The sequence below is a fragment of the Oryzias latipes genome, chromosome 1, assembly GCF_002234675.1.
Source record: "Oryzias latipes chromosome 1, ASM223467v1".
Lineage (NCBI taxonomy): Eukaryota > Metazoa > Chordata > Actinopteri > Beloniformes > Adrianichthyidae > Oryzias > Oryzias latipes.
The window spans coordinates 20,255,985-20,389,291 of NC_019859.2; the positions used below are offsets into that span (position 1 = coordinate 20,255,985).

A 133,307-nucleotide genomic window follows, 5' to 3' on the forward strand; every position below is an offset into this window, starting at 1 on the left:
TGGAGTCAAATTACTGTACAGTACAGAGTAGTGCCGTTGTGCTGACCTCAGAGCAGCCTGAAAATGAAGCAGAAACGCCCAGCTGCTTGGGCTTTGAGCAAGCAACCAAAACACTCCAAAAAAGATGTGATTCTGTCATCATGATTACTTCCCGTGGAGTTTTTAGTGTAACAATTGCAGTAATTAAAGAATGGTAAATGGCAAATAATGCTTCTCTTGATTAAGGCCCACAGCGCATCATAGTCACACTCTCATTTATCCATGCACACATATATTCACACAATAAGGAAAGCATTTAAATGCTACAAAAAGTAAGAGAACAAATCAAAACAAAGCAATGAAATCATTAAGATGAGCATTCTGGGATCACAAGTCAACATCAACAGACTGAAAGATTGTTTTTGAAGCAAAAAACCCTCCTGCTAACAATACATGATTCGCTTGTTATTAGAATTCTCTTATTTGTTTCCAATTAATCACTGAAATCATAATTACAGACCTTTATAGGATAATATCCACCCTCTGCCCTAAAGTGACAATGATTCAGAAAAACATTATACACATGGATATAATATTGCATTTTCTTCTAATAGACCCAGCTTTAAAATGACAATCTTAGTGGCAATAAGCCTCAGCAATGAACAGATTCAGTTCAGGAACTTCTTCAGAGATTACCTGGGGAAGAAAAAGACTGCTGAACTATTTTTTTTTCTGATTCAGCCTGCCAGGATGAGAGACGCTTACCTCCCTGAAAGATCAATGTAGCAAAGAAAAAAAAACAATCCAAAATGAGCCGAGTCCTGCATTAATGAGGGATCTGCACTGCGTTGTTCCTTGCGCAGAAGATCTATTCATATTTAATGAGTCCTAAATGAGTCTGCTGTCTTGATAATTCCAACACACTGAGACATTTCTCTTCAGCAATGCTGACTGAGCTCCATTATAGTATGGTCCAGTATTGTCTCCAGCTGGTGGTTTACATTTTTAAAGAAAGCTAAAATAAGTAACGACGTTTTCTGCTGCTTAGAATCTCCAACAAATACATGCATCAGATCTGCAGAGCAAAGTATACAGATGTCAAACAGGAGTGAAAATGGAACCGCATATAATTTTTAATATCAAACAGAGCATTTTTTCTGATTTTTTCCCCCCCCCCAGCCTTCCACTCTCATTGTTTAGCTGTCTGCAAATTCTCCACAAATCAATTCAGTCTTTTCTGTTCATCTGCCCCTCCCATGCACATTTGCATGTGTTCGCTCCCACACACTATCTCCTTTCCATCAGCAATGAGATACAGAGATCACACAGAAGAGGCTCCTTGCGCCCCCTCACAGCTAATATCAGCATGCTTGATTCCAGCACCAGTGGCTGCTACTGTTGGCAGCGAAGGGGAATTTTGCTCTGAGACTGGGCTGATGCCACAGAATATGTGTGGACTTTTCACCACCACAGCCCAGTAGGTCATGCATATTACTCATGACAGATGGAGAAAATTGGAAACAAAAGTAAATGAAGCATCCATAAGTCACAATTTGCTCCGAGGAACACACAGTGAGGCAGGATTTTAATTTGGCAAGTTTTTTTTAACATGTTAAGGCTGATGAGTCTCCTCTTTTTCAGCTTAAATTCTCAGAATGTGGTTGATGAAAAGTATTTAATATGGTTAGCTGTTGTTACACTTTTCTTTTAGGAGAAAAATACAAATGTACTGCAAACTCACTTCAGCCAAGGCCGGATATAGGCATGGGCAAGGGGGGGTTTACTGTCCCCCCAAATGCTGTGACTGCCCCCTGAAACGCAAAAATCCCAAATTGTCTGATTTTTTGAAAAAAATTACCCACTAAAAAAATAACAGATAAACAAAGGAAATTACAAAAAGAAAAAACATCAAAATACATAAAATACAATGAAATAAAAATAAAAAAAGACCAAAAAAAAAGATGGAAAAGCAGTTGAAAAAAGCTGTGTCCTGCTTGTGTTGGTCCCAAGCCCGGCAAATGCATAAAACAGTGTAAGGTAGAGCATTCAACATAGAACTTACAACACATGTCAAATAGATCAAAGGAGAAGATAGGGTAATACTTTATCATTAGGGTCCCTTAATTGATGCTAGTTAATGCATAATTAAGCATTATTTAACTATCAAATAGCATGTTAACAGACAATTGTATGCATTACTTTGCATTACAAAGTATATAATAGTTATAAGTAAAGATGAACTGATATGATCTAACATCAGCGGACCACAGACGAAAACTAGGCTTATTCTGGCTTTTTTAACCATGTTTTATGTTGTTGTTTTTATAATTGTACCACCCCCTTTTAAAAACCGGGTCTGACCTTCCCTGTTCTGTTTTGCAACTAAACACTCATTAGGTTATTAGAAATAGCTAAAAAAAGAATGGAACCATTCATGATAGCACTAAGGACTGCATTCTAGCCGTTTACCTTTGTAGAAGGGCAAAAAGCCTTAACAGCCAACGTTATTCATAAACGTGTTTTTCATTTATGAAAGATAGAAAAGAAGATGTTAGATAGAAAAAAAATACTATTATTTTTAAATTTTAAGGATTTTCAATCCTTCTAGCCATGAATTAAAGCTGAGACAGGAAGATCTAGTTTAAAAATAAATGCCTTCTCCAGAGGATGTCCACTAAGAAGGATCAGCATGCAAAAATCAACTGCTTTAAAATATCGGTGAGCTTTTTTCATGATTATGCTTCTGAGTCAGAGCCACAATTGCAAATCTTCCATTCCATTTGCGTTAAGGCGCATTGTATCCCATCTTGTTTATTTCGCTTCTGCTATAATTAGTTTCTTTATCACAGGCTCATAGAAAATCCCTTTACTTCTTCTCCTGACATATTTCACATTATAACACACTGTTACACATTTGTTTATTGTTCTGTCACCATTTGTGAGAGAAAAAAAAATCCTTTAGCGGTTTGAAATCTGAGACTCTTTGTGCTCCGTATGTCTTTCCGTTTCGTAGCCCTTCAGAATCTGATTATATAAATTGGATTAAACTGGATTAAGCTAATTTGGAATTTAACAGATATTAAATTATAATAATTTAGCCGTATTTAATTAGACTTAACTAGTTTTATGTAAAGCGCCTGAACATGACTCTTGTGCAATATGCGTGTTGTAAAAATGGGCCTAATTTGAATTAAATTTACTCCCGTTCAGTGGCCATTTCAACAATTTAACTGTGAATAGTAAGGTAGGGATGTCATTAAAACTTAAACCTTAGACTTGTAATGATTGAGGTTTTAAATGTTAGGTTCTAGCCTTTAGTTCCAGATAAGACATTTTCTTACATAAGAGCTTAATATATTATCTTGCATTACCTACCACACTGGTATATACATATCTGTCAAATCTGTCAAAACCACATTTATCTTTTGATCTATTTTGAAATTGTTCCTAATCATCTTTTAATTATAATTATGCCATTTTAAGCCAAAATCTTAAAACCTGTGTTGTTTTTTAGAACATTGTTTCAACAGAGCGGCAGTAGTTCATTAGAAATTTGCCTCTCAGTTGTGGGCGGGACTGTTGGCGCCTGCCCCCTTTTTTATCCATCTGTTTATAAGCTCTCCTGTTGGCTTAAAGTCCTTCACAACTAACATTACCGATGCAAAAAAAATGGCGTGGATCTAGTTGTCTAAAGCAGATGCTTCAGAATGGTGCGGAACAGGCATGGAGGGATTTTTGTGCGATTATTCCAAGCGCAACACTCACTGTTTTAAGTGTAAAACTTTTTTACAAATGTAGCTTGCTCAAAATATAATTTTGCACTTGAAACAGCAAAAGGCATTTCCAATTCTTCCCATCACCCACAAAGTTGATCAAGTCAGCTAATTGGAAGATAATTTCTGACCAATCAGCATTGACCATGTCCATGTCTGTGATTGGAAGGTTTTATGGCACATTTGTAATACGGTGCCCTGCTCTGTTTCAAGCCCAAAAGACAAGGAATTTCTCTCAAGTCAAGTCAAGCCGAGACAACTTTATTAATAAAGCGCTTTTAAAACAGCAGAGGCTGACCAAAGTGCTTAACAACGCAGGATAAAAACAAAACAACAATCTAAAACAAACAGCATAAAATCAATAAAAATAAATAAATAAATACAAACCAATAAAAGCATCAACTCACACGGAGTTAAAAGCCAGGGAGAAAAAGTGAGTTTTCATCTTGGATTTAAAATCATTCAGTGAACAGGCCTGCCTAACCTGCATAGGAAGTGCATTCCACAAGCTGGGGCCAACAATGGCGAATGCCCCATCATCCCCTCTGAGTTTCCACCGTGTCCTTGGCACATCCAGGAGCAGCTGGTCAGCTGATCTAAGTGAGCGGGAAAGGAAATGCAGCTGTAGCAGCCCAGAGAGGTAGGGCGGAGCCAAACCAATTTAAAGATTTTAAAACAAATAAAAGAATTTTGAAATGAACTGGCAGCCAGTGTAGAGAAGCCAGAACTGGTGTGATATGCTCTCTCTTCCACGTTCCAGTTAAGAAGTGTGCAGCAGCGTTCTGCACCAGCTGGAGACGGGCACAAGGATGAGTGAGGGACAAGTGAAAATTATTTTGATTACACAAATTTTGAAGTTTCAAGAGTAAAATTGTTTTGTTTAAAAAAGTTTTACACTCAAAACAGTGAGTGCTGCATTTGGAATAATGGCACCAAAATACCTCTATGAGCAGGGAGCTTGCGGCTTGCTGTAGTAACTTGTACATCACATTTGCAAGCTTTTTCCAATGGAAGTTTTAAATCTGCTCCTGATTCACAACAATTTGAATAAAGAAATACTCATAAATCCCTTCATTTTCTTTACCACTTTGAATGCACTTTGAATTACTTTGAGTACAAATTGTGTTATACAAATAAACTAGCCTTGCCTTGACTTGCCTTGCCTTAACCTGCTGTGTCCCTTTTGGGGCCACACGGCTGCCAGAGCCTAACCTGGCTACTGTTGGGCGAAGGCTGGGTACACCCTGGACAGGTCGCCAGTTTATCGCAGAGCTAAAGAAATATTCAAAAATATAATTTTAAGGAGAAATTTTTATATATGTCCTTCATCTTAAGAGAAATGCCGTAAGAACATGTTGGAAACACCAAAAACATGATTTTCATTGTAGTGGGTCTTTAAGGTTTTATAAATACAGTAAATAATTATTTTAAACTATAATATAAAAAACCTTGTTTCTTCACTTCTTTCATCTCTACCAGCAGTAGACACAAGCACTCCCTACCCATTATTATTAAGATTCTGAGATTGGACATGAAAGGTCTTCTTAAAAAAACTACAGTTGATTTATTTCTTCACATTTGTGAAAATCAGTGAGTACAAAAGTTTAGATGAGGTTTACAATATCATCAATTACATTTTCATAACAGTTTGAAATTCCTACATTTTTCCATATTTAAGATGTATAGATTGCTGATATTGGATGCCGTTGGCATTTAAAATGCCATTTCGATACATTAATGGTGGTGGAAATTACCAGCGGCAGAGAGGAAATGTGGAGGACTCATTAGGTTTTAAATCCAGGGCAGGGAGCAAGAAAGATGAGAGAAAGAGTAGGAGAAAGTGGAGGAGGAAAAGGGAGGGGCAGACTTTGTAGTGTGCCTCTGACAGTAAAAATGATTTAAGAGGGAGCTGCAGAAGGAGAAGGAGGCAGGCAACCTTCTGAGAGGGAGAGAGAAACTGAGATGATTATGTTAAATGATAGACAGCTCCAGGGGTTGGATGAGCTGTAATGATAAACGATACATAATCCGAGGCACATGAAAATCATGAGGCCAGATGATTGACAGATGGGCCAATTGGTGGTGCACAAGTGGGCAAGGCAAGCTACAAGTCATGTCTAAGCTAGAGTTCGTCATCATAGCTCCAGATTTATTTGTCAGAGATAAATCCCCGCGCTCGCTGTGACAGACTGTGTGCACTGAAGGGAGAGGGATGGTGTGCACCAACTCTGACGTCTCCACATGGAGCCAGTCTGGGAAATCTGGCAAAAAAGAGAATGTACTTGCAAAAAAATATACTTCCTATCTTGTATAACCTTTTGAGAAGCACACATCGACAAGAACCAGAAATCCCTCCAGCTTCTTAAATAATCAACAAAGACTCACTCAGCCACAATTTATGATTAAAACTCTTACATATTTCATACTGAGAAATTACTTTTATTATAAGGTAGTGCTTCTTTCGGAAATGTTAGGGAGGTGGAGTAGGAATAAGAACATGTAAGGAGAAGTAGCAGTTTACCCAGCAATGTTGTCATTAACAAAAACACATCCCTTTAGGGCTAGTGCAAAGACACTTCTATGCTCAGTGTACAACCACTTTTGCTTGTATTCTAAAAGAAGAAAGACATAAGTTCATGCAAACAGGTGTGCAACAACACATTTAGTCTTAAGGGTTTGAAGTAAAAGCATTTTGGTTCGACAGGTCCGTTAACACCAAGAAAGAGTGGGATAATTAAAAAGATATATGCTACATCAGAGAAGGCTCTACTTCTAAAGATACATGCAACCCTTTATGTCATATTTAGAGGAGAGTGCATACAGCGAGAAATGTGAAAATTGCCATCAACCTAGCAACGCTGCACACTTACATTTTAACCAATCATGTATATTCGACGAGTAAACCAAACCAAAATGTGGGGAATAAAATGGTTACAATAAATGAGTCTACAGGAGGTTGACTGCTTGTTCATTCTGGCATTGCAGTAAAGGAAGCCTGTTTTCAAGGCAAAGAAAGACCACGGTCATATAACCCAAAAATGCCACGAGGCAAACCAAAGTTTTTCAGCAAATTTGGCAGGTGCCCGTGTGGCGGCATTTGTAATCGGGAGGCGTCAGTCGTATTTTTACACGCTGTATGGTGGATATGGAGGTTTTAAGAAAAAGTTCAAATTTTACAGCAACCGGACGATTTTTCTCTCAAATATTACATCGGTCAGTGGCCAGCCGAGCAAATTTCAAGGTCGAACAGTGGCAGTCTAGTGACAGGCAGAATGGCCCACCTTCTATATGCCTCCCAGGTTACCGGGCTGCTGGTGGCCGGTGGCATTTGACATGGAAGGCCGCCGCATGGAGATATTTACACATCGTCCAATCAGAGCTGGGGCGGGGGCAGGAAATCTTGAAGGTCCCGCCGATGCCTCCACATCGCATGGTGGCAGTTGAATTTGTGATTGTAGCGTAAGCATCAATGTGTTATCCTACTGAAACATGCAAATGTATAATCTCTTGTTATTTTGATTAGCCTTTCAAGATTTTAGTATCGTTCTTGTTCGTGTATTTTGTTAAAAAAAAGTTTCTCCCAAAAGTGCAACTTATTGTCCAACTTAGTGTGTATATGAGTTTTTTTCCTCTTTATTGTGCATTTTTTGGCTGCTGTGACAAATTATTTGAAAAATACCATATCTAGATTTTATATATGAAAACAAAAAAGCCAAAAAAAAAATCAAAAAGTTTGTAATTAACTTATTTGAAAGCAGTTTCTGTTTTTTACTTTGAGAATTTTTGAAGAACACAATCACAATTGAAAAAGTTTGACACTGCTTTTTCTTTTACTACATGCTAATCCAATAATTTTATTAAGCTTTTTTGAATAAAATAACAAAAAAGATCATTTTGAAAAAGCAAAGGAAAAAAAGGCTGTTATTAACCTGCCAGCTCTGCTGCACGAGTCTACATGCAGAGCTTCATTTGTTACAACAATATTTGCCTGTGGATGTTTCCCAGACAGAAATTAGGCTACATTACCACCACAATGTGATTACAAGGAAAAAGAGTTGTATACAATTGTAATTCTTTGGATACAGAAAGAAAAATGATATTTATGTCTAATACTTGTGTGTTTCCCCAACTATTTATATTCTAAAGAATGTTAAGTGGAAATGGGCTTCTGTGGTCTGGCTGACCACTCAAAGCACTTCTATGGTACACAAGTGTAAGTCTATACAATGTTTGTTTATAGTCTACAACTTTTTTTTGACACACTGATAAACCGGAGAACTCATTATGAAGACTGGTTTGCCTTGTTCTTTACATGGAAACTCCTGGGACACTTTTTTTTCCTGAACTATGAACAAATAAACTACAAGACCTGCAGTCCAGCCCTTTTTATGTCTCCAAATGCAGATATATATTTGTCGGCAAAAAAATTAGCTCTTAAAAAGAATCCAAATGAAATATTATCATCTTAATATCCATGAATGACAAGAGATAAACTTAGTTTTTGTTTTGTTTTTTAACTTTATTGAACGGCATACAAAAGTGTCACACCAGCATCTAAACCGCCAGAAAGCAATCAGAAAAGAGAATCAAGTAGTAACAGGAATGTAGTTAGCAAGGACTAATAGAGATAAGCATAGTTTTTTAAGACATTTTAGACACAATGATGTCTTATTCTGAGGAAGATGTTAAATATCCAAATCCCCTTTTGGAATGTTCTACCATGTTAAAACTTTTTTTTCACCGTTTACTGTGTTGGCGGAGAAAGGTACTTTTGAACATATTGTTTCACGGTTTCATGAATAATACATTTCCTGAAAAAAAACTCATGCAGAAATTTTCTTTCCTGTCTGTGTTTGTTCAGCTGTTGTCCAAATCATTCTGGGAGATCTGGATATACCGAACAGCTTAAGATTCCTTTCTTTAATGTTTGTTTTACACTATAATTGTCAGGAACGTGACAATTATATCATTATTATAACTTGAGGGGTATTCCAGAAAGCAAGGTTGTGATGCAAAATATTTTTGGGGAAAGAAAAAAGAAATAAATAGTTAGATCAATGTAAAAAAGTTTACAACATCGATATGTGGTCTTATCAGCCTCTCACGGAGGAAAAAAGTATTATCTGAGCTTCTTCATCCACTAAATCATCTTCAAATTGACACGCCATGCTCCACCTCTCTGAAACCAACTAACCTTCAACTAAACCTACTCCAGAGCAGGTTATGTTCATAAGTTGCTATGGCAACTTGACATACCCTGAAACATGCCTCCGTTTTTGGAACCGAAAGTTGAGGCTATCCGCTTCCTTAGCCTCAAACGTACCGTTGGTAACTAGCATAACCGCCTTTCTGGAACAGGGCCCTTGCTTGTTATCAGAAACTGCAGCATTTGACAAATAAACTTTATCACGACAAAATTCACAGTGAAACAAAAAGCAGATGTCCCGACAATGAAGAACCAGAAACTTAAATGAAATGATCTTTGACTAAATGAAGACAGCAGTGGATAACCAACCTTGACCTGGTGAGACTGACGAGGAAAACAGAACATCACAAAAATCCAAGGGTAGAATCGTCACAAGAAAATTCGGAGAGAAGGAAAATAACTTTTACGTACTTCATCTTTGTCATGTGGTTTATTGATACTTGGGGATTTTGTAGTGACCTGAATCTGTTTGGTAAAGAATACACAAATGATCAGAAGTTAAGGTTAAGATAAGGATAATTTAGGTAAAGAAAATAAAAACTAAAGAAAGCAGGGGTGGAATTATATAAATTCACGCCCTCCCACTCCCTTTCAAGCAATCTATTCAATGTTTTTTGACAATCTTAATAATAGTTTCATTTTTTTCATGATGGAAGACAAAAATAAGAAAAATAAGAAAACTACACTTAGAAAATTGCATTTCTGAAAAAATGCTGTTGAAAAAAAGCTTATAGTAGTGACACGTGCTACAGTCAGCAGGCCACAAGCTCCCTTCTCCATGACTAGATCCATCTATGTCTTCATTTTCCTCTCTCGAGCTGTTATCTTTGAGGCTGGATATTTCAGCCAGTGCATGCCATTTGTGTTGCTAATGTTAGGTTGAGGGTGTGACAGGGCTGTAAACTGGCGGGAGAGTGTGTAATCAGATGAATGTAAGGAAATGCAAACAGTCCTGCCCGCTACTCAGAGGGGAATTTCTAATAAATATCTGCTGCTCTGCAGAATTTATGTCCAAGAAAAAGACAGGTTTTTCTTTTTAATTTAGCCTAAAAACGACAATCATATTTAAAAGTCCACTGGGAATCTTTTTACTATAGATCAAAAGATGATCGACGTGGGACTTTAATCAGGCAACTTTTTTTCAACTAGGATTGAGTCAGCATGAAATCTGTTAACCTGCTGCAACACCATTACAGAGACGTGTGGCGTTTGCGGCAGCCCAACTGTTCTTTTAGGAGAAATCAAACAGAGAAAGTGTCCTGACAGCTAAAAAACAACACAACGTTGTCTCCGGCAGTAATGGCCTCATCTTCTCCAAATAGTTTGCGTTGATGAAAAGAAACTTGATTGTTTTTAGAGAAAAGTGTAGAGCCTCTGACTTAACCTGCTGTTTGATTTCTCTGGAGGTCAAGATCTGTAAAGGTGAAGTCATAGAAGAGAGGGATTCTCACCTTTCTGACTATAGACACATGCCCACACTAGCACAAGTCAGCAGCTGGCCAGTCTGCACAAAGCACACAAACACACAGCTCTTCCTCAGCATATGGAACAGATTATTTCAACCCAAAACAAGCTTTTGTTTAGAGCATAAGCACAGCCAACCTAGAGCATAGTAGAGAGCTGGCAGTCTATTCCAACAGTAAATTAATTCAGCGTCATGTGACATCTTTGTGATTGTCTTTTGGGGGACGGTAGATTGTGGGCAGAGAGATGAATTGTCATAATTTCACAATGATGTTGTTCTGTTCGAGAAGAAAAGAAAAAGCTGTACCTAAAGAGTTGCATCCCACAATATTTGCCTCTTTCTGTTGTTGTATTTGGTTAAAAATGCATGTATTTTGTTTCTCGGTGGTGCACCCTGTTTACATGCTTCCACAGTACTGTGTATGACTGACAGCTCCTGAGCAGGTGGAGCTGCAGGATGTTGTGCAATTTTGAAGTTTGGACATCTTTGAGCATCAACATCTGACTTTACAGCTGTGCAGATATGATAGAGGTGGACTGCCACAGTGCAGTGAAACACACATTTCAAGTAAATGAGACAACCCTGATTCATAACTCTGCTTATACAACCATTCTTGGCAATGTGAGGGAAGTTTGTTAAATCACAATTTTAGAATGCAATTTAAAATCAATTACAATGTTACAATCAATCAAATACCAAATGGGAATTGGACTGGTCTGCTGCTTCCTATATTTATTTTAGGTCCAATGTTCAGCAGAAAAAATATATAAGACTGGCTGACTGAAAGGTCAGCTGTGATGTAACTGTTTTCAGCCACAGAGGTTTCTTCTGTTCCACCGATTTGGCTGCGGTGCAGCGTCACTGACCCATCCTCAACTTAAATACCGGAGTGCTGGGTGTTGACAGGATTTGCTGATGTGACACAGAAAATTGGAAAGAAATTCAAAGCCCAGAAAGCACCACACATGGTCAGTCGCGGGCCGTAGCGTAAGCAGCCATGAATAGAACTCCTTCCCGTGGACGTGTGTGGTTTCAGCGTACCACCATGGTTAGAAGCAGTCAGGACGCGGCCCGGTGGCTGCTGCGCTAAAAAAAAAGAGGTGTCCATTTAGCTGAGGTGCTGCAGCTGAACCACATCAGTTCACATTAAAAGGAGAGACAGAAAGAGAATAATGCAGAAAGAATGGGTTTGATTTTCAAAATAAAAGAATAAGTTTGGCAAGTTTTATTTAGGTGAACTTATAATGCCACATATCTCTGTTGAGACCCTTCCACCTAACCAACAAATTGCGACCTTATGCTGTGTGTCATATAAACGGCATAGGTTAACATAAATGTGTTAAACGTGTCTTATTTGTCACTCAAAAAAGAACAAAACTTCTTGAAAACAACTGGTGTCATGTTTATGTTGTATTGAGCTCCATTCATTCATATTACTGTTTCAATCTTTTCACTTATCCAACGTGTTTATACCATAAAGTCCTTTTTTTCTTATAAAACCAATATTTGGTGACAAAACTTCTAATGGCATCCATCAAAATGTTACAATTGCTGACAAAAACCTACTTTATATCCCAATTATTCTCAGTGACCATACAAAGTATCCAAGATCACAATGACCACTTGTTCACACAACATAGTGGATCTCTGTCAGGTAGACAGGTTTGGTGGTTTTTTATAAGTTCACTCTCCATCTTTAGTAAGATCATTTTACAGTGTGAGTGTCTTAAATTAATTTACCTCTGAAGTATTTACCGGTCACATTTCAAAGAGTGGAAAGTCATGTTGAAAATGATCCTATTTTCCTTTTCATCTCATAAAGAAACACTAACCATGTATTGATTTCGCAGAGTAGGTTCCTACCCTCGTTACGCCTGAATAAGTGGTCTTTAGGTGTATAAAAGTATGGGGAGTTTAGCTGATGGATGTGTAATGTAAGAAACAGAAGTGCTGTACGTCCAAATAAACAGACATAAACCTGAGCCGAAAAAATAGAGTCCAAATGAAGAGATCAACAGCTGCTGGGTTTGATAATGGACCATATTATACGTGCGCGCATGGGTGCTGAATGTGTTTGGCTTTCCTCACAAACTCCACACACTGTGTGCCTGTTTGGCAAGAAGGGATCTCCAGCAGAGCCATTCAGGGAGGGTAGCCATCAATGTTGTCAGACTGGAAGTAAGAAAACACCAACAAACAAACAAGAACATTAAAAAGGCATCTGCTCAGGAAAAAGGAAGAAAAAGGGTCAAGCGCTAAGGTTTGTGTCGGCAACAAATGTTTTACATACATAGGGAGCAAACAGTGAGAAATGCTCAGATCACTGTTGGGCGTCTCTTTACAGACTAAGCCTATAACAAAAATGAGACCACAAGCTTTGTCAAAACCAAAGCTTTTAAGTATATTTTTAAATGAGAGGGGATGTCAGCTGGGAGCCTTATCCACTGGAGAGGAAGGAGCCTGACAACTGAAATCTGTGCTCTCGGTTCTATCTTTGGAAACTTCACTGCTAGGCATGAGCGCTCCGGTTGGATAGAATGTAACAATGAAAGTCTTCAATAACGTGGTCATTCTGTGTATCACAAGTATGTAACACATCAAACAAAACTGATATTTGAAATTCTTTAAGAGAACTGTCAATCTTTGGGTTTAATTTAGTGACATACACTACAGTAAAACTCAATTTGAGTGTTGACTCAACTGTCAATGGTTACTTTTTATGTTTTAATATCCAGTTGATGAATTATGTCTCAGCTGGCAGACAATGTCATGCTTAATTATTGTTCATGTATATTTCAAGTATGTGAACCTCTTGGAGACGCACAGACAGTGTGCTCTGGTGTTTACCTAAGTCACAGAGCGATAGAAAAACAGTTTGCCAAGAGACCCACTCCAATGAAAATTATGTTTTTTGGTGTTTTTAACATGTTCTTGTGGCGTTTTTCTGATAATGGAGAACATGTAAAAACAAGTACATTTAGACTGATATTGAATTTCAGAATATTTCAGAATATTTCTTTAATCATATTGTCAGGAGCAAAATGAAAAAAGGCTGTTTGCATAACCTCATTAAAGCTAGAATTGGCAGGCCACAAGCTCCGCTCCATTATGATGTATCCATTTGCATTCAAATGTAAATCATGCATTGGCTTTCCTTCTCCTAACTGGCATCCCTTACGACTGGATAGCTCCATCACTAATGTTAAGGGTGGGGTTTTTAGGGGCTGTAAGCTAGCAGAGGCAGTGTAAATAGAGGATGACGGGAAGTGTAGGCGGGCTTACTCCATACCAACAGTCCTGCCCACAACTCAGAAAATAATTTCTAAAGAACTACAGCTGGTTTGCAGAAACTGTGGCTTCAAAAACAACACAAATTTTTGATTGTTTTGGCTAAAAATGGTATAATCACAATTAAAAGACCACTTGATTATTTTTTTTTACATTAGATGATTGGAGTGGGACTTTAAGCCAATATTGCAGAACCAGCATTTCATGTTTATTGAACACGACATGTAAAAATTCACAGTGCAGGGTGACAAAAGAAGTGAACCTGGTCATATACTTTGTCCTACTCATTGATATATATACAAAAACTTGATTTGTATATCCCGTGTAATTTCTCTTGAAATCTAATAATTAAGGACAAGGAAATGTGGTGTAAACTGTCATGGAGGCCATTATAAATTGATTTTTATCCATTCACCGAGATATTCTATTTTAAATTTTAATGCCACATTTGTCAAAACAAAAACCTCCCCGTGTCCATAAGCTATTTATATTAATGAGAAAACTGAATTTACATTTTTTTCTTCACTGTTTCTAAAGTATCTATTAATTATTCAACTCACTTCCATTAATAAAAACAACAGTAATTTGTTATGGCGAAACAGTTCTTTTAATGCCACACAGTAAAATCATTTGCCACTCCTTTTCCATCCCCACAATACAGTATCTTTTGTGTTTTTGTTGTTCCACCTCACTCTTGTCCTCTCATCTGTAAAACAGTCACAAAGGCAATTGTCTAGAAAAAAAAAGGAAATAAACAGGAATTGTGTGATTACTTTATGTTTTCTGTATTTTAATCTTTGTGCAAATATCACAACGGATTGAATCAATGTCTGACAACCTGGAAGTATAGAAACACACAATTGTGATGGCAATAATACTGAGACGGTTTAAGATTATGTGGTTGCTAACAGTGTATGCTGTTTTGTTTTGCACTCCCTGTCATGTTAGTTTTTTCTGTGAATTCTCATAAGATCTATTTGTCAAGCCGTGCCTGCTCGAGCATGAAGTTTCTGCTTAGTCTTTCTCCTCATTTTATCTGCTTTTGCCTGGAGGCAGGAGACACACTAAGTTTCTACACATACTTTTGAAATTAAGTCTGTCAAAACAACAAAGTGATGTTTTTGGGCTTAAATCGAATTCAAGATGAGGAATCAATAAAGGGGCTTTGGTTGCCACTTGCTAATGGTGTGTGTGTGTGATATGAGATTACAATGATCAGAAACACTTCCAACCCCAAGCATCTCAGCTGCAGCTTTAATCATGTTCGGTGGGGTGTAACAATAGCTTTGCCCTTAGAGTGTTGCAATAGTTTTTATGTCCGAGTTTTTTTCTCTTAGGCTGTCTCCAGCAGTGATCTGCGGTTCACTCCTGCACAAACATAACAGCAATAGGAGCTTTGTCTATTTGATACATTTCATTACAACTACACTTTAGAAGAATGCAAGAGTAACATTCTGAGATGGTGTTTCTGGGCTTTGTTGTTTTGTTTTGATTAAGTCGTTATTTTAAACTACTGTGTTGAAATGTAACTCTGCATTGAGGTTGCCATGATCAGCCCGCTCTAATTCTGTTCAACCTTTCTCCCCTACAAGTGTTGCCACCTGGGTTCTGTTTAGTTATTTATTCCTTAGTCACATGTACCCATACAGGATGGGGGTTGAGCCATATGGGTGCTGCGGGTTTCTGGGTTGTCTGGGCTCGTGGAGGGTCATAAACAAGTGTGGCAGGATCTTAAATGGAGCGGAGGTGTGTCTTGCAGATTCCTTGAGGCTCGCATGGGGATTTCATGAAAAGGGAATGTATAACTTTTGTGTGTGTGGTAGGTGTATTTGTAAGGATATCACACTTATGATGTACAGGTGATGGTATTGTAAGGGCCCTAATGCCACATTCTTGTCATTAGTGAGGTACTTGCACTGGCCCTTTACTGACCATGCAAATGCTGCATACAGTGTACAGGTGATATGTTAGTGCCTGTAAGATGCCCATAGGACGTCCACACAAACTACACTCTGTCTTATTTCCTCTTTAAACCCGATTTGCAGCGGTGCCCCATAAAAGGTAAACAAACTAAGAATCATGCTGCAAGCATGGAGCGTTCAACTGACTCGCAAGGAGCATGCAAGGACCGCGTACTTATCATTTGAACAGCATGTGCAGTATTTTGGAGGGGTTGCAAAATGAAAAATCTGTACATTTTGGCTGCATCTTATTACATCCTTACCTACCCTTATGTATTGTTTCAGTGTTCACCACAACCTATCACCTTCAGCATTCCCATACAAGAAATTTGCATGAACTTTTTCATTCTACAGACTCAACGCATGGTCTACAACCTCGATATTTTGCGCAGGCCACCTGTGTTCTCCGTACAGGTTTGCCTATATATTTGCCCGCAGACAGCCCGTCTCCACCCTTAGGGGCAGTTGTGACTAAGACATAGGCAGATAAAATTTGTGGTGCAGCCACATGCTGCGTTTTTGGTTGCATTTTCTTTTGTTTTGTTTTGACTGGCAGCTGAGCAAACAGTTTGTAGCTGAGGACCTTTAGTGTTCTGCCCATTTTGAACAGAACATCTAGTAAATCTGATGTGTGTGTTTGTGTTTGTATGTGTATGTGGTGAGGGTGTGTTTGTGGATAATATTATATTTAAACAAAACAAATCTAATGAACGAAAAAGGGTTTTAGTCGTTGCAATTGGATCATTTTTGTAGTCAGGATAAACATCAGCTGATGTGACAGTAAGCATGCAATATGATGTACCAGAGCAACCCGCTATATATAAATGTTTTTTCATTATATGTTAGTGTAGTTCATGTTGACCTGATGTTTTAGTAGGTTATACACCTAACGTGTATGAAGATGAGAGCATAACAGGGAATGATACATAAAATATTTCCTGTTTGTCTCAAAGGGCGAATGCAATAAACGTAATTGTGGACGTATAGAGATAGCTTTATCATCTTTGTCACAGACATATCTCTCATGTCAGTCAGACTGGGTTTGTTTTTCAATTTAATTCTGTCCTCAGTCCTGTTATTTCTTTTAAAAACAAAACCAACTGTTTTGCTTCTATAGCCTGTTTAAAGTGGACTTTAAGGGGACAATCTTCCTATCCCGCAGCAGTACCCCTTTACAAGTACACTAGAATAAAACTGGTACAGCAACAAAAGACAATAAACACATGCAAATACAGATAGTATGGGGAGTCTGGAGCCCATCTGTCATGGCAAGCTAGGTGAGGCAGACCCAGGCACTGGAACCCGGAAGGAAAACACAAGGTGAGTAAATTGGTAAGTCAAGTTTTAATGATATTCGGAGATCCTTGAGATCTTGATGTGGCTGGAGGCTGGATAGCAGCGGGTGAAGTTGCTGGAAGTAGCTTGAGGTAGTTATGGCTTGAGGCGAGGCTGGTGGTCGGAGTTGACTTGTGGCGAGGCATGGGGTTCTTGGTTCGTCCGAGAGTTGCTGTGGCTCAGGTAATCAGATGACTCAGGTGTCCACTCGTGGTCAGAATGTCCATCAGGGGCAACGAACTGGCGATGAATGCTGGTTCTGGATCTCCATAAGTTGGTCTGGTTGGTGATGAGGTGAGTGGACACAGCTGGGAATCATCAGGAGCCAAGCAGAGAGGGGAGGGGGAGGAAAGCTGACAGAGGTGCCATGACACCATCTCAGCCACTGAAGCCAGGGTACACCCTGGACTGTCTGCCAATCCATCGAAGTGTTGTAATTTTACCTAAAAAGCAAAACCTATGTGTTTCACATTTCCAATTTCAGCTGAAATCTTTTTTTATTTATTTAAATAAGATGTTAGTTTGGTTTGAAAATGCGCTTCAAACAAAATCTCAGCAAATGATGAGCCGCATTTCACTGGAAGCCTAATAAGATGGTTGGTTTGTTGATGTTTTGATTTGCATTTATTCCCTTTCATTCCTTTAATCCTTCCAGCCTACTTTTACTATGGATCTTCATCCTATAGCTGACTCAGAACATTAGATAATGATTGCTAAGATGAATGTAAACATACAACTTAATGAATATGTAGTAACTAATCTTGTTTGACTGAGGTATGTACCAGAGTGTGTTTTCTGAGAAACAGAAATGCAGCCTTTCCACCAGATCTATTAGCATGTGCATACACACAGCTACAAATAATCTCTTCTGCAAATGTAAATGAATGCAGACAGTCACTTACTCTGTCATTTTGGAGATATGAGAGATATCACTGAACTAAATACACATGAAAAATAAAATAAAAACTCAAGCAAGGAAAAGACTGAGCTTTGATATACAAAGAGCCTTGATATTTCAACTAGTAAAAACTAGGTTTTGGCCAGCGGCCTGCAAATAGAATCAAGAGCTTGATCTCACCTTAAAACTGTATAAGTTCTTCCAAAAGGTCCATTATCTGAACTTAAGATTTCAGGAAAACCACCCAGATGAAATAAACATTTAAACACAACTGAAGTTTTACCCATAGAATTAAGAAGTACAATAATAAAATCCAGCAGATGACCCCAATATTTTTAATGAATGGAGGTTTAAGTAACGGAGCAATTTTCAACAGAGTAGTTCAAAAGGGTTCAGAGCCCCTTAAAGCCTTGTTATACTCACAAAGGCACAAAGAGACGCGCTGAACAGGTAAGTCGAAGAGGACAAACAGGTCAGGTCAGGATAGAATGAGTAGAATTTCAGGTTTTCAGGAGCATATAGTCGTTGTTGTTAAACTGAGACCTTCTGGCAAGGTGGTGTTGCAGGAGCTGATCAAATCAACTTTTTATTTGTACTAAAAAAATGTCAGTATTTTTTAACATCATGTACAACATAAATTCAAGTCAAGGTTAGTAACTTCAAGTGGAATTCATACACAGGACTGATTTTTGAGTAAAATAAAAGAATTGTCAGTGTGCCTTATTGTGCCTTTTTCCTTTTAGTAATTTATTGGTTCTAAACAGGGCAGCAAATATTGTGAAGTGAAAACAGCTCCTATAAGCCTAGAATGAAATCTACAGCTTTAAAAGAGACAGCTAACACCTGTCAGTTAAAAAGTGTTGCGATCGTAAAAAGGCAACAAATGTCTTAGTTGTGTCGCCTCCACAAAAGCAGGTACCAGCACATCTGGTGAATCTGTGGATAGGTTTCAAGAGGGGGAGGGTTCTCTTCGTTTTAGATGTGTCTTCTAAAGAGATCATTAGATCAAAATTTCAGGCTAATATTATATATAGATTTGATGCATTTGGTTTTATAAAACACTATCCATTTATTTTTGATGAAAGGTTTTGTGTGGCGGTATTAGCAGGAAAGAATTTTAGGGATGATATTGTCGGTGCGTGTCAGCTAATGAGCAGAGACCTAATGTCACTTTATTTCTCATAACATTTAATAAATTGGTTGATCAAGGGGAACAAAGAACAAAGGTCAAATTAGATGAAATAGTTTATTCATTAGCTCTATTTATCATTGCTGTGAATGTGACATGGTTCTTCACTCAAGCGGTACTTGGTGAGTTGGGTAGGTGCAGCTATGGGGGTATCAGATTTCCCCCGGGTGTCAACATGGCGCAGGCAGGCTGAGAAAAATCACAGTGTCTGCTGGATTAAGTGTACATAGACATGGCCTGCTGACCTTTGAGACTGTTGCTGATGCCGGGGGTAGTAGTAGGAGGGTAAATAACGGCGGCATGCATGTCACCTCAGGACACAACTGCACAGAAGTTTTCCGGCTAGGAAATGGCCGTAAATTCACCAGATTGGGTGGTCTGCCGCCTCAGCTGAGAGCATCTACAAATAGACACAGTGGAAGCTTAATGGCCTGAACGCAATGGCAGGAAAAGGAGATATTTCAGCACATCTTTCATCATTAAACACAGGCTGATGCATTAGCAAACAGAGAGGCAGCTTGAATTGACCTTCAGAGACCTAAAGTGAACAAATTACACACGCGCTCCTCTCTATTTTCTGTAAACACTCAATGCCCTTTTTAATCTAAACCAAATTTCCCAAAGAGGTTAGCATTGAAAAAAAATAAACGAATATAAAAATAATCAGCTCTCTGCAGCTTTTTGCTTCTTTGGCCGTTTTGTTTTGCTTTTCCTGTAAAGGCGAATCTCCTCATTCAGTCAACTTTCAGTAGGATTTGAAGCAAAGTGGTACTTCATCAAGGCCAAAGTACAAAATACAAAAGTTGGGTTGGGGACTACACAAACTCTCACCTAACACATCAGGACACATGGTAAAAATTATTGTCTGTTTTGTCGTTGAGCATTTTAAGCTCTGTGTTTTTGAGAAACACCTCAGAGAAAAGGCTCTTTGAAGATGTTTCACAATAACCTTTTAAGATAAAAGCCTAATTGCAATTCACTAAAATCAATTCAGTTTTCTTTTCGTAGAATGGCACCTTACACCATAGAAAAAAAGAAAATCCTCAACAATTTAAAAGATCAATGAAAAGAAAAAAACAGACAAAAATGTGGGGTAACGGTACCATCTGAAAAATATGAGTTGAAAGAAAAAAAATAAGCCCTGAACCTTTTTTACTGGTGTCATTTGTACATGAGGAATAGTTTTTGGAGACAATATAGTTACATTGTGCCTTTTTTTTCTTTTTCCTTTTGCTGCAGCATGTCAGATTTACTTCTTTTCAGTGTAAAAGAAAGACTGATGTTATTAGATTCCTGATAAAAATCTGTCCCATTGGAAGGAAACAGAAATATTACAAGCAAATACAAATATTGCAAGTATTTGCAAATAAGTAAACTGAGTTGACAAAACAAGAAGAACACCAAATGAGGTTAATAGGATCTGGCAAGATATGAGACAAAGAACAAACACACAAAAAACGTTGCTTTTAATAAGAAGCAATTCCTGGCAAATAATGCAGGAGGGGGTTGGCAGAAAAAAAGGCACGTCATCTTAAAATGAGGTGTTTTTTCTAAAAAACACAGGAAGAAAGGCTAAAAATGATGCACTGTATTGTCATAGGATTACTGTCCTCCTAGGACCTCATGGATGACACAGAACAGAATATATGAATATACATGCAGATTTTTTGTTCCTTACCCTGACTCCAAAAGCTCTGCTCATCAGCTCATGATTCTTTAATGACACGCCTTGAAGCCTGGACCCCAGCTCTTTACTGGATGAAAAAAGACTGTGAACATAAACCTGATGTATATTTTAGAAGGTTAAATATTAGAATCCACATGTCGTTAGCTTAGGGCAATTTTCTGGCCACATTTAAATTAATGAGAAGAATGATAAAATCCCAAATCAGCCCAGCAGTTGTGTGAAATGTCCTTTATTCAATGTATTTTTTATCCTCTATTGTGACACATCTGCAGGCTCTTCAGTTAATGGTGTTCAAATTCCTTAAAATTGTCAATTTTTATCAAATTTAAATTATTCATTGCTTTAATTTTAATCGATTATTTCTTCCTGCTTTTAACAGCTTGTATTATAGCCGTTATTATAATTTAAAAAATATTTTGGATGCCCACAAATGTTGATTGAAAATAAATGTTTGGGGGAAAAAAGGAAAAAAAAAGTCAAGTCATTTGGGTTTGAACATTTTTCTTCTTTTTATTTATTTTACATGAACCAACAATGTTCTACAGTTCAGATAAAGGCAGATCACAATGTAGACTTTTTGTGTCGCCACACATACTTTATTTTTTTTTTATTTTTACAGCAGGAAAAGAAGCAGTAAAAAAAGAATCCCTGCTTTCCTACTTCTTAACCTTTAAGCCTCTGACACTGGAGCTCTTGACAGCAACACCTAAATAACACATGCTCACATACAGTTATTCTTCAAACTTTTTTGCCAAGGGTGTCTGAAACCAGGCCTCGAGGGCCGGTGTCTTACATAGCTGCGTTTACATGGACAAAAGTACCGGTAATCGGAAAGAATGCCTGATCGGAAGAAAAATGCGTCATGTAAACACACCATTCGAAATACTCTGCCCCGATCAGACTCGTTCGGATCAAAATTTCTTTCCGATCGAGATAGGTGGGTTATGCCGATTTTTGATCCGATCGTGTTGCATGTAAACGGTTCATTCCGATCATGTGTTACTACTGCTCTGGTTTACGTCACACGTAGAAGGTGCGGTGCTTCAGAGAAGGCTTTGGAGCACATACTGGACCGCCCGGCTGCTCCGCGGAAGTGAACCGTGTCTGTGAGCAGAGCAGCCGGACTTATGTGCTTTGTGCGCTCCGGGGGGGAGGCTTCTGACCCGCCGCTCTGGGTTAGCGGCTGCCGGACTCAGGAGAACTGTGTGTCCGAGCAGAGCTCACACAGTGGCTTTGGGGCGGAATGTGAGCTTTTCAAAGCAGAATGTCGTTCAGTCCTTAGAAACCGTTCAAACAATCACATGGATTTGCGTTCCAGTCATGTCCCGACAAAATAAAGGCTGATGTCATTCCCACATATTTACGTGCAGCCAAGATGCAGATTGCGGCATTTCACGCATGGATTTTGTGTTTATCAAAGAAGGCTAATGTTGTTAGCGCGTGTTAGCTTTCTCTTAACCCTGGCTTCTTCTGGCTCCATTCTTCCACAAAAAAACCACTGACCAGACGGATTAAAATTAAAATGATGATATGATTCATAACATTCATAACATTAATAAAAGCACATTTAGAAGATCATCTCGTATATTACTGAGCTGCTACATAAGTATGGCAGCTCACTTTGTTTACTGTGGGACTCATTTCCTTTTTTTTCAACACTACTGTGCATGCCCAAATGATTTATTCCGACCGAAAGTGTGACCATGCGAACGTTCGTTCTAATCGGAAAACGTTTTTCTGGGCCCATGTACACGGTTGAATTCTAAGCCGACCATTAATCCGATCAAGGTATTTTGCCCATGTAACCACTGCTTATGTTTTCCAGCCAACCTTCCATTGAAGCTCCTTTTTTGGCTAAACACACCTTACCTGATCCTCATAATCAACAGCAGATAAGGCAGGGTTTCTAGAAGAAGGCTTTGCACCGTTATGCAACAATAACATAAAGTTTACATAACGGTGCAAAGCCACTTTTCCCTACGACAAAATCAGCTGATTTACATTGATTTTGTAAATCAGGGGTTGGGAACCTTTTTGGCCGAGAGAGCCATAAACGCCAAATATTTTTAAATGTAATTTCATGAAAACCATACATTATGTTTAAAACTGAAAATACAAGTGAATGTGTGCATTTTATGTAATTTTAACACTTTTAAAGTACAATAAGTCTGTGGATTCCTTTTTAATAACATTGTTATTGCAGCAGACTGAGTTGGACTGGGTAGCTGTTGGGTCACGTTGTAAGTTCCGGAGTTCATTGAACGCATCAAGCAGAGATGCTGATTGGCTCTCAGTTCTGTAGTTTAGCCTGTCATTGGGGAGTTTGGACCAATGGGGTTTAGCTATGGGCCGAATAAGGGAAATAGGAGGGCTGATGCGGGGGCAGGGGAATAAAAAGTAGATGGGGAGCGCTCTCAGCGGGAGAGATTCAGGAGTTGCTGAACAAGTTACGGCGATGGTTACGGCCTGCAGTAACCAGAATAAAGAATCTTAAAAGAGGTTGTGTCTCTGTGCCTCAGTGTGGACGCTACATTATGCTGTTGCTAATAAATGAGCATTTCTTACCATTAATGTGAGTTCTGGTGCTGCATGGTTTTGCTGATGGTCTTGTCTGGTTGAGTTTCAGCTTCGTGCAGGAGACTTCCATCCATAAAACGTGACCGTAGGTTGGTCTGAATGTTCTTTAGATGTGAGAAAGACTGCTCACGTGCAGATGTGGAGCCAAACATTGTCAGTACAGCAATACTCACGCTGCAGTGTGTGGTATGTGACGGGCAGCGTGCGCATTTCACCTTGCTGCCTGTGCCCACTACCCCTCCCCTTGTCAAAGACGGGAGCGCGGATCTGCCGGGACGGCAATTCACAGGTTTCAGGCCGTTACAGATTTGGGGTTTGGATGTGTGGTTTTACGGTTTTGTTGCGCAATACATTAGGCACTGAATTGACACCATACGTTACAAACTGGCATCGCATCGCGCCCGAGAAGGACTGGTCTAAAGAAACTATTTTTTTTTTAATTATAATTAAAGATTTGTCTGTGAGCCAGATGTGGCCATCAAAAGAGCCATATATGACTCGTGAGCCATAGGTTCCCGACCCCTGCTGTAAATGGTTGAAGAGTTACGTATTGAAAGAATGTCAACACTTGAGCCAAAGCTCTGGTGTTAAAGGGTTAAAGAGGCAGATGGAAAGGCCCACCTCCTTTTCCATCTTGCATAAAGTCATTCTTTCATTATCTTTTGAGATATTCTAAAAGTGCTCCCACTGGTCTTTTAACTACGATTAAGCCATTTTTTGTCCAAATCAAAAAAAACTGTGTTGTTTTGTAGAACATAGTTTCTGCAGAGCAGCAGTAGTTCATTAGATATTCTTTTTTGAGTTCTGGGTAGTACCATTGGCGCAGACTTTTCCTTTCTCGTTGCTTTTCTACATCACAAATAAGCTCTTTTTTGAAACAGCATGTTTCCATCCACAACGATTTGAATAAAGAATACCCAGAAATGCAATTTTAAGCCTAATATTCTTAATATATGTCCTCCATCATCAGAGAAATGCCTCAAAAGAATGTTTAAAAATACCAAACACACCATTGGAGTAAGTCTTTAAAGTGGCAGGAAAAAAATGACACAAAACACTAATACTTATTGTTTTTAATACACAATACTATAGCAGACAGGCAGCAGAGAAGAGCAATCTACAACTTAAATAAAAATAGACAAATGATACGAAACAAAAGGATTAAACTGCAGAAAAGTTAAATGTTAACTCTCTAAAAAAGAGGGGGTCCTTGAAGGCAGATGAAGAACATCATGACAAAAGTGAAAGGAGTGGACTACAGAAATTAAAATACTAGGAAGGACAGCTTGAAAAGAATGCCAAGACGCAGGGCACACCGGCATGGTAGGCTGCAGGGTAAGGCCCAGCAAAACCTTTCAAGCTTCCTCTGTGTTCTGGAAGGTGTGACAACCTCCAAGACACAGAAGAGAAGGATAATGCTGAGGCTTCAATAGGGGGTCAGGAGTAACTCGGTCTAATGAGCAGCCAGCTGCAGATGATGGGGCTTGTGCCGAGACCGGTGTGGGGCAGCTGATGGGCAGAACTGTGTGTGTGTGTGTGTAAGGGGGGTCAATCTGCAGCGGCTGATTGAGCCTGGACTGCACCGACTTCATTGGCTGACAGACTTTCAGCTGTGGTGAGTCGGGCGCCAGCTGTTGCTGCCCACAGGGTATTAGATAGCGTGAACTGGGGGAGCTGCGGGATTGGCTGACAGGACTTGAAGTGCAGCTGGCTGTGCTGCAGCAGTCAGCGAGCCTTTGGAGATGGCTTTGGAACTACACACCACTGACCCCCATGGAGCAGATGTGGGGAGCATTAAGAACTCCTTCAGAAGCTGGGACTGTAGAAGCAGATAAGTCTATTAACACATATCCCTGTCAAAGTGGCGACATTTATTTTTGGCCCTCAAGGAGGAAGAGAGAAAAGCCCCTCAGGTTCGGGGATTGCATTAGGCAAACACCAAGACGTCTTTGCAGCCTTTACAATTTCAAAGCACAAAAAGTAATATACTCCCTTACAGAGTCCTTGTTTTGGCAAGTCGGTGATGTCTGGCGGTTGATGGAGGACTCAGTCCCGGGGGCGTTGCAGCACAAACAGGTTAAATCTCAAGAACGATCAAATGAGTATAGCACACGACAGTGGGAGCTGGGGAAGACACAGAACTCAACAGAACAAACCAGCAACTGAGGAAGATCAACACCGAACATCAACACAAAAAGCAACTGAGCCCCAGGTGTGTGTGTTTGATGCAGCTGGACCAAATGAAAGACTTGAAAAGTGAACTTATGCCAGGGGAATCCAGACTTTTTACAAAGAGGGCCAGATATGCTGAGGTGAAAATGTGTGAGGGCCAAACAACCAACAACCTGCATTATTTTAACCGCTCTAATAACATTAAAAGCAAATGGACTATTTGATGATTTTTTTTGCATTGGTATACTTTTCATTTCTTCACACAGAACAGAAATAAATCTAAATAATTTTTTCCCAAATTATTATGTATTTTGTACTTGAAGACTGAAATAAAAATAGAAATAAAATGAAGAAAAAGTCTGCCTGAGAGAAAAAAAGTTTTCATCAACACTGAATCTGAGTTCAGATGATAAACATTGTTTATTTTTGTATACGTTTTAGCATATCCTGTCAGGCGTCGCCACAGCGAACCAGCTATCACCAATCAAATAATGCAAATAAACATTTAGTTTAACAGAGTTCTACACAGGATGCCCTTATTGGCGCAGCGCTGTATTGCATCCTGACTGGAGATCGACACAGGGAGACCCAGACTAAGGCCATCTTGTGGCTACATAGCTGGGCAGTAACGCCCAATGACCCACACTGGATGAAGCTCATTACATCCTCTCGGATTCAAACCCTGATTTCCCACATGCCTGTCCTGCAGGCGGCCAACTGAGCCATCCAGCCGCTTCTTGCTACTTCTCAATGCAAATCTTGTGAACAGGAAAGTAACGCAAATAGTTATCTTATTCAGAAGTACAAAACACTCTGGTTTTGATCAGAGAAACAAATCTGTTCATTTCGTTAACAATCTTCATTTTAGAAATGAGCTTGAAAGTGTCACAGAAGAGTTCCCCAATATTGTTGCCAAAGGTTTAAAATGACTTACAATTTAATTTAGCCAATCACAATCAAGAAATAATTGTTTTTAGAAAGTGCTGGTGCCGCATATTGTTATTTTATGACAGGAATCCTGCAGGCAAAATTTTGAACACGAGCTGCGTTTTGCACATGGGCTGGACTTTGGACATGCTTTTGGACACAGAATATGTTTTATTTTTGTTTTTTTACGGTTTGGGTGACAGTTAATGTAACAGTTTTATCATAATCAAAGAGTGAAAGCTGCTTGTCCCCCTTTTTGAGGTCTGCATCATTACAGTTCATTTTGCCTTCAGAAGGAATTCAAATGAATCATCCAGTGAGCTTTTTGCTCCACAGCGAGTCTGGAGCAGATCGGATTTTCCACTTTCTGAGCAGTCGTCTGTAATGTCACTGACACCTCACCAAACCATCACTGTCAAAATGGTATTATCTGGCTCAATATTTTCCCATTGGCTTTTTCCCTGTCTGCAAAGGGAAGGAGGCATAACAAGAAAATGAGACAAGTGATGGAATAGTTCCCTTGTTAATTCACGCTGGCAAGAAGAAAAAAAAAACAAAGGTGAGGAAAGAGCTTCTTTTGCTCTTCTTTGACAGGAATGTGAAGCAGCTTCTCTGCAGGGGGTCGACTATAACAGCAATTCGATGCAGGAACATTACAGAGCAGCATGTGTAAATCTACAAGTATATCAGCAATCTGTAAATTAGGCTCAAATTCTGAACATGGAGGGACATTCAGTCTCATGGGAAAGTAGTTTGTGTATGTTTCAATTGTATACTTGTTTCTTAATTATAAAAAGTGACCAATTCCTGCCTCATAGAATGCTGAATCTAGGAGAATGGACATCATTTAGTGACTCTGTTACAAATTGCATGAAAAAGTGTTGGCTTTTTCCCCCCTCAAGCCTTCATTCACATGAAATATGCACCAAGCTTCAAATGTAGATGAAAGCTTTTCTGGAGATTAGTCACAGCCGTCACTAGTACTGTGTCATTTCATCATTTTTTATGAGTGTATGTGCAGTGTATATTCAAGCTCTGTGAAAATATTGGATTGAACTAGCACTTTGGGTTGCATTTCAGTGATGCACACTTGTTCTTTCAACTCCCTTTTCATTTACGTAGCGAGTGGGAACCCACTTTCTGTCGTCTGATGAAACTTCAGAGGAAAACGGTTTGGAGTTTCTGGGGAATCTGACTCCAAGAACATCACACATGCAAAACTCCAATCCTCAGTTAAGAAAAGAATTACAATTTTGAAATAAATTAAAGCAAAAGAATCGATAGCTTCGCATCTTGATTACAAACAACATTCTCTATGGATTCTTTACAAACATACGTCTTGTTGAACTGTTTGATGTCTATTAAGTTGAATGTGGTACACATTGTGTTTTTAGTCATTTGCCTGAAGAAATTATTTAAATGTGAACATAAAATCCATATCTTGTTTCATGGTACATTTAGCTGCAATTTGTTCATGTATTAAGATTTTTGAACTTTTTTTGGTTAATAATCCTTATGTCTGTTATGAACAAGTTTGTTGTTTATAAAATGCAATTTGTACAGATACAAATACTGCAATTATTACATTACACTGTTTTTTGGGGGTAAATCTTGTTTGTAAGGTGTTCAAGCTAGTGTTATTATCTGAATCAGAATAAACAGATGTCCATTTAACATCTGGAAGTATAGACTAACACTAGACACTAGACTGGATCCGTTTAAAAATCTGCACTTTTTTGTGATGCCATTTTTAAAATATGACTTAAACTTTGAATATGACTTACTGTAGATGTTTTCAATGAAAGGTTCTGATCCCATTCAGTATTAAATTACTGATGTCATCTAAATTATGTCAATATCAGTAACAATAACAATAAAAAATTTAAAAAATGTATATATATATTAGATATCTATATTATATATAATATCTATATTAGAGAATGAAAGGGCAAAGATCCTGTGGGAATTCCAGATCCAGACTGATAGAATGGTAATGGCGAACTAACCAGACATTGTAGTGGTGGACAAAGAACATATACATATCTATATATATATATATATATATATATATATATATCTATATATATATATATAGATATATATATATATATATATATATATATATATATATATATATATATATATATATATATATATATCTATATATATATATATATATATATATATATATATATATATATACACACACACACACAAGAAATCAGAAGCCCACTTCAGCCCAGCTCATATAGGTCAGTGAAAACATTGTCTGACATTAAACCAGTCTGTGGCCTGAAAAAGGCTGGAGACCAATGCAGTAGCCGACTAGTGGAGCAGATGAAGTCTGGTTCCATGAAGCAGTGAGATCCGGATCGGCCAAACAAAGTGGGTGAGTGACCTTTAAACAAGCTGAAACCATGACAGTCAGACCGTTTCGAATCAGAGGGGACCAATCCCTCAAAAGTATTGATATCTCACTCAGCTGTGACAGCTAGTTGAAGGCACAAAAGTGCAAGAAAATCAAAAATAACTTGGGATAACTTTCATCTGAAATAAAACAAAAAGGTCACCCAGAGAAATGTCCTATTAAAATTCCACAATCTCCCTCTCAGAGCTTTGTATCGTTTTGTTTTTTGTTTTTTTGTTGTATTTAATCAGACACACTTAAGTTTGATGAGTGTAAATGATATATAATAAAACATCCCTGTATGTATTTTTCTAAAGGAACATAGAAATTGCTGCTCTACAGCTCGCTGACACCTTTCTAAAGCCTGCTAAGCATCTAAATATTAATCAGATGATGCTGGTCTCCAGCAGTTTATGAAATTACCACCTTTTTTCTCACTGTGCATCAAAAAATATTATCTGATCCTAATGGGATTTCATGCCAGCAGGGCACATGAGAAAACATTCATTTTGAAATTGCAGCAGAGTGGGGTAATATAAACCCGCAGAGGTCGGGTGATCCATAGGACTCATAAACACACAGAGAAAATAAAAACGAGGGATGTGCTGCAGCGTCAAATGCAGGCAAAAACGTTACACTTTAACTATAACTGTGGTTGTTTTCTTGTAACACTTTCTATTCAAACTCTAAACTGAGTCTTTTTTAGGGTCATTTGAAAATGATTGTGCTAGGTTCCTGGCACTGCTTTTGAATTTTGCCAAACTGTCACACCACAGCCCGTTCCCAGGTGCAACCATATCAAGGCCTGCAGATGACAGCTACGTGTGAACTCCTTAATCCTCCAACTTTATTCTTCCCGGACTTCAATTGCTGTCGCTGTTGCCACTTCCCCCGCAACAACTGCCTGTGTAATGTTTTGCACACAACCCTAAAGAGGGCCCTGCGCTTCAAGAAACCTTTCCTTCAAAGGGATGCTGAACCCGCTTGATGATAAAACGCTGTTTTTAAGCCGACTCTTTGAAGAGCTGTACTGTACAGGAACTACACCGAAATCCGGCGCGCGCGCTGCCAGTGGAAACTTTCCAACGGACACGTGGTCATTTGTTTGAGCATTACAAATACAGGATAGCTGCGGTTAGAGAGAAACCTTCAGATCAATCCGAACCGGAAAGGGCATGGGGGTTTCATCCTATCTGAATAACAGAGTGTGTTGACCTTTTTAAATGGGTGAAAGATACACTAAGGTAAATAGTTGATTGCTTGCAGTTTCATGGCAATCTGTATTGATCCATGTTTCAAGGAAAGGTCGTGTGCTTGAGAGGTGATTGTTATTAGATAAGCAAGAATACAGAAAGTGAACTTTTCATTTTTTGTACCAAAAGACAGAGAGTGACATTCAGCTGTGCCTGAAACACAGTTTCAGACTTTATTCCCTTTTTCGTGCCATAGCTGTGCAGCGTGCAGCACACACAGCAGTTTGGCTTTGGCTGGACATCTGCTCTGAATCAGCAGCAGTTTTGTTCATAGCAGGTTATTTGCTAACAAGGGCCAGACTAATGTCTGCTAAATGACTAATTACTGCAGTCAGATGGAATGCAACCAGGAAGAGATAAATGGGCTTTCAGCTGTAAAGCTTTTAAGTTTATGAGGCCTCCTTACTTTCTTTTTCTTAAAGATTTCATTTTAGTTTCAAAATGGATGATTCTCCAAATAACAACCATCTGTCCTGTTCCTCCCTGCCCACTACTTCTTTTATTTTATCTTACTGTCAACCTGGAACTCAAAAAATCAAAGTAATATAATTAATTCAAAGTTCTCCTTTTACAAAAAACCTTTTTAAAAGAAAACGCTTTCACTATTTTGTGGCTTCCTGCTTAAAGACCAACTCCAGTCACACAGCCACTACGTACATTTTGCGTATATTGCGTATAGATGAAAATTTGGTCATAAATACCTGAAAAAAGGGAGGAAAGTGGTGGTCCTTATGAGAAATTTTCCCAAATGTCCCACAAACTACCTCCAAACCACATTGAAACCACAGAAGTACAAATAAACCACGTAAAGAACAAATAAATCAACGTACAAGCCAAATCTGTCCCAACGTCAACTACCGGTACATAATTGTTAAGTGATAGGTGCACTATACGCAAGAAGAAAGTTAGACATTGGTGGTACATGTGTGAAAAGTCTGTTAGACATACGTGAACACACATGAAACGGTAATGTAAAGCCAAAAATTGGCATATGCATCTTGCAAAAATCAAACAGAATTGCCTAAGATTATGTAAAAATTGAGTGTTAACTATGTAAAATACTGCGTAATTCTCAACCGACCATAAAAGTTTGAAGAGCTCAAAACAGGATTTACGTAAAGACCTGTCGGCCGAAACGCTCAACGGAAATCTTCTTCTTCCTTTACTTATGAATATGCCGTTTTTAGCCAAAATCAAAAATCCTGTGTTTTCAAGGACACATTTTCTGCAGAGCGGCAGTAGTTCATTAGAAATTCCTCTCTGAGTTGTGGGTGGGACTGCCGGTGAGAATTCTCTGTTTACAATCTCTCCTGCTAGCGCACAAGCGCCTTGTAACCCCAACCTAACATGACCGGTACAACAAACATGGTGAGCAGTGTTGGATCTATCCAGCCATACAGTTTTGATCCAGATGCCAGCTCATATGAGGAAAACAAAGACGTACATGGATCTATTTGTCTGGAAGTGGATGCATGATTGGAGCGGAGCAGGGAGCTTTTGGCCCGCCCTAAGTATTTTCTACGCAACAAAGATGATCCTTTTCAAACTGTATTTTTTCATCTGCTCCAGATTCACAGCAATTGCAATAAAGAAATACTTAGAAATGCAATTTTAAACTTAATTGTTTATAATTTATGTCCTTCATCATCAAAAAAATGCCTTAAGAACTTGATTAAATCACCAAAAACAGGAATTTCATTGTAGTGGGACTTTTAAGTGTGTGCATGATCCAAAGTAAAGCTCTGCATTCCTGCTTTTGTCAGCACTATAACAACTCAATCAGAATGCTTTCAAGTTTATGAAAACAAGACTTGAATAATATAGAGGCTCGTATGACTTAATGGAACTTTAATACCTGACCGGCTCCAAAACGATCAATTCAATGTGCAACCATCGGGACACATCATTCCTGAAATCATTTAGTGAGGGTCATGATTCAGATCAGATGCTTTACCAGACAAAAAAAAAGTCTTGAAAATTGAATAAATTATGCACTCATTGCATTTTGTGGCTTATAAATGTTTACTACATATGGAATATTGATTCAGACAAAGCATGACATAATGGGCCTCTGTGCTGCAAAAAAGTGGGCTGCGTTTTCCTCTCACTATAATGTCTCCGTGCTGCTCAGGCTTTGCCACTAAGATAGATGGCAGCCATCAAACATTGATGAATGCCATTCTCTGCTTTGCTTCGTCAGTGATTTGCATCTCTGTCCTGGCACTGATTTCCCACATTAGCTCCTACATAGGGAATTCAAACATGTCCATTAAATTATTTGTCTGGGAGCCAGTTCGTTCATTTAAAAAAAGAAAAAAAAACTCTGTTTCAAGCAGGCAAGCATTACACACTGAACACACAAAGATACCCGCGCTCGTGCAGGAACATGTCGTTATAAAAACACAGCTCGGGCTGAGCTTCTGAACATGTCCTGGGGGCAGATTTTTTTTGCCAGCAAAGCACTTTAGCAATTTTTTACCTGCAAGTCTCACGTCTCACACAGCCGATCTCATGCCTGTCAGAGAACGAATCAAATTCAGCAAAACAGGAGGCAAGCGCAAACTGCATTTCGAGAATGGGGGAATGTTCAAATAATGGCATAAATACGTCGTCAATCACAGGTGGAGTAACAATAAGAAAAACTGTGAGCAAATGCACCTCCTACTGATTTTAGAGAGGGCAACAATATGGTTAAGCAGCCCAGTGACAAGTTTATCTTCGTCAGTCACTGTTTGCCACAGTGAGCTCTAAATGTCAAGGGCAGCCTGTCAACCTACACAAAAGTGGGACTGATTTGACCCTTGTGCTATCTTATATGACCCCACCCTTACATCGACGTGTTCTCCCTACCATGACAAAGGTGGATAAAGGTGGAAAGATTTCATTTAATCCATGGACACCAGTGAAGATCACAAATCATTGAAGAAAAAAGGTTCAGAGCACTGTCTAGTGCAGGGGTCGGCAACCCATGGCTCCGGAGCCACATGTGGCTCTTTCATCCATCTGTTGTGGCTCCCTGTGACTTTGGAAAATAATGAGTATTTTATAATAATTAAATTTTATTTTAGTTTGTTTATTTTTCATGGCATTTCAAAGGCGCTGATGGCTCCGTTCGAAGCGCGAGCCACGTAAAAAACAGCTTCGTAATGAGCTCGTATTTAACGGGCGAGACCTGCAGAGCTGATAGGCGGGGCGGCTTCAATAAACACTCCGATCTTCTGCCGGGAACTTGACGTGCCGTGGGGCAGAGACTGATGACAGACTGAGAGTTCGCGCCAGCGTTGCCAGATAGAGTCACAGTTTTCCAGCCGAAAAGTCATCTGAAAACCGCCAGACCCAGCCAAAAACCACCCAACACAGCTTTTGTTGATGTTTTTTTTTCGTACTGGACTGATAAAATAAAAGATTTTTCTAAATAAAATATAGTTCAGACTAATAATAAAATGTGTACAATATTGAATATTTCTTCAGCCTTCTTCCATTCATTTGCTTAACCCGCTCTATCCCCGCTATAACCTGCGTCCGGCTCTTTCATCCTTGTGCTGCGCTGGAGCGCCCCGACTTCCGTATTTTGCACTCTCTGTGTAGGACACACTGAGGAGCGCGGGGGGAAACCAACTCTCAGCTGCAGAGGATGTAAACAGGTGAACAGGCAGAGAGGAAAAGCAGGTGGAGAGGCGGAGGAGGGGCTTTGGCTTCAAACTCTGTCAGAGAGATGGAAACACGGGCGTCAGATTCAGACGCAGCTTTCCCTGCGGGAGTTGAAGCAGAGACTTTCCCTGGGATGATTTTATAAACCCAAACATGGAAACATGATTACCAAGTAGAACTCTTCAAAATAACAAACCTGATCTCTCCACATTCTCAGTTTCTACCATGCATTGATAAACACATCGCTCCATGCAGCGATCAGACCAGAACCAGTAGCTCCTCCCACAAGCGGCCGCGGTATCAACCTTTCAAGAACATAATGTGCATTTGCAGCGACGTATGCTTCAGACGATGTCCGATTGGCCAATCTACATGTCAATCAAGTCCCGTACTTCTCAGTGAGGACGTTGGTGGATTTTAAAGAAGTACTTTTTTTTTTTTTATCTTTTCTGGCCCACGATCTACACACATGTCCTTGAAGATCGACGTAATGAGCACCTTTGATATAATATATACATAACATAAATATAAATATATACAAAACGGGGTTGTGGCTCTGGGTGCTTTCTTTTTTATTAGGGGCGGTCCCAAATGGCTCTTTGAGTAAAAAAGGTTGCCGACCCCTGGTCTAGTGGGTCTAGATGACCCAACTCCCAACGTTAAAGTGCCTAGGATAGCACAAGGGTTGCAGATGTCCTATTCCTTAACACCGACCCTTGCTGTCTGCTAATTATAAAACATTTGAAATGACTCCAATACACAAAAAGGTTTCTTTAGAGTAGAGCAAATGTTATTGTTTGCATGAGAAGTTGTTTTGCTGGTTATTTTAGAGAGAAATGCGCTAGAATGTCATGTTACATCAAAATGTGGGGGGAAACAAACACATTTTTTTTAAAAGACTAACCCCATCCCAAGACCACTGCTATGAACATGTCTTTGATGCCACATCATACGGTGGCCCTGAAGTGCAAATCACATAAACAAATCACTCAACACAACATATCTTTAAAAAAAAAAAATTACATGGTAAAAATCAAAACAAACGTTCAGAAACTAAAACACAAACAATCTAAAAAGATGAACATAATATAAAGGAAACATTTGTAAAAAAAAGAGTAATTTCCTAAAGTCAAAATGAAAAGTTAAAAAATGAAACAAATAAGAAACCAGAAACAGTAGGTACTATGGGACATCACTGATTGGATGATGACGTTTGTCCACTTTTTCAATTGAAATACATTTTCATGGCAATGTCTTACGGCAAAGGACATTGCTTCTGGCCACAGCCACCGCAAATGTTTTATGATTGTTCAATCAACTTATTACCAAAGTCTAGGCAAAACATCTTTCTGCTTCTCCCTTCTTCAAAACGCAAACGTCATCATTCAATCAGAGAGTTTATTATTTTGTTTTGATTTTTTTAATTTCTTTTGATTTATGGAAATTACTTTTGTTTTCCGGGGTGTTTTTTTTTTTTTTTTTTTTTTGATTTTGTTTTCTGGAATTTTTCTTTGATTTTTAAATTTTAATCCTTTTTTTTTTTTTTTGCCTTTTTAATTTTAATTTTGATCTTTAATATGTTTTTTGCTTTAAATATTTTGTTGATGTGATTGGCACCTCAGGGCCACCGTTGCATCATCATAATTATTGTCATTACTGTTTCTGAAAATAAAAAAAGTAAAAACTAAAAAAGTATTTTAAGTATTTAGTAAGTATTTAAGTCCCTTCTCTACTTCTGTGCCGGTCCCAAGCCCGGTTGTTTTGAGAGGGTTGCGTCAGGAAGGGCATCCGGCGTAAAACATTGCCAAGTTTACCATGCGACTCGTTCGCTGTGGCGACCCCTGATGGGAAAACCCGAAAGGGAAACATCAACAGTAAGTATTTAAGTAAATAAAAATAGAGAGTCCCCTTCAAACCACTGTAAGGTCAGCATCTGGATGCTACTCCATTCTAGGATCTTCTGATTTTAAACTAGAACTTTTCTTTCTTCTAAATTCAAGTCTGATTGCAACTTCAATTACATCCTATTTAGCATGAGAAGTATTTTTTAAAAAGCACTGCAGTGCTCATTCATCCCTGTAGTTTTGCACTGGGACTATAGCAGGATGGAAAAAAAGTACTCCCAGCAGTGAATTCTTTGTGATCAAAAATTTACAATGGGCATGATGAGAGAGTTTGAAATTAGGAATAGAAGGGTTCATGAATAAATAGACCATTTGGGGGCCTTAATTCTTTTTTTTAGTGATAGCACTTTAAGGTTAAGCTATAAAAACAAAGCTACAAACAGGCAAAGGACAAAAGCAGAGTGAAGGATGTTAACAAATAACCTATAAAAGGAACAGCAAATGTCATCTTGGGTCAAGGTCAAAGATTTAGAAGGGACAGAGCTAAATCATATAAAGATGAGGGGGAATACTGTATGCTTTTGAACAAAAAAAAGAGCAAACTAATGCTTAACAAAACATTTCTCATAAGTTTCCAGCTTCAACTAACATTTGGTTTTCCAGTAGTCAGACGGAGACCTGGAAAGTTCTCTCACATTAGTGATATTTGGAGAAACATTGGGGATCATTTGGAGAAGCTTAAACTGAGCTGGAGTTGTGTCCATTTTCCTGGAAGGTTCTGAATTAAACTGATCTTCTTTTCCCCAGATGAAGGTTGTGTCTTTTACCAGCAGGAAGGTGGTTTGTACAACACTACTGACTCCGTCAATGTGGGAAAAGACCAGGATCAAGACTGCAGTGATCAGGCCAGTTTCCAGACCTAAAATCCACAAAAATCCTTTCAAATTTGCCAGAGAAGATGGACGATAATAAGCCATCTAACAGGTGCTGGAATTCGTGGTAAAAATGAAGTAAAGCAAGAGTCATGACAATAAGAAAGGATTGCACTACAAAAGGAGGTAGCCTAAAAAGGAAAATAATATTTTTCCAAAGAAGAAAATCACTAGAAAGTGATAAAATTATCTTTCCATGCAGCGAGTCAGTTGTACTTAACTTACTTTACTTCTCAGGGAATTTCCACATAAGTATTCAGAAGGAAAACCAAGCTAAAAAAAAAGCTAACTGATTAGAACTTTCTAAAATTAAATGTTATACAGCCCAATAACAGTATGCTGCTAGTTGCTGATAGTTTGTATTCACTGAGTTGTATGTACCTAATTGTAATTCAGTTTGATTAAAGTGACATAAAAGTAAAAAAATAAGTGGGAATGACTCATTGTAGAAAGAAATTTGAACAAAATGAGAGTACGATCTTCATTCAACTTGTCCCTTTGAATCCTCTTTGAATCTAAAACTAGCATGTTGAAAACATGTATCTAAGTTTTTGTTTTTAATGATGAGTGCCAGTATAACTTGTCAGAATTTAATAAAATGAAAAATAATATCAGTGCAACTGAAGTTTTTTGCACCTAAAATCAAATGTTCCTATTGTCAAGAGTGTGGAACAAAAAGAAAGAAAAAATGATTTTGACTATTTTTTATAGTAATTTTCTAATAGATCACAACTTTATGAGACAAAATAAAAACATAAAACCTTGTAAAATATCTTAAATGTCTTGAAACAAAGTTCTACATCTTTGCAAGTATCAAGTAGTTTGCAGTGTATTGTGGATAGAAAAAAGACTTTAATTTGAAGATGCAAAATATATATTGCGATATGCTGTGAAAATGGTTAAAATAATAATGTTTCATGCCGACTTTGTCAAAAATGATTTCAATCAGTCACAGGATAAAAACTTGATTAGTTTTCTTATGTGATTAAAAAAAATTAGAAGAACTTCCAGTTGTGTATTTGTCCCTTAAATCTTTCCCCACCTGTATGTTCCCCACACACAGAAAGACTGCTTAGTCAATGAGCACCAAAAAGGATGAGAAAAACAGTCACTAACTCACAAGCTGTTTTGCTCACCTGACATAGTTCAAAAATAGATTTGATGCTGGAGTCCAACAAGGAATGGAGCACTGTTTACAAGCAATACACAGTGGCTTCATTTTCTAAAAGACCAAACCTGTGCAGGCTAGGGATCTACAGCATTTACAGAAAACCTTGGACAATCCAATAATGTTGACAGCAAACACTCACGGCGCATTTGTCTCTGGTGTGACAAACTTGTAATACTATTTTTTCCTTTACTTAGACTTCTACTAGTTTGGAGTGAACCAATTGAGCCTATTTTAGATTGATCAAAGTGGTGGTTTTGTAAGTGTATATTTCATGAATAATATAATTTCATTCATACTTTAATTTAATAAATGCTCCAACTGTGTGAAACTGAGGTGTTCCAATGCTGAAGGAGCAAACAATCCAAAGATAACTATGGTAATTAAAAGGAAACCAGAGGTGGCAGAATAAAGTCACAAAAAACAGGTGGTAAGGCTGTAACAGAGCAGAAGACCAAGCGATGAAACTGAACCCATCCAGAAGCCTAATCAGAAAAAATGGAAGTACGACCAGGATAAGACAACAGAACGACAGTGACAGATGGTGACACCTCACCTGCTGTGAGGGAGAACATGCGCTGAAACTGCTGCGCTGACTGTTTTCCACAGGTGTGACTGCAAAAATAACAGTCTCCCGGAAACACCAAGCTCTCACAACTGTTTTTTTTATGTCACCGTCGAGCCAAGCAAATTAAAAATGAATCTTTTTGACTTTATAGGTGAAAAGAGTTTTTAAAAAACCCAACTATTTTAGAAGGTTTTTTTTGTTTTTGTTTTTTTAAAGCAGCAAAGTATTGTCCCCCCAAATCCCGTGATCACTGCACGATCCCCTCAGGATGTCTCATTTGTCAATATGTATCCAATTAGATTAGCAGAAGTATATGTATAATACATCATAAAGGACCGCTGTTGGCAGTCATTAGTCTGCTTTGGTGCATAGAAAGCAGAATGAATAGTGCTTTGGTATGGAGCCTCTGACTGCAAAATCCTTTTTTTCTTTCTTTTTTTAATGTCGTTTTTCTTTTCCTTTTTCTCTCTCTCAGGAAGAAATGTGAGCGTTATGACAATAAAAAGACAAATCATCCTCTGGGGTTCAAAGCACTCCCAGTTCGCTGTATCACTGTCTGAAAGCCCAGAGCTGCCAATGAACACACAACATTGGCTGTCTGTTGTTTTGAGTAGCTTGTTGTGGGATAAAACCATTCACATGACACAAAGTATTCCTGTTTGGACACATGTTTCATGCTGATACAAACCCTTTTTTTTCAATGTTTCCAACAACAAGAAATGATCTGCTTTCCAGGGGAGGAAGATAATATGTGTTAGCATGAAGTGGAGCTCAGCATTATTTTAATGGGGAGCTACAAGGAGATGAAGCTTTCTCGACAAATGCTAGCCTCTATTACAAGCCCGGACTAATCTATCCATGCAAATAAATCCATGTCCTAAATGTGCCTTTTGTGTATAATCCCGACACAATTTCTGCAGGATTAGGATTTAGCTAGGGGGAAATAACTGTAGTGAGTATAGCACATGAAGAAATGTGGGTGAGAGTGGAATTTTGTTATTCATCCTTCACTGTCTGTGTGAATGACATCATGTTTAGGCCTGCCATGAGATCTTCTTTACTTATTTTATAGCCTCTTTCTGTATGGCAATGTTCAGTATTATATAAAAAATAATATAAATGAAACATTAACAGAGACAAATGTTGCAATAGTTATTGCAAGCAATTATTTTAAACAACCAAGTTAAGTTTAGTCTGATGGTAAAACTGTGCCTCAGGTTTTTTTTTCATACCTGCGTTCAGACTCCTGCATTGTTTGACAGATGTTACTCAGCATTGAATTCATTTATTTTTAATCTAACCTAATAATTGCTGTGAAAAGCCTCATTTTGAGGCTTTTTTCATTTAAATGTGTGACACTGTGGCACAGTAAAAGATCAAATTAGAGCTTAAAAAGTGGCTTTATGATTTTTTTTTTGCTATTATAACAAACCTCTTACCTTTACTTTTAGATAGATAATAGTGTATCGTTGTGGCATTGTTTTGGATTCATTCTGTAGATAACTACAAAACGTGGCAATTGGGTGGCAGTTTAGCTCAGGCGGTAGAGCAGGTCGTCTAATAACCGAAGGATTGGAGGATCGATCCCCGCTCTCCCCAGCCAGCTGCTGCCCCCCGAGCAGCTCAAACCCCCACCCCCAACAGCTCACCGTTCCCCCTAGGGCAGGGGTCGGGAACCTTTTTGGCCAAGAGAGCCATAAACGCCACATATTTTTAAATGTAATTTCGAAAGAGCCATACAATAATGTAGTGTCCCTTTCCCACACTGAGGCACGGAGACTTAACCTCTTTTAAGGTTCTTTATTCCGATTACTGCAGACCGCAACAAACGCCGTTCAATTAATTCAGCAACTCCTGAATCTCTCCCGCCGAGACGAGACGAGAGCGCGTCTCCCAACTTTATATTCCCCTGCTCCCGCTGCAGCCCTCCCCTTTCCCTTATTCGGCCCATAGCTGAACCCCATTGGTCCAAACTACCTAACAACAGGCTGAGCGACAGAACTGAGAGCCAATCAGCTCTCTGCTTGATGCGGTCAATGAACTCCAGAACTTTTAACGCGGCCCAACAGCCATCCAACTCAGTCCGCGACAATATGTTTAAAACTAAAATACAAGTGAATGTGTGCATTTGATGTAATTTCAACCTTTTTAAAGTACAATAAGTCTGTGGATTCTTTTTGATGAGTATTTCTCGTGGTAGTTTTGCTGATGGTCTAGTCTGGTTTACGTGGTGAGTTTCTGCTTCATGCAGGCGTTGAGACTTTAAACGTGATCTTAGGTTGGTATGAATGTTTTGTAGATGTGAGACAGACTGCTCACATGCGGACCTGGAGCCAAACACACACTCACACGCTGCAGTGAGTGACAGGCAGTGGGTTTTACCTATTTACAATCCCTGCGCGATTCACCTGCTGCCTGTCCCCACAACACCTCAGCCCCACCCTCTGCTTTCTCCCTCACACATCCCGTCCCCGCAACTGCGCGCTCTTTCTCAGAGACGGGAGCGCGCAGTTTTAGGCACGGCAATTCACAGGTTTCCGGGTGGTACAAACTCTGTGAATTAATAGACAATTTTAAACTTATACTAGTGCTGGCGCAGATTTGTCTCTCTAAGCACCGCTACTACTGCGCGCCTCTGCCATCGCATCGCGCACGAGAAGGACTGGTCTAATGAAGAAAAAAAATTTGAATTAAAGATTTGTCTGCGAGCCACATGTGACCATCAAAAGAGCCATATATGGCTCGCGAGCCTTAGGTTCCCGACCCCTGCCCTAGGGGATGGGTTAAAGTGTGGAGCACAATTTCCCCATTGTGGGATAAATAAAAGGAAATTAAAAAACAAAATCATACACTGATGATGTCATAGCAGGGACAGTGCATGTGCAGGGTGATGGAAGATGTGTTTTCCGCTTGGTTTAAATAAAACGTTCATGAAAGTACATAGTTAGACCTGGAGAACATGACAATAGTTATGGATCAAAAAAGGGGTTAATGTGATTCATTCATTCATCTTCTTCCGTTTGTTCTCTGTCGTGGTCACGGGGCTGCCAGAGCCTATCCCGGCCACTTATGGGCGAAGGCAGGGGACACCCTGAACAGGTCGCCAGTCTGTCGCAGGGTCCATTAATTAATCCAATAATTTGTCTGTAATGGATTTATTGCGATTAACACGACATTTTGACATACCTAGTAATGTTCCATCTTCTCTTGTATACATTATTGTATCTTCTCTTCCGATTGAAATAAAAACGTCCTTGATCAAAGAAAGGCTGTGCCCAATGATCTTCTCTGCTTTAGTCACTTCTTTTACCAGTTTGTCAACAGAAACAGCATCCGTATCACGTTGTTGGTGCACCCAGAAGCTAAACTTCTTCAAAGATGGGAAAAACTGTGCGTTCTTGACCACATGTGTACAGCATGTGGTTAGCTCCTGAGCTACGGTCTTTGTAATGTCCTCCCAAACAAACTTGAAAACCTCTGACCTGCTCGCCTTTGACGCTTTCCGTGTGTGTGAAATGATGCTGAGTCCTGTCAATTTTTCAGAACCTTTGACATAGTCTGTCAGTTTCCTTTTGTTCTGTTCTGACTTTTTGAGCAGGTTGGCTGTGGCTCCCCTGTCTGTACCTGGGAGTGATGCACAGCAGCTACACTTTAGTTAATTTGTTGTGTTTTTTTTTAAACTCATCTGAAAAGAAATGATTGTTTGGCCCTTTTTGGAAACTTATGTATGTATTTTCGTTTTGAACCTTTGGTTCTTGTGTAAATATGCATATTGCTTTCACTACTGCCACAATATTGGTTTAAATTCCAGCTAGAGCCTTTGCAAACAAAGAGCCCATGTTCTCCAAGAGTGGATGTACCCAAAATTTCAATAATTAATGATTCTAAATCACCCTCCAAAGTATTTTTAATCTTCGTGTGGTCCTGAAATTGACCGTTAGAGTTGTAACCTGCTTGCTGCACACTGACAAATGCAACGGGCAAGCGACTCTAGTGAAAGCACATGTAGTGAGAGTAAAAACCTTCTGCACCAAGTGTGACAGAAACTAGGGAAAGGCTGAAAGGGTTTTCCTACTATACAAACCTTTTTATTTTCTGCTGTTTTCGGGGCTGACAAAGCTAAGTGTGTGTTTACAATCCCAAATGAATGTACTGCTGCGATCCACCTGGGGCTGTCTCCGGGGGTAGCCATCTTATTTGGATTATGAACCAGTGAATAACAAAAAGCTTAAAAACTGCAAGGCAATCCAAGTCAAATGCAAGGTTCATAAGCATGAAAGGGGGCTTATTGATTTCCCAGAGGACACAATACACTTCATCTGAATTGCCTTGCATGAAGCAAAAAAAAAAAAGGACACCAATCTTTTTTTGTTTTGTTTTTTTGTTCTACATTTTGGTGGTTCCATGTTGCAAAGCTACTAAAACAAAAAACAATTAATGACACACTAATATCTCCAAACAGATTGTTCTAAATATAGCTTGGTGTGTTTTTGTGTCATCTTTTAGGTAATTATGGAGGCTTCTGCAACAGAGAAGCTTTGCGGAGCTAATCTCCTGCTTTGCTCGAGGCAACACAAGACTATTTTCAGAGCACTGAGGTTTGGTCTCCAGCTTAGAGGAAAACGTCACTTGTTTTTCATTGCATTTCCTGTAAGTTTCATGTGAGATATTTTCAACACACTTCTAAAAATTAATGCTGGCATGTGAAAGAATAAGGCTTATGAGAAGACCCTGCTTTTCCCGAATACTGATTCTTCTGTCTCTTGTAAACAAAGAGTCAACTCAAGCAGCGGCTCTGGGAAAGTCTGTGTGTTGACTTGAGGATACTTCAGCAGGATGGATATTGAATTATTCCAATCTCCCTCACAGTTAAGCTCTGCCTCAGGATTCAGATTCTCCTCCGATATTGTGGTGGGAAAAACTGATACCTGGGTGCTTCCGTTGCTGCTGGCACATGACAAATCATGTATCGCTTCCTCATCTCTGCTTCCTTTTAAGTTGAAGGGAAAACAAAGCTTAAGACATTGGTCACAGGACTCAGTGAGTGAGTCAGTTGGTGCCGGATCTAGACTTCTTTGTGCAATGTGAAGACAATCTGTTGCATGGTTTTTTAAGACGCTGAGGCTCCAAGAGGGTTATTTGAGAGCTTCCGTTTTGTATACTGCTTACAGTAAAGGACGGGGGGGCACTTTTTTCAAATAACTGGTGCAATTTTGCCAAATATGCTATTTAAAATAGTTGACATTTCAGTTCATAAAGTAAAAAATGTTCTTATGAATGCATCTCATCAGTCACAATGCACTTTTGCATTGCCTGCATACACTTGAATAGTAATGTGTTGACCCTGATATTGTTATTGCACACGTCTGAGAGAAACCAAGGGCGTTCAGAGCAAAAGCCACAACTTTTCACAAATACATAACGCATTTTGAACTAAAAAAAATTCAGAAAAAGCAGCTATTTCCTCTGAGCAAAGACAAAATCTATCTTTAGATGTTTCTCTCATGTAGTTGCTTTTAAAGTTATAGATATGAAAACATGTTATCCCTGCACCCATACACAGTTACACCCCCCTGAACTCTCTCACAGAGCGTTGCTATTTTTCAGCTCTGGTAAAAATGTTAACTCAACCTGTTACGGAGGAAAACCTGAACCAGCCAATCACAAACCAAGAAATGGTGATTTCTTGAAATGTAATTCCATTCAAGTAGCTTTTTGCAGCAGGAAGAAAAACACTATAAATAATGTTAAATGGACTAGATCAAGTTGACAGGTTAGATTACCAGAAACATTTACAGTTAGAAGTTTATACTCATGTGCGGTAATCAATGCAAATCGTGCGTAAAGACATCTTCATTAAAAGCCGATTTTGCTTTTGTTTGAATAAGTACTAATAATCACATGTGTGAGAATCATAACGTAAATGTATATAATAATTTGCCTATAATCCAATGGAAGTAAGGGTTAATGGCTGACGAAGTATGCATTATCAGAAATTGACGCATGACCTGGAAGCCTAAACATAGTAAGTTTAGTAATTTGGATTTAAAGACCCACTCCAATGAAAATCGCTCTTTTGTTGTTTTTAACATGTTCTTGTACCATTTATGGTGGAGGAAATATTAAGAAAATCAAGCTTTAATTTGTATTTTTTGAGTATTTCTTTATTCAAACCATTGTGAATCAGTAGCGGACGGAAAAATGCCATTGGAAAAAGTTTGGAATAGTGATGAACAAGTTACTACGGCAAGCCACAAGCTTCCTGCTCTGCTCCATTCTGATGCGATGGCAGTCAGATAGATCCATGTATGTTTTCATTTTTCTCGTCTGACCTGGTATCTGGATCAAAACTGTATGGCTGGGTAGCTTCAAGATTGCTCGCCATTTATGTTGGACTGGTACTGTTGGCTTGGAATTATGAGGGGCTGTAAGCTACAGAGAGAGCATGTAAACAGATGAATGATGGGAAGGTGGTGGGCTCTCTCCACGTCAACAGTCCCGCCTACAACTCGGAGGCAACTTTCTAATGAAACTGCAGAAACCGTCCGAGAAAACAACACAGGTTTTTTTTTTTTTAAACTTTGTCTAAAAACAGCATCATTATAATTAAAAGACCACTGGGAACAATTTTACAATAGTTTAGAAGATGATTAGAGTGCAACTATAATAACTGATTTTTAAGTCATGGTTTTATACATCACCGCTCCAAGTCATCTGCAGCTTTAAGATACGGCTAATACCCCTCTTTGTTTAGGTTTGTAAAGTATAGAGTTCATCTTTGGAAAAGCAACACTCGCTCTCTAGTGCTGGTTGATTTCCTGTTAATGCCTCTGTGGTTGATTTAATCCTTTATTTGAGGGCAGAAGAGTTTCCCTCTATACGTCTATAAGGTCTATAAGGCAGGAGGACCTGACCTCCGGGCATACAGGACTGCAAACACTTTGTAAGATCAAAGCAGTGGAACCGGCCCTGGGCATCACCTGACCTGAATTCAATTAAAGCTTTATGGGCAGAGAGAGGGACAGAAAGAGCAGGCTATAAGAGAGAAACAGCAGCTAGATACATCGTGTTGGACAAAACTTCTACAGAGGTCGAAGATCAAAAGGAAAAGAGAATAAAAATTACGGATTTATTTATTTATAGACAAAAAAATGTTTTGTTTTCTTCTCTTTTTCCTCCCACTAATATCCATAGTTCCGACACATATGCCTTATTTATTTACTCACCCTGTGGTATGAGACTTTTTTCAGCCAGAGTGGAATGGACATTAAGGCTAAAATTCTCACACTGAAATGCTGGCTCCAACCGCATTCTCCACTCTGGCATTTCTTGGCAGCCACTTCACAGCAGGGTGCCATGTGTGGCTGTAAACCACATGTTGGAGGAGCCAAATGAAGACGCTGGGGTCTCTGAAGTGCATTCAGCGATCTCCATTAAATCGACAAGGTGGTTTCATGAGGGTCAGGAGAGCAGCGTTATTAAACAGAAGAAGAGCTTAAGGGGATTTGAGAGGAAAAAAATGGGAAAAAGGAAGTTGCTTTGAAGATAGTTGATTGTGATCAGAATAGGTGGAGCGATGGTGGCTGTGTAGCAGTTTGATGAGAGAGCTATATGTGCTGTCAACTGTCTGTTGACCATAATATTATTTTTAAATGTCATCAGAAATTAATCTCTACATTGTAGAAGGACCCCACTTCCCGTCACCCATGTGTTTACACACTCTCCTGCTAGCTTACAGCCCCTCACAACCCCAACCTAACATTCCCAGTGCAACAAAAATGTTGAGCAATCTTGAAGCAATACAGCCATACACTTTCTAGCCAGATGCCAGCTCAGACGAGGAAAACGAAGGACGTGTCTATTTGTCTGCAAGTGGATGCATCAGAATGGAGCAAAGTACTAAGCTTTTTCAACTTCATGCTTTTTCCAGCAGCATTTTTCCCCGTCTGCTCCTGATTCCAAACAATCTGAATAAAGTAATACTCAGAAATACAATTTTAATATTTATTTTAGATGTCTTCCATCACGAGAAAAGTGTCTCAAGAACATTTCTGTTCAGGGTGGTTCTTCAATGTATTTAATGTAACTTTTCTTTCTCTCCTCCAGTAAACCAATAAAAGCGAGATGTCCGACATCCCCTGAAAGCAGCATGGGTAAGCCGTAATGCCTCCTCACCTGTACCTATTGAGGAGGAGAAGCGCCAGGCAAAGCATCCAAGCAGCTGCGCTGTACAAATGCCACCACGTGTGGCAGCTCTGCGCGGAGCGGACTTTCTGTCTACCTGTGGGAGACCGAGGGGGTAGCAGAGTGAGCGGCTCCGTCCAGAGCAGCGGGCTGGGAGACCCCGACCCCGAGTGACATTCACTGAAAAACGGACAGGATTTATGAGGAGCAAACTTCGGAGCGACACTCCAGCTGGTCTGGTGAGTACACGGCGATCTCTACCAATACGGACTTTTTTTTTCCATTGAGTGACTCGTAAAAACTTTGAACTCGACTCAAGAGGGTGTTAAGAACAACTTCCGCCCCTAAAAATGTGCCGTTTTAGCGGCGGGAGCTCCTGACCACCAGCAGCCGGGGATGCATGCAGGACAGGCGCTCCTGCTGCATCCCCGCAGTCCGGACAAGAGCAGGGACACAGCGCCATCAGTCGCACAGCTGCTGCACTCCTGTGGGCTTGCTGAGCCCTTTTTGGTCAGAACTAAGAACAAAAGTCCGACTTCCTGTCTGATGAGGTCAGCCACATGGCGAGTATAAAAATCAGTCAGCCTGCTCTAATGTCTACATATTTGAACATTTTATTTTGATTTATACAGTAAAAATAAAAAAAATAAAACCATTTAGATTTTAACGATCTTGATACCTGATTAATATTTCTTGGGGTTGCATTGCATGCTCTTTAGATTAAAATAAAAATCAATACTTTATTATATTAGTATTATTGGTTGGGGATAATGTGCATAAATGATAGTCTACTTAAGAAAAAATCAAGTTTTCGACCTCAAAACAACACATCAGGGCTTCTCAGACGTTACATGGGCTAACCTCAATTTATCTCACTGTAATTAATAAACGAAACGAGGGGATGGAAAAAAAAATATAGTCCATAAAAAAAGTTGAAATAAGAAAGTCACATCTCTGAAAACTCACATATAGCCTATCTAATAGAATCTCACATTGTTTATGGTAGTTTTTAATTATTGTGCGTCTAAAAAATAAAGAAATACAAATTAAACTCCACGCGGTCTGGGTTTAGTTGCCAGTCGGTAAGTAGATCCGGACGTGCGCAGCGCGGAGAGATATCTACGGAATCCAGTGGGAAGAGAGGGAAAAGAGGCAGCCTGCTGGTAGCAGATGGAGTAACGGAGAGCAGAGAAGTCCACGTCTGACCATGCCGAGATTGGGACTACGAAAACTCTATGCAAAACCTCCAAATTTACGAGAATAATACCCATATAGGTATGTAATCCCTTCTCCGTCGCATTCGTGTGGTGGTTTATTAACCCAGCAGGGTGTTAGCATCATGTCAGACAGATAAGAAAAGTTCGGACTGCTATTGTGAGCTGGGGGAAAAAAAGCAGCAGCGGTCGCGTTGCGTTCTCCACTACTTTGACGAAGTTCCCCAACAGGGAACTATGCAGTTTAAGGATATTTTTGATAGCACACGCGTGTGAAACTTACGCCGTGAGGACTTTACGCTTTGCGTAGGAAAGGTGCGGACGTTTTTTTTTTCTTTTTCTATTTTTTCCCCTAAAACGAATCTGTGCTCAGCTCAGCAAGCGGCCGCCGTTTCAAGAAGTGAATGGCTGTAGTTGGGGGATGGGGCTGGAAATGAAATCGTCTCTCGAGGCATCTAACTTTTCTTTTTAAAGAGCAATTTAACTTTAAAAACTAAATAAACGAGTTACTGTTTAGTTTAGCAAAAAAAAAATCAAGTGTTCCACACATTATTTCATGTTTCTTATAAAAAACGAGCCACAAGTAGTTTGAGTTTGCACAATGGTCGTCGACAAGAAGGTAGTTAGTTCTTTTGTACCTGCAGGCACTCTGTTCAGATTTCAGGTGGGCAGGGTTTGAGCTTGTCATTCATTAATCCGACATAAAACATGATTAAACCAAACCTGGCGTCGGTCCTCGTGACACCCCAAAGGTAAACAATGGTGATTTTATTTCATAAAGCACATTATTGGCAACATCTTACTCTTACTTGTAGGTGCACAAATGTAAGAGTTTAAGATGTTGTAAAATACTCAATCTGCATTTCTAAGGATAAACTAAGACATTTTAGTATTTCCCTGGCTACATGCCTCTGTATGTGTCTTTATTTTTCCCTTCAGTGGATTTAATCAAAAGTACACATATTGAAAGGGAGTAGCTCCATTATTACATTTTAGAACCAACATTACAAATGTGAGTCCACTCCTCAGCGGCATTATTGATAAAGTCGAATTTAATACCTATGGATGTTTTAAATGCAAATGCTAAAGAATGACTTACTATGGGAAAGTTACATTTATTCCAGAGCATCATTAATTTAGTCATGCAAAGGAGGGTTTTATACTCAGTGGGTACAGATTTGTTGGTAAAGAAGAATAAATCAGTGGCGCATTTATGTGCTTGAAATTTTCCTGAGCACCCCAAATGTTAGGAAATTATTTGTTTTTACAGTTTAAATAGATGTAATTGGCATGTGGGAATGTCAGCACTGAAGTGGGTTTGCATCAAACCTATTTAGTCACTTATCGGGCTGGTTACTACCTATCATCTTGTCTTAAGAAATGTGGTTGTTTGGACTATTTTTCTAATTGTGATGACAGTAAATGTAGTTTACTACATGTCTGTGCCTGGTGGTAAAACTATAAAACCCATTCTTGTGTGTGTGTATGTGTTTCAGGTGGTTCTGTGAAGATCACGGTACGATAATGGGGAAGCAAATGATACCACTTCTTGTACTTGTGCAGCTTTTCTGCAGCTGCATAGCGAACCAAAGGACGGGGAGGGCCACCTCCATGCAGTTCACCCACTCTGTTTACAATACCACCATATATGAGAACTCTGCTGCTAAGACTTACTTAGAGAGTCACACCAAGATGGGAATCTATTCCACAGACCCAACATGGGAGATACGGTACAAAATCATTTCTGGAGACAATGAGAACTTATTCAAAGCAGAGGACTACCTGCTGGGGGATTTCAGTTTTTTGCGAATAAGGACCAAAGGAGGCAGTACTGCCATACTGAACCGAGAGGTTAAAGACCACTATATGCTGACTGTTAAAGCTACAGAGAGAACCACAAATTTTGAATGTCGCACCAGAGTTAAGGTTCAGGTACTGGACACCAACGATCTGAGACCTCTCTTCTCACCAACATCCTACAGCATCTCCATACCGGAGAACACAGCCATACGCACAAGTGTGGCAAAGGTCACGGCAACTGATGCCGATATTGGTACAAATGGAGAGTACTATTATAGTTTCAGAGAGTGGACTGATATGTTTGCTGTTCATCCAACAAGTGGTGTTGTGACCCTGACTGGCAAGCTGGACTATTCTGAGACAAAACTGTATGAGTTGGAGATCCTCGCAGTGGACAGAGGGATGAAGTTGTACGGCAGCAGTGGGTTCAGTAGCATGGCCAAACTTGCAGTTAGGGTGGAGCAAGCCAATGAGCATGCACCAGTGATTACCGCTGTAACCTTGGCACCCTCAGGTGCAGACCATGACCCTACTTACGCCATTGTAACAGTGGAGGATAAAGACCAGGGACCAAATGGAGAGATAGCATCACTGAGCATTGTGGCCGGTGACCCTCTTCAGCAGTTCAAGGCTGTAAGAACAAGCCCCGGGAGCAAGGAGTACAAAATAAAAGCTGTCAAAGATGTGGACTGGGACAATCAACCTTTTGGATACAACCTCACCTTACAGGCAAAAGATAAAGGCACCCCTCCTCAGTTTTCATCTGCTAAATTAGTACATGTCACTTCAGCACAATTCCAGAAGGGCCCTCCTGTGTTTGAAAAGGACATTTACAGAGTCAATCTGAGTGAATTTGCCCCTCTACACACCCCTGTCACTATGGTAACAGCCGTGCCAAAGTATCCACATCTAAAATATGCTTTTAAGAGCAGCTCTGACAAGAACAGATTTACAATAAATCCAGATACTGGCTTAATCAGCACCACAGGATCAATCAATGCTGACAGCTCTGCACAGTTTGAACTAGAGGTGATCACCGATGACAATAAAGCATCAACAAAAGTGATTATTGATGTGGTTGATGTCAATAACAACGCACCCGAATTTCAGCAAACGTCTTACAAAGTCACAGTTGATGAAAATGTACCCATTGGGACCAGTGTGATTACGGTGAAAGCCACTGACCTGGACCGAGGGGAGAATGGCTATGTCACCTACAGCATCACTAATTTGAGTCCCCAGCCATTTGTCATTGACTACTTTTCTGGTGTCATTACCACTTCAGAGGTCCTAGATTATGAGCTCATGCCCAGGATTTACAATCTCAAAGTCAGAGCATCAGACTGGGGATCCCCTTTCCGGAGAGAGGTGGAATCATCAGTAACTATAACTTTAAACAACCTGAACGACAATAGGCCTCTGTTTGAAAATGTTGACTGTGAAGTGACTGTGCCCAGAGATCATGGCGTGGGAGAACAGATAACAACAGCATCTGCCATAGATGCAGATGAACTGCAGCTAGTGCGGTACAATATCAAAGCTGGAAATGATCTTGACCTCTTTGAACTGAATCCAAACTCAGGCCTACTTTCACTAAAGCGCACCCTGAGTGATGGAGAGGCAGCTAGAGTATCCTTTCATAGTTTACAAATTGTAGCAACAGATGGTGAACACACAACTCAACCAATGATCATGAACATAACCGTCATCACAGCACGCAAACCTGTCCAGGTAAAATGTGTTGAAACTGGTGTTGCGACTATGCTAGCTGAAAAGCTTCTCCAGGGCAGTAAAATTCACACTCAAACAGAGCCAGATGACAACTTTATCGACATTCACTCAGTAAATCGGTACTCTCCCCAGTTCACTGACTCATTTCCGAGTGTGATCGAAGTTAAGGAGGACCTACCTGTTGGAGCCAGAATTGTCCACTTAAGCGCCACAGACTCTGATAGTGGATTCAATGGCAAATTAGTGTATGTTATTTCAGGAGGAGACAAAGAAAATCGGTTTATTGTTGATATGGAAACCGGCTGGCTTTTGGTCTATTCTGCTCTTGACCGTGAGGCAACAGATCACTATACCCTCAACATTACAGTTTACGATCTTGGAGTTCCGCAGAAATCCTCTTCACGTCTCTTGGATGTGAAAATTTTAGATGCCAACGATAACAGCCCTCAGTTTTTGCAAGATTCGTATACTGTTGAAGTGAGCGAGAGTACACCTATCCAGACAGAAATCATTCAGGTGGATGCAACCGACAAAGATCAGGGGAATAATGGAATCATAAAGTATTCAATTTTGGGAGGAACAGACCATTTTGAGATCAATGAGTTAACCGGTGTTGTAACTGTGAGGAGACCACTAGATCGTGAAAGGTTTCCATTTTACACACTGAAGATTGCTGCGCGTGACCAGGCAGTCAGCGAACCTCAATTGGTGTCAACAGTGCCTCTTAAAATCACTTTGGAAGATGTAAATGATAACCCTCCTAAATTTGTTCCCCCCAACTACCGCATTAAAGTAAGGGAGGATCTTCCTATTGGGACTGTCATTATGTGGCTGGAGGCTCATGACCCTGATATTGGACCTTCCAGTCAGGTACGATACAGTCTTACTGATAATGGAGATGGGAAGTTTGAAGTAGACAAGCTCAGTGGTGCTCTTCGAATTGTTCAAAATCTGGACTATGAGACAAAACAAGTGTATAATTTGACGGCAAAAGCCAAAGACAAGGGGAAGCCCATATCTTTGTCATCAACCTGCTTCATTGAAGTGGATGTGGTGGATGTGAATGAAAACCTCTACAGGCCACAGTTCCGATCCTTTGTGGAAAGAGGATTTATAAAAGAGGACGCTCTTGTTGGGACTTCTGTGATGAAAGTTTCAGCCGAAGATGAGGATACCGGAAGAGACGGAGAGGTTCGATACTCCATACGAGATGGATCTGGCCTCGGGATATTTACCATTGAAGAGGAAACAGGTGAGTCCTCTGAATTTAATTAAACAAGTTTAACAGGTTTTTAAAGTCTAAAAAAAGTATTGTGTTAAGAAACGTGTCCAAGGTTTTAGGTACATTTTTAATGTAAATTTGTCATGATGTGCAGTGTTATCCAAAAGGTGAGCCACTTATTACATTCATTTTCCCTTTTCCAAGAGAACTGACAGCTGAAACAGATGGACGAGCCATCTTTCAGAGCATTGTAGATATTCCTGAACAGCTGCATGATTACTAAAAACATTTTGAGTTTCACATCCATTTTTTTCTTCTCACTTCTTCCTTCACAAATACATGTGCATTTTTCAATTGCAGAAATACCTATGTTTGACTTCAAAAAGAGGTTTTGCTCGCAACATATTTCAGTTCTGAGATTATTGACAATAATTTATTGGTGGGTTTTCTATAATGCAGAAGTATGTTAATGGGTTTGCAGCTGCCCTGAATAAGTCTGACAGCTGACTCAAATTAGTTCAGAATAAGCAGTCTGGAATTCCAGGAGGTCCTCTCCAAGACCTGGCAATCACCTGACTTTGTGGACTGCTTGGTCTGCTTTCCTTTTTGAACCCATACGTCACATAATTAGCTTCTCAATATGGCTTTTTTCCTTATTCGTAATTAAACTCCCAGTGCACAATACATATTTTATGTCTAAATGAAGCAGTGGAACTTAATGTATAATACATTGACTTGGCGTGTGTAATCTCTTATCTGCATAAAGCAAGCTGGAAGAGCAATTTACAGTTGGTTACTTTTTCTATTTTTAACTTGTTTGTAGTTTTAGATCTCTGTCGAAAAGAACATGATATTTAAAAAATATCATGTTCTCAAATATCAAATATATTACTAAGCAGCAATAGAAATAAAATAGACATAAATAGAAATACATTTACTAACATTTACTGAATGTTTTGTGGTTCGTGTATCATCTTTTGATGATGTGTAGGTGTAAGATATTTGCAGGGAACAGAGGAATTTCTTAAAAATCACATGACTGTTGGTTTAAATTTAATGCCTCTCTAGTCTTTGACCAGTACGGAGCTCTCCAGGGGCCAGTGGTTAAAAACAAAAAAAATCTGATAAACTATGCGCACAGATTAGTAACATTGTATAAATATAATAACAGGCACTTTGTATGGAACTTTTATTAGTAGTGCCTTTGTAACATTACAGAGCTGCTGTTGAGATGACCCCCCCCCCCCCCCCTCGTGAGAGCGCTGCATCCTTACTGTCAATAGCAAGAATCCATAACATGATCATGTTTTTAAGCTGTTTTTTTATGATTTCATGTAAAAATGAATCACCTGGAGGCAGAATTTAAAAAAAATCTCCTCCCCCTTTGGTAAATCTGTCCTTGTTTTCCCAGCAGGTTTTAATCTGACTTTAAAGCTGGATCAGACTACAGGTGAAACCCCTCTTCTCAGAAGAGCATTTTTCAGCAAGAAAACAGAAACAACTCATTTGTAATGGAAAATAAAACATTTCATAGACAGCGTGAAAACTACCAAAAGCAGAGAGCAATAGAAATGCAACATTTCTTTTGTTATGCTCTCCTTGGAATTTATAGTCATGGCCGTCCTTAAGTTTTTTTCCAGAGCCTGATGGGTGCCTGTGACTGGTATCTTTATCTTAAAATGCAGTGCAAGTCCAGGCCTCTGCAGCTTGGTTTGATCTCCTGTATAATCCCAGAGACCTTATTAAGTGATTATCAAAAGGTGCAATGAAAGGATTATCCTGGGCTTGGTCCTGTTATTATGGATTACATTTGAGGTCAGTAGACAACTATTTGCAACCAAGTTGATAATGCCCCTCCCATGACTTTACTAGACAAGGAGTGTAGTGACCATACATATTTAAAATATTGCACCTCCATAAGGAATATGAGTGTGGCTATTCACCCTGAAAAAACTGTGATATCTGTAAGTACAGGTCATAATTTCAAAGCTTTACTTTTCCCAATTTGAAAAAAGATTGCGAAGATTTTTAAATAATCTACAGATTTTGTCCATTGCTTTCTTAACCTTTATACACAGGTTTGTCTAAACGATATCAGCCAATAGCATACTTTTAATTACTCATTCATATGCAGCTGGCACATATGAATGTCAAGGGAAATGAAAAAAATCATTCAATCTACATTGTTGCTTGTCATCCACAGTGGGTCTGATATCCTACAAGAAAGAAAAATAGGTTTAAAGCCTAATGATTAACTTGTAAACCTGTAGTCCATTTTAGTTCCTTCCAACACCATTCTTCTCTCATATAAATCTGGGTGAAAGATATCTTGTGCAGGCCAAACGTTAGTGTGGTGCTGTCTGACTGTTTGTGAACCTCATGACAACTGTTGGTCCAGACATTCCCTGTGTTATTAAAAGCTCTGTGGTTATTGGATTGCTGCCATCTTAATTCAAACACATGCTTATTAAATGTTTTTACCAGAGCCCCTTCTCATGCTTAAGACCAAGTATACCACCTTGCGCTTTTATTCCTACGTTTGCATATAGTTGATTTTTGACCTCTAGGGACTAAACAGACTAGAACGATTAAGTATCACAGTACTATAAGCCCTTAACATACTTACATAGCTCACTGGACATCCTGCTGTCAAATCTTAGGTTCAGTGTCACCTTTTTGCCTTGGATTACTTGAGCAAAGAATCCGACAACAGCATCTTATATCCAGATATATGTAATTTGATATAAATATAGCTTGCTTTATTTTGCTTCTCTGTCCTTATGACAAACAGTTCAATTATATGGCTCCAAGGACTGCTTATATCTGGCACAGCTCACAGGCTGGCCATTTTAGACATCACATTTGATCTCAGCCTTGTTTTAGGCAAAAATGACAAAGTGCAAGCTTAGGCTAAAGACGTAATCAAGCTAAGCATCAATTTTGTGCTTTAGCCGTAAAGGTAGATTCTACACAAGACAGCTGGAGTTTCATAATATCTAAGTTGTTATTTATATAGTTTTTTCTGTTTACTATTGGCTGATGACAGATGTACCAGTATGTTTCAAGATGAGCAAGCTTTGCGGAGTGGTAATATTCAACGAGTGGTTTGTTTATACTCATCTCTAGATTTTTTTAAATCAGTATTCTGAAATGAGACAGCCTTTATGATATGACCACCAAAGAGTCTGATCCTGTGGGAATTTTAAAGCATTTCCATAACCATGTAACCCAGTAAGTTAGAGTGGAGATCCTAATGTATCAGTATGTCTTACCTTTCAGTTGTGCTAAATAGACAAATAAACCTCTACTTGTAAAGAAGCAGCCATGACATCTATTAACTCTAAAATAATACAGAAACCCCATGCATATTTCAACTTTGGTTTCAATATCATTGACATGTAAACATACTTAAGGCCTGTTCACACCGGGACGAATTTCGCCGGCGATTTTCGCCGACTTTTAACGCCTCGTGACTAAACAAAGGGCACCAATGAGAGTGTGCACACCGACGCGAAAAAACGCCACGCGTCAAAGCGTCTAAAAAAAATGCCTCGGGTTCGTTTTTTTTTTCGACGCCTCGCGTCGAAATCTATTCGACCAATGAGAATGCCGCTTTTGCACACGTGTCTGGAGCTTCTGAAGTTACAGTAAAACACAACTTGGGGGCGCTCAAACACAAAACTGCCTTGCTGAGCACACATACCAGAGAAGAAGATAAGACGCCGAGTAGCGTCTACACTGCCGCGGAGAAATAATGACGGACATTGTAAAATATCCCCGAACCAAGCACCAGTTGGAGCTACTGGTGCTTGAAATATTCATGTTTCCTTTGTATTATTCTGACAAGCGCGTAAATACTTACTCTCTTCTTCTGAATGAAAAGCGACTTTAAGAAGCGTAAAGTTGCGCGGCGCCACCTTGTGTACAGGAGTATTTCTGTTTACATTAAGCGCCATCTAATGTCAGGGAATGAAATTGCATGTTCGCTCGGCTCATCGTCAGCGAAAATCGCCTGGGTGTGAACACAAAAAACGTGGCGAAAAACGCTGGCGAATAACGCCTGACGAATATTCGTCCCGGTGTGTACGGGCCTTTAAACTCCTGAGTTCAAGCTTGATACAGACTAGCAATAAAAGAATCCTTATCGAGATCAACCTAGGCAAGACTCCACTCCTCACATTACTCATCTAGACACACCTCACATAAGGTAATAGTTGGTTGGCAATAAAAAAAACGTTTTTTTATTTGCAGTGAGTAATTGTCTGCTCATGTGTACCCTAACCTTTAGTCATTTAACAAACCTAATTTTTTAAATCTCAAATGACTTTCATGTAAAGGATTAAAGAAAGGCACCTCTTTTATTGGGCTTGACAAGCAAAGGAGATTGTGCAAATCAAAGAGCTTTGTCCTAATAGTTCGAGATGCTAGATAGCTGTGGCAAAGTCAGTGATCTATTTTCCAGAGGTATGAGGAAAATAGATCACCTTGAACAAACTCAATTATTGGAGAAGTTAAGAATGTTTTCAAATTTGCACTTTTCTATGCATATAAAGTGAGGTGAATTTTGAGTACTGGCAGGACAATAAAGAACAGTTATGCTTCTATGAAAAAACACTGTTGTCCTTATACAAATTGTCTGGCATTGTCCTGTTAAAGTGACCTCAGATGTCCATGAAAAAAAGTGTTAACCTTGTGCCTGCTGTTCGACCATAGACTCAGTCACATTCTCCCTAACCAGTATTTAATTGATCATATTCCATATCAATCCTCAATTTCTCTGTGTGATTCCTCAATTTAGCTGTGTGATTTTATTAATCATAACTCAGATATATGCTGTGATAAAAGTAATGCAAATGTTTTAGTAGATTTTCACAAGTTACATTATCATTGCAAAATATCAGCGAAAAGCACTCGCATACTCATTTAAACATGAATCTGACACTTTGAGTTGTTGTGGCTTTGAAAACGTATTCAAAGCAAGTTCTGTCTCAGCTGGAAGTGAAATTATTCAGTGTACAGGTTGAGCAAAGCAGAGTGTGCTCAGTGTACATGAGAAGCAGATGCTGATTGTATAATGTATGCATTGCCCTTTCTTCTTGGATAAAATATGCATTGCCCTTTCACTTGAAGCTGTTTGCAGCTTGTGTAGTGAAAGCATCCTTTGTGAGAGCAAACGAAACAGTTTGATGTGTTGTGACAAAGTCCTGTTCCATTTCTACCCCCCCAAAAAAGAAAAATTGCTAGGCCTTCATTTCTTTTTTCCATTACCTCCAAAAGTAAACAGTTTGCCACCAATAAGAAAAAATTGTACAGTATCTTTTTTAAGGTCAATTTTTTGGCATTGAGTATATTTTTCAAAAGGCAACAGTTTCCCTCCATTCTTCATTTTCCATATGCTTGAGATAAGTTGGATTGCTAATGGGTACTTGATTCCAAATAGCCTTTGCTTGAGGGCTGTTACTCTGGAGATGGAACCAGGAAAATGTGGCAGGAAACCGTTGATTGTAGGTTTCTAAATAAAAAGCGTACGTTCTCCCGTTAAAAGTATGTTGTTCTTTCTGCCCATTAAATCTTTTTAAAGAAATCTGGAGCTGCCTCACAGGATATGCTCCATTATTTGTTAATTTGATGTCTCACTAACCCCTGATGAATAATATATTATACTTGGCCATTTTTAAAATGAGCTGCAAAAGTGGAGTACCTGGCATTCGAATCAATGCAATGATGTCTGATAGAATGGAAAAACCATAGATGTGTTAAGTTGGTATCTACATCACACAAATCTTTTTTCAATCTGAGTAAGAGGTCAAAAGTGACATTAATATGTTCAGAACACTTCTAAAATAGCTAAGCAAAAGCTGAATTTCTTATTTTATACAGCTTTATACTAAAGACAGGAGGAAGCTCCCAATGTTTAACTAGTGGTTGACTTCCCAGTTTTCTTTTTTACCAATTTGTGTCTATTATTAATACAACAACAATCTGCCAAATCAATAATTTGGATAATTTATGTATTATATCTTATTGATATGTATCCATTATAATACTAAAGTTTGAAGTAAATTGCATAATTAGGCGATGGAGTATCTATTTTCTTGTTTTCTTGTAACCCTGTCAGACAAATAATGGCAGCTTGAGGCATTTATTGTTAATTAGTGTGGAACTGGATTTTGTTATGATGTAACTCTTAATCTGGTTGTTCTTGTTGATATGAATGCTATTAAGCACAAAAAATTGTAAAACCAAGGGAGCTTGTTAAAATATTAACATGTGCTATTATCTGTCTTTTTGTATTCAGAGACCAACAAGTCTAAAATTCAACACAATAAAAAATCAACTGTCTTATAGATTTATGCAAATACAGAGTTGTAAAAGGTGAACATTTGTTCATCAAAATTATAAGACGCTTTAAGATTTTTTTGTGTCCCTCCTAACTTAAAACGACAAAGAAAACTTCATAGGGTTGATTTCAAAGTCACTATTGATACCTCCTGTTCAAGTCAACTTCGCTGAATACATTTGTTAAAATAAAGTATATAAATAAATCCTGTACACCAGCTGGTGACAGCCATTTTTCTGCCCTATGTGTCTGTGCTCAGTGATGCATGGAGTGGAAATTGCTCTCTTGCTCAACGGGCTGTAATAGTTTGTGCATTATATTTAGGAAGGTACGAGGGACATGGTTTTATGCGATACCTAATCATTGTTATGAAAATATCTCTGGGCTATCAAGATATTTTCACCTCCATGCACCCCCCAAGCAAACCAATTGGATTTGTTTATGAATTTTTAATGTAAGTAGAGTGTCAACTTCTCATGATATATATATACATATACATACATATACATATAAATATATTGACAGTCCTTAAGGGCCACTCTTCTTGAAAAAGATTAAAGATCTTTGTTCCTTGATAAAACGTAATTTGAGTTCTTATAATGTTTTATTGGCTCATTGGCTGTTCTTCTGCTTCAATAACCTTGTACTTCAATGGAATGAACCTAGATGAATGAGACTCTACCCAGACACACAATAAAAATGTCAAGACCTAACACCCATTTATCCTTTACTATCATACCATCCCAATTTTATATATCATTCAAATACACTAACTGTACAATCTACAAAAATTTTCATCATGTAAAAATTGTACTTCTTAATTGTACTTCTATATGATTTTGTACAATAACAGCTTGTACTAAATTGGAATACAGTTTTTTTAGATATAAAATTGCAAAAAAAAGATCCTATCTTAGTACCCCATGGTCCGTCCATGTCCTTAGAGCTGCATTAAAGGACATCAGATATATTTTCACAAGGTTTTGCAATTTTTACAGCATTATTTATGATTTTTTTTCCTGTTTTGTTTGTTGCCTTTTAAGTGCTGGAGTCATTTTAGGCACTTTTATTTTTAGCAACATGGATGTTTTTTATGTTTTTATTTTTTTTTAGTTCTCTTTGGCTGTTTTGTGCTTGTAACAGTTTATTAAGACATTTAACATACACATTCTTCTTGCACCAGGGTGTTCCTAAACAATTTTTATTGGACCGAATGCTTCCACTAATGACTATTTTGTTTTTTGGCTATTCTATGGAGTATGTTTTCTATTTGCCAAGATTTCTTCAAAAACAAAGTTTTTCAGTTAAAACAGGTTTAGATTTTGTTGGTTCGATTTTTCCTTTTCAGTTTAGTCTTTGAAAAGGAACAAGATTTTACAGTTTTAAGCTCTTTTTCCATAAGTCATATGTTTTTTTTGTAGCTTATTAAAAAAAAAAGTTTTTTGACAGTAACTATGTTCGCACATAATGTTTTTTTGTCTCTATTACCAAAAAAGTATTTGATGTCTAACGATAATCTTCCATGATTTAGGTAGTAAAAATATGACAAATCATATTTATATTAAATAAAAAAATGGTTCTATGGATTTGAAGCAAATTCAATTCAGTTCATTTCAATTTTCTTTATATACGTAGCCCAATATTACAACAATCGTCTAAATGGGCTTCATACCGGTAATTGTATAAGAACATGAAATCATTATGAACACGTTGGTTTCTAAAATTCGATAGAAGGACCGGACCATGAGCAGATGCGTGGAGTGAGAATGATATAACATGGAATGTAGATGAAAACATTTATATTGAAAATTATATTCTAAAACAGAATATTCTAGAGTTAGTTTAAAACTTTTGTTCCCATTTTAGATCTCTTTTTTATTGTGAAGCCCTCTGGTACCTTTAAGGAGTTGTAAAGCGCTATATGAATAAAGTTTAATTCATTCATGATCCTTTTAATAAAATAAATAACAATGACCCAATAACACAATGATTTTCAAAGACAAAAATTTAGGAAAAATATACTGATACTTAAAAAAAAAAATCAGCAGAGACTTTGATCTCATCACACGTCTCTCATCACACGTTTTGCGCAGCTGGGCTGTGTCCTGCACGTCTTTTTCTCATCCAGTAATACTGAAAAAGCAAATGTCTGTGTCTTCTGCTGCAGCTAAGCATATGTCTGTGTTACCTTTTCACCAGTACAAATTCCCTCATTTATTGCAGGAGTTACATTCAAAAAATAACCGTGATCGGTGAAATCCACGGAGTCTGATTACAGACGTTTATGGCAGTAAAACTCCTCACTGCCTGAATACACTTTTCTCACACAGACATGAACATTTTCACCCTTTTCACTTGTTTAAATTCTCAAACCTTCCTAGAAATTAGGTCCATGATCTTAGAATGAAAACAAAGATCTGATCAATCACAGATTTCTGTAGATCTGAAGAGCTCCGCGTTTCTGTACAGGAGACACGGTACGGAGGAGATTGATTGACAAGGTCTCCAGCCAATCAGGACACAGAACAGGGTGCGCTGTTTAAAAAAATCAGCATAATCGCTCTAAAAGAATGAGCTAAACTGGGAAAGATGAACTGCGACATAGAAAGGAAAGACTGTCTTCTGTTCTATTTGACAGAGATTTTTGGAGGGTTTCAGGTTGGAGCACAGACTGCAATAAAATGTCACGTCTTGATCGTGTGGCCAGTTTTACCATGGGTGTCTGATATTGTTCAGTTGGCCGGACCAAACATGGAGGCGGGCCGGATCAGTGGCACCTCACACACTGCAGAGAGAATGTGTCACTTAATGAGCAGGAAAACAGCTGTTTGCTTGAACTACTGTGGGGAAAAATATTAGACTTTTAATTTGTTTACTTAGTAGTTTTTAAAACACACTATTTCACACAAAGATGTACAAAGTGTGAGCTTGATGAGGGTTTAACAGAACTCCATATATGGTCATTGGATCAAGATATTTTCATTTATATTTTTTTTCCTCACTCAAATGAATTTTCTTTTGCTTGTTACAAAAACAGAAGCAAGGACAGCTGAGATAGATAAGCAGCGTTTAAGAATAGAACAACCGTGTGCTGTACTATTACATTTGGCGACATTTCTGTTTTTGACAAGACAAAAAAAAGAAGAGAATAAAGCATCCAGTAATGCTGTTTGAGTTTTGAAAATTGAGTTTGTGATGTAATAAATACTGTATTTGCTTCATTTTATTGCAATTAAATAGTTCATAACTATTTTTTTGCACATTTCTGTGCAGAGAGCAAAAAAGGGATAAAGAAAGGGGAAAACGGGGTTTAAAAAATAAGAAAAATCATTATGATAAAATATAAAATCTAACTTTTTGCTGAAAATTTAATCAACTAAATGGATGCATTGGGGTTCGGGGGGGTGTAATCCTAAATATTGGCTCTGGTAAAGAGGCTGGGTTTCCCTGCTCAGATACAAGAAATTTCTATAGTATAATGCACTTGATTTATTGTAAAGTTTGGGGGAAAGGGATGGGTGGCAGAAATGTATTTTTGACCCGTTTTAGGACAAGTGACCCCTCTACCTTTCAGGGTCAAGCAGCAGCAGACAGCAATGTCAGATCAAAAAATGACCCTATAAAACTGTGGTGTGAAGTGCAATGCTGTTGAAAATGTAGCCACATCTGACTTTTGTGCTGGTGCAACTAGTTGAACGTAGCGGTGCAATCACTGGAGCCCAACTCCACAGCAACTATTATACTTACTAGAAATTTTGATGCTTACAAATGCAAACGATCGGATTGCAATGCCCTTTGACCTTTAATTTAGATTTAATCCTACCCTGATAATCATGTATGCAAAATTAGCTCTCTGTCGTCGCGTCTGTCTTTCTATGGTATTTATAGACTTAAAACACAGATCTTCGCAACAGATGTCTGGAAACCTTAAAACAAAGTGATGTGAGCCTGCTTGATAGCAGAAACCTTAGTTTAGGACTCTGTCGGTTACACTGGGACCAACAACGAACCGGAGGAATTTGAAGCATTCTGCCAAGGCTTTGGAAAGGAGGGGGCACTGAGAAAGTTTATGCAAGCATGTGAGCTAAAAGCCTGAGAAGGCTGAGGAATGTGGGATAGAGGTGAGCTGAATTAACAGAGGCTGTTCAAAGCCATTTTCTCAGACAAAGAATGAGCGAGGAACAGCTGGTTTATACTGAGTTATCCACATATATAACTATTAGCTCAGAGAAGCAGTGCATACAACAAATGTTGCAAAAGAAAACGTGTTTTATTTGTATGTTTTGCACATAGCACAGGTACAAACTTTACTCTGTTCCTTCTATGACACGCTTGTGAACTGTTTCAAAGCAAATGCTGCATGTTCAGATAACTGATAACCGTGTCTTCATTGTGACTCTGAAGCTTTTTGTAGAATAAACTATAGATTAGATACACATGCACTGCCCTTGATAGTGGAAAATCTGTTGGCTGTCTGAAGACCTGACTGTACCGCCACAGTGCTCAAATAGCTTTGAAGAACAAAGCCAAAGGGAAAAGTGAAGAGCAAGGGGAGGAAAGCGGAAAGCAAATCTGGCAGAGGTTTTTTTTTTTTGTGTGGCCCTAGGGCGGTTTTTTGTTTCTGCCTCACTGTGTAGTTAGGTGTATAGGAGGGGTGTGGCGACAAAATTCCTCAGATTCATCTTTCATGTGCATTGTTGGAAACCAGTTACCACAGAAGCTATGCCTTTTTTACTTTCATTTTTTAGGTCAAGTTGATCTCCACTCATTTAAACATGAATATAAACTATATATATATAAAACTATGGATAAACCCAATGTTATAAGCTCAAAATCTGCTCTGCACAGAAAGCTAAAAGACAAAAATCCTAACCCTGGTTTCTGCAGAATTTTTCTGCCAGTAAAATTGCTGAGCACTCAAGCAGGACTGAGCATAAAAGATGGCTCATATTTTCCCAATTGTCTTTACCTTTTTCTTTTACAGTTCCTGATAAGTGGAACAGCATCGACACACCAGAGCAACTCTTAAAAAAAGCTCTCCCGTTGCTTTTTGCATCATCACTTTGACTTTGACCTTTTTTTATACTTAACCTTTAACTCATACACCCTTAAAACATGTCAGAAAAGCGTTCTGTGCTTTTATGTCTAAGCTGAGACTATTTTATGAAAGTTTTTGTTACCCTACATTTGTCAAATATTTGCAATTTCCTGCGAGGTTGGCAGCTCTGGTTAAAAAAAAAAAACGTAACTGTCAATCATTTTTATTTCATGCACTAATGTTATGCAGTAATATTGTATAAGTTACATATTAAAACTCTAATAACTAATGAATTCCTAAAGCGATTCTTGTCACACTTGTAAGTGTTGATTTTGTCTTGGGACTCTTGGCTTTAGAAAACTTTTGAAAGCTGCCTATATTTCCTCGCCTGGCTACCTTTCCTATTACATGCCTCAAGCTAAGCTGAGCGAGCTGTAATGATGACTGATGACAAGATAGAATCCCCAAAATGAATTCACAGGAAAGGCCGGGTTAGCAAATAAATGAGCGGAACTTGTCTCTTGCTTTAAATTTTAAAATTATGTGACAAGTCTTTTTTTCCCCAGTTAAAGATACCTCCTATTTCCCAAAGCTAAAATTGTGTCTGTATCACTCTGCCGTTCCTCAAGTAACAGTAAGTGAACAAAAGACAAGAACAACAGATGCAAACTTTTACAACGGAGCTCTAGTGACTCTGTGGGGGTTTTAATTTGAGCCACCAGTGACTAGAAGAGCTGTAAAAGACTCAGACTAACAGCAGAAAACTGACAACACCCATATCTGGTTATGATACTTCCCTATATGACTCAGTTTATTAACTTTAGATAATGGAAAAATCAGATAAAGTTATAAATGTTTATTGTAGTTGTAAAAATATATTTATTGAGGTAGTGTCTATGAGATCTGTCATAACTCCATGGCTTAAAGGGATTTTTATTTTGTTCTGCGGTACTCTGTACAGGAGTGTCATTTGTAAATAAAAACTGTTTTTATCTTATGATCATAATTAATCATGGGTCAATACTGAACAAACTGTCTCATACACAAAAACTTCACTTTGATATAACACTGAATTGAATGTGAGCAAACTATACGGCTGGCCTTAGGCTGCTTTCCCACTGGGCTGTTCCGTCTGGACTTGGAGTTAGTTTTCTCAAATAGTCTGCCTCGTTTCAAAAGCTCAATGGCGCTCTGGTGTGAACCAAACAAATGAATCCTGGCATTGTTATTCAGTAAAGCAAAAAAAGTGTTAAGGTTTGCTTACATTTGTGGTTTTTGTATCCTGTCATCAGTGTAACATCTTACAGGAAGACCTTTTGTGTAAAAGAAGTGTAAGTTGGTTGAAGAAGTAACAATTATGAATTGAATTAGAAAAGAGTTATTTTCCCATAAAGCTTGAAAAACCTTGTGTAATCATTTTACATTACAAATGAAAAGAGCAATGTTTGAAGTTCCACCTTAGTCTTAGACTGCCGCTTTCTAATGCATTTGTCCGTTCCTACGTAGCTTTGCATCTATCAGGCACCTGAGTGTCTGTAAGTGGAGCGAGGCAGAGATGAAAAGCTTTGAAGCCAAGCAAACTCACCAACATGAACTTTGCTGTTAGCTTTTCCTCAGAAAGATCAACAAGCTGCTTTCATATCACCGGCCAGTTTCGAGCACAAAAACCTCTGACCCAACAGAGAGTGACAGTCATGGGCTAGCAAATGCACTACATCACTCATACACCTCTGTTCAGCGCGGCATCATATGGAGCTTAACACATCTCGGGGTTTTGCAGGATCTACTCATTCACCACTCTATTTAAGTCATGTCATCCTGTTCCACTCGCGTATTTGTGTTTGAAAGCTCTTTCGTTTGTTCAGCTGTAGGTTTGAGCGCCGGCATGGCAGTGAAATATGGACAAAAGAGCGGCTGGCTGGTTACTGTTAGTGTCCCACCTTGACACGTTTCAGGAAGGGGCCCTTCTACCAATGTATATACGGCCTGCTCAAACGCAGCTGTTTTTCCTAATTGACAAAAAAAATCAATCTGAAAGGTCATTGAAAGTTCAGACAGGATCGTGACCCTTTGATCCTGTGCTGCATAGAAAAATGTTCTCTAACTTGCCTTTAACAGTTTACGTTTTCTTCTTCCCCCCTTTTGTTGAATCTCTTAGGTGTTATTCGAACACAAGAGCTGCTGGATCATGAAGCAACACCTCATTACTGGCTAACAGTTTATGCAATGGATCGTGGCGTGGTGCCCCTCTCCGCTTTTGTTGAGGTCTACATCCAAGTGCAGGACGTCAACGACAACGCTCCGCAAACCTCCGAGCCTGTCTACTACCCCTCTGTCACGGAGAATTCTCCAAAAGATGTTTCAATAATCCAGATCAACGCCGTTGATCCTGATGTAATTGCCAGTGACAAACTCACCTACAAGATCACCAGTGGAAATCCCCAGGGTTTCTTTGCCATTAACACCAAGACAGGTAAGACGTTGTTAATGGGAGGATATTAGACGCAAGGTTTTCCCCTCATAGCAGGAGGTTGAGCTATGTAAATGCTGTAAAAGGCTGACCTTTCCAGATGATCACATTTATTAGGTCTTCAACCCTAAACACAAGATTTTTTCCTGTTAGCGGTGGGATTTTCTTGTCGATTGAGTACACATAGATGTGTTTTCTTTATCACAAAGAACGTCATATACAGAGTAAAAGGCAATAGATCGTTTTACATTGCCTTGCATGGCTGACATTGTGGCTAGCATCTACCTTTATCTTTTTTTTTCAAAAGACAAACAGCCCGAACACAATTTATTCAGTTCGGGGAGAACTGAGCTGAGCATATGAGGGGTTTTGCACTCTAACATTTTAAACTGTGTTCTCGTATGGCCCTGTGTGGAAGTGGTGTGATGATTAATATTTCATTGGCTGCTTTTAAAGTAGCTGGAACTTGCTATGTTTGGTTTTATTGTAGAAAAAAAATGTATCAAAAATAGGTGTAAAACAGAGCTCGGTGTACAGTTCCTAAAAATCCACATTTGTTCTTATAAAATGATAACAGAAAGTAAGTGCCAGGTCTCTTGGTGTTAAGCTGACTCATACAGATCCTCTGTACTTGAACTAAAGAAGGGAAATAGCTTTTCTTTTTTAGCACATTTTTTGGTAACTTATCTGAAAACTCCAACCGGGAGGCTAACTAGTCATTCTTAATGTCGATGTGGTCTTGTTTCCCAAGGTGGTCACATCAACAAACTGGTGTTATTTTTGTTGCAAGTTACCATGCTGGTTTTTCTGACCAAATAAGGATCCCATCATGCTTGCTGCTTCACACACAGTAATGCCGGGTTTCTCCAAGTGGAGGGGATAAGAAAGAACAAAGTATTTTTGAGTATGCACATATGGTTCATGTTTTGTCTGCCTCCATAAAAACCTGCTGGACTGATAAGCAATTGTGGATGTTAGAAAAGAGAAAGGACACATAAAAGATCATAAATAATTCAGATTATTTTACATAAAACCCTCATAAGCAGTGGAGATATTCATTTATAGTATGCTTTTCCATTTTGAATAATTAACATGGTATATTGGAAATGAAATGTAATTTTACCTTTTCCTGCTAAAGATGACCTTTCATTTTTTTCTTTTTTCCCAGATTTCTACCTTTATGTTTTTTTTTTTAGAGTGGTAAAATTACAGTCAACAGCCACTTTAGTAGTTATCTTATTTCCCATATGGGGATATATTAAATAAATAAATAAATCCCACATTGTTGGTAATTCGTTTCTAAGAAAAAAAGCCCACCAAGTTCTGTATTTTTTATGACCATCAGTAAAACTCACTTGAAAAAAAACAACAAGCAAAAATAAAAGGGAAAAAGATATTCAGAAGCAGAAGGATAAGAGGCATTCGTGCATATCAAAGCGCGTTAAAACTTTTATCAGTGAGACACCAGAGCTGCACACATCAAGTTTAACAAAGACAGGCTTGGGCAAAAAAAACTTCATTGAATTATTGTTAAGAGGTTTTGAATTGTCTTTTTTTGTTGTTTTAAGATTGCAGTGTTGAATGTAGAAAGAAAGGTAGTTGTGGAATGAAAACAAACAAAAAAAGAGCAAAGAAAACAAACATTTAGAGCCTTAAACCCTAAACAGATAGATGATTTTCATTTAGCTCTGGTTCTTTTTAATCACAAACAATTCATTGATTTCTTTGAATTGATAGTATTCAACACAGCTCAAAGTAACCACATTTTCAAATCTTTTCCACAATTCAATGGTGCAGTTGACAACATGCAAGTCTCTCTAATTACATGTTCTAAAACTGCATTGGAAGCATAAGCCATATCTTGGCAGATGTACAAAGCTTTAAAAAGGGGTGGGAAAAGGAAAAAGATGTTGAGACTTGTGTTTTTATATGGGATGTGAAGGAGCAACACATGGTTACAGCCATGTGTTTAAAACTAACTAGGTCTGTCGTGGGTTATGGCCCTCTGCTGCCGGTTCAGCCTCAAATATATACAGTCTGAAAGCTTTGCTCGATGCCTTGGGTGGCTTTGGTTACCCTTTCCTCTCACCGACTCACAATGTTTCAGTAAAGCCAATGATGAAAGGCTTAGGCCTACTTTATTTCTGCAAAGTAAACATGTCCGACTGCTTTAGACAATCTCTGAATTTTTCATGGAAGTGCAAGGCCAGCTTTGCTGTCTAACAAGTCACTATGACAGTACTGCTGTCTAAAGGCATGAACCCTATCAGCTTCTTTCTTTGAAAGAATAGAAATCGGGTACGAAAAAAAAAAAAACAGGGTCATAATGGAAGAAGAAAATATGCCCTAAAACCGTATGAGATTTCAATATTAAAAGTCTAAAACATTTTGCAGCTTAAGGGGTGCTCAGTTGTCTGGGATTTTCAGATCACATCCCGCCCACAGACGTGAAAACAGTGCTTCCAGACTCCAGTTTCTGCTTGGCAGCAAAAGAAGAGTTGATTCTCCTGGATAGAGAATCAAAAGCTTGTCGTCAGCTCATCAAAACACAAAACGAGACTTTGTGAGTCCATGTGCCCTTTTTAAAATATCAGTCGCTTTAATAAAAATACTATAGTTTCTTTTGTCGCTAGGGGTGGATTTAGGACAGCAGTGGTTTGTTTTCACACTCAGCCGACCCACTGCTTGTCTAGTTTTATTTTCTCTGTGCAAAGACATGTCAGCGCTCTCAGCTAGTCGAACCAAAATTGTTTACTCAAGTTGCCCACCTTTTCTGTGGGAGATTGAGCAGAATCTACTTCCTGTCCTGTCTGAAATGGTGTGCTGTGGACTTTGACAAGAGGTTTTATGCTACAACGCGTGTGTGTCTGTGTGCATGTGCACGTGTGTGTAAGAAAAAGGCATCCGGGCAGAACCAGTAGTCGGAACAACCTCAGACACCCTCACTCCCTCACATACCAAGCAAAGAACAGTTTCCTCACCTCTGCCAAAGAAAGAGAGCTAGTGTGAAGATGTACGATAGTGACCATATCTTAATGAATATTGAAAACCCTACTTCCTGTTACCACTTTTCCACATGTTGCTGCATGATTGTCTATAACACCTGTGATTGTCTCAGATTTCTTTATTAATTTTTCAAAGAAAATTAGCTTCAGTTTTTGATAATCCCCAAAATACAGAGGATTTCTGATCAGAGCCCGTTTGACTTTTGAAAACCCCACCCTGTGATCATAGCACTTATCTGTGTTTGTCATCAGACAATGGTCTACTTACAGCTAACAATGTGCATACCTGTAGTCAGACGGGGCTGTCTAAACATGATTGTCTTTGTGTCTTAATGGGAACTTTTATGTTAGGATTTGAACCCAAGTAAAGTTAAAAAGAAAAACACTCACTCTGCCAGTTGTAGCTCATCCTTTTTTGTTTAAGTTAAAGCAACAAAAAAAGATGACGTTTCGGCTACACCAGTTATGTTTGGGGTACACATTTCAGTCTTGTGTTAGAGGAAAAATACTGTCAGGCTGGTGTTATCAGTGGCCTTGACCACAATCACAGGAAGTGAGATAGGAAATGGATTATTCCAACAACTTCCCAATGTTTCCGGTGATTTGGGGCTTGAAAAACATTGTCATAGCTCTTAGAGTTTGTGAAAAGAAGGTGTGTAGATGTGTTTTATAGTTCAGGAGATCATACTCTCCTATTCATATTAAAGATAAATGGACTGCTTTGTAGTAGTTGGCATGGCAGTCAAATGTATAGCTGTGAGAAAAAAATAGATAATATGAATCCTATCGGGCCTTTTTGAGTTGTAAACTGATTTATAAACTAAAAAAATATTACCTTTTTCTTTTGGAATGATGTTTTGGGTAATATCTTCAAACCTTCAGGAGATTCAAGTAAAAATTCCAGCTATTTATCAGTGTTACAATAGTCACAAACAAAAACCTGTAACCCTTGTGCTATCCTAGGCACTTTAACATTGGGAGTTGGGTCATCTAGACCCACTAGACAGTGCGCTGAACCTTTTTTCTTCAATGATTTGTTTTCATGGATTACATGAAATCTTTCCACCTTTATCCACCTTTGTCATGGTAGGGAGAACACGTCAATGTAAGGGTGGGGTCACAGGATAGCACAAGGGTTAAACAAATCAAAAAATGTACCGGTAGTCATTTTAGATCAAAGACCTTCGTCTGTAAGAGAGTTAGCAACAAAGGCTTTAATTTGTTATTCTCTCACGTGGTTTATAGTAAGTCCCTGTAACTTTTACATGCGTGCTCCACTTTCAAATTCATTAGAATCCACAAGCATGATTGGTAAATCTGGGAAATCACATGATTACCTGAAAAAGGAAACCACACTGCATGAACCATTAAGAGACCCGTTAAGTATGATCAACTTTAAATCTGGCCATTTTGTGGATGATTCATTCGTCAGCAGTTTCTAGATAGGCCTAGTCTAGACTAGTCTAGTTCAGGTAGGGGGACTCCAATAGCGGAACTCTGACTAAAACTGCATGAATCCCAGCTGGGTGAGGCTATAAATGTTTACTTTAGTGACTTAGATTTTAGTCCAACTTTGACAAAAGGGCTCATGACTGATATTTTTAACATGAATTACAATGGCAGACTTGAGTGAAAGACTAAGAGCAGAGAGAACAAAAAAACTGATTAATAATTAACTTGGAAATGGTTGAAATCTAAAACCCTTGGATACACTTCTCCAGAAATGGCAGCCTTAACTGAAGTGTGTTTTTGTCTGTCAAAACATAGAACTTCTCTTCAGCTTTTTTTCTTCTTCCAGGAGGGTAGATTTTCTAGTCTTACACACATTGTAAACATGAAAGGTAGTGGCTTGTTTTTCAGCTGAAGATTGCTTGCAGTCACATTTGAAAGTCTTGCTTCATAGCAACAAACTATGTTTTGGCTCAAAGTTACTAATTAAAATCCCACTTTTTAGACTTGTTTCTAAAAAAATATATTTTTAACATTACTGTTTCACACTTTTCCACAACACATTTAAAGATAGCCACTGGTTGTAAATCAAATGATTTTTAATTTTGGTTGAAAAATGTGGTCAGTGTCTGTGTTAGAATTGTTACTGTGTCATTTTCCTCATTGCAGAAAAGTAACAACCAGTGTTTCAAAAGAAAAAAATAATAACACTGGTTAGAACATCAGTGATTCTCATATTTCTTGGCATTTCTATATTTTCCATTCCTACAAACTCAAAAAACATTTATGGTATCAACATTCGTGCAGCATCAAATATGTGTGTGATTCTAATCCCAGTAGTGATGCCCAAGAATGGACCACATCAGCAATGTCCTGAAGTCTTGAATTTCTTTCAGACCCACATTTTAAAGCGGTGGTTGTAGCGCTCAAGGAGACTGTTAAGAGTGCCACTGTGACTTTGCTGTTGTTTCACTCCCCCTCTCAAAACAGCATGGCTGTAATTAGTGTCAGCCCAACTCAGCCCACGCCTCAGGATGGCTTTGGTGAGTGTGCGTTTGTGTGTGTTCTTCCATGGTCAGCCTTGGCTTACCAACTAGTTATTTTAAACTGTATCAGCGCTGATGCAGAGACAGAGCTATGTACTTTCATTGACTTGAGCGCCAACAGAGCCCATTCTTGATTGGTAACTATCAGAATAAAGGCTAGGAATTTAGGTTTAAAGTAAAGTATGTCTCACACACAAAACCTTTAGGCTTGCTTCTCTTACCTAGTTTAGATGGCGTAAACTAGCCATCATTTTATAGTCTTCAAATAATCAGATGGAACAACAGCATACTGGTGATCAAGGTGGTCTAAATAAATACCAGAAATTGGAGTCATGCAACTAGTTAAAGGTTGCACTGAGCTTTTCCTCTGCCTTCAATTACTTCAGCAAAATAAGCCGCTGAGTCCCAAATAAGTCTGGTTGTTTATTGTCCTTTTGCTCACCACATGTTTCTCTTGTGCTCTCTGTCTTGCTCATATCTTACCCCTTAAAGCACGAGAAGCAAAGGTATCATCTATCCGGCTGTAATGTGGTGTTGCTTCGTCTTGGTGTTGGTATATTCCTAAAGCACAGAGGTCTTAATTATGCTTAAGAAGTAGGATTCCCCGCATTTTTCCATATCTGGGATTAAAACCAGATGCGTTTTAAGAACAGCTTCGACAGAAACGTATAACGTTTTGTTTGGTTGCTGGTTTTGCCGATGTCCTGTGTTGTGGTATGGAGGCAAACCGCAGAGATTATGCAGCTGGGATTAGGATGTGAGTGTAATGATGCTGCCCCCCCACCCCCACCCCCAAAATATCTGATTTGCAGAGTCATAACAAACTAGGGGCCATGGTGTAGCTTATATTATTTCTTTTTTTTCCAATTACAGAGAGGCTGTGTTCCTAAAACATCATCATCCATCATCTTCTGCCTTGCTGAAGTACAAATGTAATTGATTAGGTTTGTGTCAATTGATAGGAATGATCCCTGGTGTAAATCCATAAGGCTTTTGAAGACTTGAAATAGGGTACAGAATATTTATATTAATCGACTTTACTTGTTTTATGCTTTTTGGGTGAAAACTGTATGAAACAAGTATAAATGCACACAGATTTGGCCCAGTATGGAACCATGGGTGGTTAGTAGAAAACGGCTGCACCTTTATTATTTTACATTTTTCCAAGAAGATCCAAGCACTCCTACATCTTTGCAGTTCTCTCCAAAGATTAAATTAAGCTTAAAGAGGAGAGGATTAAAAAAAAATGGAGCAAAGGCGCCTTGGTAATATCCTTCAATCTCAGTGCCCAGCACAGTTATTTCTGTGGACTTGCAAGTTGCGGTCTGCTATTCTGGATGCAGGCATTTGTGCCATTGATGGGTTTGGCTTTTCCAATCGTATCCTTTGCTGTATGCTAATCAGCTGCAGTGTGGCCAGCAGACAGCACTGGTGTGGTTGAAGTTGGCATATCTAACCTACACTCAGTTTTAGTTTTTGCAAAGTTGCAATTGCACTGGGAGTAAAGAGCTGCCTATAAGGTAAAAAAGTTGCATAGCCCCTCCCCCTGCTTCTACTTTGCTTTTCTGTTGTTTCTGGCTTTGAACAAAATCATATTATCCTGGAACTCAAGACTCCGGCTTCTTTTATTTTTATGTTTGTCAGCGTTCTCTCTGTGATTGATATCACGCTGCATCTGTTTGCTGTTTAAGATGAATGATATAGCTCCAAAAGACCCTGAAATACTTCCTCTAACAGTTGAGTGTTTTCCATTTGAAAACATGTGGTGGGTGCCTGGCTGGTTCTATTTCTATTTATCTTGTGGAAGACTAAAGGCAGAGTGTCAATTCTTCAGTGCTGTTTCAGTACTATTTGCAGGTCCTTGTAATATTTCATACATAACCAGCATCATGGAGAGCAGTCGAGCACCCAGATAGACCAGAAAACAGGAGGGAGCACCGCTAGGAGAACTCCTCCAAATTCAAGCTTGCCAGCTGAATCAGTGCAGAAACATGTCTTTGTTAAGCTACTCTTCATCTTAGTTTACTTTCATGGTTGAACAGAGATGGTCCGGCACTGTGCTGACATGTTCTTACAACAGCAAGCTGGTATTGCAAAACCCGCTGAAAGGATTTCATTGGCAATCACCGCCATGTCTGATTTTAATTTGTATTGATTTGTCTTCAACAGGTCTGATTACAACGACTTCAAGGAGGCTCGACAGAGAACAACAAGATGAGCACATTCTAGAGGTAAATGACTTTATTATCAATATGTTTTGGAAAAAACATCATAAATTAATATTAATTAATATGAAGAAGATGAATGAATGAAAGTCATTTAGTAGGATGCTAATTGAGATCCGTTAAATGTCAGCACATTTCGTTGTATAGTTCACGAAACTCAATTGCTAGACTAAAGAAGGGGGAATATGGGATTTACAGTTTCTAAAGTTTGACATTTTCAGCCATCTTTGGCTGACTGCCACGTGCTGACAACTGAAAACTCTTTGTGTATTCCTGCATGATCCCTGGATGGGGTCAGAGAGAGAGTGGTTTAGAGGTCCTGTGGACTGATTCTTTGTTCTTCCTCATTGTTCCGTCTCATAGATGGCACAGGCTGAGGCAGGAAGCTGCTGTCAAACCAACAGGCCAATGTCTAAACTTGTGGGATTTAATTGAGCTCAGCTCTGCGTTCCTCTGATGTGTTTCTTCCTGCTTTACACCACAGACCAAAGTTGATAATAGCTCCTTTAATAGTGTTTCCAGGGGTGACAGGAAGCAGAGTGATTGCCTTTTAATTATTGTTACACAATTTGTAATCTCTGGGTGACAGTCAGTATTGATGTGTCTATTACCAAAGCTGGATATTTTTTATTCTTTATGAAGATTTTCTTGTGAAAAGAATTACACCAAAAACTAATTCTGCCATTTCTAAGAAAAACAATGTAAAAAAAAATACATTTGGTTTGCTGTAAAGGTAATATTGTTTCAGAATGGCTTAAATCTCTCCAGACAGAAGCTACCTATTACCTAAATACCTATAAGGGTTTTTTTTATCTCAGAATTATTAGAACACATTTAACAGAACACATTCTGCAGGGCTGCCCAGTTTAGTTTAGTCTGTTTAGTTAGTTTAGTTTAGAATTTACCTATTGAATTCTATGACTTCATGATCCTTATGATTTTATGTTTACTATACAAGTGTTGGTATGAAGGCCGTTGAGATGACTATTGTTGTGATATTGGGCTATATAAATACAATTGAGATGAATTGAATTTATTCTTTTCTTAAATTTGTATCAAAAATTCTTCTTTTTGACTGAAATACTTTGAAGTAGAGCTGGGCGATATGGGCAAAAAATAAAATCTCAGATTTTCTTCATTTGAATCGACTTTTTCTCTCTCCTTTTACTTTCTTTAACAAAAATGACAAATGACAGAACATGTTTAACAAAAACTATGTAATTTTGACATCTTCTTTGGAACTATGCTCAAACACAATGCAGCAGATGTTTTGTGAGCTTCCACAAGCTTGAACATCTCATAAAGAAAAGCGCTTCTCGCTCTCAACAGTGTCAATACTGGCTCTGTAATGTAAGAAACAGCTAATAACATGTTTTTACAGTGAATTCAGACCTGTTATTGTATTTAGAAAATACAGGTTTTTTATATAATTGTTCTAGGAATTAAGTTTGTCATATTTATCCGTAACGTCTTAAAGTCAACTCCGTTAAAATATAGTCTGACTTTTTAAACCATTTTGTGGTCATAAACTGACGACATGCATAGCATTATAGCGTTGTTGGACTATAGCATCACAGTGTAACAACATGGCTGTCCCCAGGTCAACTTTTTTTTATTTTTTATAAAACTCTCTTTTGCCGCTGTCAGTCCAGCAGGTTTATCCTCCAGTTCTTTCTGGATCCCGTTAAAATGTCCCGCTGCTCCATCAGCCTAAACTAAGCGCCACGGAGAAGAGTACATTAGTAACGGGGGGAGGCTTTACGCATTACGTGCGTTTGTAAATACTGTATTGCACAAGCTTTTTTTTTTTTTCTTTCCTTGGCCTCGCGGAAAAAGCTCCTCTTTGCTAGCGGGAGTTTTCATGTCTACTTGTTGCGAGACTTTACTACGAACAGTGGAAGCCCAAGAAAGTAGAAAATAAATCAACCATAACAACAAATTCCCATTATTCGCTAAAATTAATTTATCGCCCAGCCCTACGTTTAAGTGTTGGTAATTGGGAATAATGTGGCAATGCTTGGTGCTGACTGTATCTTATTTTATATGTTGTTTTAAAGGTAAAAAAAAAAAAAAAAGTTAAAGCTCTAGCAAGACTGATCTCTACAACAGTCTGTAGACGTAATCTGATGATCAACTGATGTTCCATTTGAGGCCTTAAAAGTTCAAATTCTCTTATTTTTAGCTGCACCTACAGATTCCAGTCCAACAAACCTGCAAGAATTGCAATACTTAACCTGACCTTGTTGAAGGTCAAGAGGAAGTAACACCACTGATGCTTTCCATGCTGCCATGTGACCAGATTATTCTTTAACTGGGTGCACATGCAAAATGATGTAGGAATGTTAAGATTTGTGTGTCTTTGTTAATGCCAGCCATGTTACCACAGAGGGTACGGTCGCTAAAGTTTAGGAACCCAAGACAACTGACCCTATGAGTCTGTTAATTGTGGAGTTGTGGAAACACATTATCAGTTGTGTTGGGGAGCTTAAGGCTAAAAACAAATCAGAATGCATCTGTTTCTATTTAGTGCTTGAATATGTAATAGTGTGGTCACGTAGACAATTCATAGATACAATGACAAGCGCCAATGAAGATCTCATCCAGAGGTTCATAGATTTAATTTCCCTTTTTAGCTGCTTCTCATCTTTAGTTGCCTAGTAATGAAAATGCCTGCAAGAAATTTGGGACATGTGGCTTTCCCCAAAACTTTCTGTTTTTCCTAAAACGGCTACTTTAATCATTCCAACTAATGAAGCTCTGGCCTGTGAGCAACACACTAATTGAACAGGAAGCTCATCAGGTTGCTCTTCACAGGGATTCAGGTTGATGAAGCAGAACAGAGTCCTAAATTCTCAGGAAGATAGCTGAGGTTTATTTCTCCAGCTTTTTCTTTTTTTATATATTGGAAAAGAAACATGCAGGCCCATGTTGAACATGTGGAGCCATTAGGGTGAAGGCTATGTCAGTATTGTTTGCACCGAAAGCAATGAAGAGGTGGAGGGAGCACAGAGGCCTTCAGCTTTTATGATGAGGTGGATGGGGGTTGGGGAGTTGCCATGTGTTTGTGTGTGAAAGAGAGAGGCGGCTAAAAGCAGTGGGGGAATTTGAGAAAAGGCACGGCTGAGTGTGTTGAGTGTGGGCTCTAGCGGCAGGATCAGAGGCCTTCGTTCGCAGAAGTGGGGGGTGGATAAATAGCAAAAGTGGGACATGCCAGGACATGCTGACTATTCAGGCCTGGGACTGTTGGGAAATGTTAAAGCTGAGGTGAATGGACTGTTCACATCTGTTGCCCAGAGCCCATGGCAGCATGTAGTCTGGCCTATTTTACACATACTAGATCATACCCGGCCGGTGCACTTTGGATGATTAATTGGTGAGTGAATACAAACCCAGAGAATCAACAACAAAACAAAATCATATTTTTAGGGTTTAATATTATTCAAAAACAGTTAAACTCTTAAATTTCACGTGACATGAAGTGGGTATATGCAATTTGGTAAGACATTTCAAAAAGGAATCATCAAAGCCTGGACTCATCCTGATAACAAATTGGGAGACACAAGTTTAGTTTTATTCAGAAATATTAGTTACATGTCAACACCAATAAAAGAAAAAGCCATCAGTTTTAACGTTTAAATTATAATTTTTTCATCAAATGAATTTTTGGTGACTATGGGGTTCAAAGATTTTTAGATTTTAAAGGTTTTTTAGGTTTTTAAGTCCTATTTTTCCGATGTCACACTTCACAGTTTGTGGGGCAACCAGTTTTATTCAGAATATCAGAAAAGGACATATTCTTTTTTTTTTCCTTTATTGGCTGAGTGAGAAGTTTGTTTTGCTGCACTGACTTTACTGGATGTTTACTGCACTAACCTTTACTTTTAAATAACCTGTTTTACACAGTGTGCAAAAAACGAGATCCCTAGACACTTATGTACATATTTTGCAAAAAATTCCTTCTTTTTGTATATGTCTTTTTCTTCTGGTAAAGTGAAAGTAGAGGAAGCACAACCGATGAACCAACGCCCAACTTTTGCAAATTTAATTTAACAAACAAAATTCAGACTATTTCCTTTGAAAAAAAGGAAAATACACACCAAGAAACATAAAAATTCAACTGCAATTATAGTTAATTATATTTGAATCCAGGAATGTGCCATACTTGTAAAGCTGATTAATTTAACTTACAAAATTCAAGCATCAATTAGGATGATCTGTTTACAATAAAATAGATGTGCATGGTTGTAAAATAACCAATACTAACCAATACGCCTTTTTAATCAAGTTGTCAGCATCTGTTTGTGTCGCAGGAAATTGCATCTCTGTTCTTGTTTTACTTGTGTTTGTTCGCTTTATTTACATTCAAAAGCAGTCAAATTGACTGATATAACGTTTTATGTGTGGCTGGGAATTTTATTGTTCCATGCATTAATTTAGACACAGCGCCGCCCTACTGGTGGCTGTGTGAGAGATCACGGCTAGGAACTATTTGGATTACGTGTTCTGTTAAACGGTCTGAGCTGGTGGGCTATTAAATTTGCTAACAGTGCCTTCAACCAAATCCTCACAAGGGCTGGACTTGTACGCTCTTATTCATCAGTTCCTGCTTGTGTGAATTGCAGTGGCAGCTGCAAACACAGAGAGAATTTAAAAAAAGAGTGCATTCCTTTGGTATTGTAATTGAGTGTTGTTTCAAACGCATTGTGCCCTGGACTCCAGACTGTTTGTTAGTGAAGTGCTCAGCAGATGGTTTTAAATGACTGTGACATTGGTCGTAGCCTTCAATTGCGTTCTGCAGCTCAAAGATAGAAACGCTTCCATTTCTGTCATTGCACAAATCACAGTCCTTGATAATCATTGTTGTGGCACTAGAAAATGCTTGTTTACTGAGGTCAGTCTGTGGTTCTTTGCACTTGATTAAGCTTTTGCAGACCACGCACTCAGAAATCTGAAGTCTTGCGCATGTGTCAAAGTGTGCCACAAATAATAAGAAAGTCGAGTGTCTGAAGTAATACCTAGAGTCTTCACTTAAACGAAGCTTTACAACCGATGCAGCTGCTTGACAGTCATTTATACTGAGTACATCTGAGGTTGAACAAAAGCCCCTTCCCTTTAAGTTTAGAGCTATAAGTCAGATTAATTGCAGGTCAGGGATTTTTCTGTGTAGGTCTTAACACTTTGCACCTTCGCCTGTACAGATGAAGTGAGCAGATTGAGTCTATTTCCAACTATAAAGCCAATTAAAGGGAATTTCCTCTGGGGTGCTACGTCTATGGCAGCCGCATAAGTTACCATTTTATGACTACATCCAAACAAGTTACTTTTTCTTTTTTACTATAAGTAAATATATACAAAATTAACTCTACTTTTCCATGTCCTTTTACAACAGGCCCTCACTTCACCTAATTGTATTGTTTTTTTTATTTTGTCCATTAAAAAAAACAGCAAAAATATACTCAATGACTAGTTCAGTCAATTAAGCCAACTTCAGGAGGTCCAGATTTGGAAGCCTGCATGGATTTCTATTTGGGATTAAAAAAAAAGTCTCGCAGGAAAGACTTCCACTGCTGATCTCAGAGTCAAGTTTCCAGCCATTTGTTTTTGCTACCAGCAAACTCTGTGAGAACGTATGAAAAGAAAACAAAAAGCATAATAGTTCCTTTTACTGCTTTATCCCTGTAGCTCTGGACTTTTGGATCATACATTTTTAGCACACTATTTTTATCTTAACAAGTTCCCCAAAGAAGTTAGACACAATATTTTATGATACTGGTGACATTACTCATGGTTTTTTTTAAACTCTGCATAAAGAGAACACAAGATGCTTTATCAAAAAGAGAAAAGATATGCATTCTGAAACCTTTTTTTTTGTTCATGTTTTCTCCCTCAAGTCTTCAAGTAGATACATTTGTTGTTTCTCTTCAGGTCACCGTCACCGACCATGGCATTCCCCCCAAATCTACCACTGTACGGGTCATCATCCAAGTCCTTGATGAAAATGACAACAGGCCCTTGTTTCTGGAGAAGATCTACAAGATCCAAATCCCAGAGCGGGAGAAGCCCGACAAGGAAAGAGCCGTGAAGAGAGACCCGGTTTATCGGGTGATTGCATCAGACCGCGACAAGGGGCCCAACGCTGAGATCTCTTACAGCATCGAAGATGGAGATGAACACGGCAAGTTTTTCATTGAACCCAAGACCGGCCTGGTGTCCTCCAAAAAGTTCTCTTCAGCAGGAGAATATGACATTCTCACAGTGAGTATCTAATCCTAGATCATGGCATAGTCTTGTTTCTGAGAGTCTCTCTGGGAGCAGTAAACTTTCACACCAGGTGATTGTTTATTGTTTACTGCCTTATTCTCCTCCTCTGTAGCCCTACAGGGGATTGTATTCTTAACTCTTGTGAAACAGTTTTAACCTGACCCCACATGCTGGTAAGTCTCTTAGAGGGCTGCACATGGAAGAAAGGAAACAAACCTCCATTGTGTTGTAATTGTTCTGATACATTTCCTCTTTAACTGGCTCTTTATAAGAATTCTTGTGCTTGGGCAGAAGCAGCCAACGATTGATTGCTTCGGTTGTCTACTAATCTACTACTTTTTAAAAAATACTCAATTAATGTTGCAGCATATATTTTAGCAGGTTTTTTGTAATCTAAACACAACATTTTATCATTAATTGATTTAGCATAAATGTAAGAAAATTGCAATGAACAGCAGATGTTTTTTATGATGAATTATTACTGATTAAATCTATTTTTATGTTTTAGTCCCGCTCTAGAGATGCTACAACTGCCCTCTAGGCGTCACTATTCTAAGACAACAGTTTTGAAACTCTGGATCTTTTTTGTCAAAATCAGAAGAAAAGCTCGAGGTTTCATTTAGCTTTATCTGCCCATAAATTATGAGTTACATTATTGTCACAGTTTCACTTCTTGTAAAGTTTGTCTCATTGTTCTGCTTTACATTTAAGTTTTACGAAACTTTCGTTTTTCATCTGCATGAAACTTTTAATAGTTAACTTCCTGTATCAAATATATTAGTGGGAGAAAAAATAGGAAACACTGTAAAGTGACCTCAAGTACTCAAAAAAGGGGCCATTCATGTTGGACTTTTATATGTGCTCTGCTGATGGCTTGAAATCAAAGAAAAAGCCGAAACATAGAAAGTTTACACTAAGATTCTTACAGCATAAATCAGAGAAGGGAAAACACAACTGTTCCTAGACAGTGTTTTAAAGATTGAAAAGAAACGATTTACAGTTCTTTTTCATTTATTTTTAACAAAGATCAAAGTTAGAAATACAAACTTTTACAAAGAAAAGTTCAGAGACACAAAAGTGGAACAGTTTTTTAAAGTATTTTCACCTTTTTAGCACCGTAGTATTTCAAAGCATTCAATACAAATGTTTATACTGTTAAATTCAACATGATATAATGTTTAAATGCAAAAATAAAAAGGAAAACGTCTCCGGGTTTAGAACTATTTGAACAGTTTTCCTTGGAGAGCTAGAGAGCTGATTTTGGTGGATTTCTTCACAGAAAACCATTCATAGCAAAAGGAATTCACCACACTGCATAACACCAACTGTCATCCCCTCCTACAGATTAAAGCTGTCGACAACGGTCGCCCTCAGAAATCCTCCTCGTGCCGCTTGCACATCGAGTGGATTCCCAAACCCAAAGTGCCGGTTGATGCGGCTCCCCTGCGCTTTGAGGAGTCCCCCCTCACCTTCTCCGTTATGGAGAGTGATCCTGTGGCGCACATGGTTGGAGTTATTGCCACGGAATCCTCGGATGTTCCGGTGTGGTTTGAAATCACAGGTACTGCGCCTTTTTACATCTCAATTTGTTCATTATGTGCATGATTGCTTTGTGTCACTGGGCTGCTTTGAAAGTAGAAGCACTTGTTAAAACTAACACAGTGTACGTGTGGGCTTTGGCTTACAATATGTACATTACGTTGGGGAAAAAAAGGAGATATTGTGTTTTTCTGCACAGTTCAGTAAAGCTGCTGTTTATCTTTGAAGTGTAACTTTAGAAAAGGAACCTATTTTTACAGTACTGGCTTGTCTGACTCTGTTAGTCTCTTCTTTAAGGCACAGCTTTTTTTTTAAGTTAACCAACTAAAGCTTTAGGCACATGTTCCCGTATAGGGGTTGACCCATACAGGTGCTGCGGGTTTTTGGGTTGTCCAGGATCATGGGAGGGTCGTAGACTAGAGCGACTGTATTTTAATGGAAGCGCACATGTGTCTTCCCTTGTTGCTCACACGGCCACCTCAAGGGATATCATGAAAATGCAAAGTGCACTTGCAGTGTGTGTCGTAAGCATAGCCAAAATAAAAATAAAAAGACATGAACCTTTTTGTTCTACGGGTACACCCAGCTGTCTACGAACTTGATATTTCGCGAAGGCCATCTGCGACAGCGTGTATCCACCTGTAAGGGCAGTTGTGAATGGAAGTTTTTTTTGAGTCATAATTAAAAATAATATGCAATTAATTCTCAGTTGACAATTGTATTTATGTATTCATCTGTTTCGATTGTAGATGGATAAATTCTGGACTTGCTGCATAAATATCTTTCTACGTTCTGCTTTAAAATGCACCGTCACGATCTCTGTGTTAGGATTTACACTCTGTACCAAAAACAGATCTCAAGTAGGAGGTTGGAGGTGTGATTTAGCAAATTTATGAAGGTGGTAGGCCCCGCCCTGATGAGAGTCTGCCGGTTTGACACAGATCAAGCGCAATGCTATGAAAATGAAAATGCATTTCGCCAGGGGGGTGCTGTTTTGCAATTGCATTTGAATTTTGACACAAAAACAGCATTGTATTTTACAATGCTGCATACTTGAAGTTACTTTAAAACCACACCATGTATTGAAATGTCATTTTTGAATATTGTATAGTAAATAGCAAAATGAATTTTCAAAATGAAAGGCCAAATTGCATATTGATTTGTTGCATTATTTGAATTATTTCATCAGAAACCTATGCCAATATAAAATGAAATTGGTTTTGTTTTTATTTTTTAATTGTAAATCTTAATATTGGATTGTAAATTGCAAAATGTATTTTCATATTTCAAGCCTGAATTGCATATTGAATTGTCAATTGAGAATTGCATATTATTTTGAAGTATAACTCTAAAAAAACTTCCATAGTTGTTTTTAAGAATGAAATCACATCACAAAAAAGACCAGTTTAGCTAATGATACAGCTATAAATTAAAAGCCATGATTGAACATTCTCTGTGTACAAGTTTCCTAGCGTCTTCTGTCATTTTCAGGTTAGAGCCTACCGTGTAAACTACAAGTTTAGTGCAGACATAAATAAAACTCGAACTTCTAATTTGGCCAAAAAGTATTTGAAACGTTGGGGATTTGGTTTAACAAAGAAGGGTGACATCTGATGGCGAGCAGAAGACATAAGAACGTCTAGAGTAGCACTGACACAGTTCCAAGACATTTAGCAGCAAGAGAAGTTTTAGCATTTTCACCAAAACAATAACAAGTTATTGTTCGATCAAGAATTATTTCCACCTCCCAATAGCATCATCTTAGTGCTTAAAATTGTATTTAGTAAGACGCCATAGACATATATTCAATAAAATACTATGTTGATAGTAAAGCAGAGGAGTCTAGCAGACAGTAGTTGTAATCATGAATATCTTAACAATCATGCCCCATGAGCTCAAAGTATAGTTTTCTTCAGATGCAGCAAGTGTATTAAAGAGAGCTTAGTAAAAAAGCTGTCAGGCTAAATTTCAGATGGTGTGCTGCAGCAATATTTGTTCTGCAAATCACTTTAGACCATCTACTGAGTCATATCAAAAGCTACTTTACTTATGCACTACACGAAGGAAACAAGCTGCTCTCGACAGACAGGAGGATGTTAGCTTTCCCAGATGTTCTGCAGGCGCAGAACATTACACAGGAGAGCTGGGCTGCTTATTGAGAATTTATGGAAGAAACTGCTCTGCCTTGTTCTGACTAACAGGACTTGGCTTGGAACAACAATATTAGACAAATATATAACCCAAGGAAATGTCATTAATTGATGAATGACATTTTATTGAAATAAGCTCCATCTGTGCATCTGTGAAGGTTCTTATTGACCTTTAAAAATCTGGTCTTCAATTTTATTGGGTTTTTATTTTATTTGTAATATACTGGGGGGGTGTTGATTTAACTGTTTGAAGTGAAAACTTTCAGTAAATGCGATCGAAGTTAGCTTTCATTGCAGTTTTTTTCTCGTCGTCTTTTAACCGACGGGACTCTCTGTCCGCCTGAGAAGATTTAAAGCCGCCCATCTTAAAACTGCTTCCCTCATCTCTCTTCTCTTCCAGCCTGTTTTCTTCTAATCGACGTCTCACTGACAAATCTCTTTTTCTTGTCTTCCGCTCTTTCACTGCTTTCCCCCTTTTCTCCGGAATGCACTGTTTGGTTGGATTGTTGCAAGACGGCGTAGAGGATTCTGAGATGTTTTCCATCCTTCAGATGGCTTGTGACCACAACTGTACAGCAGAAGGTAGCTGCTGTCATGTCCTGAAAGACTGTTTACAGAGACTCTGACATTGTTGCTGCTGCCTGCTGGTTGTGGCTGACTTGTGTTGTGCCGTGTTTGATTTTGTGCGACTGTTTTTCCTCCCCCTCCGTAAACGTCTTTAATGTTGAGATTTTCCCTTTACTTGTGTTTCTCAAGTGCCATTGTGTATATTTTGCATTTACAGCATAATCCCAAGAGTTTAAAATTACGTGTTTTTTGTATAAAGTGTTTGAAAACCTTTTGTGTCTATACTATTTTAGATTAAAGTTTAATGCATGAAGTAACTGTAATGTAGGGAATGCTTAGTAGGGTTGAAAATATGTTTACCGACATCGGTGTTAGTTCATTTCGTGTCTGCTGTCAAGCAGAAAATTGATGTTTACATGTTCATCTCAGTGCCCCCATTTGCTGTTTATATAACCTTGTGATGCGCACACTACTATGTGATGATTTGCCTCTTATCTTTTGTCCTTTTCTGTTGTTTGCGCTAAAACCCAACTTTGCAGGTGGTAATTACGACAGCCGCTTCGACGTGGGCAAGGCCAGCGGGACCCTGATTGTAGCGCGGCCCCTGGACGCCGAGCAAAAATCAAATTACAACCTGACAGTGGAGGCCACAGATGGGACACGAACTGTCAGCACTCAGGTAATTGAAACGCTAATGAAACGGTCAGAGGCTGATGAGCCGCTTGTCGTTGTTCTGTTTTTCCCATGCGAGGATAACAGGAGTTAAGAGAAGGGTAATGAGTGACGCAGCGGGAAACTGTCCCGTTTGTTAGCATGTGTTGAAGCCGTGATGATGTTACTGCTCACAGCTGGATGGACAAAGAAAATGGGATTTCTCATTTAAAGCACTTTATATGCTTTTTGTTCTTAAACTTGACTAATATTTTGAAAAATAAGTGGTAGGAATTTTTTTTTTTGTGTTGGACTTAACCTGAATCAGTTAAACTGGGTCTGTAACTTTCCAATAGGTTTTCTGCTTTAACTTTAAGACTGTCTAGCTGTCAATAGATGGACTTTAATTCTGTGTTCCCAAATCCCTGCTAATGAAAACTAACCACGTCTTGCTTCAAAGCTTTAGGTATCTGTAGTCAAAAAACCTGTTATTTATTTTAAAGGCAGATCAGGCTATGTACAGACCGCTTTCAGCAACGCACATTCAAGCGACCACTTCCAATGAAAAGTCTATGTAAAGGCAACTAAACTGACATTTCGGGCTTCCGCATTCAAACAACTTAACGCTGAGAGCATAGTTGGTTTTTCCTGTCAACCCAAACACGGCAAGGACGACATCAGCGGTTGTTTTTCAAATAAAGATAAACCAAGGCCACTCTCCCAACACAATGGTAATCCATTACCATTTCGCGCCTAGATTGTGACATTTGCACCACTTCGACATTTGGCACCAAGCCTCTTCTGAAAACTGTAGGTGGCTAGTAAATAGTAGGGAAAAAAGAAGAGGAATCTCCTCCCTGCTTGTCCAGTGTGCACACCATGGGCTAAAGGTCCATCCAAGAACACGTAGCTTTAGTTCCCACACTAGCAAAGCTGAAGGTACCGCTGTTGGCGTTGCAATGTTTCTGAACACGGACGAAAGTCAAAGGAAAATCTTTACTGTAGCTAAATTTGTTAAGTTCACACGTAAATCTAAATTCTAGTTATCGCTGTTGCTGGCGAGCCTTCTTACTGTAACGTCATTTTCTTTGATTGGCTGACTGAAAATATATCAATTTAGAGGGAAAATATTGGCCCATCTCAATTTTTTTCCACTTTTACTGTCTCCCTTCAACTCCACTTTGTCTTTCTTTTAGCCCCAAGCTAAAACTAGAACTTAAACAACAAGTAAAGGTGGAATAACTGTTGCTGTGCTGTAGGTGATACAACAGCTTAAGTAGCAACACTAAAATATTTAAGCATCCAAGCTGTCTTAAGCTTTTTTTCTGCTTGTCATGCCTTGTCCATGAGATGAGCCGCATTCTTTTAGGTCACGCCGGATAGCAACATTGGAGATGTTTTGTTCTTTTGTCGTCAAAGTGGAGCTTCAGAGAATTGTGGCTGCAAAAGAATCTATTTGTTGTCACCCAGTATGAATAAAGCCTTTCATCATCTGGCTGCTGTGCTCCACTGAGCCTTGGATGAAGCTCCGCCTTCACACGCATTTTTGGTGCTCATCCGTGGAAGCGGCACGTCCTTCAGTTTGGTGCAGAACCTTACAAACAGGCTCAAAGTTCCCTGTTAGTGCTTATTATTCGCCACTGTTCCTCCTCTGCTCTCTTGGAAGCCTTGACAACAGGGAGCTCCTTAAAAAGGCTTTCAGTGCACAACATGCAGGGACAATATCGGTCAAATTAATCACATTTAAAGGTTAACCCACACAAAGGGTTAAGTTCTTGGTGCAGCTTGTTATTCAGCACTATTACACCTACCACCATGTTCAGAAAAGGAACCAATTAAAACAGCAGCTTTTTAAAGCAATACACTATTGTCTGTACTAAAATTCTTAATACATATATTTAAAAATATCTATTTCCACTTAGTCTGTGACAATCTCTCAGCATTTTTAATAAAAGATTGAAAAAAAAAAGATCTGCCGTACTTTTTGCGATTTCTGGAATAGGTCCTCTGATATCCACCTTTAATTTCAAAACTATCATCTTTCAGCTTCACCATTTCATTTGCAAATGACAAAAGGTAGTGAAGATGACTTTGATGAGCTGTTCGATAATCACCCTCAGAAATAATCTCATTTCATTAACCGTCAGCTTCCAGTGTCATACAGAAATGGGTCAAAGAAGCAGCTCCAGCACAGCAGATTATGTTCACCGAGAGCAGCAGGCTCCCTTTCACTGCCCTCAGATTTTAAAAAATGCATGTGCATATTATCTAAGCTCTAACTGAGCTGCTCTATTGCTGATGAGTGCATTCAATACAATATACCCAGTTGATTACTGCAGGTCAGCTTGTTTTCTGTGAGGGTAAAGGGATTTACTGCATTCAAATGCAAAAGAAATCATATTTAGTAGCAACATTAGATTGATTTGTTTACAGTGCTTCCTCATTCATCACCGGTGTTATGTTCCAAAAATAACCTGCGATAGACAAATTCCGCTAAGTAGTCATCCTTATTTTTTACAATTATTATAAATGTTTCTGTCATGATCAGATCAAGGTGGACCCAGATGCTGCAACCCGGAAGGAAGAGGCAGGTATGTGAAAAGGTAAGTAACTAGTTTTATTTTGAAGGGGCTAGCGGATCCAGTAGGGGAGAGCGGCGTGCAGCTTGACAGCGGCTCGTAGACCAAGGTGAGCACGGAGATCTTACAGCGGCGTGACCGGAGCTCACAGCAGTGGCGTGAATGGAGTCTTTTGACTGCAACGTGGCTGGAGTTCTTGGCGGAGGCGTGGCTGGAGTTCTTGACGGTGGCGTGGCTGGAGTTCTTGAGGAGCGTGAGGGATTCAGCTTCTGCTCGCGTCGGCTGAGGACTCGGGAGACTCTCGTGGGAAAGGCAGACCTGAAGCACAGCAACAGAAGGTAAGCGAGGCAACATGACACACAGAGGGCCAGACAAGGCATGAGGTGAGTTTAGCACCATCAGGTTTAACGATCTGGCGAAGAATGCTTGAGGTGAGTCTCCTTAAGTAGCAGGTGCGTGGATGAGGTGATGAGTCACAGCTGAGAGTCTGGAGCAGAGCTGGGAGGGGGAGGAGTCTGACAGGCCACCATGACAGTTTCAAGGCTGTAAAACCCCCACTGCACACTTTATAAACCTTTCTCTGACATACATTTACATTTTCACATTTTTCTCTTTTGTTTAAACTCTCAAAGTTACAACCTTCATTAGAGATCATCTCCCTCTCGGCTGTTTAAAAAAAAATGGTTGATTCGTTGGCGATAAAAGTAAAGTAAAGCCATTTCTCTGTGGTTCTAGAAAAGTAAAAGTACGTACGCTGGACCTCTGTGGGTCATGTTAATCCTGATTTGGGAACACGTGCCATTGGCTGGCACCAGTGACCTCCCTTTGCCCGGAACCTGCTTCTTGACATGTGTGTATGTGTGTGGGGGTGGGTGGGTGGCTGGCGCTTTCTCCTCACATAAAAAAAACTCCCTCAGGCCTTGTTGTGGATATCACTTTCCTTTAATCTAGATTTTCTTCCTTAAAATGCTCCCCCTATTTTTCATTTTCAGAATGGTCCAATTTTTTTAAATGAATGCTGATCCATAAAAGTGTCTTCAAAAACTCAGCTGATGGAGGGGAAAAAAAAACGTAGGCATCTAATAGTCAGCAAATAACAAGCCAGCCTTGGCATGCAGCGCAGCCTTTCCTCTTCTTCAGCTCTATGACATCCTCTCTTGGCTACACAGAACTACCTCAAGCTGTTCTGCTCACAATCTGTTCCTAGTCTCTTGCATGTCATGTTGCTTCACTCTTCATTACAATGTCTTACTTAAAGTTTTCAGTTTGGAAGTCGATAAATGCAGATTTATCGAAGCTTATTATGAAATCTTGAACTCTTTTTCTTTCTCTCCCAGCCATGGATTTGGTTTATGTAACCCCCTTCACTTGAAACCTTTAACTTTTGGTTTGTAAATGTAAACATTTTTTCGAACTTTCCTAATCGTTTTTGAGCCCCCTCGTCTCTCATTTTTTATCTCAGCATCACAGCATCTCTTTTTTTTTTAATTCCCAGTGTCTCCATCTGTCATCTCTGTCTGTTTTTCAGTCCCAGCCTGGTTCCCTCTTTGCTTCCCGCAGGAAGCCGTGCACAAAGAATACAGGGTTTTCCTCTACAGGAGCATTTTTTTCTCTGCTTTGTGATGCTCAGAGCTGAGGCTCTTTGAAGTGTTGTCCAGTCTCTTAGCAGAAGGAATGACAAGTTTGTGTGCATATGTAGGGTGTGGAGATAAATAGGCTTTTGTGGCTTTTACAGAAGGGAGGGGATTGGTACATTTTGTATAGAGGTAAAAGCTACTAACCAGGTTCCATTCTCTCTGGCTCTTTAGAGCACTTATCAGTTCTTGTCACCTTTCTTCCTATTCACAAAGTGTGTTATCTGACTCTGGCCACATTGAGACACATTGCAAACCCTTTTGGGTGGATGTACACGAGAAGATTGTGAAAAGTTGTAAGCAAGGTGCCGATTTTATGTGAAAGCAGCGTCTTAATTAATGTAAAGGACACCTTTTTACCCAGAGTTTTTCAGAGTACTTTTTCTTCTACTTTTGAGAGATATCTGCTTTTATTGGAAAGAAAAATTCTGATTAGCGGTGTGATGCGAGTTGTTCATGGCACAAGAGATATGGCAGGATAAAGACAGCGTGCATCCCAGCAACCCCCCCTGCGAGATGACATCTGTGAGCTTCAGCAGCGCTGCCAACATCACAGCACACAGCAGATTGTAACTGTTATCAGTCCTGTCAGGTTGGGCCTATATTTGCCTCCGATCCGGTCGCACATTGCTCAACAAACAGTATTATGACCACAAACCCAAGTGGTCAGTTGTTTTGAGCAGAGATCTGACGAACCCTGGTGAGCGGATACCTGGTCAAGGCTTTTGTGCCTTCAGTGCTTCTGCAAAAAAACAGCTCGGCACCAACGGTCCCCTTTGCAGGATATAACCCCCTGGTGTCTGGTATGCAGGTGTCTAATCTGGCCTGATCCCTTTGTTCCCCATGTTTGGCAGCGACAGAAGCCTCTCGCTGGGATGGGAAACAAAGATGGCATTCCAGCAGCTCTTCATAATCCTCTGTCGGAAGTCCAGTAGACAAGTGGCTGGTGTTGATAAAACATGCTCCCGGAGGAATTTTGTAGTTTGGGGATGTTAAATTCCTGTTTATTGCATATAGGCGAAACAAAAAATGTATTTTTAGATAAAAAGTCAATTTAAATAAGTGATACAAGTCTGTGCAATTGCCTCTAAACAAATAAAACACAATTTAAACAAAATTAATAAACCCACTTCCTCTCATTTTTTAGGTGCTTATTCGCGTCATCGACACCAACAACCACAGGCCTCAGTTCTCCAATCAGGTTTATGTTGTCAACATCCCTGAAGATGAGCCAGCAGGGACTGAGGTCATGCAGATCAGTGCCATGGACAGAGATGAGAAGAACAAACTGACCTTTACACTCCTGAGCAGCACAGATCCCTTCAGCCTCAGGAAGTTCCGCCTGGACCCAGGAACAGGAACATTATACACCACCGAACCTCTGGATCATGAGACAATGCATCGTCACGTTCTCACTGTTATGGTATGAATCACTGACACACATAAAAGTAGAAGACATTTTATTTTTATTGATATTTTGAAAGGAGATTTCATTCCCGCAATGAAATGGAAACTTTGTTGGTCTGGTATTCCAAACATGGAAGATTCAATTCAATCTCTTTTTAAGCAGACATTTTTATTTCTCTTCTCTTTGTGTCCGCTGTTCTTCAATCTTAATAAGTATCTTATCCCCAGGTTCGAGATCAAGACATTCCAGTAAAGCGGAATCTTGTGAGAGTTATTATCAACGTGGACGACACCAACGACAACGCACCCTGGTTTATAGGGATTCCTTACTCTGGCCGTGTTTTTGAATCTGCAGCCATCGGCACAGCCGTGCTACAGGTCACTGCTCTTGACAAAGACACAGGACACAACGCAGAGGTTATCTACAGCATTGAATCAGGTAATTAACCACTTAATAGCAAAAGACTTTATTGGAATATAAAGGAAATTGAAACCTTCTCATTATAACATTTGATTTAAAATCTACTTTATTTGCAATAAAACATACTATGAAATTCATAATTTTGAAGACTTTGTATTGGTAAAGATTGATAAAGTGGAAGGACAGTAAATTCCTCTGTTTCCCACCCATTTTCTCTCACAAAAATCTGCAAAAGACAAGCATTTATTTTTGTTTGTAAATATGCATATTTATATTTTTTGAACTTTTATGATTGAGTTGTTTTCAAGAAGTACAACTTGCATACTGTTAAATAAAGAAATTATGTTTTTAGTAGTCTTACTGTGAAAAAAAAAATTTTTTTTAATTCCTTCTCTTTTATTTTATTGTCTGGCAGGAAATGTTGCAAACTGTTTTGCCATCGATTCTGTTCTTGGGACAGTAACCGTGGCCAAAGAACTGGATCGCAGCAGCAGGACAGCATTTGAGCTCGTCTTAAAAGCTACTGATAATGGAACGCCACCATTGTCTACCACCACCACTGTAAACATTGCAGTGACAGTTTCTGACAATGCAGCTCCTAGATTCACCGAAAAGGAGTTTGCAGCAGAAATCAGTGAATCTGCTCATCCCGGAAGCTTTGTAAGCTCCATCACAGCCGTCAGCCAGTCCTCCATTTTCTATCAAATAAAAGCCGGCAACATCAACAATGCATTTGATATCAACCCCAACTCAGGAGTGGTTGTAACGCGGCAAACTTTAGATTATGAGAGCAACTCTCACTACAAGCTTATAATACAGGGCACCAACATGGCCGGACTTGCCAGCAACACAACGCTTTTGATTCATCTAAAAGATGAAAATGACAATACTCCAGTCTTTATCCAAAGGGAATTCAAAGGTGTAATCAGCGAGTCATCCCCAGTCAACAGTGTTGTTCTAACCCATGAAAACACTCCCCTTGTTATTCATGCTTCCGATGCTGATTGTGACCAGAATGCCAGACTCATTTATCAGATTGTTGAACCTTATGCTCATAACTATTTTGCCATTGACTCAAGCACAGGAGCCATCAGAATCACAACAACTTTGGATTACGAAGAGAGGAGTGTTTTTCATTTCACAGTTCAGGTGCATGATCTAGGAATGCCTCGGCTGTTTGCGGAGACAGCCGCCAACGTGACCATTAACGTAATTGACGTCAATGACTGCTCTCCCAGTTTCACTCAAGAAGTCTACGAAGCAGTCATTGTTTTGCCAACATACAAAGGCGTAGAGGTAATTCAAGTCAACGCCACCGACTCCGACTCTGGGCCCAATTCAAAGCTTTTGTTCTCCATCTCTGAAGGAAATATTGGTGATAAATTTAAGATAGAACCAGTGAAAGGTATTATCTCAATACAAAATGTTACACAGCTTAGGAGCAGGTATGAATTAAGTATTAGAGTCTCTGATGGTAGGTTTGCCACCATTGCTAGAGTGAAGATCAGTGTCAAAGAAAATAAACAAAGCAAGTTGAAATTCACCCAGGACTCTTACAAAGTTTACATCAAGGAAAATTCCTCTGACAAGAAAACACTGGCTGTAATTGCTGCTGTGGGGAATCAAGTGAATGAGCCATTATTTTTTAGAATTCTTAATCCTGATAGCAGATTTCAAATCAGCCAGACGTCTGGGGTTGTCTCAACTACGGGAATACCATTTGATCGCGAAGCACAGGACACGTACGACATTGTTGTGGAAGTCACAGGACAGGACAAATCTGAGGATGCGGCTCATGTTTTAGTAACTCTGACTGTCGAAGATGTCAATGACAACAACCCTATGTTTGTGAACCTGCCGTATCACGCCCTGGTCCAAATGGATGCAGAGGAAGGCCAGCTTGTTCGTCAGGTCACCGCAGTGGACAAAGATGTGGGCTCAAATGCAGATATCCATTACTACCTTAAGGAGCATCAGGGAAGTTTTGAAATTACCCGGTCTGGTGAAATTCTGCTCAAAAAGAAGTTTGATAAAGATTCACTCAACAAAGACTTTGTCATAGTCGTCGTTGCACAGGATAATGGAGAAATACCTCTCTCGGCAGAAGTAGAAGTGCCAGTCAGAGTTGTGAACAAAGCAATACCCATTTTTGAGAGGCCTTTTTACAGTATTGAAATTCCTGAAAATATTCAATTGCACTCCCCCGTTCTGCATGTCCAGGCAAATGATTCCGAAGGCCCTCGGATTGTATATACAATCTCTGAAGGAGATCCTTTTAAACAGTTCTCGATTGATTTTAACACAGGAGTCATTCATGTAATACAACCATTGGACTTTGAGACTCATCCTGCCTATAAGTTAAATGTTAGAGCTACAGACTCTCTGACAGGAGCGCACTCAGATGTGTTTGTCGATGTTATACTGGAAGATATCAATGACAATACCCCTGTGTTCCTGTCAAGATCGTACTATGCTAACATATCTGAGGCATCTGTCATTGGCACATCCATTTTACAGGTGGAAGCTAAAGATTCTGACACTGGCAATAACCAAGAAATATTCTATCAACTGGTCGACGAAAAGGGGAAGAGTTCCAATTATTTTATCATTGACCGTGACAAAGGAATTATCTCTTTAGCACAAGTTCTTGATCATGAAGACATACAGCAGCACAAGTTGAGAGCTCGTGTTGTGGATGGAGGAGTTCCAGCCCTTTCCAGTGAGGTCACTGTGACAATAGATGTTACGGACCTAAATGACAATGCCCCTATGTTCACTGAATTCATCTATAACACCACAGTTAGCGAGCTGGCTCCACGTGGACACTTTGTCATCCAAGTTCAGGCATCTGATCCTGACAGTTCAGATACAAAAAAGTTGGAGTTTGCAATCATATCTGGGAATGATGAACAGAACTTTGCCATCAACAAACAAACAGGGACCATACTCATTTCCAACCACCGCCGCCCACACATGCAACCCCTATACAACCTTAGTGTATCAGTGTCAGATGGCGTATTCATAGGCTCAGCCCTTGTCATGGTAACAGTTGTTGGTGCCAACTTCCACAACCCCACCTTCTCTCAGACTGACTCTTTAGTAGAACTTGTTGAAAATTCACCTGTAGGTACCCTTGTAGCACAAGCACAGGCAATAGATCCTGACGAAGGGATATATGGCCAAATAACATACGAGATTGTCAATGATTTTGCTAGGGACAAGTTCTCAATCAATGACAAAGGAGAGATTTTGACACTTGAAAGTCTGGATCGTGAAAATACAGTCGAGAAAATCATTCCAATCTCCCTGATGGCTAAAGACGGTGGTGGAAAAGTAGGCTTCTGTATTATTAATGTTATCGTCACAGATGCCAATGACAATGCCCCGAAGTTTAGAGCAGCTGAATACAAATCAACAATTCCATCGGATGTCCCAAGAGGAACCTCTTTACTTAAAATTGCAGCTTCAGACATGGATGAGGGCAGTAACGCTGACATTGAGTACTTTCTTGAAGCAGATGCTGAAAATGTGAGAGAAAATTTTGAAATACATAAAACCTCTGGGGTCATTGTAACCAAAGAAAGTCTCATTGGTCTGGAAAATGAGCTGTATGCATTCTTTGTGAGGGCAAAAGACACTGGGAATCCATCCAAAGATTCAGTTGTCCATGTTTACATCAGGATTGTCTCATCAGACACGCCCATTCACAAATTTGTTGAGCCACATTATCTTTACACAGTTAGTGAGGACCTTCCCATTGGCACAGAGATAGCTCTGATTCAGGCTGAAGGCCACGAGGGACTGACATACAGCCTTGTGAAAGGAAACACACCAGAAAGCAACGAGGATGACGTGTTTGTCGTAGATCGAGAGAATGGAGCACTGAAGTTGCAAAAGAGCCTTGACCATGAAATGACCAAATGGTATCAACTAACTTTGCTTGCCCAGGCGAGGTTTGAAAATGATGACATACTTGCATCTGTCAACGTAAACATCCAAGTGAAAGATGTCAACGACAACAAGCCAATTTTTGAGGCCAACCCCTACAAGGCCGTTACAGTTGAAAACCTTGCAAGTGGGACTCAAGTTGTACAGGTCAGAGCCACCGACCTGGACTCCGGCACCAACAGCCATGTCATCTACAGCCTTGACCCCAAGCAGAACTCACAGGAAATATTTGAACTGTTCTCAGTCAATAGTGAAACTGGATGGGTGACCACTTTAAAAGAGCTGGACCGTGAAAAAATGGACAAATATACAATTGCAGTCCTAGCCACAGACCAAGGGGACACAATTCAACATATCTCTGGCACCACAGTGGAGGTAACAGTAGCCGACGTAAACGACAACCCACCGCGCTTCACCGCCGAAATCTACAAAGGAACAGTCAGTGAAGATGACCCTCCGCCTAGTGGGGTGATCGCCATCCTCAGCACGACAGATGATGACTCAGAGGATTTTAATAAACAAGTGAACTACTTCATCACAGGTGGGTTTTTTTCATTACTGTGTGAATGCAATTAGTGAGCCCAGAGTTGTTCCTGTAATCCAGTTACATAACATATAATTTTTTAAAATAAAAAGCATTATCAGTTGATGCCTCATCAGATGACACTTTTTCTTTCTTTCCTATAATCTCAAGTGTTGTCCAAAAAAGCGGGACCTAGAAATGACTCTGTGTAATTGTTGCCAGGATACCAATTTTACTTTTTTATAATAGAATTCAAAGTTTTAATGTAAACTCCAGTGAAAGGGGGAAGGTTTATTAAAAAAAGATATTACCAAGATTAGAAACCCTCTGCTTTTACATGTACTGCATAAAAACTAAAATAATATAAAAGTGTTTGCAGGCTGCAAAATTGCATTAAACATTGTATTAAACTAAAAATTTGAATTAAGCGTCGATACAAATCAGTTGATGTCATTTCATAACCTTTGTAATTGCTTCTTTTTAATAATCAGTTTAAACAATTTAACTATTATTAAATCCTTGTACACTGCGATAATTACTTTGTTTCCTCTAACTGGTTTTAAAGTTTAGCTTGAATTAAATACATTTATGAGATCGAGATTCTGAAAGGGTTTGACATTTAAAATAAAATTTAAAAAGACGTTTCTTTAAAACTACAGGATTTTATCATTTAAACAAGATATGTTAACATCAAAATTAAAGTTAAAGTCCCTCTATCTGTCACATGTCACACACCTAGGTGTGCAAAATTTGTTCTCCGCATTTGACCCATCCCCTGGGGGAGCAGTGAGCTGCAGACACAGCCGCGCTCGGGAACCAATTGGTGGCTTAACCCTCCAATCCAACCCCTTAATGCTGAGTGTCAAGCAGGGAGCAAATAGGTCCCATTTTTAAGGTCTTCGGTCTGACTCGGGGGTTCAAACTCGGCCTGGGTTATAACCCAGGACCTTCTGGTTACTGGGCGGACACTCTAACCACAAGGCCACTGAGCTGGTTAACAACACAAGTAGTACCGTTAGCAGCTGTAATGACATCACCACACACTATTCCCAGCACGTACATAGTTTTCAATACTTTTGGTAAATGGTAAATGGCGTATACTTATATAGCGCTTTTCTACCTACAAGGCCCAAAGCGCTTTACAGTCACAGACCCATTCACCCAGTCACACACATATTCACACACAGATGGTGGCTCCGCTGCCGAACACAGGCGGCCACCCCCCTTTTATATGAACTAAGACTATTTATTTTATTTTTGCATGTTGTGCAATAGGCCTGTATAATAAATCGCAAATTTATCGTTATAGCGATATCAAGCTGTGCACTACGCATATCGCAAAAGATGGCAGAAATTGCAATAAATGGTTACCTTAAATGTGCTAAAACAATCTAATGGTGGCTTAGAATATTTATCAAAGCAAAAAAATCCATTTATGCATTTGACCAATCGGATGGACCCCTTCACTTTGTTTACTCAGCGGATGGAGCCTTTTATGCTAGATAGAGCCTCCTATGTAGACAAAGGTCATTTGGATTATTATTTAAATTATGTTGACTCTAATTTGAATTAAACTGTTGCAGTGAAATGGAAATATTTTTTACTTTTGTTCATGTATCGCAAGTTATATTGTCATCGCAAAACTGATCACTACAGTCGCTAATTGGGAGTTTTCCTTATATCGTGCAGCCCTAATGTGCAATAATGCAACATGAAATCATTCCAAAAAGCAACATCATTTTTCCATGCTTGTATTGCCTCGTGGCTTTTGGCTTTCGCCAACCAAGTGTTCACACCATGACTGGACATGCTGTTGTGCTTTACTCCCTTAAAGGTGGCCCATCAAAATGCTATTTGGACATGTTTTTTATAGCCTGGGTAACCAAAATTTGAATAAAAAAAATAAAAATCTTTCGATTAAACAGATCATGATTATAATCATGCCCTGTGTTTCATAGTTTGAATGTTTGCTTTGATATTTCATTTAGGTTCTGCCTTATGCAGCAAGTGGGGATATTTTAGACGGCAGTGCTTTAGCTTCTTTTTTTTCTCTTCCATTTTCTGATTTTTATACTTTTTTTTTCATTTTTCAACAGGAGGAGATCCGCTTGGTCAATTTGCCATCGAACATGTTCAGAATGAATGGAAGGTTTCTGTCAGGAAACCTCTGGACCGTGAGGTGATGGACAATTACCTCCTCAATATTACTGCCAGTGATGGCATCTTCACCGCTAAAGCTGTTGTGGAGGTGAAGGTGCTAGACGCCAATGACAACGACCCAGTGTGCGAACAGGTAAAGGCTACTTTTGTTGTCATTTTACATTAAGCCGCCTTATTTCGGTTTTCTGCATTGCCTTTAATTTGACCCCCTCCTATCTTTTCTTTCTCGTTCCTCTTTGCCCTCCAGCTTCTCTACAGTGAAAGCGTCCCAGAGGACTCCCCGGCTGGCAGGCTCATCTTGCAGGTCTCTGCCACAGATGCTGACATCCGCTCAAATGCCCAAATCTCTTTTGAACTCCAGGGAGTTGGAGCAGAGTTGTTCATCATTGACTCCGACACAGGTGCGTTCCCACAGTCAATGTCATTTGCTCAAAGGCTCTGCCGCCAGAGGAGCAGGAACCGTGCAACGTTTTAGTGTACCGCGGAAAGATTCCACCACAATACAGTCTGACAGAATAATACAGTTTGAAAGAATTATTTTGGAGTTTATTTTTATAGATCCATTTGTGGTTTTATTGAATATGTGTTAAACGGTGTCATAAAAGCCACAGAAGCAACCTAGCATGACAGCAGTTTTACATCCTTCATGGAAACTGCCTCCTTTCACTGAATGTTTCTGTGTTGTTGTGTGTGAACTGTCTGCCAAAAAGATTTAGGAGATTTTATTTAGGTATTATTTACCTGTGTTTTTTTTTTTTTTTAAGAAAGTAGGAACATTTCCCTGCAGAGCCACAAAAACCCCCCTTTACAGTAACAGTGAAGAGGAGAGGTACACAGTTTTGTTGAGTTAATGGCCATTATTTTTACTTGCTTGCAAATGATGCCCTTTGGGAGAGGTTCTAAATCAGTCAGTCTACAAACTCTCCAATCAAACCAACCCGTTTTTAAAGGTTCATACTAAATAAAGAGGATGTAAAGCCCAAGCTCAGGAAGCTAGGAGATCTTCGCAACTCCACCACACATCTGCTGTCACACAAACAACTAAATGAAGCAGCAACACTGTCCAGCAAACACTATTGTGCTTCTGTTAGGGAGGAGGAAGATTTCCTTTTTTTAGTGCAGACGAGTGGGAGTAATACTGATTAGGACGGCCGAGAGGCTCTGGAGCTTTCCTCCAGTGTTGTGGTTAAGTTGGCTGCCTCTCTTCCCAAGACACTTTGAAGCTGCTTTTTGCTGCCAACTCTGATGTTTTCATTCATCAGCCCTCCCTCTCAATCCCCTTTCATAGCTTTTCTTGTTCTTCAATTACTTATTCATTTCTCTCCCCTCTTGAAAGCTGCAAGTTGCTTTTTATTTAGTTGACAGATTGAGAGGGAGAGAAAAAGGAGGTGCTGTTGGAAAGTCTTAATGGTGTGAAGTGTGCCCTATCTATTAAAGTGACAGGAAATTAGCAAACATGTTGTGAAAAGTGCATGTTTGTTTGTTTGTGCCATCGTTTTAGGGGAGCTAAAGACCTCGCGGCCTCTGGACCGAGAGAAGCAGGAGGAGCACAGGTTCAAAGTGCGGGCGGTGGACGGAGGAGGGCGCTACTGCGAGGCCGACATCCACATCACGGTAGAGGACGTCAACGACAACCCGCCGCTGTTCGCGTTGGACCCTTACACGATCACCGTCTTCGAGAACACGGAGACGGGGACGTTTGTCGCAAAGCTGCTGGCGAACGACGCGGACGCGGGTGAGAAATGTTCTCTCTAAGCTCATCCTTTTAAGGATGTGAACTCCAGCGGGAGACTCCGCCACCATTACCATTACACTGCTGGAGTGGAGTCTCTTTTTTTGATTTTTTAATTCAAAGTTGTTAATTCCTTTAAAGTATGATTAATACGTTAAATATGCTGGAGGTTTTTCTTTGAAGAAAACCTCTTTAAATTCATGGTAAACTAGGGTCATTACTGAAGCTTATGATTCCGAACTATAGGCCTGCTGTGGGAAAATCTTTGGAGGGAGGATTTTATTCCCTTTTCATGCATCACAAGGAAAATCTGAGGATAATTTGTCAGTATTAGGAAAGGAAGAAGCTGGAATGTACAGGTTGTTGTTTAAAAATGAAAAAGCAGAACAACAGATTTATAAATGTGTTAAAAATCAGTCGCATGTATACAGATTTTTGTTCCGGATCATCAAGAGGTTGAGATGGACTTCAACCCCCCTTGGTCTTCATTCTGCCTTTTTTTTTTGCTGAGGCAAACAAAAACAACAAAAAAAAACTAAGTTCACAAATGCCTGCACAATGTCCGCTGAATGCGATTACCAGCCACCCACCGACCCACCCACCGCATTACTCCTGGTCACAGTTGAGCTCGAGCGACTGCACATTCTTCAGCATCTTCTGCATATTTATCTTGGCTCAGTGCTGACGCACCATGCACTTATCCTTCCACTGAGGGATTGCATTCCACTAACAGGCAAGAGGGAAAGATAATACATGTGAAATTTTCTGAATGATCAACTCCTTCAAATTAAAAGGTCCATTACCCTCTAATGAAATTCCCCTCCCTTTTCAGGCTAATTTTCTCAAAAGGGATTATTGGGATTTTCCATTTGCCGAGCTCAAGACCGCAGAGGCCACATATATTTGTCTGTAGCATCTTTTCTGTTGAGCGATCATTGCTGATCACTGAGAGGTTCATGTGTAGATATTTCTGCACTTTTGCCATGTTTGAAAACTCTCTCCAGGTTCACCCCTGAGCTTAATCCAACCTCACAACCGAAGTCAAAGAATCAAATCGGGTTTCTTATTGTGTTTCTGTTCAGACCCCAACTCCCCTCTTCCACAGCATCATTCTCTATTTAGAATGATTCAGCTGGACGCCTGGTTCAGTTTTCCACAGTCAAGGAGTTTAGCCTGTATCACCAACGGGAGGACACTCGCACTTCCTCTTTTAGCCAAATTTCAAAATCAAAGTGAACAAACCATGAGTGGTTAAAGAAAACCTTGAAAATTAAACGTCGCTGTTAGCTATTTTTTTTAGGTAATATCTAAAAAGGTCAATCAAGCAATAACTATCATATATATAAGACCCCTGAACTATAAAGCTCCATAGGCGAGTCAAAAGAGTATGAGTCAGCCACGATAGTGTATTTACAATACCTACCAACCCTGTTTGCAACACATAAAAAACAAACTAAAAAAAACTTACTGTTAATGTTTCCCAGTAACACGCATGTATAGACAGGTAACATTTTCCTTCAGATAAAAGCTTTATCCAAGTAAACATGGAGAATGCAAAAAATAAACATTGTTGCTTTGACCCAATTTCTCACTTTCTTTTTTAACCAGCCATGAAATGTCTAAGTTTAACTTCTTACTAAGAGAAGAAAGCATGCTTTATCTTCAACATCGTCTACATATTTCTGAGTGGAGTCAGTTTTTTGGCAGAGCTCGCTGTGTGCCATGGACTCGAAGAACGAACTGTGTCTGATTCTCACACACAAAGCGGAGGTCCAGTTTAGTCTTCTGTTCCAATCTGTGAGAGGGAGAAGTTATCAGTGAGAAATGACTGAACCAGACAGAGGCACCGACTGAGACCAGTGGCCTTTGATCTGTGATAAACTCCTAAATTCCTCCTCAGAACCTGCCGCATCCTTTATCGCATTTCCAAAAGCCAGTCCACTAGCCTGCAAAATCAAATTTACCTATTACTAAGATTAGTGGGCTGACAGGATGTTTACTTTCGGAAGGAATGAACGAATTTCCTGTTAAATATTGTCGGCTACCACAGCAGTAACTTATGGAAAAGGCATACGCTGAAAAGACAAGCTCTCCTGGAGTTCATGGTTTTCTTGTTTCAGTTTAACAAGGTTTAATCGTAAATTCAAAAACAAATAAATCAAACCCGCATTAGATTTATTCAGATCTCATCTTTTTTTAAATGGTTAATTTATAGTGAAATCGGGAGGCATAAAGCTGTAAAAACTGTTTCTGAAGAGGCCCAATGACGGACGGTTGGAACTGATGCCTCCAAATGACCTCACTGGTGGAAAGTGAAAATGAGCATTTTGTAGCATTTTACATTAAATGAGTGATCAGAGCTCATAAAAGTAAGGAAAAACCAATATTTGCCGCTGCTTTTCTATCATTTTGGTCAAACATTTGTATTTTGGTCAAATGTATTAAAATAAAAACCCTTTTTTTGCTTTTTCTCTCATTCCAGGTCTTAACAGCGATATCCTCTACTCGCTGATAAACTCAGCGGATGGATCTTTCTCGGTCGATGAGAACTCTGGCGTAATCAGTCTGGAGCGTCCACTGGACCGCGAGGTGCAGTCGGTGTATGAGCTGACGGCTCAGGCCATTGACCGGGGCTCCCCTCGTCTTTCCTCCCTCTGCACGGTCACGGTCTCCATCCTGGACATCAACGATAACCCTCCGGTGTTTGAACATCGCGAATACACCGCCACCGTGCCTGAGGATGTGGCCGTCGGCGCGCAACTGCTCAGAGTTCAGGCAGCCAGCCGCGACAAAGAAGCCAACGCGGAAATCTCCTACAGCATCATCAGCGGGAACGAGCACGGCATGTTCAGTGTGGATGCGCGCTCTGGTACGTGATGGCGAATGTCCAGACACTTTTTAACCAACAGCGTTAGCCCAAAAGGTGCTACTGCTGTGGAATGCAGTGCAAGTTTGAGTGTATAAAAAGTATGGGAGCAAGACTTCATCTAATCATCAGAAACAACTATTTAATCGCAATGAAACCGATTACAACCCTTTTAGTAAATTCTACAAGTCTAAAAAAAAAAGAAACATTATTATGGCTCAAATATGACCCAGCAGGGATATTGTCTATTGTATGCATCACTTTAAAGCTGCGGGCTTTTGTGAATCAAATGTCCCCCACAACATTTAACCCTTGTGCTATCCTAGGCACTTTACCATTGGGAGTTGGGTCATCTAGACCCACTAGACAGTGCTCTGAACCTTTTTTCTTCAATGATTTGTGATCTTCACTGGTGTCCATGGGTAACATGAAATCCTCTCTACCTTTATCCACCTTTGTCATGGTAGGGAGAACACGTCAATGTAAGGGTGGGGTCATCTAAGATAGCACAAGGGATATACACACCCAAACAAACGCAAACGTATAAAGTTTTTAGAATTGAAAAGTGTGGTTTATTGTAAAATAAGAGGTCTGTGGAGCCAAAAATAGTAAATCAGTGTTTCCAGAGTCATGAATATGTACTAAGTTAGCAATGAGAGGAACAACAATATTGGATGATATCTTGTGTTTTTAATCATTTAAAGAGTGAGATAAACAAATCGGGTCAAATTTGACCCGGTCCTCTAAAGACGAGTCACCTTTCGAACACATTCAAAAGTTAAAAAAGCACAAATAAAGCAAATCCAATCTCTTTTTATCTTTTCTTTAGGTGACATCTTTGTGATTGAACCACTGGACTACGAAACCTCTCATGAATACTACATCACCATAGAGGCCACAGATGGCGGGTCTCCACCTCTCAGCGACATGGCTACCGTCAACATCAACCTGACCGACGTCAACGACAACCGCCCTGTCTTCAGCCAGGACGTCTACGCCGCCGTCATCAGCGAGGACGTGGAGCTTGGAAAGACTGTGCTGGCAGTAAGGATGCTAAGATTGTCTAAGCATAGACACATTAAGGAAAAAACCCCACACAGTTATTCCACAGAATCCTGCAGGGGTTAAAAGCCCTTCTTCATTACGTCTTTAACTCTGTCCTGCTCGGTTCATCTCCTTTCTCACTCCGTTGTGTTTTCATTTCCTCGCCGCCTGTCACGTCTCTGCCCATTATTCACTGAATACACTATCACATAGCTGCACCTGTGGCAAACCACCATCTGGTGCCGTAGCTAAATAAGGACTACTGTTCTTCATGCTCACTGCACTCTGTTAAGGTGTAATATCTGACACACATGCTCAGACACTACAATTAAAATGCAGTTGCTGTTTTAAGCCTCCTATCCAATAAAAAGGATTTGTAATCTCTTTTAAGTTCTATTTTGAAATCTTCTTTATAGAGGCTTTTTAATTCTATAAGATGGTAATATGTTCAAACTCATTAACCCGGGTTTTTATATTAGTAGGAAGTGAGCCTTAAGGCCCGTACACACCGGGACGAATATTCGCCAGGCGTTATTCGCCAGCGTTTTTCGCCACGTTTTTTGTGTTCACACCCAGGCGATTTTCGCTGACGATGAGCCGAACGAACATGCGATTTCATTCCCTGACATTAGATGGCGCTTAATGTAAAAACAGAAATACTCCTGTACACAAGGTGGCGCTGCGCAACTTTACGCTTCTTAAAGTCGCTTTTCACTCAGAAGAAGAGAGCAGGTATTTACACGCTTGTCAGAATAATACAAAGAAAACATGAATATTTCAACCACCAGTTGCTCCAACTGGTGCTTGGTTCGGGGATATTTTAGAATGTCCGTCATTATTTCTTCGCGGCAGTGTAGACGCTACTTGGCGTCTGTCTTCTTCACTTGTATGTGTGCTCAGCAAGGCAGTTTTGTGTTTGAGCGCCCCCAAGTTGTGTTTTACTGTAACTTCAGAAGCTCCAGACACGTGTGCAAAAGCGCCATTCTCATTGGTCGAATAGATTTCGACGCGAGGCGTCAAAAAAAACAAAAAACAACCCGAGGCGTTTTTTTTTTACGCTTTGACGCGTGGCGTTTTTTCGCGTCGGTCTGCACACTCTCATTGGTGCCCTTTGTTTAGTCACGAGGCGTTAAACGTCAGCGAAAATTGCCGGCGAAATTCGTCCCGGTGTGAACGGGCCTTTAGTCGCACAAATTGAACCAAAGAACTAACAACAAACCGTAGGAATGTCAGGACGGCGTGTTTGTCCGTGTGGAAGTGGACCTGAGTGCTGATATTTTAGTTAAGAGGAAGAAGAGCAGACGGCGCAAGTACAAGGCTAAAAGAATCAAAAGAAACGGTGTGGATCTGCCAGCAAAAAACAGACATTCATTTTGAGGAACCAGAATAAAACCAAAAATCTAACCCATGATATCAGAGTGATACATCTAAACCAAACCAGAGGGAGTCTCAATTCACTCCAGCATTAGAGGGCAGCATCTTCACAGCTGGTTGACATGTTTTATATGGTTAACACTGGATTAAAAAAGAAAAAATGCTTGTCCCACCCAATGTCTTGAGAAGGTTAAAATTTACTTTAGAGAAATCTTGATGTACACCATGCCCCCTTTACAGATTTCCTAAGAGTGTGACATTAAATGCTCGATTTATTTATAAATTAAATATTTTTTTATTCAAAATAAATATTTTTACATCATTATGAAAGAAATGCATAAATTAGGACAGCTAAACTCCAAACTTCTATGCAAATGTGTAAACTTATTGTTGTAACTTCCAAGAAATATTCAGGGGAAAAGCTGGTAAGTTTTTGGTCAGCTCGGTGTCCGTCTTAAAACTGGACTTAGTTTGTGCAGCTGTGTTTTTGTCTTTTTCTTTTTTTCATCAATCAAACATGTGATTTGGCCTGTGCTAAAACTGTAACAGCTCCCTGGACACGGCTGCAGCAGACACACACGCGCCCTGCACAAATATTTACAACTGCCAGGAAATGATGTGTTTATTCCCCCGATCACGCTTAGATTGGAAAGTAAAGAACAGAATAGTCTTTTACTTGGTCTCACACTTTCCCCACTGATTGACGATGGACTGATTTTCTGCGTTTGACCCGCAGGTTATGGCGGAGGATTTTGACGGGCCCTCCTACGATCACGTCCAGTATTCCATCGTGGACGGTAACCAAGGCAGCCCTTTCACCATTGATCCACTCCGAGGGGAGCTCAAAGTTGCTCGCCAGCTGGACCGAGAGCGAGTAAGAGAAACAGTGCTGACTGTACACATGCAGCGCAAAAAGCAGATTGCTTTCTGTGCACCAAATCAGTCATGCCGGATCTAAGAGGGGGAAGCTTGTCCATTGATCCCTGCTGCCTAATACGAGGTTCTGCCTGTGTTTGGTCTAATAACACTTTTTATTTTTTATTTTCTTTGCCCCACAGACCTCTGGATACACTCTGACGGTGGTCGCCTCGGACAACGGGGTGCCCCCCCTCTCCAGCAGTGCCACCATCAACATTGACATCTCAGACGTCAATGATAATCCTCCCCTCTTCTCCCAGGCCAACTACAGCCTCATCATCCAGGTGAGGTGGTGGAGGAGGGGGGAGGGGTCACTGCAGATAAGTGATCTGAGAGAAGAAGAAAAGACTGAGAGGAGGGTGTGCAGGAGGCTTTGCTGTGGACACAGAGAGATTAACAGAGAGAAATAATGGGAGGCTGTGCGCCTGGAATATCAAGACGCAAGGAGGGGGTTGAAGCAAGAACAGAGGTTGAAAGAGGGGGAAGGGGGGTTGCATCTTAAGTATAAGAATGTAGATTAGGGAAGGAAAGCAGAGGAGCGCTGGAGAACCGGCTTTCAAGGACTAAATTGAAGAGAAAAAAAGGACGTTCATCTATATTCTGGTTTACAGAAAAGAAGGTGAAGAAAGAAAGAAAGAAAGAAATTGCAGATGTTAAAGGGGGGATTTTAAGTTCCAACATCCGACATATCCTTCATTTTAAGAGAGAAGGAAATAACTTTGCTGCTTTTCTTTTCGATTTATAGGAGAATCGGCCAAAAGGTACGAGTGTTCTTCAGCTCACTGTGAGCGATCAAGACGCCTCGCACAACGGCCCGCCGTTTACCTTCACCATCGTGGACGGGAACGAGGGCAGCGCTTTCCTCATCAATCAACAGGGAGCTCTCGTGACTGTGGGAGCGCTCAATAGGAAATCTAAAGACAACTACCTGCTCCACGCACAGGTGAGTCACAAATCGGAGATGAGATATAAAAAAAAAAGGAGAGGATGCACTGATTTACCCATCATGCCACAGCGCTTCGTTCCTCCTTCCTTGCCATGCTCTGTTCATGTAGCCAGCACTCATCCCTGAAACATTCATGTGTTTTTCTAAAAACAGCTCGTAAGCTTGCAGGCTACTTCATGAGAGAGTTGGAGCTGAAGTGGGCACACAGTCAGTTTGGTTTGATTTGGCTGCTTCACCTCAGAAGAAGGAACAGAGAGAAAGCATGTGGGCAGATGGGACATGAAATGTTAAGTGTGTTGTTGTTTTCCACTGAGATCCACTTTCAGATTGAGTCATCTTTTTTTTTGCTTTGCCGGTTGAACCCATGCCCGTTCCTGTGAAAGTGTTAAAATGTTTGATCTTGTAAATGTTTGATTTGCTTGATTAGCCGGTATGTCTGCCATATGTGAGGGACGGAAGCACAGCAAGGCCTTGACTGCCCTCTGCTGTTCAGGAGCGGTAACCGCTATGCATCCTCTCATCTTTATAGGTTTCCGACAGCGGGAAGCCTCAGCTCTCCTCCTTCGCTTTCATCAGCGTCCGCGTGATTGAGGAGAGCATCTACTCTCCAGCCGTGCTTCCGTTGGACATTTTTGTGTCAACCTCTGGTGATGAATACCCCGGAGGCGTTCTGGGGAAGATCCACGCCACCGACCAAGACGTTTACGACACTCTCACCTACAGCCTGGCATCCTCGGCAGCTTCGTCCACAGAGCAGGGCCGAGCCTTGTTCTCAGTGTCAGCCTCTGATGGGAAGGTCATCGCCGTGCAGCCTCTCGATGTAGGTCACTACTCTCTCAATGTGACGGTGGCGGATGGACGCTTCACGACGCCTGCCGACGTGACCGTGCACGTTCGCCAAGTCGCCGCTCAGGCGCTGGAAAACTCGATTGCTGTGCGCTTTGCAAACATTGCGCCTGAGGAGTTCATCGGGGATTACTGGCGCAACTTCCAGCGAGCGCTGAGAAACATCGCCGGCGTGAGACGGAGTGACGTGCAGCTGGTGAGTCTGCAGCCGTCAGAGCAGGGAGATCTGGATGTCCTGCTGACACTGGAGAGATCTGGCAGCCCGTACCAATCCCAGGAGGTGAGGTGGACACAGTTTAGCTTCTTATTTAACAAATGACTTTTTTTTAATTCGCCTTTTTTAAATCTGCGCTCTAAACTCCTCTAAAAATGAGCCTAACTAAATTAAACCAGTTGATTCTAAAATAAATAAAGTAAAGATTCTAACTCATTGTCTTACAAATGATCTGAATTAGCTGTTGTGTATTTTCTCTCAGCTAAGCAGAGCACTCAATAAAGCTTTAATCCGCTCTGGTGGCTCATTCAGTCTCCAATTTTCCTCAGGTTGTTTTCCGAAAATTGAACTCTTCTGCAGCTGTGATTGAGGAAATGACCGGCGTCCGCATCGTGCGGGTCGTCCAGAAGCTCTGCGAAGGTCTGGACTGTCCGTTGCAGTTCTGCGACGAGGTGGTCTCCCTGGACAAGACGGCCATGTCCACTTACAGCACGGCTCGCCTGAGCTTCGTCACGCCGCGACACCAGAGAACCGCCACCTGCCAGTGTCACGGTACACAGATGTTAACGGCATGTATGTTCTTTTAAAGTCCACTCCTCTCACTTGAGGCCTCTCTGGCTGTTTTAGGTGGAACGTGTCCCGTGTTGAACAACGTGTGTGAGAACAACCCGTGTCCCGAGGGAACGCAGTGCATCGCAGATCCCAGAGATCCCGTTTACAACTGTGTGTGCCCTGAAGGCAAAAAGGGCAAATGCTCTGGTATGCTCTTCATTCATTTGCTTGTCTGCTGATTAAAAACCATGCTTTCCTTCACTCCTTGAATGTATCACTTCCTCAGCAGACGGACAGTCTCTTAGCTTCAGCGGAAGCAGTTATGTGAAGTACCGCCTGATGGAAAACGAGAACAAGGAGCTGATGAAACTGTCACTAAAGCTCAGGACCTTCTCCAGTCACGCCACTGTCATGTATGCAAAAGGGACAGACTACAGCATCCTTGAGGTGCGTACTGAACTACCCGGTACTTACAAGTACCTTATTTTAGCCAGTCCCACTACCACCCATGTCCACAGTTAAAAGTACACATCAGGTATTTGGTATGCATCCAAGAATGTGTTCACACTCAACAAGCAGGGAGGGGCTTCTTCTCAATATTGGCCTTTTATTGGAAGTAACCACGTCGACTCCCTCAGTTACCATAGTTTACTACTCTTTCAGAGTACAGTTCAACAAGGTGTGGTAGGAATTGACTACATTTGTTTGCTGTCTGTGTTTTGTTCCTGTGGAGTAGATAGTAAACGGCCGCCTGCAGTACAAGTTTGACTGCGGCAGCGGGCCTGGCCTGGTGTCAGTCCACAGCGCGCAGGTGAACGATGGCGAGTGGCACTCCGTTTCCTTGGAGGTGGATGGAAACTACGCCACCCTAGTGCTGGACCAGGTGCACGCTGCCTCTGGCACAGCTCCGGGCAACCTTCGCACCCTCAACCTCGACAACAGCATTTACTTTGGCGGCCATGTGCGGCAGCACTCCACGCCACGCCTCGGACGCAGCCTGCCGGTTACCAACGGGCTTCGCGGCTGTATCGAGGCCATCACGCTGAACAACCAGGAGCTGCCCCTGAACACCAGAGCGCAGCGGGCCCACGCCATGCTGGAGGACATAGTGGACGTGGCTCCGGGCTGCGCGCTCCCACCGGCCGAGAGTTGCTCCAGCAACCCGTGCACCAATGGAGGGAGCTGCACATCGCTGCCTAATGGAGGTACGCTCCTTCTCCATGATTCCATGCAGTTTATGTTTTCCATTTTTTCTCTCCTGATGATCCATGTTGTGTTTGAATTTCTAAGGTTATTTCTGCAAGTGTCCAGCCTCCTTCATGGGCTCACACTGTGAGATTGCCATTAGTCCTTGCGCCTCCAACCCCTGCCTATACGGGGGCACCTGTGTACCTCGCGCAGGGGACTTCTACTGTCAGTGCCGAGGGCAGTACTCTGGACAGAGGTATCGCAGCGTCTCATTTCAAGTCACTTCCAGAAAATCTGTTTTTGAGGCTTCCACATTAGAAAAAATGACATTCTTGCTTGTTTGCAAGCTTTTGTTTAAGAAACTGCTCTTGAAATTGTCTGCTTGAGTGATCTTGTGATGTCTGCAGGTGCCAGTTGGGGCCGTACTGTAAAGACAACCCCTGTAAAAACAGCGGCAAGTGCATTGACAGTCTGGATGGTCCGGTGTGTGAGTGTGAAGCCGGCTTCCAGGGAGAAAGGTGAGCAGCTCTTCTGCTAAATTCATTCCGCTTCAGCAGTCAGGTTTCATCTGTGACCTCACTTTATTGACGTCCTCCAGATGCTTGAGTGATGTGGATGAATGCATCAAGAGCCCCTGCACCAACGGGGGCCTCTGCCAGAACACGTACGGCTCCTTCAAATGCAACTGCTCTCTGGGTTTCACCGGGACGGCGTGCGAACTCCGCGCGGAAGTCCGGAATGAATTCGTCTCTACCTCCTGGAACATCGGCTTGGAGGAGGTGATCGGTATCGTGGTGTTCGTGTCCAGTATCTTCATACTGGTCCTCCTCTTCGTCATCCTCCGCAAAAAGGCCTGTCGTAACAAATCAAAGACCGACGGCGACGACAAGCATCCCGGGGGTGCAAGCATGCCCCACTCCTTTCTTCAGAGACCCTACTTTGACTCCAAAATGCACAAGAACATCTACTCAGACGTCCCCCCGCAGGTGCCCGTGCGCCCCATCTCCTACACTCCCAGCATTCCAAGCGACTCGCGCAACAACCTGGACAGAAACTCCTTCGAGGGGTCCACCATCCCGGAGCACCCGGAATTCACCACGTTCAACCCCGACTCTGTGCACGGGCATCGCAAGACCGTAGCTGTGTGCAGCGTGGCGCCCAACCTCCCCCCTCCCCCTCCCTCCAACTCCGTGTCAGACAGCGACTCCATCCAGAAGCCAAACTGGGACTATGATTATGACGGTATGTCTCTTTGTAGGTGACATCACTTCCTGGAAGCAGGTTTGGAGCTAAAGCCAGGTGCTCCAGGCAACGTCTTCCAGATTTATTACAGAAAGTTGTTTTAGTTTAAAACAGAATGTTCCAGAGCAAGGAAACACAATTTTCATGTGTTCATCCAAAAATATTTCCTTTTTGTTGGTAGGAATGTATTATAATAATTACAAATAATTACAAACAAGTCGACTAACAGACCCACTCCGATCCTCTTTTGATCCATTGTAAGTGTTCCCAGTGGTCTTTTCATTATGATTATGACATTTTTAGCCAAACTCTTGGCGCTGCTGTCGGTCTGGGTCTCCCTGTGCCCTGGACATACAGGGTAGTGTCAGGAAGGTGGCACAGCGAGGGGGCTTAACTTCAGGCTGTTGCCGGGACTCTCCGCCAAAACCACCTGTGTGGCGACCCCTGACGGCATGCGCTGGATAGCAAGAATATTTTTTACCCCAAATCCAAAAATCAGTTGATTTCTAGGACATGGTTTCTGCAGAGTGGCATGAGTACATTAGAAATTCACCTCAGTCGCCCCCTGGCCCATCAGTTTATTGTCCCGCTAGCTTACAGCCCTTCTCACCCCCAACCAAACATTACCAGCGCAGTTTAAATGGCGAGCAATATCAGAGCGACTCAGTTTTCAGTCAGATGTCAGCTCAGACGAGGACGTTCATGGATCTACCTGCTCCTGATTCCCAACCATTTGATGGGAGTGGGTCTCTGAAATTGAGTATTTTAGCCCTTCAGTTGGTGTCTATTAGCTGAAATGTACATTTCAGACCTCGTTATCTGAAAGCATCCCTATCACCGTACCTGTCATTTTCATTCATAAACGCTACAATCGTGTCTTCCAGCTAAAGTGGTGGACTTGGACTCCTGCCCGACCAAGAAACCCGTGGAGGACAGCGCCTGTCCGCCCTACAACACCAGAGGCAGCATGTCTGAAGTCCATTCCCTCAGCTCCTTCCAGTCCGAGTCCTGCGATGACAACGGTATGCAGCACTTGGTCGCATTCCATCTCTCAAATATCTGTGTGGAATAGTTGATCTGCAGCAGCGGTGTTGTTTTTTTTCTCTCTGGTTGATATTACCCATCTGACTTTGAATGGATTAGCCAGACGTGTCTTTTCTCTTTCCTTCTGCTGCGGGGCCTCAGCTCCTATCTGGATAAAATCAGTCCACCGAACCAGAACAAGGTTTTAAATAGAGGTTCCTGCTTGTAAGTCTTCAGTCACTGCAGGTACAGCTTGGAGGAATCACTAAAGCCTGTGCTGTGGAATTCTCCAGGGATTGTTTAAAAAAAAATAAAAGAACCAAAAGGCCTGATTTAAATTCTTCAAAGTCTGTAAGAGGATGTTTGATGACTTAAAGAGCGGTTTACTCTGCTGTAGAATCACTCACCACTTCTTTTACGTTGGCCTTGTCAATCACATTATTCCTTCTTTGCTCTTCTGTTGTTTTTTTCCTCACTTGTAGCTTCAAGCAGATGCTTAAAGCGTGCATCAAGGAACATTTCATGAGGGTATTTCTTTTACCTCTTTATCCATTGCATTTATTTACCCTCAGCCATTGAACAGGCGGTCATCAAACCTCCCCGTACATGTGAACAAGTCCTACGAATCCTGGAAAAAATGAATTTCAAACACTGGACACAGTTTCCCAGCTTGGCACAGGCTTTGCTTTGTGCGGCGCTCGGAACCGCGCTCAGATCTCTGGGGAATTTCACAGATTCTTCCATCTGTCCTGTCAGCAGGCACCCTCCAGTTTCCCCCAGTATGTTGTTGTTGTGTGTTATCTCTCACAAGCTCTATCAGACCACCCATCCTACATCCACACAGACACACCATTGTGCTACCCTCTGACGCCGTCCTGCCCCAGGCCATGAAACCCCTTCAGATAAGACAAAACACAACTCTGCCTAGCAACAAGGACAGCAATTTTCAGTGGGGTTGCCATCACCTCAGCCACATCCTACACTTGATATTTCCCTGTTTGTTGTTTCCATGAATGATGAACGTTTCATGTCTATCACCTGACCTCCCGTGCTTGTTTTGTTGTTTTTACCACACAAGCCTCCGTAGTGACAGTAATCCATCTTGGCAACTGTGTTGTTGACACGGTGGAAGGAACAGGTATCCTTCTAGCTTCCTCCTGCTGCTGGGGTTGTCCTTGGTGTTGGGTTTGTCAGTGTCCGCTACATAACTGCCATTATCACACAGTGCAAGAAAACAAATCTGAAAGTTGAATCTTGGATCCACCTGTTGCCCCATTACCCTTAAGATAATGATCAGGGGGTAGGAGGGGGCTAACAACCTTTCATTCAATGAATCAAATGCACAATGCAACCACCTCGGAACATGAATGTGGAATTGAAAGGGTCGGGCTAGAGGGTGGATCCAAAACACAAAACTGTCACTGAGGGATACGCACAAACACGGTTCAACAGCGACTTTTATCTCCTGAAAGACCCACTCTGATCAAAATGACCTTTTTGGTGTTTTTAGAAGGTTTTTCTGTCCTTTTTCATATGATGGAGAACATATATATATATATATATATATATATATATATATAGAAAATTCAACTTCAAATCGCATTTTTGAGTATATCTTTATCGAATCGATGTGAATCAGGACCAGATGAAAAAATGCAGTTTGAAGAAGCTACAGTCGCTGGGCCACGAGCTCCCTGCTCCGCTCCCTTCTGATACATCCACCTATAGACGAATACATCCACCTATAGACCAATACATCCACCTATAGACCAATAGATCCACCTATAGACCAATAGATCCACCTATAGATGAAGAGATCCACCTATAGACGAATACATCCACCTATAGACCAATAGATCCACCTATAGACGAATACATCCACCTATAGACCAATAGATCCACTTATAGACCAATAGATCCACCTATAGATGAAGAGATCCACCTATAGATGAATAGATCCACCTATAGACAAAAAGATCCACCTATAGACCAATAAATGCACCTATAGACCAACAGATCCACCTATAGACGAATAGATCCACCTATAGACCAATAAATGCACCTATATGCCAACAGATCCACCTATAGACGAATACATCCACCTATAGACCAATAGATCCACCTATAGACCAATAGATCCACCTATAGACCAATAGATCCACCTATAGACCAATAGATCCACCTATAGACGAATAGATCCACCTATAGACGAATACATCCACCTATAGACCAATAGATCCACCTATAGACCAATAGATCCACCTATAGACCAATAGATCCACCTATAGACCAATAGATCCACCTATAGACGAATACATCCACCTATAGACCAATAGATCCACCTATAGACCAATAGATCCACCTATAGACCAATAGATCCACCTATAGACCAATAGATCCACCTATAGATGAATAGATCCACTTATAGACCAATAGATCCACCTATAGATGAATAGATCCACTTATAGACCAATAGATCCACCTATTGACCAATAGATCCATCTAAGTCTTTGCATCTGGATCAAAATTGTACGGCTGGATACCTGCCACACTGCTAGTGTTTGGTCTGGGCTGTAAATAGCGGGAGAGCGTGTAAACAGAGAGCTCTCAGCAACGGGGAGGTGAAAGGGGGTCCCACCCACAACTCAGAGCTGGACTCTTGCAGAAACCATATTCCAGAAAACAACACTGTTTTTTTTTTATTTGGGCTAAAAGCAGCATAATTATTTTAAAAAAAGATCACATCGCTTTGAAAATCGATCAAAAGATGATCGGAGTGGGTCTTGGAGTCTGTTGAAGAACATGTCAACAGTCATGTGTTACATTACCTCTGTGCACCTTTCATTGCTGTCTTCATGCCGTTCATGTATGCCGCCGCCTGTTGGTTCTTCCTCCGTGTTAATGAGAGCTGTTCTTTCTCTCCCCTTTGTGCCTCGTATAAAGAGTCTTTTTTGGCTCATGATGTCAAGAACCCAAGAGGTGACTGTTTCCTCTCTGCTTCCCTGGCGTCGCTGATCCCACCCTGTAACTAATAACCACTAATGAATGAACAGCAAGCTTTTGGAAAGGCTGTTTGACCTCAGAGTGCTTTTGACTTTGCTTTTGTGTCTTTTTTTTTTATAGTACATAACTTCCCGTCCCAAAAAACAAAACAAAAGTATGCATGGTTGCTATGTTTTAGCAAGATGCTATCATCAAAGATGTTACTAACTGGAATTATAGGCATTTGTCTCTAACATGAAATGAAAGTCAATCCAGTTTGGTGATGTCACTACAGGAAGGACAGCTTTAGAAAACACCAATTCAGAACATGATTTGTTTTTTTTATTCAATCACAAAATCTGTAGAACACTGACTTTTTGTAGTCAAGTAGCAAAATGCAGCAGAATAAATACAGATTGCTGGATTTTCTGCTGATTTAGTGTTTGTGCTGAGTTGGCGTGTGGCGGTCTTTGTGTTTTTGTGTTTCTTGGCCTTTTCCTGCATGGTTTGAGTTTGAACAGTTTCTTGGATCCCGTGCTAACATTTATGCTGTGCTAATGCTTCTTCTTTGGTTGTTGATGACCAACAGGATATCACTGGGACACGTCTGATTGGATGCCAAGTGTTCAGCTTCCTGGAATCCAGGAGTTTCCTCATTACGAGGTCGTGGAGTCCCCCGCCCCTCTGTACAGCGACCCCAACGCCCTTGACACGGACTACTACCCCGGTGGCTTTGACATTGAGAGCGATTTCCCTCCGCCGCCAGAGGACTTCCCCGTCAACGACGACCTACCGCCGCCGCCCCTGCCAGAGTACATCGACCGCTGTGACACGCTGCGTCCCCTTGGCAGAGACTCGGAGGCTCCTGGTTCGGGGGTCTCCGGCGTGGTCCGCCAGCGCCCCGCCATGCCCCAACTCTACAGCCTTAACCAGTACCTGCCGCAACACTCCTACCCAGGCGAAGGGGTTGACACAGACGCCCAGGGTGCTGCTACCTCCACCTCTGCCGCCACCACCCCTGCTTCAACCTTGGGCACGGGCGGCTACAGAGGGGGCTACGCTTCAGGCTGTAGCCGGGACTTTGACTCCTCAGCACTGGACAACATCTCCATGTCTCTGTACACATCCACCGCCTCCTGCTCAGACATGTCTGCGTGTTGTGAGGAGTCTGAGGTCATGATAAGCGACTACGAGAGCGGCGACGAGGGCCAATTCGAGCGGTTGGCTATTCCGGCGCTGGACTCCCAACAGCACACTGAAGTCTGACACTGGATCCAAATATTAAATAGAAAATACACAAAACAGAAAAAAGTGCCTGAACTCACAGTTACACCTCATGGTAGCCATCAAAATGCAACACATTACGTGGACACAAGGAGGTACGACACGCATGGTACATGACAGGACAGAGGAGGCACAGGGGGAGGTTAACACCTGCCACTATTTCTTTAAAGGAGACCTATCGTGCTTTTTTTTGTCACTTCTTATCATAAATATTACTGTTAGAAATCCGTTTATTTGAGCAGTGTTGCAAAAATGTCCCTAGAAACAAACTTTACAGTCAGATACCAACAAGAGTGAGAAAAACCTGCTGGAAATGCTGAGTGAAAGATGAAATCCACTGAAGTCTCACAAAGAAACAAACATTCATTACAGCAGGGTGGCATGTGCAGCAGCCATTCTGTTCTCCACTTTACCCCGTTGCGTTCAGGGACACATTTAAAAAAAAAAAAAAAAAAGCTAAAAAACGTCTCCTTTAAAGTTTTATCTCACAACAAGAAAGTGGATTTTTACATCATTTCAATGTTCAGCAACAAATATAAATATGTATGTATCACGGAGGAAAAGAAATACATTTGGTTTCCTTGAGAAGAAAACAAGATAATGTTGTTGTTGTTGTTTTTTTTTTTTTTTTTTTACAAATCCTTTATTTTCAATGTAAATGTACAGTTTTGATTTCAAAGTTGACTAGGTTTTGTAGATACTGTATGCTTTTATTTTGAAAGAAAACAAACAAGTTAAACGGTGTGACATCAGCCTTACTGTGCAACATTCACTTAAAAAAAAGTCAAATCAAAGAAAAGCGTGGCTTTCCTGAACACATTGTACTTGTAAAATGTAATGTCTCTTATTCATTAAAAAAAAAAAAAAAAAAAAAACTGGGGGGGCTGGGGGTCTTCAATGAATGACTGCATATTCCTGTGTTTAGAATTGTTTGTACATTTTGGAACCTCTTTATTTTTCCACCGAGATAATGGGACCCAATATATTTATAGTGCCGAGTTCTCCACCGACACGGAGTTTTTCAGGTGTCTGTGTGTGTCCGAGCAAACGCTATGGTCTTGTTAAGGTTTTTATTGAATACTGCCACAAGCTCATGCTTTCTTACTGGCAATAAATTATTCCTAAAAAAAATAAAAGACAGATCCCGACTCTGAGCCTTTTTATTTCCCTAGTGTTTGGAATGACTGTGTTTGGGTCGTAGTTCTATTTTGAATTACTTATTGATTTACAATCAATGTGGTAAAGTAGACCAGCACTGAAAGTACAGTCAATTTTTTGGTCTATCAACTAGAAAAAACTAGAAAATGAATCATTGACTGTATGTGAGAACTGGACTGAGTGACCCCTCCCCCATTTGAGATTTAACCCTTGTGCTATCCTTGGCACTTTAACCTTGGGAGTTGGGTTATCATTTCTTCAATGATTTGTGATCTTCACTGGTGTCCATGGATTACATGAAATCCTTCCACGTTTATCCACCTTTGTCATGGTAGGGAGAACACGTCAAAGTAAGGGTGGGATCATAGGATAGTACAAGGGTTACAAAGGAAATATCCTGAGGCTGATGTCTGAATTTTTAGCCTGACGGCTAAACAAGTATGTAGTGCGAGACCATGTAGTGCCCCGGATTTGAAAAGCAGTTTGGACACCATGCTCGCTACTTTATTTATTTATTTTTAATAAACAGCGGATCTGAGGTAATCGATTTCACAAATATAAAATCTCATTGATATGAGCAATTTGCGACAATTATTAATGAATCCACTGTCTTCTGAAGATGAAAACGATGATGGTTTTGTAAAAAAAAAAAAATTGTTCCGACACAATGCATTGTGGTCTACAGTCGCCGATTTAGTGAGCATCGATGCATTTCTAGGAAATTTCTAGGCCTTTCGATTTTGGAATTGTAGATTCGGACAGCACTACAAAATGGCAAACGCACTATACAGTGCACTATGTAGTGAGTAGTGAAGGAATTCAGACTCCAAAATCCCAGACTTCTATAGAGAAATAAACAGCTTTTATTCAGTCGTTCTATTTGTTATACTAAACATTCTTGCTCTGCTACCGTTTTTTAACATCTTCTTGTTAATCCTCTTTTTCCCCACATTTTTTCTTTATTGCAAGTTATTCAAGGCATAAAGTCATTCATGTCAAACGGTTGATTTACACATGCTCGCTTTTAACTTCCAACAAGCTCCCTCCCCATTGTCGAGATGGGTTGCCATGGAAACGACCGACTCGGACCAGTCACTGCTTACTGACGCTGTCTGGCTCCAACAGGACGGTGTCCTTATCATACAAAAACTATGACAGAATTGACTTCACTTCATTGAAGCTGAAAGTAAACCATTTTCTATCTGTGGCGTTACACTCACTTGGTCAAGATCTCATCTGCAATCCACAGGAATGACTCAACGGCTTCAAACTTTACTTTGTCCTGCCCACTCGCCCTTTACCAGATTGTTGTAAAGTTGAGTGGAAATAAACACCAGTCACTGTGCCCTCCCCTTTTCCGGCATTTTTTTGTTTATTTTTTTACCATGCAGATACCATTGATTGACATCAGGGATGATCTAGTGCTTATATGTCAACGTTCAAAACCAAGTTGCCTAACTGGCCCTGTTTTTAACCACAGTTACCCAAAAGTCACCGCAGTACTTGCGAGACAGGTATTCGTAAGTTTTGCTAATAAAAATGTTCTGATATTTTGGATAGTCTTTCTGATTCGCCGCTTTTCTCATCTGGTAGGAAATTGTTTTAATAGTGAGATGAGAGAGCAGAGTTTCCAGCCATGCAGGAATCTGGTTTACACACAGCCCCTCCCTCTTCCTGCATCAGTGACCCCCCCCCTCCCCGCTGCTTCACAAGGGGTCGTAAAAAGTGGACCCTGATAGCTTCAGGCCCGGCACTTCAATAACGTTACAGCTCAGTGTTTGTCTTCCTGACCCGGCAGTCGCTCACTCTTGTTCCTGCTGGCCTTGTGACTATCACTCGGCTGGGTCACGCCTCTCTAGTAGTTTTTTTTTTTTTTTTTTTTCTCTTGAGCATTCTTATCTAAATGATATCATGGAACATCAGGAGGACGGACCCACGCTGGTGAGTCGCTCCTGGAAGACAGTTCCTAACCATTTTCAAGGTTTAGTTCTAAAAAAAAGAAGAAAAAAAAGTGAAGTGTAAGGATTTTAAAAACTAACGTAGTTTTTTTTTTTTCTGATGGCAACTTCTCCCCGCCCAAAAAAGCCATGGTTTATGAGTCTTTCTTTGATTGAGCTGTCATGAAGTGGAGCATTCAACATGCTAACTGGAGACGTTGGAGATGAAGCTCCTGGGTGTTTCTGTGGAAGTTTACTGAGCCTTGGAAAGCCTTGACAGGCAGCTGACAAACTTTGCTTTTAGCGCTGTGTTAACACACCTAGGCGTCCTGTAGACCCACAAATTGCCAACTCACACTTGAAGAAGATGGGGGAAAATAAGGTTATTTGCATTTTAAAATAAGATAAATTAATAGGTTGATTTTGTTGTTGAAATAATCTTATATCTTTTTAGTAAATGTTCTTAATGTTTGCCAAAAGTTCAGTTTCTTTTTCCTTGCTGCAGCAGAGGTGGGTTTTGTTGGTTTTCTGTGTTAGAGCAGATTATTCTGTATCGTATGGGATTTCTAAATAAAAGTAAAAAAAAATAAACACAACCAGTGCTAAGGATCCTTAAAGTGAATAAAGCAGCTGTTTATTTTGCATGAAATAACGGAGTTGATTTCAAAGTGGCGATGGGTTGCCACTGAAGCGGCTTGCTCTTTAATCTTATGCTTGATGGATTCAATTACCTCTGGAACTGGCAGCAGGTGGTTTTCTGTTATTGATTAAATTAGAAGTGTTAATGCATTATTCATTTAATGGACTCGGGGAAAGCAGTTCACTGGGAAAAGAAGTGTTCAGCTTCAGGGATTGAGGTAATGAGCTTCTATGTCCAAAGGGCTTTGCAGTTCTCCATATTAACCACAAGATGGCAGCATATGTTTGGGGCATAGGAAGCCCAGTGGGACAGTTTAGGAGAAAAAAGTCAGAAGCTCCTGTAAGTTAATGAGGAAACTTGATAAACTGTTTAATTTTAGTTGGATAATATGAACAGATGGTTCAAGAAATGTATATATATATATATGTATATCCCTTGTTCTATCCTATGACCCCACCCTTACATTGACGTGTTCTCCCTACCAGGACAAAGGTGGATAAAGGTGGAAAGATTTCATGTAATCCATGGACACCAGTGAAGATACCAAATCATTGAAGAAAAAAAGTTTAGCGCACTGCCTAGTGGGTCTAGATGACCCAACTTCCAATGTTAACCCTTGTGCTATCCTAGGCACTTTAACGTTGGGAGTTGGGTCATCTAGACCCACTAGACAGTGCGCTGAACCTTTATTTTCCAATGATTTGTGATCTTCACTGGTATCTATGGATTACATGAAATCTTTCCACCTTTATCCACCTTTGTCATGGTAGGGAGAACATGTCAATGCAAGGGTGGGGTCATAGGATAGCACAAGGGTTAAAGTGCCTAGGATGGCACAAGGGTTACATATATGTATATTTTGTCTTGATAGCTTCATGTTATATATATATAAGTTATAAAAAAAATGTAAAGATCAAGTAAAATTCTGTTTCCAGGAAAACGATGAATACAAGAAAATATAAATTTCTCTATATTTTATTTTTGTTTCAACTTTTTTTTATGTAAACCTAGGTGTCCTGTATATGATTTCTGATTGCCTTGGCTTGTAAAAAGTACTGGAGGACGGGGGCTGAGGGTGTCGGGCAGGCTGTCACCGCCTCTCTGGAGCAGTTAAGGTTAAACTCACTTCTCTGTGCCAAACATTGAACTAGTGGCCTTTTAATTAGAAGCCTACAGTCTCTCAAAGGGAAGAATTAAACACAAAGCTCCTCACTTAACTACACTGTGAAGACAAGCTGGAGCTCACAGGAATGGAAACAAAAAGTCTTTTCCCAGTTTTAATGTCTTACACAAAAGGATAGCATGAAAACAATCATGGATGTTAACTGATGTATAGGAACTTCAGTCTCATGGTTTCCATAGTAATGTACTATTGCAGCACTGGGAAGCTGCCAGCTGCTGCAAAAACAGTTTCCAAACTAAAAGATGTGGGTAGAGTTTCCAGAAACTGATCTTATGTAAGAGTAGCTTCACTTTGACAGCAGTAGAAAACTGCTCAAATGCCAAAAAAGTAACAAACACAAACTTTTCAAATACTATTCTAATTTATAGGTAAAAAGCTATAACCCAAAGTTATACTGGAAAACCCCAATAAAAACCTTTGTTATACAATAATTTGTAGATATCGATGTTGATCTTATGTTTTTGTGCACAAAATCCAAAAAGTTACTAGCTACATTGCAGCTCAGTAAGATCATTGCTCATTGAATGCACAGTAAAGCAAAATAGAAATACTGTTGTGCAGTAAATGTCCTTTTTGCACAGATTGTTAAAAAAAGTGAAATTAAATAAAAATAAACTCTATATAATTCAACTCTGAAAACAAATCATCAGCAAGTTTGAACACTTCTTTAAAAACACGCATTTTAGTGGCTAATCATTTCAAATTATTCAGATCTGGAAGAAAAATTAGCAGCAGTTGTTGCAGCCCAGCAGGTCAAACAAAAAAAAAATTTTTTTACAATATTTAGAAGACATAAAAAAAAACCAAAAAAAACACACCTTCTCCAGTGATGCTAGTTAAAGGTTTTATGATTCTAAGAAACCTAAGGGGTCTCATTGAAGATTATAAAAATGCCCTCCCTGCATGACACTTAGCATTGAGTGCAGCTTTGACTGCAGTTCACTCCCCCCCCCCCGGAGAAGGGGTCAACAAGCTTCTGGAACCTGGGAAATCTTTGTTAAATATTGCCATGACAGCAGGAATTGTGATCTATTAAGAAATGTTCCAGTTCTTTTTTCTTCCTAATTCAACAATAGACTTAAGACAAGTAATGTAAAGGCCCTTAACCCTACAATGCACACAACGGGCATGTGACACGCGTTCAAGAGCGAGCTGAATGCCAGTTCTTGAACATGTTTTTAGCACATATTGTTCACACTGGTCTGTCGCTACCAAATACTGGCACATGTTCCTACAGTTGGAAGAGAAATGGTGCAAAATGTCAAAGCAAAAATATGGTGAATGTCGCTCCAGGCTTTTTCTATCACGGCTCTATTCCGAAACATGAAAGACTTGATTTCATAAATCCAGACGGTCACTACCACATCTGAGTCCCTGATTGGTCGAAGTTCAACTACTTTAACTTTCAACACGTGTTCAATGGCTGCACGTTTTGTACGTAGAGTCCGGAAAACGAATTTAAAACTTGCGTGAGAGTTTGGAAGTGGAAACCTGAAATTAATGTATAAGTGTTGCGGGGGGGGTACCCAGGTCCAAAGAGGAGGAGGCAGGATCTAGTAATTAAGGATATTTAATTACTAAAACAAAACTGCACACCAAAAGGCACTGCTTAAGCAGGCAAACCAAACTACAAACCCGAAATACACAGGAAAGAGCATAAAATGGAGCAGCACAGGAGGAAGGGAAAGACAGGACTTAAATACATACAGATAAACGAGACACAGGTGGAAACACTCAGGACAGATGGGGACCAAAAGCAAAACTCGAGACAATAACAAAAAAGGCAACCTTTCAAAATAAAACAGGAAACTGAACTCAAAACATGACAAACAAAAGTGAACCAGAACACAAAAGCAAAGAAACTGAAACCATGACAAGAAGTGCTTTACATGCACTTTTCATCAAAAGTGGTTGCATTGCGAGTTCGATGTGAAAGTAGCATAACACTGGAGCTGTTGCCAGTGACACCTAAATTCCTCACGCTTTTCTGATCGCTAACTGTAACTCTTCAACCGTTTATGCGATCAACACAAATCAGCTGATTCTGACACGGAGAATAGCAACTTTTGGTATTGGCTTTGGACAGAAAAGTAACACTTTATGAACACAAGGTGTTGCATAACAGGGCAAAGCATTTTTTCCACCTCAGAATCCACTGGAATTCCGCTACAGTGTTCCCCGGCTGGTTTCACGTATTTTGCTGATTGTTTTTTCAGTCACATGACTTCTCCAGTTCATCACAAAAGCTCAGACAACTCCAGATGCTTGTATGAGACTTTTTGTGTCTAAAAGAGGTGCTGCGTGAATTTCAGTGGAAGAGGGGGCGGAGCTGAAGAGCACGCCGGCCTGTTGGCTTCCTTGATGGCTGCTAAAGAATATTCAACAGTGAGCAACAGCTGGTTCCACCAGTTCCTGAGTCGCAACCAAGCAAAGTTCTGCTGCATGGAGAAATGGCATTAGCTGACTCAGAAGCTGCCGGAAAATAGCCTGATAGCGACTGATAGCCTGAGGAAGATAATCGCAGAGAGTAATTATCATCTGGATGAATGAACGATGGATGAAACCAGCCTCTTCTGCAAGAAGCAAAGCTAAAATCCCACTGCAGGACCTCTCGCCCTTAAATGAAGGAGTGACGCTCCTGATGTGCGTTATAAAGTACACTACGGTTCAGTCTATTCCTCTGTATAAGACATATGTTGAGCTATGTGCCAACGTTCTTTAATAAATGTTTTACAAAGCACCAGAAACGTTGCTGTGTATTTGCGGGTGTCTCTGCTCCCTAACCCCTGCAAATATAATCAAAAAATGTAAATACTGGAGCTAAAGTTTGGGTGTAAAAGAGTTAAATCCTGAAACATTTTTTTGTTCTATCCTGGTTGGTCCAAATCCCGAAGTCTCAGTTAACACTCAGATAGTTACGGTGCAAAAATTAAGCACTGGAGCACTGAGTCTTTCTTTCATATTCATTAAACAGGAAAAAATAGGTATACCTTTGTTACATTTGTTCTGTTTTCCCTCCTGTCTGACAGCCAGATCACTCCATCAGTTGTATGACTAATATAATTCTCTGTTTACACAGCGAGTCCAGGCTCTCTCCGCACAATCGGCAAATATCAAACACCTCAAACACAAAGTCAAATTAAACATACTGTCAGAGGCGGTGGTTGCCATTCACGCAACCAGGAGATTAACAAAAGGTTGGCGTGTTATTTAGGCACAGAGTCTGGTGAAAAGATATGTAAAAAAAAAAAAAAAGAAGGAAAAGAAGACCTCCTGGGCTTGAAAATCTGCCCAGTCATTCATGAGAAATTATGTTGAAAACCCCCCTCAGACATGTCTGATCTATCTAAGAAGACCCAGAGCTGTTATTAACGCTGACTTCCAGAGCTTTTAGGTTCTTTGGCCTGTAGTGAATCAAACTAGACAGGAAGGTGAAATAGCAGTAAATGTATTCACTAATCCCTGCTGCCAGCCTGGGAGGCTCTCTTTTTTTGACTAAAATACCTTGACTTCTTGACTAATCGTTTTCATCTTACTGCTACTGCTGAAGACTTACTGCAGTCAAATCAATGTTCTGAAGCAAAACCAGTCAAAAATGGAGTTTTTGGATTGTTAAGCTGTGCATGAGACTTTGTAAATAAAAATGTTAAAAATTGAGGGTTTTGTTTTTTGGCTTTTTATTTTTGTGTAAAAACCAAAAAGGTCCAAAAGTGATACAGATTGAGTCACCACTGCACTGTTTTACAGCAGTTGTATTAGTGTGACGTGCAGAAACGATGCCACATGTTTACAGCAAATCTCTCCACTGAGTAAATAAAAAAGGAAGTAAATAAAGTATGTGTAGCTAAGCTTCATGCTTGAGTATGTTAATGTCTGTTTTCCTGTTCAAAGTCAGGAAAAACGTGGGGTTTAAAGCAGCAAGCTGTGACTAAAAAGTGACAGCAGAACTCAATTTTAACTCAATTTTACCATCGAGGGAGAAAATCTTTCACCATGGTAACCACATCGGAGGAGGAGGAGCTTGTTCTTCTTGGGTTATTGGCATGCAATTTCAAAACATTGCATGTAACCTAGGATTACTCCTGCAAGATTGTTTGGGTGGACACTGTTTATTGCTCATATGTAGCAACAATTGAAAGTTAAGGCATCTGTTCCACATTTAACAGCTTTAGAATCAGAATATGTATACAGTGTGTATACATATATATATATAATTTAATAAGACTCTTTGAAAATAAAACGTAAAACATCAATGGAAATTACTTGCAATAAAGTTATAGGAAATGTATGAAAGGAAACAATGACATGATCAGTGCTTTTATTTGACATTTAAGACCAGAAATAGTTGAATTTGAAAATGATGATGCCAGCCTCAAACAGGGAACAAATACTAATACATAAAAGATGTCTCCAGGGTGGGGGGGTTAATTGAATAAGCAATAAAAACATGACTGTCTGGCTTCATTACTGTCAAATACTGCGTTCCTGCGTTGAAATGTGTTTGTGCAGAGATGGAGCGTGCTGTGGGAAAGCTTGTGTGTGAATGTGCGTGAGAGACAGAGGCACATGCAGAGACCACTGACCCCAATAATCCTCTTTCTCCCAGCATACACATCTCTTTCCTGGGTGGAGCTCCAACGTTGCCATGACGACCGGCCAAGTGGTGGAGGAGGGATGAGGGAACAACGGCAGATAAAAGCAAACACTCTTGTTTCTCTGTGGGATGTAGTGATGACCAGTGAAGCGGCAGAGACATGTCAGGCCTGTGTCGAGACCGCGCTCATTACATTACTTCTGTCTCCTCCCTTCATTTTGCTGACAGCTTGCTGACAGCTTGCTGAGATGAACTACTCCAGGACAGGGGTGTTTGTGTGTGTGTGTGTGCTCTCATCACTATTAAATCTGACCTCGCTCCACTATAGTTAACCCCCCCTCCCGAAAAAAAAAGAGAAAAAAAACCCCCTCAGAGTAGAACTCTTGATGCTTTTGAGACGAAGTTGCACACCTCCCATCATACGTCCTTGTTTTTTTTATATCTCTTTTACAAGAAGAATATTGTTTGAGCATACTTTTTTCGAGTTATTTTCTTTACTTCTTGAAGGAAATGATTAATGAAAAACAAAAAGCACAACTTCAGATGTTTGTCAGGATGGATAAGTCTACTCTCTATGATCCTTTTAAAATCAACAAACCTTCTTAGAGAAAACAGGCTTTCTTAAAAACAAAACACGCTGTTCCCTGCAAATATAGCTTTCTCTCCAAATGACTGCACGGTAGCCCACTTGTTTTGGGGTTGGCCTACATGTTCCAGGCATCTATTATAGAGATGCTATTACTTATTTATTACCTGCTTCGATAAGCTATTAAATAAAAGTCTCATTTCTCAGGATGATATTAAAGTCACAGCCCAGAAAATTATCTTAAGAGTTCCAGTAAATGCAAAAAAACCAAACAGTGAAAATAGAGTTTTAGATTAATTTTTTAACTTTTAAGTGATTACGCACAGTTAACTGTTCTGAACATCAAACAGCTGGACAAACAGCTGGTCTGGTTCTGAGAGTGTGATCAAGCGTTTCAAACCATGATCATAAGTCATTTTCATCAACAAAGCTTCACTCTAATGATTTTTTTTTTCACCATAAAAATGCAGTGGTCAGGAGCTTGAAGCTCTTTCTTCATCTCTTCACCAAACATGGAAAACACAAATTCACTTTTTGTGTGATATTTTTATGCATGCATCTGCACAATTATCAAGGAGGACCTGTATTTCCTTGGAATTCCAGTTTTGTCCATGACCCATGGCCTTTAGTGCGACTTTCACAGCTGTTCATTTTTATAATGTTCAGCTACCGTGGCTTGTAAAATCCAGAAAGGCTAGTAGCATTGATGTTGGATCAGGACCAGTTCATATTTACAGTGTAAGCAAACTAAAGCGAACCATACCAAGTCCATTTGGCGCCAAATAAGCAGACTGAGAGCCGTCTGAGGTGATGGTCTTTGGTTTTGCTTGTTTAAACCAGAGAACCAGAGAAGGGTTTGCATGGCTGTTTGCACACTTGATCTGGACTAACAGGGAAAGACTAACCAGATGAAGTAGGTGTGAATTCATCCTTAAACTAAGTGTAAGGCAAAAACACAAGGGACAAAAAAAACAAATGCCTAAATTCTTTAGTGCACACAGAAACAGAATAAACGTTCACTGACAACTCAATTTCACTACAGACCCAAAAACAGTACATTATCTGAATTGAACCATGCTGTAGACGCAACAAATGAGTACTCCTTGACTATTAGTCCCTGGACAACAGTACACCAGCGCAGTGGGGGCAGTGTTCACTCCTGTGAGCCATTACACACATCATAGCTTGCTTGCATCACCAACATGTGCCTATTAATGTTTGCTTTCTATTTATGTCAATTCCGTCAAATACTTGGATTCAGCTCCAGACCAGATAGACAACTTTGTTGTTGTGTTCGTTGGTTTGTGGCTTCCATCCAGATGGTTTCATAGCCAAAACTTTGCATCTCTGTTGGACCGATAGGTCATGGATTGTGGGCTCTCAACACATCTGTACCACTCTTGAGACCAGGGAAAGATGCTGTGGCGTGCATCTGCAAGGAGACCAAGCGTTCCTCTCCTGAGTACGGATTAAAATGGAACAAAGCCGTCAAAACAAATCCTGCCATCGGGTCACCCATAGAGAACTATAAGAAAGTGGGAAGGGTCCCTCTGTGAGGAGCCACAACCAGATTTTCAGGAGCCAAATGGAGCAAAAAGCCAAAAACCAATATCAAGATCATTACTTTAAAGTTTAGTGTTATTTTCAATTTAAACTAACGTCAAACTCAATTTAACAAACAACTTTGTTAATCTGGACAAGACAGAAATCACTTTAAAGTGTGTTTCTTATTTTAATAAACAGAGGTGATGCAGTCAATAATTACTACACATTAAAAACATCAATAGATTAAAAGATTTATAGCTAGGGTGGGATTTAAGCGGTCAGCACTTCTGCATTGCTGCTTTGGCTACCGATGGCACCAAGAGGCCACTGTTCTTAAACCTGCTTTATCCAAACTCTAAAGTCCATAACAAACACTCTAAGTTAAGTGTATATGTTGCTTTTTATTCTCAAGCAAAGGAAACTTTTGAGATCACTTATTAACATTTCAGTAATTAGTAGCCCTTTCAAAGTGCTCTACTTTTTAAGCTTTCAGCGCATTACAAAATACCATGTTCAGCTACGGTGTAACATTTCCCTTTGCCTCTGATGCGCCTCCAGAGGTAGTCACCGCTCCGTCTCTGGACAGTTGTAGTGCCCCCCCCCAGGGGTAAATATCCCTCTCTAATGTGCTCAGTTATGATGAGCTACGTCATTCTGAAACCAAGTGAGGGGGTAGGCTGATGCGGGGGGAGAAATCTAAACAATAAGGCTACAATTGTACTTATATGTACGGTTCATATTTGCTAATACAGAGTTGTTTCTTTGTCTGCTGTGTGAGGATTGTACACTTTCATCTGTACTGTTTCAAGAAGAGAATATTGCACCCTATTGCACCCACCCGCCTCTGATTCACCTCAGAGACTACATCTTTGACTCTGGCGGTGCATCAGAGACAAAATGTACATTATGAAAGACGGTGGACACTGGGAAATCTAAGTGACATTCCAAAGACGAAGAGTTTTGTGTCCATGCTTTGTTATGAAAAAGTTATTGTTTTCAAAATTATAATTGTTTCAATTACCTGTTAACCTGTGTGTGAACAACTGCAGGGTAAAACAGTAAATATCCTTAATTTAGCCTTTCTAATGATGGTAAAAGTTAACAAGGATTACAAACCTCTTTATAAAACCAAAATTTCATACAGTGAAGAATGGAATTGTAAACCTGTTCACCCATTCACGTGCCCAGTATGCTCAAACACATCAAAGAAACTAGCAAAAAAAAAGTTCAAAGATAAGTTTTCCCGCTGTGCAGCACGCAGACAGGAAGTCAGTCAGACAAAGTTGTCTCCGTTTCTTTCGCTCAGCTGTGCTCACCTGCAGATCTTGAAACAATCCAGATTGACCCTCGAGGAGCAGACAAAGAAAGGTGCTCCTTTGTTTGTCTAACATGTAGAATAGTGTAGACTACCCCTCCCCCCTTATTCTTTCAAAAAGAGAGTTGATAAGATAAGACTTTTGCTATGAACTTCTTTAAATTAGAACCTATGCTAGGACAGGAAAATAATTTGTGCCAATAGCACAGAATGGCATTACTATATGAATGTATCAAAAATTACTGAGTTCCATTAAATGAATACATGCCTTCAATAAGTGGTCCGTCTTTATGTGCTTAGAGAAAAGGAAAATTATACCACTCAGGTGTCGCACCTGTCAAATGCCCCAATTGCTCATAGAGTGCAACATAAAGGCCTTAAAAAGAAACATATCACACCACTTTACCTGGGTCACACTGAGCCAAGCAGTCAGTGTAATGTTGGCCCAGTGCTGATCATACATCAGCGTTCATTTCAATGAAATATGGCCTTCTATGTCAGCTCAATAACTCAACTTCTGCTTTCCTGAGAGCGCCTGAGCAGCTGGTGTAAGGGCAAAGGCAAATATTCATTTCTTTCCTGAACCCTTGACACACACTGAGGTGCAATACAAGCTCGATAGCCCCGCCAGGAACCATCCCTGTGAAAGGGACTTACGACTTCATGGGCGATGAAAGAAACTGCTAGGAAAAAAATGTTCCGAGCACAGATGAAGACTCGGCTTTGCAGTGGTTTTTGTTACAATCGACATTTACAAGTTTAAGATTAATTTAAAGATACTGAAAAAAGGTCAAATTTATTCAAATATAGTTCAAATGTTCATTACCTTTCAGATGCATAAATACACAAGGTGGATGGATTATCTTGATATTTCACAAAAACTCTTATTTTGTCTCAGCATTTCAAATTTTCTGTGGCAACAACTCCTTAAGTAGTAATTTTATGTTGGTTTAATATCTTAAGCCCACATTTAAATTTTATATTAAAAAAAATGATACATCTGAATGTTTTTACAGTAATTTCCCTGTGAGATAAAAATAAAAAAACTCTAAATACAACTTTTGTTTAAGTTTTTTCCTGCCTTTGGTATCCCCTGTTTGATCTGTTCTATCTCTGCCCCAACACAGCAATAAAAAACATACAATCTGACATGGCATCTCCATTTAAAAGCTCTCTTTGTTTTTGTTAGTTTTCAGCAGTTATGATCTAAATATATACTGTAGTTTAATAAAGGCAGTTTGGGGTTAGAGAAATAATCTGGGTTCTGCTCTTTGCTGTCTTCCTTCAGGCTGACACTCTTCTCCTGGGAAAGATAAAATTAGATTTGACATTATGACTAAGGTCTGGAATTATTGGGTTTCTTCATGAAAATATGCACTAAGGACCCTCCTCTGGCCAGCAATTTCTTCTTCTTTTAATTTCTTTTAATTTGATCTTGTCCACTGTGAGGCTTTTTTTCTGTTTTGCAAACAAACCGAGGCCCATAGGGACAAAGTGTTAAAAATTTTAAAAGGATGCTGTTCAGGTAAAGCCCGAAAACTGTTAGTTTATCATATGGAATGCCAAGTTCTGTTAAGTGTTTGTAAAATTTACTAAAGGTTTAAAAATAAATGTGTATTTCCCAGTATACTATTTCTGAGAATGGCCCAAACAGGAAGGGAGATGGCACCATGGTGCAAAGTTTAATTTATCCATGGCAACATCATCCTAATCTGAAAGGGTCAATAGGTCTAATGTAAGTGTTGCAGAATGTGCTATTCTATAAATAACACCGTAGGGTCTAATGGCTGCGACTTTTCTGAGGTCACGCAGAAAATGAAACTAATGGCTTGTCCAACAGACACACAAACACCACTTATACTTTAATGCAAACAACTGCATCTACAAACTTCCTTCGTGCAGTTGCATTGTCACTCCTGCAGTGACAAAAACAAGCAGTTTATTTCCTTGTGTTACTGCAACTGAACGTTTTCTGTGTCTGGGGTAAAGTTGCATGATGTCAATAAGTCTTTTTGGTCATGTATGGTAAAAACATATCATTTGATTTTTAAAAAATTGAATTCACAGGAAAAGGACATCTAGTACAAACTGTTTGCATAATCTGCATGAACTGTCAACTGATACAGATAGGGATCAGATACATGTAGTAAAAAATAAAACATCACAGGGTTTTTCCATAAGGATACATCTAGATAAATTCATAAAAAAGCACATTATTCTCAGATACATAACTGTACTGTTGCCTTTGAACTGTGAGTTGGCTTTTGAAGATTTGTGCCACTTTTAATAATTGTACCTTCTGGGGTTTTAAAGAAACTCATAAAGATGGACCTGTTGTTCCCTTTTAAACATGTCATCTAAGCATTGCACAACAGGTTGCAAAAATGTGGAACTGTCCCCCTCTTCCCTCAGTGTACTGTAGCACAAATGGACTGTCAATTAAAAAGTACAATAGACGTAAGTGTTGCATTTTAGATGCACAATAACGGCTTCTTCAAATGTGTCCCAGTTTGAGACAGAATCAAAATACATATCAAACCAATTTACAGGCGGGGATGACAATTTGATGTGAAATAACGCGTGAGTTTAAGATGCCCCCCTGTGAGTTTGTTTGAATTTTCCCTGAACTGTAAATGCCCTTTGTATTGTCAAACTCTTAGACTTGTGCCCCATTAAGGCTACGGCAGTGGGATTATATGACACTCAAGAGTCAACAGTTAAGACAAAGATGTGTGTGATCAGAAAACAAAAAGAATAAAATTAGAAATCAGGGATAATCAGTTTTCACATAAATTGTTGTTCACCTCTCGGCATATCCTGTCAGGGGTCGCCACAGCGGATCAGCTTTCACTGGTTTGTACAGGTGGTTTGACACAACTTTGTATTTTATCCATGCTGGGGACCGTCACAGAGGGACCCAGATTGGGCCCCTCTGTGGCTACATAATTAGGCGTTAGCATCAAGAATCTTGCCTAAGGACCCACACTGGATGAAGCTTATTGTGCCCCCTGGGGAGTTATCTTATGTCAATTAAAATATGTAAAATAGACATTTACTCGTATATAATCTTCAATATTTATTGCATATCAACAGAGAGCATATTTATAACAAAAGTAAACAGTTGTAAATTATAAAGTGTGTTTTAACCTGTAGTACAAAGCAAATACACATTTGTGCCAAGTTACAATAATAAATGAGTTATTCAACATTAAGGAGTAGTTACGTTTATTTTTCATTACATTTAGTTACATGTATAAGTTATATCAGGCCCTTTGAGGACAACCACTATGTTGATGTGGCCCTTGGTGAAAATGAGTTTGACATTCCTGGTTTTACACCAGGAATGTCAAACTCACAAAGAACCTCACAAGTGTCCTGTTCCTTTTTTCGCAAGGAACAGGACACTGTCCTTAGCCAATGAAAATTGCTTTTGCCATTGTTAACCAATTAATTATCCCTTTTGACAGAAAGTCACTTTATAGAAAAAGAGCGCCTACTGATGTGTTTGTCTTACACAGTTTATGAAATCAATTTAAAGTAACACAGTGTTTAACATTCAGTAACGGTAACTGCCTTTGTAAAGACATTAACAACAATAAGCCTATTTACTCTTACTGAGGAATGTAACGATGTTCCTTTAAACAGCAGCATTGGAAAAACTCATTATCCACAGTGACATGAGGCAGAAATCAAATATTAGCTGTGTAGCTTTAAAGTTTCATTCACAGCATGTAGATGCAGGTTTAACTAGCTTCGGCTTTTCTACCTACAGTCAGAATGCCCTCCCTGTGACTGAGTGGGTTTTCTGGAGACGCGGATGCTCCCGCCCACACTTGCATGTAGGCATGATTTGTCATTCTAAATTGCCCATAGGAGTCCGTGTGTGTGTGTGTATGCGCGAGCGTGGATGGCCGTTTCTCTCATTTGTCTTTGTAGGGCCTTGTGCTGGACTCGTGACTGCTCCGGGGTTCACCAGTGACATCCAAAACAAGCTCCAATGTTTTCTAAATGACACTCAATGTAACAAAGCATATTTAGGGCAGAAATGACGCCAGAAATACATTAAGTTTATCATTTCCTGAATAAGTGGGGACCCTCACTGGGCTAGACTAATAACAAAGTGACTCATTTCAGTAACTTACATTTCATTTTTTGGAATACAAAGCACTCTCAGCCAGTCATTAAGGAAATATTTAGAGCTGCTTTGATGAAACAGAGGAAATTGTTGTAATTATTGATGCTTTTGTAGCTCTTTTTTTCATAAAACCAGGAGTAAATATTCACTTTTTCATCT

The 133,307-nt window shown here is 39.9% G+C and overlaps 1 protein-coding gene and 1 long non-coding RNA gene across 11 annotated transcripts; one reads left to right on the top strand and one right to left on the bottom strand.

Moving 5' to 3' along the window:
* Window positions 1-46,542: 46,542 nt before the first annotated feature.
* On the top strand, window positions 46,543-117,203 carry fat1 (FAT atypical cadherin 1). 10 transcript variants are annotated; one of them, XR_002873747.1, is made up of 31 exons: window positions 47,621-47,739; window positions 49,175-52,461; window positions 65,968-66,282; window positions 73,949-74,010; window positions 79,930-80,259; window positions 81,610-81,826; window positions 84,468-84,536; window positions 85,061-85,200; window positions 90,533-90,808; window positions 91,021-91,231; window positions 91,629-95,702; window positions 97,781-97,977; window positions 98,092-98,245; window positions 99,346-99,579; window positions 102,059-102,445; window positions 103,272-103,486; window positions 105,597-105,734; window positions 105,919-106,062; window positions 106,524-106,721; window positions 107,254-107,850; window positions 108,114-108,336; window positions 108,412-108,543; window positions 108,623-108,783; window positions 109,073-109,541; window positions 109,627-109,780; window positions 109,932-110,042; window positions 110,123-110,766; window positions 111,651-111,788; window positions 111,952-112,014; window positions 114,733-114,768; window positions 115,361-115,438. XR_002873747.1 is itself a non-coding variant. In XM_023958002.1 (30 exons), the coding sequence occupies exons 2-30, from the start codon at window positions 49,203-49,205 to the stop codon at window positions 116,035-116,037; spliced, it is 13,962 nt and encodes a 4,653-aa protein (XP_023813770.1). In that variant the 5' UTR covers window positions 46,543-46,703; window positions 49,175-49,202; the 3' UTR covers window positions 116,038-117,203. The 10 variants fall into 10 exon arrangements, 8 of the variants coding, with proteins under 8 accessions (XP_023813770.1, XP_023813805.1, XP_023813763.1 ...); XR_002873749.1 differs by having other exon boundaries at window positions 111,952-112,035; window positions 115,361-115,435; XM_023958002.1 differs by lacking the exons at window positions 47,621-47,739; window positions 111,952-112,014 and adding an exon at window positions 46,543-46,703 and having other exon boundaries at window positions 115,361-117,203.
* On the bottom strand, window positions 87,769-88,713 carry LOC111947822. Its single transcript, XR_002873750.1, has 2 exons — window positions 88,148-88,713; window positions 87,769-88,069 (listed from the first exon to the last, which is right to left on the bottom strand). It is a non-coding gene; the product is annotated as an uncharacterized LOC111947822 (long non-coding RNA).
* Window positions 117,204-133,307: the final 16,104 nt, after the last annotated feature.

What these genes read in the sequence shown, in the direction of transcription:
- fat1 (XM_023958002.1), top strand. Translation starts at nt 49,203, where the DNA reads ATGGGGAAGCAAATGATACCACTTCTTGTACTTGTGCAGCTTTTCTGC. An exon ending in GCCCGTACCAATCCCAGGAG is followed by an intron (nt 107,851 to 108,113) that starts GTGAGGTGGACA and finishes AATTTTCCTCAG; the next exon opens with GTTGTTTTCCGAAAATTGAA. An exon ending in CGCCACCTGCCAGTGTCACG is followed by an intron (nt 108,337 to 108,411) that starts GTACACAGATGT and finishes TGGCTGTTTTAG; the next exon opens with GTGGAACGTGTCCCGTGTTG.